This window comes from Antechinus flavipes, chromosome 2, assembly GCF_016432865.1.
Source record: "Antechinus flavipes isolate AdamAnt ecotype Samford, QLD, Australia chromosome 2, AdamAnt_v2, whole genome shotgun sequence".
Classification (NCBI taxonomy): domain Eukaryota; kingdom Metazoa; phylum Chordata; class Mammalia; order Dasyuromorphia; family Dasyuridae; genus Antechinus; species Antechinus flavipes.
In genome coordinates this window covers 383403397-383543563 of record NC_067399.1, presented here as the reverse complement: position 1 = coordinate 383543563, position 140167 = coordinate 383403397, and the positions used below count along the sequence as shown (strand labels likewise).

The 140167-nt window shown below is 33.4% G+C and overlaps 1 protein-coding gene across 9 annotated transcripts; it reads left to right on the top strand.

Moving 5' to 3' along the window:
• Positions 1–18541: 18541 nt before the first annotated feature.
• Positions 18542–92060, top strand: PAPOLA (poly(A) polymerase alpha). 9 transcript variants are annotated; one of them, XR_007950754.1, is made up of 23 exons: positions 18542–18658; positions 31831–32004; positions 37250–37316; positions 39789–39870; positions 41552–41661; positions 41973–42026; positions 47568–47679; positions 48257–48346; positions 48443–48581; positions 50124–50196; positions 52022–52142; positions 53019–53103; positions 58714–58767; positions 59457–59576; positions 69081–69190; positions 75720–75841; positions 78015–78154; positions 78569–78669; positions 78855–79075; positions 81349–81414; positions 82353–82427; positions 84580–84841; positions 90999–92060. XR_007950754.1 is itself a non-coding variant. In XM_051978424.1 (22 exons), the coding sequence occupies exons 1-22, from the start codon at positions 18651–18653 to the stop codon at positions 91008–91010; spliced, it is 2136 nt and encodes a 711-aa protein (XP_051834384.1). In that variant the 5' UTR covers positions 18542–18650; the 3' UTR covers positions 91011–92060. The 9 variants fall into 9 exon arrangements, 7 of the variants coding, with proteins under 7 accessions (XP_051834384.1, XP_051834381.1, XP_051834380.1 ...); XR_007950753.1 differs by lacking the exon at positions 90999–92060 and adding an exon at positions 87968–88239; XM_051978424.1 differs by lacking the exon at positions 84580–84841.
• Positions 92061–140167: the final 48107 nt, after the last annotated feature.

Below are 140167 nucleotides of genomic sequence, written 5' to 3'. Positions count from 1 at the left end.
AAGTGATAGACACCAATGCCTAGCTAGAATTAGTAAAGTACTCTGTAAAAGAGTCTGAACAAAAAGCAATTTCTATATCTGTGCTACACATTGTCCCATGTCCAGATAGTATCAGTCACATGAGAGTAAATTCCTCCTGTCCCCAAATAGCATTCCTGGGGTGAATTGCAACACTAGTCCCTTGCCTCTGGAGATCAATCATCTTGCCTCTCACGGCAGAGTAAAAGATTCCAAAATCTAGGGACTGTAGTGACATGTACCGGAGTCTGGAATGTAACTGAGGGTAGCTCTGGAAGTTTGTTGGATGAGCATATCTCAAGCAAACCTTGGATGGTGTTGTGTAGACAGCTCTCTCAAACCTGCTTTTGCCAGGGAACTGAGTGGGCACCTGTGCACCAATCTAATTGACTATTCCTTTTACCTTGACATTTGATGAAGTAAAAAGACTAAATAAAGAAGAATTAAGTCAAGGATAGTAACTGATGAATCAAGGCTAGAAATCTAGCTCTGGATTTGGTCATTCTTACTCTGTTGAATAAATATTATTGGATAAATTACCCCAGAGAAGCAGTGAAGGGAATAACAAAATAGTCACTAGCAGAATGGCATGGGAAGATAGAATGACTAGATAATAGCAGAAAGTGGTATTAACATGACCCGTGGAAGAGTGCTAAGGCTTAAGGTTACAATGCCAGGAAAACTTTGCTTGGTTGCTTAACCTTGCACAAACTGCTTTGGGTGGAGTGGGTTCCCATGACAGATTGTGAACCCTGATACTAAGACAGTGACAGCTGGGGCCCATGATACAGTAAAGTTGTTTCAGGGTATTAAAAAAAACCCTGCTTTCCTGCCTGTGCTTTGCCTCCCTTCACTAGATTATACTGAAGGTGATGCCCCTTTCCTGCAGGAAGTGAATAAACTGTTTTCTGCTCTGGCTCTAAGAAATGTCTATTTGAATTATTTTGGGTTAGTGGTCACTGTCCCATGTATAATTTATTTTATTTTATTTTTAGGTTCATTTTATGGGTTCCTTTTTATTATTTCCCACTCTCCATGTTGAACTCTCCCTTATGGCAAAAATAAATTAAGCTAAAACATTTTATGTAAGGATGTTTTCAGAAATGAATACAATTTTTTGTCCTGGTATTCCTCCACTCCTGTGATTTTCTTTTATTTGAAACATCCATTGATTTTTCCATAATCAAAGTGCAATTTCCTTGTTTTAGATATACGCTGCAAAGATTAGGAAAAAAAAAAAAAAACCTACTCAGGTGTGCAAGAAGTAAATTGGCTTATTTACAATTCTTGCAAGAAACTCAGAGGGGCAGTCAGTCCCTGGGCAGGATGCTTGTTGTTGGGAGAATGAGTCTTTTATTTCCTATCAAAAGTCCCTCTCTCATTCCTTCAGTGTTCTAGGGATGAGGAAATTGACAGACTTCTTGGTGTCCCCATTACATGTTCCTCCTTGACATATTCCCCCTCCCTCAACATAAAGCCCATGTTCAAAAATGGCAAAAAACTCCTCCTTTGGGAGGAGAAATTAAGATTAATTAACAAATTAAGCATGTATACTTAGTGCTTCAATTACCTTTAAACCACTTCTTATTTTGGGATGATTTTTTTAAAATCAGTTTATCAGTTCTGCAGCTCAATATCCTGTTTTGTACAACTCAATTGGTCAGCTGATGTGACCGTTCTCTAAGTCCTCGTCTTTGTATGGAAATACAACCCTATAGGTTGCTTACATCATTTAATGATCTATTCAATTACATTATCATATTATTATATTTAGAGTTGGATGGGAACTTGGAAGTCATCTAATCCAATCCTTTCCTTTTGCAGATGAAGAAGCTTGAGATCAAGATTGGTTGCTAAATCAAAATAAATGTAAAATTTAATCACTTTTCTCTTGCATAATTGCAACACTGCATGACTGAACCACTTCATAGTTCCTGTCCTTAGCCCCTTTAAGACTGACTACTCCTACTTTTTTCACTTTTTTCCATTTGCAAGATGTGAATTGAAATCTTAGAATTTCTTTAATTTGCATTTCTGTTACTATATTCTTATTCTTTGTAACTTATTTTTAATTCATCTTTTGAAAATTTTTTGTTCCTATCTCTTGATCACTATCTATTGGGAAATGGCTTCTATTGTCATGAATTTGTGTCAATCTTCTGTTTATTTTGGATAGCAGGCTTTTATTTTTTTAAATAATATTTTCCCAAATTACAAATAAAGACAATTTTCAACATTATTAAAACATTTTTTAAGTTTGAAATTTTCTCACCTCTCCTCCTCCTTGAGACAATAAGCAACTTGATATAAGTTATACATGTTTAATTATGCAAAAATATTAACATATTAGTTATGGTATCATCTTTTCTCCAAAACCCTCCCATTATTTCTCTGTTACTGTCAAGGGTATTATACCATCCTCCCAATCATTTTGACTTGTGGCCTAGGTGCCATCTTTGACTTTTCTCTAGTCCTCCAAATACCTTTCCAAATACTTTTAATTCTTTATTATTATTATCATATTAGTCATGTTGTGAAAGAAGACCCAAACCCAAATGAAAAAAAAAATAAAAAAATATAGAAAGTAGAAAACAGTATGCTTAGATCTGCATTCAGACTATGGTAATTAATTCTGTAGAGGTGAAGAGGGGATCCCAAAACTCTAAAAATCCTTGAAGAAGAAAATCTCCTTCAACCCTGCCTCAGTGAGAGACCACCCCAGGAATTAGATAAAGTGGTTTACCAAGGTGGGGCTGGTGGAGTCTTGAGCTAAAGAATTCCAACCCTATTCAAATGAAGATCTTCAATTCAACTTAAGCTGTACCCAGGCTCATCAAGAACTCCACCCATGAGTTACCTTCAGCTTGTAGCTAAAACTCCTATTATAAAAGAGCCAATCTAAAATCCTCTCTTTGCAGAGGTTCTAAACATGCAGCTATGCCATGCTTGGGATGCCAAGGAGCCTCTGTCTACTAGAATAGTCTTTTCCAGTGCCATCCTCTCTTTACCCTCATCTATTTCCCTAACCAGACTTCATGCCTCTCTTTCAGGATTTCTAATCTTATTTCCCATCCCTATTATAAACCTCTTTTATCAGTCTAGGTTTTTGGATTTGTGAATTCCTTTACAGAGAATCTCGCGCCGCCAGAAGGGAGTCCCCAAAACTCCCTATCCTTACACCAAATCCCAAGGGGGTGCAGGGGAGCCAAACCTTTCCATTTGGTTCCCTGTACCCCAAACCTGCCACTAGATCTTATCATTTAACTCCCCGACCATCAGAAACCCTAATCTCATTTTGGTTCCCTAAATCTAGACTTTATCTAGTATTTTTCATCGTGAAATGTCTTGGATCACTGTGATGCTGAGAATGCCTTAGTTATTTTTGGTTGATCATTGTACAGTATTGCTGTTACTATATACAGTGTTCTTTTAGTTCTTCTTCATTTTGTATCAGTTCCTATAAATCTGTAGGTTTTTCTGAATTCAGATTACTAATCATTTCTTAGAGCACAGTAATATTCCCTTACAATCATATATCACAACTTATTCAGCTTTTTCCCAATTGATGAGCATCCCCTCAATTTTCAATTCTTTGCCACTACAAAAAACAAACAAACAAAAAAACCAAAGCTGCAATAAATATTTTTGTATAAATAGGTTCTTTTTTCTTCCTTCCCAATTTTTAAAACTGTCTAGACTGGATACAGTTTAGTAGTGGATCAAAGAATATGTATGATGTTATATACTATTAGACATAGTCCCAAATTATTTTGCAGAATGGTTGGATCATTTTACAGCTCCAATAATGCATGTGTCTTAATTTTCCTACCCCCTCCAATATTTATGATTTTCTTTTTCTTTCATGTTACTTAGTCAACATCAAATTTTTATCAGTGGGATGCACATATTTTTCCTTCTCTACTATTTCTCTTGTAATCTCTGGCTATATTGATTTTATTCATACAAAAGCTTTTTAGAGCCATTATAAAAAAGGGAAAAGGACCCACATGTGCAAAAATATTTAGAGCAGCCCTTTTTGCAATGGCAAGGAACTGGAAATTGACGTCACTTATTTAGAGAAGGGCAGAATAAGTATATGGTATATATGGTATATATAGTATATAAGGTATGGTATAAGGTAATGGAATATGTTTGTTCTATAAGAAACAATCAGTAAGATGATTTCAGAAAGTCCTGAAGACACTTATATGAACTGATGCTAAGTGAAGTGAGCAGAACCATGAGAATATTATACACAACAACAATAAGATTATATGATAATCAACTGTGATGGACTTGGCTCTTTTCAACAATGAGGTGATTCAAAGCAATTCCAGTAGACTTGTGATGGAAAATGCCATCCATATTCAGAGAGAGAACTATAAAGACTGAAGGTGAACCAAAGTGTAAAATTTTCACCTTTTGTATTGTTATTGTTATTTGTTTGCTTGTTTTCTTTTTCCTTATGTTTTTTTCCCTCTTTTGATCTGATTTATTTTTGTTCAGCATGATGAATATGGAATTATGTTTCAAAGAATTACATATGTTTAATCTATTATCATATTGCTTTCTTTCTTGGGAAGAGGGAAGGAGGAAGAAAGGGAGAAAATTTTGAAACACAAGATTTTGCGAAGATAAATGATGAAAATTATTTGCGTGTATTTGGAAAAATAAAATGCCATTAAAATACAAATTAACATAAAAAAACCAAAAAGGTTTTTAGTTTTATCAAGATTAGCTATTTTATCTTTTATGATTTTCTTTTTACCTTGTATGATTAAGACATCCCCTTCCATCTAGTCTTGTGAAAGATTGCTTTTAACTTTTTATGGTATGATCTTTTCTATTTAAGTGACACATCCACTTTCAATTTATTGTGGTATTTGAAGTAAAATATTGAACTAAATCTAATTTCTGCCAAGCTATTTTGTAGTTTTCCTGTTTTGTTTTATTTTTAATTTCTTGTCAGGAAAGGAGTCCTTTCCCCAATGACTTTTTCCCGTTGGGTTTGTCAAACATTAAACTACTATTTTCAGTTGTTATCATTTGTTTATTTAGTCTGATCCATTGCTCCACTTTTCTGCTTAATAAACAATACCAATAATTCTAATGACCACTGAGTAATGCCATGCCTCTTTTATTCATGTTTTCTCAATATTTCCCTTCAGATCTTAGAAATTTTGTTCTTCCCATTGAATTTTGTTATTATTCTATCTAATTTAAAAAGTATTTCCTGGACATTTTGACTATTCTAACAGTATATATATATAAGTTGATTTACATAGTATTATAGTTTTTATTTTACTAATAAAGAACAACAATGTTCATTAACTGTGTCTTAATTGATTTGTCTCCCTCTTCTATAAGAGTGTTTCTAAGTGCACTGATAAAAATCTCATCATGGTGTGTCATTTTATTTTTATTTAACTTGAATGGACTTTTTCTTAGCATTTCTTCTGTTTTTTGTTTATAATATATAATGATTTTTAAAAATTTATTTGGGTCTGCTGCCTTGTTTTAACAAGCAGTCTGCTGATTGTTTGGGATTTTCTAAAGTATACCAACATTTCATCTGTATGTAGAAATAGTTTTGTCTACTATTGTTTACAGCTTTGATTTTGTTTTCTTGTCTTATCATATCTCTAGAAGTTTGTCAAATAACAGCTGTACAATTTAAATATATGCAAACAAATAACTATGACACAAATGGGAGTGAAGTAAGTGAGGGAAAAAAAGATGTTCAAGTATAAAGCCCTTTGGAATTTTATATGGGAAAGATCAAGCATTCTCCATAAAAATGACGGGAATAGTAGAGATTTAATGGGTTTGAAACCCACTATGATTCAACACTAAGACATGAAAACCAAAAAAGGTAATGTAGTTGTATATTGAATTAGGCAGAACTCTTTTCAGCTCAACCTCCTTAGATAAGAATTGGAATGCTCTCTATAGCTTTTAGAGAAGGGACTGTTAGTAGATAACCTGAACTTTTCTGATTCCTCCACGTACTATTCAGAGTGAGGGAGTTGATAGTTCTGTTGTATTTTGCCCTGGTCAAATCACATCTGATTTATTTTGTTTAGATCAAGACACTATTATTTTGAAAAGTGCATTGACAAACTTGAGCGAGTTCAGAATTGAATAATCAGGATGCTGGAAGGACTGGAGATCAATGAGGAAGTCTAGTCACTGTAGGAACCCAATAGCAAGGGTTCTTAATCTTTTTTTGTGTCATGGACCCACCCTTTGGTAGTCTAGTAAAGTCTATGAATCCCTTCTCAAAACAAAGTTTTTTAATGCTTAAAACATTAAAGTATACAAATGAAACAAATGATATAGAAACACAACATTTAAAAACAAGGATATATATTACAGGTTATAAACCTACCCTGTCTGAGAGGGAAAAAGGAAAAGATGGTTAGAAATAGAAAAAATGACTGATGAGTTCTTAAGCACAACTTGAACACTAAAGGAAATTTATCAAATGCTTTGTCCTCCCTTATCTAATTACTCATGATTCATATATGCAAAAGTATACTATTTAGAGTCTGTTTTCTAAGACTGGTGCAAATATGAGAACACTATGTCCCTTTTTCTTGTATAAAACAAGATTAAAACTGCCACTACAAAAAAAGGACTGCTGCAAATATTTTTGGACATGAGAGTACTTTACACTTTTTAATGATCTCCTGGGGATACAAACTCAGTAGAGATATTCCTAGATCGAAAGGTATGTACAGTTTGATAACCCTTTGGGCATAGTTCCAAATTGCTCTCCAGAAACGTTGGATCATTTCACAACTCCACCAACAATACATTAGTGTCCCAATTTTCCCACAACCCCTCCAACATCTATCATTATCTTTTCCTGCCATCTTAATCAATCTGAGAGGTATGAAGTGGTACTTCAAAGTTGTCTTAATCTTCATTTCTCTAATTAATAGGGATCTAGAACATTTTTTATATGATTAGAAATGGCTTTAATTTCTTTGTCTGAAAGTCATTTGTTCATATCCTTTGACCATTTATCAATTGGGAATGACTTGTATTCATATAAATTTGAATAAATTATATATTTTAGAAATGTGGCCCTTATTGGAAACACTGGTTATAAAAAATTTCCCCCAGCTTTCTGCTTCCCTTCTAATTTCGGCTGCCTTGGTTTTGTTTTGTGCAAAAACTTTTAAATCTAATGTAGTCAAAATTAGACATCTTGCATTTCATAACATTCTCTAGTTCTTCCTTGGCCATAAATTTCTTTCTTCTTCACAAATCTGAGTAGACTATTTTTTGTTCTCCTTATCTGCTTATGGTATCCCTTTATTTCTAAATCTTGGACCTATTTCAATCTTATTTTGGAATAGGGTGTTAGTTTTCTCAGCAAATTTTTTTTTCAAATAGTGAGTTCTTATCCCAGAAGCTTGAGTCTTTAGGTTTATCAAACACTAGATTAATCATTGACTATTGTATTTTATGAATCTAACCAATTTCACTAATCCACTACTCTATTTCTTAACCAGTCCTAAATGGTTTGACGACCACCACTTTATTATAATTTTAGGTCTGGTATAGCTAGACCACTTTCTTTTGTATTTTCTAGTTGGATCTGGAATTATGAACATAATTCTTGGGTACAATCTCAGAAACTTTTGCATTTGGATATTCCAGAGTAAGGAATATATGTATTGTTAAAAATATAAATTTTGGGTGGAAAGAGCTCCACTCTTTTGGTCCCTGAGCAATCATAACTCCAATTGGCATTTTGAGATTTGGAGTGTTTTACAAGCTAATAGGAGTGAGCCTGAGACTGGGCTCCTTGTTCTGTTTTGTTTCTTTACTAATTATGGATGACTGAGGTGGCTGTTCTGTTTTTCTTCTTTCCCTAAGTATAGATGACTCACCAATAACTCTGAGATGAATATTTCTGCCTTTGAGGCAACCTTGTGAGAGTCAGGAACACACCATCCTGTAACAAGAGAAGTATTCTACAATTCCAGTGCTTCTTGGACAATATGATCTTTTATGAGCATTCAAGTTCCTGGAATTCTAGACTGAGCTGCTATCATGGAACTACTTAATGTACTATTTTGCTCATTGATATATAACTAAGCTGATACCAAGGGTGATAATGAAATAATATGATAGGTTTCCCTGTTGATCCTTTTAGACTAGTGTGTGTATCATTGGTGGTTTGTATACTAGGAAGAAGTTATTTTAGTTAAATCAGTAGAATGTAGCACTATGTTTCTATTCCATGAAAATGTAAATTGTATTAGTGTATTGTACATGAAACAATTGAATGAATTGAGACTGTTTAGCCTGCAATAGAAAAGATTTGGAGAGAAGGGGAATATAATAGCTGTCTTAAAGTATTTGAAGAATGTAGAAGAGGATTTAAATTCCTTTAGGCTGGCTCCAGAGAGTACACTAGGAACAGTGAACAGATATAGCAAAAAGATAAATTTTGGCTTAATTTTAAGAGAGTAGCAATTTGGTTGCTGTTGTAAGAATGTAGGACGAAGGTTACTGTCTCTACCCTATCTTCTCTACTTTTGCTAAGTGAAACTCCAGGATAATCTGCAAGACCCTACTGTTAAAGAATGTATTATCTTGGCCATATATGTTCTAAATGTTCACATGAATGCCAGATGCATTTGACAGAGGGGTGTGATATGAAATTAAAAACTGAATTCCAAGGAGAAGCATCAAGTAAAGAAAAAAAATTATCTGTTTCCCCAGGTTCCAGAAAATTTAATCCTTGCTCCCATCAATCAGGCCTTTCTACCTGAATGTACAGGAGTACTGTGTGACAATGACAGAACTAAAAATTTATGGCATCCTTTTTTATGATATCATTTTATTTAAAAAAAAATTAGTAACAAATTCATTAACAGCCTATATGCAGAAACTTTAAGGACTGACTGAGAAAGGTTAGTTAGGATGAATTCACTAGAGAAGTTGTTTGTATTGTCAAGAAGGCAGACACCATAATTCTGAGGTGCCGGATCCAGCAAACATCTCTGGAGAATCAGAATTGATTGGAATAAGCTCCAGCCTATTTAAGCAGCAGGTGACCTGAGAGATAGATGGGAAGCAGCAAGCTCCACTACCATTATTTTGACTATCTTGTTTTCTTAAATTCTGATGGAAACAGTCCAGGTCTCTGGACCCAATTGCTGTAGGTCCTCCAGAGCTCTAGATCTGCTTCTGACCTAGCTGCAAAGGAATTATTGTAGAAAAAGAATGCACCTTCCTCATCATCACCAGCAACAAATGCTAACCAATTACAACTAACAGGCATATAGGACAAGAGCCCTGAGATTGGCTGCAACCTCCACACTACTGATCTTGCTTCTAGAATGGCCATCATCCTTAGAATTTTCATTTTGGGGTCTCTTTCAGGAGGTGATGGGTGGATTTTTTTTTCAATGCCTATTTTACACTCTGGTTCTAGGGTATCAGAGCAATTTTCCTTGGTGACTTCTTGAAAGATGTTGTCTAGACTCTTTTTTTTTTCACCATGGCTTTCAGGTGGTCCAATAATTCTTAGATTGTCTCTGCTGGATCTATTTTCTAAATTAGTTGTTTTTCCCCATGAGATATTTTACATTTTCTTCTATTTTTTTTTGTTTGTTTAATTGATTCTTAAGTCATTGAATCATTCACTTCCATTTGTCCAATTCTAATTTTTAGTGAATTATTTTCTTCAGTTAGTCTTTTAAATCAATTTGGCCAATTGTATTTTTTATTTTATATTTTTATTTTTTTGCTGAGGCAATTGGGCTTAATTGTGACCATAGGATCACATAGTCAGATAAGTGTCTGAGGCCAGATTTGAACTCAGGTCCTTCTGACTTCAGGTCTGGTGCTCTATCCACTACATGAATTAGATGCCCCTGGCCAATTGTACTTTTAAAGTACATTGTCAAATTATCAAAATCAGAAAAAAAAAAAACCAAAGCCTTAAAAAATAGATTTGGCAAAATGGAAGAAAAATCTACTGAACAAAACAGCTCCTTTAAGATTTTGACAATTCTATTTTTTAAGGAATTGTTTTCTTTTTCCATTTTGTTAAACTTATTTTTTAAGAAATTGATTTCTTCAATATATTTTTCCCATTTTGCCAAATTTATCTATTTATTTTTCAAATTTATTTTTAAGTTGTTTTCTTCAATCAGTTTTCTTTTCCAAGCTGTTGACTTCTCCCCGACCCTAATTTTCATATTTTCTTTTTCCTGTTTTTTCTATCTCTCAAGATCCTTTTTGAACTCTTCCAAGAGAGCCTTTTGATCTTGAGACCAATTTACATCCTACTTTGAGGTTTCATGTAAAGACATTTTGCCTTTGCTGTCTTCTGAGTTTGTGTTCTTATCTTCTCTGTCTCCATTGTAGCTTTCTATGGTCAGAGCTCTTTTTGTGTGTGTATGCATTTTTTAAAAGATGAATTCTGCTCCTAGGACACAGGCAAGATTTCAGGGGGACAGGGCTTATCTCTGATTGTGCTGGGGCTGGTGGTATTTCAGGCTTTCCCACTGCTGCTAAGTGGTCTAGCCACATCTCTCCTGTTATGGTGGGGTTTAGGGTCTCACAATTTGCCTTCTAAGTCATTGGAGGTCTCCCAGCTGTTACTGAATCACTGGCCTTCCAAACCAGGACAGGATGGCAAACAATGCTATATTTTGGTAAATGCCCCTCCCTGCACTGGACCTCCCTGTGCTCTGCTTGCACTGGACCGTGTTTCTCTCTGCCCAAGATATATTAATCTGGGAAATTGTTATACTCTGAACATTTGTGGTTTCTGTTGCTCTAAAATCCATTTATGAATCTAGTGATGCTTCTGAGAGAAGCTGAGGAGGGCTCCTCTCTACCATCTTGACTCTGCCCACTTATCATGCCCATCATTTAGGAGACAGTTCTTGGGGCCAACTGTTCCAATCAATTACACCAACTTCTATTCACAGAGCAAGCAAGCCAGCCTAACTGACTGAGCAAGGTACTTTTAAGTAGAGAGAGGAATCATTATGCAGGCAACTCCAACTATCACCTTAACTACCATTTCCCCTCTGATCTGATGTAGAAAACTCAGTACTCTCACATTGTTTCAAGTCCAATATCAAATGGTTCTACATCAAAAACTGATAGGATTTTTCTAGTAAAAATTATATTAAATGAGAGGTTTTAATGTGTACTTTGCCACTAAATCTTAAGAACTTTGAGATCTTGCAGCTGAAACCTTTCATATGTGTTGTTTTCTCCATTATTAGAACGTAAACTTTTTGGAGGAGGGACTGTTTTACTTTTCTATTTTTATCCCTTTTTCACACAGTAAGTGCTTAATGATGCTTCATTCATTCATGTACTGGCAAAGTAATATTTAGAATATTGTAAAGAACAGTCTGAATTCGATATTCACATAGCCTGACAATTTCCTTCTATCATATGTTAAAGTTGAGAAGATTGAGAATAATGGTGGTAACAAATTCAAAGAAAGCTCTGAATTTTCCAACTTAAGGATACATTCAGATAAGTTTAATAATTATGACTCTCTAGTTCCTGAGGAATCAAAAGATTATCTCATGAAAAACTCATCATGAATATTAGCATGTTCTTAGTAATTGAGTAAGATGTGGGATTTCTTGAGGAGCAATGTATACACCATCTACCATAACACTTTCCTGTTTAGCCTGATCTCAAATATTGTTCTGCCTGAGATGAAGGACTTCAGAAATCACTTGCAGAAAGTGCTAATCAGTAAAAAATCATCACTAATATATTCCAGCATGAATGTAGCCTGAGGAGCATGAATTGTTGAGGATGTCTATACTAGTGGGAGGGGAGGATGTCCCTGGTAATATGAAATAAGGAACAGTTATTTTTTACTAAGTTCTTTTTTCAAATATAGCTTTTTATTTTCAAAATACATGTAAAAATAGTTTTCAACATTTACCCTTGCAAAACTTTCCCTCCTTTTGTTTCTCCCTCCTTTCCTCTAACTCTCTCCCCTAGAAAGCAAGTAAACCAATATAGATTAAACATGTGCAATTCTTCTAAACATATTTCCATATCTATCATACTGCATAAGAAAAATCAGATAAAAAAATGAGAAAAAAAAAGCAATGTTCTTTTGGTTCTACTTATTTCACTCAGCATAGCATCAGTGCATGTAAGTCTTTCCAGGCCTCTCTGAAATCATCCTGCTGATCATTTCTTATAGAACAATAATATTCTATAACATTCATATACCATAACTTATTCAGCCATTCCCCAACTGATGGATATCCACTCAGTTTCCAGTTCCTTGCTACTACAAAAAGGACAGATACAAACATTTTTGCACATGTGAAGGAGGAACTTTCACTGAATAGGTTCAATTTTTTTCAGCAAAATATGAGGCAAGAGTCTCAGCTCAGAAAGTGAGTGAATGCATGATATAATACATTTTAAAGAGGATGAAAAAATTTAGAAAAACTTATGGTGAATTGGATTATGAATCTATTAGGGAGGTGTAAAAGGATTGTCTTACAACTCTGAGATGTCACTACACACTTGCCAGATTAGCTAAAATGACAGAAAAAGATAATGTGGAATGTTGGAGGGGATGTGAGAAAACTGGGACACTACTACATTGTTGGTGAAACTGTGAATGGATCCAACCATTCTGGAGAGCAATTTGGAACTATGCTCAAAAAGTTATCAAAATGTGCGTACCCTTTGACCCAGCAGTGTTTCTACTGGGCTTATATCCCAAGAAGATCATAAAGAAGGGAAAGGGATCCACATGTGCAAAAATGTTTGTGGCAGCCCTTTGTGTAGTGGTAAGAAACTGGAAACTGAGTGGATGCCCATCAATTGGAGAATCATTGAATAAGTTGTGGTATATGAATGTTAAGGAATACTGCTTATCTGTAAGAAACGAATAGCAGGATGATTTCAGAGAGGTGTGGAGAGATTTACAGGAACTGATGCTAAGTGAAATGAGTAGAATCAAGAGATCATTGTACATGGCAACAACAAGATTATAGATGATCAGTTCTGACGGACGTGGCTCTTCTCAACAATGAGATGATTCAGGACAGTTCCAAAGATCTTGTGATGAAGAGAGCCATCTACACCCAAAGAGAGGATTGTAGGAACTGAGTATGGATCACAACATAATATTCTCCTTTTTTTGCTGTTTGCTTGAATTTTTTATTTTTTCTCATTTTTTTCCTTTTTGATATGATTTTTCTTGTACGGCAAGATAATTGTATAAATATGTATGCCAATATTGGATTTACATATTTTTTTTTACCATGTTTAACATATATTAGATTACTTGTCATCTAGGGGAGGGAGTGGAAGGAGGTAGAAATTAGAATGTAAGGTCAATTTGCAAGGGTCAATGGTGAAAAACTATCCCTGCATATGTTTTGAAAAAATAAAAAAGTCAATAAAACAAACAAAAAAAAGAAAAAAAAAAGGACTACAGTGAAGGCTCAGTTGAAATTTTTAGGGGATCTAGTCTGAATATTTTCATGATTTTTCTCTAGTTTTCTTAAGCAACATATGAATAGGGCTGAAGTCAGTAGATGTTAGGAGTTTCATAAGGTAAGACTGGCAGAAGTTTAAGGGAGCAAGAAATCTGAGAGAAGAAGATATTGTAGAGTTGAATTGGTGCATCACCAATAAGTCAAGATGGGAGAGATGACTTTCAAAAAGTGAGGGACAGGAAAACTGGAGCTCACAGTGGACATGAAGAATAAGGTTAATAGTTATAAGATAACAGAAAGGTTTTAATGCCAATAGTTTAAAATCAACTAAAAAAATTTCAGATTTCATTAACATGGAAGTGGGAACTTTTGTGGGTGATGACAAGATCCAGGTTATGATTATCTTTGAGTATAACTGAGGAAAAGTCAAGAATTAAGTCACAAAAAATGAATAAATTGGGCAACTGTGAGGTTAGGGGTTTGGAAGGTATATACATATATTTGTTAAAGCTCTTTAATATAAGGGTGGAATTGAGAAAGAAAGAATGACAGAGACAATCAATTGAACTAGTTGAGCAAGGAAGAAAAAGGGCTGGGAAGCCTATGCAACAGCTATCAGAATCTTGATTGAGTAAGAAATATGAATTGAATGAATATCAAAGGAGGAGAGGTTATTAATAATGGTGGTGGAGGGAGTCTGGAAGTATCAATGGAAAGCAAGGAATAGTCCATCTCTTCTATCACTGATGAAGCTTTAGTGAAAGTGTTTAAAAAAAAAAAAAAAAAAGATGGCCAAAGTATGTGAGTCATCAGGAAACAGCCAGTTCTCAGTGAGTACAAGATGTAGAAGTGGGGAAAGGAAAAAATTAAGTACAAATAAAATTTATTACTTATGGAGCTGGCTTTCCAAAGAGCACAGTAGAAAAATATGGGTAGATATTGAATAGGATATTGGCTGGATTGGGTTGAGGGAGATGGGAATAAAGAAGTTGTCAATAGGACATGAAGAACAGATTTTATTCAGTGATAGCCAAGGGTTCATTTGAAACTCAAAGGGTATGATAGGAAACTTAAATGCCAACCACTGAAGATGAATTCAAGGAGGTCACTATAGAGTTGTAGCAGGTGGGAAAGAATGATGGTTTAAATATATGCATATATATTTATGCATTTCTTGAACCTGCATATAATTCTCAGAGACCATGTTTGATTAAGATCTTAGCTACGCTAAACATAAGGCTAAAACTTCCTGATAATTTGAGTTATTCCAAAGTATAATAGGCTACATGGGAAATTTGTAGATTCTCTATCAACAAAAACCTTTAAGCAACTCCTAGATGACCACTCGGTTCAAGTACCATATATTGCACATCTTTCCTGATTTTTCTAGGTGCTGGCATCTTTCTTTTCAAGGTTACCTGACATTTGATTTCTATGTGTCCTGTATATGTCTGAATGGTCCTTTCTTTCTTTGTTTCTTTGTTTCTTTGTTTCTTTGTTTCTTTGTTTCTTTGTTTCTTTTCTTTCTTTCTTCTTCTTCTTCTTCTTCTTCTTCTTCTTCTTCTTCTTCTTCTTCTTCTTCTTCTTCTTCTTCTTCTTCTTCTTCTTCTTCTTCTTCTTCTTCTTTCTTCTTCCCTTTTTTTTTGGTTTAGAGGACCATAATTTTGACTCTGGAAGATGACTTCCTCCATTCCATAAGATAGATGGGAAGAAAAAAAGGCTTTTCAGGAAGGAATGAAGTCAGGAAGGGAAGCATGCCTACTGAGAAGGTATTAAGGAATCCAGGAAACTCATGGCTATGGCAATGACAATACAGAGATATTGCAGGTCCAATAGGGATGGAGGCAAAAAGATGCTGTCACCCCAAGCCTTCCTCTTCCAAACTATTCAACTATTATGTACCAAAAGCTAGGGCAGAGCTTCTGAGTAAGAATGGCTACTATTCCTGCCATTAACAATATGTGGATGAGGGGAAGGGCTAAACTATGTGCAAGCTATCCAGAATAATATAGGAGAGACTATAGCTGCCTGTTTGCTAAGAATAATGATTTTCCCCTCTTCCTTTCCTATCCTTGCTTTCCTTCTCAGGGAGACTTATCAAGTCAGATGGGATCAGCACTACTATTGCTTGATGCCATTAGGGCCTCTACCACTGCCCACTACACTGTTTGTTGCTTTGGGGTTCTCTTTGCTGTCCACTTTATTCCCCCTGATAGAGTCTAGTGCATAGAGTTGGAATACAGATCATACCCTCTATGCCCAACAAGAAGAAAGGAATATTTCTCACATGAGATGGTTCTCCTTACATATGTATATATGTGTATATATACTTTATCAAATATATCAAAACCAATAGTTATGATCTTTCTTATCTCCAATTCAAAACCTCTTTTAATCTTAATTCATCCTCTATTCACTTTCTCCTATTCTTTGGTATCTTCTTTGAAAGCTTGCCTCATTTATCACTATCTTTCTCTGTATGGGTTTCTTATAGCAATTTACAAACATACTTAAGTCTTTCCTCATCAAAAAACCTCCACATAAATATGCCATATCCTGATAATCTTAAAAAAAGAAGTCTATACTCATTGCCTGTATGTCTTCACAACCTACTTGCTCCTCAAACTCTTACAAACTGACTCCCATTCTTCCTACTACTCGAAAAGTAATTTCTGAAAGATGACCATAAATTTGAGTGAAGTATTTGGTCACAGGCTCATCTCAGCTACTAAATGCCTACAATGTGTTAAGATACTACCACCTTCCTCTATTTAACATTATCCCATCCTTTTTTAATCTCAAACTCTTATCTGAATCTTTTACTTTCCTCTCTTTTATAATGCTAATTAGTATGGATATACTACCCATTCCTAGCCTCAATAGAATATAAGCTCAATGAAATTAACTTGTCTTTTTAGATCCAGGGTCTAACATAAGTGTCTTTGGCACGCTAGCTGCTTAATAAATGCTTGTTAAATTGAATTGCCACATACTTTTTTTTTCCTCCTCTCCAGAAGACAGAATTGGTAGTAATTCAGTTTCAGAGAGGTAGATTTTGGATTGCTTTAGGAGAAAACTTCCTAACAGAATTGTTCAGAAGGAGAATGGGTAAATTTAGGAGTTAAAAAGTCTTTGGGCAACTTGACTAGATAACCATTAGAAATGATGTGCAAGATCCTAAGATCCACAAACCATCTTCATGATAACTCATAGAATCATAATTTTAGAGCTGACTGCTATTTTAGAGTTCATTAATAATATTCAATTAATTGATAATTCAGTGATTAATAATTCAATTAATTCAATAACCTAGTTCATAGATAAGGAAACTACGTCTTATTAAGATTAAATGAGCCCAAGGGCATAAAGACTGTTAGTGGAAGAGCTGGGTTTTACACTTAAGATTGTATGACTTCAAATACAATGCTCAATCATATAGCCACAGTTAAGTGACACTTTAAGAATAAGCATAAAATTTACTGATTATAGGAAAATCAGCTTGATGGTACGAATTTTTTTTTTTTCATTTCCAATTTGAGATGCAGTGTCCTAACATCAGATGCAGTGTCGTAACATCAAACTGAAGTCTTAAAACAGCTTTATGAGGCCACAACAGCTGCCATATAGTATTTGATGAATTGTTATGTGGAAGAGGAATTTGATCAGTTGTTTTTTGATACCAGATAGAATAAAGAACAATAAGTAGAATTTATGAAGGCAAATTTCAATGTAATAACAATTGTGTTGGGCATTTTAAAGAAGTGGTGGGAGAGTCAGGAAGTAGGTTTCAGTCTCAACTTAGTTATTAAACTAGTTTTTCTGACCTCACCTTTCTCTTCCAAGAAAGTAACAGGATTGGATTAGTTCCAGCCTTTACAATTTCTCATACTGAACTACTCAAAAATGGAATGGGCTGCCTTGGGGCTAATGAATTTCTCATCACTACAGGACTTCAAGAAAGGCAGAGTCTAGCACTAGAAAAATAAGAGCTTGGTTGGAGTTATATTAATTATTTACATTAATTGAATTACAGAACTGTGTTTAGTTGAGGGAGACGAATGAAGGATATCTTAGAAAGATCATTGACAAGTTGTGCAGTGTCCAAAAGAGGGTAAAACCAGGATGATTAAAGTCTCAGACTAAAGGAAACTTGAAGAAAATGAAGGTTTTTTTTTAACTTAGGGAATAATTTTTTGGGTTTATGATAGGGGGGTGTTAGAGGAACACTACTTTTAAATATCTTTTAGGACTATCTTGAGGTGGGCTAAGCTATTTCTTTTAGTACATCTCTTCTCTTACAGTTAAACTTGGATCAGATAGTTGCAGAGAGACAAATTTCGGTTTCCTAGAAGGAAAAACTTTCTTAAAAATTATACGGGTCCAAAAGTGGTTTGAATTCCCTCCAGGAGTGGGGAGCTTCTCAACTTCAGGCAGACACTGGGGAGGTTGGAGAGGCTCTTTTGAGCGTATGGATGGTCCCAACGCTCTCTTTACACTTCGAGATTCCATGAAATCAGATGATTTAATAAAGAGACGACGAACAAAAAACAGCCACAACTCAGGCCACAGCGCGATACGGGCCAACGCAGCCCCAGGCACCGGCATAGACCAAGCCCACTTCGGCGGTCTCAAGTGGGGCAGGGGACGTTTATCTCAAGTCCGGACACCTTACATCGAATCTCTTTGATCACCCTCCCGCCTCTTCCTAAACCAGCTATCCAAATATCTCCCTCCTGCCCAGCGAGGCGGCGGGCGTCCGAAAACTAAGGTCCCATCTAACCCTCCATAGAAAAAAAAAAAAAAAGAATCGGAAGTAGGCCTGGAGAGACGATTGGGTTTGGGAGGACAGGGAGAGCAATCGGTTTATAAGGAAGGAAAACTACAATTCCCGTGAGGCAATGCGACCCCCAGGGGTGGCTGGTACGCAGGCGCCCGCAAGGCGTACGTGGGGGCGTGAGTGGTTCTAGAACGTTGCTGTGGTAGCGCTCGGGCGCCATGTTAGGACGAAGGGGAAGAAGGAGAAGCGCTTAAAGCGGCGGGCGCGGGCGCGGGAGTGGGGTTGGAGCCAGGGCTGAGGCGACCCCCCTCAGCAGATCATGCCCAGGGTGCCTGTGGCGGCGGCTGCGGGGGGGAAGTGACTGGGCGGTGCCGGCGCGAGGGACGATGCCGTTGTAAGTCATTTCGATTCTGTTTTTCAACCTCCCCCCACATTCCCCTCCACCCCCTTCTAAGACACACACGCTACAGGCCCTAAGGGGCCTAAGTGGAAGGGAAAGAGAAGGTGAGGTCGACTTCTGGGAGGGAGACTTGCAAAGAACCATATCCCTCTCTTGTTCCCTTCTCCTTCCTCACACCCCGCCTCCCCCAAACTCCTTCCTGGCTGGGTCAGGGGAGCAATTGGGCTGGGGGCCTTCCCCTTCCGGGAGGAGAGGGAGGAACCTGTTTCCCCACTTCCCCTTTGTCCTCCCCCCAACCCTCAACCCCTCGAGTTTTGGCCCTGGAAGGAAATTGTCCACACTTTAGGTGAGGGTCTTTATTGTGTTCTCTCCGAGCTCTAGGCTTTTACATTTCCTTAACCTTATTTTGTCGCGTGACTGGAAGGAAATAGCACCCCAGTCCTTTTTATCGAGCAATGACCAGCACTTCGATTCTTGTGATTCCTCTCTTCCACCTTCTCTTGAACCAGAGTTTATGGTTAATCTTTGGCATCCGAGTTCCAGTGTTTTTTATCGCCCCCGGTCCAGCCCCTCAGCACCTTTTTTTGTTTTTGTTTTTTTAAACTCTGGAGATTCCTTTTGATTTTTCCAGTACTTTTTTATCTGCAGTGAAAGGGGCTGTCCCTTCCAAAAGAGAAGGCACCACGCTTATTTGAAGCCAGTTATTTACACGTGAATGAGCAAATGGGTAGATGGGGGGAAGTTGGAAAGTTGGGTAGCTAAAGCCGTGCTGCTCTTTATTCCTTCACTTGTTTGGGATAATTGGGGAGAAGGGGAAGAGGGGCACTGGGAAAGGAGGGAAAGGAACAGATTGCCCACTTCTTTCTGTCTAGAGGCTGAGACTGCTGAGTACCTCAGGATCGATCCCTTTAGGCCTATATTCTCTACTTTGCACCTCTTCGAAGAATGTTTTTAATGATTTTTTTTTGAAGAATAAAATACAGTAACATAACTATTATGTTTTTTCCTGCTGCATTGAAACATGATTGAAGCCTTAATTGTGAGATGTATTTCTTAAAATTTTTGAAAGTTGATGTGTAAGAGGAACACTAATTTCAGATCAAATGTTTCATGACTTAGAGTATTAAATTTTATATCCATATTTTTCTTTTTAATAAAATATTAATTCCTTGTTGGTAGTGCACCTAGTGGTCGTGTAATGCATTTATATTATGATATGTTCATCAGGTCAAGTTTTGAGACTATTAATTTACCAGATTATTTAATAACAGCAGCAATTTTTTGTGTAACATTTTACAGTCTAGAAAGCAGCTTATTTAAAAGAGTAAATGTTGTATTAGATATGATAAAATATGTAATTTCATCAATGTTGTAATTGAAAGGTATTTCTATACTACAAGATTTTCTATAAAGTTTTTTATAGATGTTCCATAATCTGCGTATTAACTTTTTCTTAATAGAATGATTTAAAATAATTTCACACAAGATTTCTATATTCATCAGTGATTAAAGAAACCCCAATTGTTTGAAATGGATTCTTGTGCCTTCATTTCACTATGGTTTCATTGGATTAATTGTATTAGAAAATTGGTTTATCCCATTAATAATGGACATTTTAATTGATAGAAAATATATCCATTTAAGGGTGATAGTCTTAAGAAATAAAGTAATAATTTGTGCTTTATGTTTTTTTAGAGACTATCTTATCTTTGTAGCTTGATATAGTGACAACTGGACTGGCAGTTTCCAAGCTCTGCTACTGCTATTACTGATAATCTTCTAATCTTCTGTTTCTTGCTCTGTAAAACATAATGGTTGGATGCATAAACACCAAAATGACTTCTGGCTCTCTGATTCTGTAGCTTAATTCTATTTTATAGTTTTTGATCAGGAAGCTATTATTTTCCATCATAGAATCTGAGTTGACAAGTGACCTCTGAACCAGCCTACTACAAACTAGTATCTGATCATGAATCTTCTAAAAACTGCTTGCTGAGAAATCCTTTGCTCTAAAAACACTTAGTAATAGAGAGAACTCACTACTTTCTGAGGCTGCTTTTGGATAGCTTTTTACTAACAATTTTTAAAGGAAATTTTTCAAACCAAAATGCGCTTTTTTATAATTGCTTCTAGTTAACAGATAATTGAATAGAACTATTTTGTCCTTCTCTGAGCCAAATAAGCACCTTCACTTAAATTCATCCTGTTCTGATTTCAAGGCTCTTTAAACAGCCTTGTTGCCTTTTGGACAGTTGCTTAGCAAATTATTTCCTAAAATGGGAAAGCCAGAAGACAACACAATGCTTCAGATAAGATCTGAACACGTAATTTAAAATGTAAATTTACAGACTTTAAAATCCATGTGGAGCATATACAGAAGTCCATATAGCCAGTCAATTGAATATAGACTTGCTTTTTATGTGAACAATATAGACTGATGATAGTCAATAGAGTAGAGTTCACATCCTGACTAGTACTTTTTAGCTCTGTGACTGTATAATTAGAAAATTCATTTAATCTTTCTGAACCTTAGTTTCTTAATTCATAAAATGAACTAATACTTGAGGCACAAATCATAATCTAAATAGAGCTATCATTAGTTCCACAAACATTTATTCAGTGTCCATTATGTGTTAGACATTAGCAATTTCTAAACATAAGACTGATGTAAAAAAAAAAATGACTTTGTAAAAACTGATTTGTATGGAAAAAATCCTAGAACTAAGATCTGACCTTTATTCTAGCTAATTGATTCTATTGAACTTCGGGGGTCAAATCATTGTTAACTTTTGCAGTCTCTTCTTTTTGAGTGGTCTTGAATGTTGAACTTTTTGTCATGCTTTTCCTACTTTGTTAAGATTAAGGCAGGTAATTTTTTCCTTTTTGAAGGAAGAGAGGATAATTTCAGAATTAATTGAAGTTTTAAATGAGCTACTGCAATGTGTGTATATTATTGTCCAATATTGTGAATCTACATATTTCATATAAATTTTTTCAAGACTCTTATGGTATGATTTTGTGTGTTTTTTGGGTGGGGGAGCAGAAAGAAATTTAAACCAAATAAGTGTAAATTTTTGTATTTTTTTCATTCTTTTTTGTTGACCTCTCAAGGGAAAGTTTTCTAGCCAAATTCCTAAAAACATATTTTCTCAGTAAATTCTGATATCTAAAAACAGCTTTCAGAAATGATTTATTTTAATTTAATTGTTAAAACATTATTAATAACAGTCTCATATTTACATGGTGCTTTAAAATTTGACAAAATTTTCTTATGATAACTTTTGGTAGAATAAGTATCTTCATTTTCTGGAGGAGGAAACTAAGACTCTAATAGTCTAATCAGTTTTCCCCTTGATAACATAACTTGTAAGAATCTTGGCAGAAGTCAAAACTTAGATCTCTTGATTTCAAATCCAGCACTATCTACTTAACCCCATTCAGTTAAAATTTGCTTTAATTATTTTAAGGCAGTTTTATAAATAAATGGCTTTTGCAAAGGTAGGTAAGTTGGGTTTTTAATTTTCTTATATTTTTCTCATTGGTACTTCAGTACTTCAAAGATAAGTGATTTTTTGAGTGTAGATGTGAGTATTGTGGATATTCTTTTCAATGTTGCAAATATATAGGCCCCTGAGCAACTTAGAATCCAGAACAGTGCACCTTATTTCCTTTAAATAGCGGTTCAATAGTAGATAAGAATGCTGAACCTGGAGTCCTGGAAGACCTTTGGTCTAATCTGGCCTCAAACACTTGGTGGGCAAGTTAATTAACCTCAGCTTGCCTCAGTTTTTTCAAATGTAAAATGGGGACCTATCTGATGGGGTTGTTATGTGATCAAATGAGATATTTGTAAAGTTCTTAGCACAGTTCTTACAAATAAGTGGCTATATAAATAGCTAGCTATTATTATTACTATTAACTTGAGTTTCTTGATTTAGGTGTAAAAAAAAAAAAACCCAAAAAACTAAAATGTGACAGAAGATGAGGTGGTCCATTTGTGTAAGGCAAAAAATGATTACATAATGTCCTTTAAAAAATCTTCAGGTACAAGTATAATCAGTTGAATTATCATTTTTGTTCTAGCCCTAGAAGTGTCTGTATGTTTTCCTTTCGTGTATAGTATTTTATTTTACCAAATTATTTTACCAAATATTTACCAAATCTTGCAGGTAAAGATAGTTTTCAACAATTCATTTTTGTAAAAATGAAAATAAAAATGTAAAACTTTGTGTTCCAAATTTTTTTCGTCTCTCCCTTCCTCTTTCCCCAAGACAGCAAACAATCTGCTATAGGTTAAACACGCAGTCATTTTAAGCATATTTCCATATTTGTCTTAAGGGGGAAAAGTAAACAAAAAAAGGTGAAAATACTATGCTGTGATCTACATTCATTCTTCATAATTTTTCTAGATGCGAATGTCATTTTCCATCCCAAATCTATTAGAATTATTTTGAATTACTGCATTATTGAGAATCGCCAAGTCCACCATAATTGATTATCACATAATCTTGCTGTTAGGGTGTAAAAAGGAGATTAATTTAAGAATACAGAGATTATATTGTGGCTTTTAGTAGGAATGTATTGTTTCCCTTTTTTCTTGTTTTTGCCTTGAAAATAATTAAAAAGTAATAAGAATTCAGGTGCTTAAAAAAAAAAGAAATACTTGTGTTTCATATTGGGTTTCTTTTGCCTTCCATGTCATATAGTAGCTTTTTGTATGGAGCATAGGGAAAAGAGAATTCTACTTTTTTGTATGTGTGTGTAAATGTCTAAGAATAGCAGATATTTAAAATTTTTTAGATCAGAATTAGAAAGATTGACCTATGCTTTTTATTTCTCATGAACAAAATTGCTTATTTTATCTTTTGATGTGTCTGCCTTCTATTGCCTATCTATTTAAACCACTGTCTCTTAGGAAGTATAGACGGGAATGTTTTATTATTTTGCTGTATGTAGTATCAAAATGTATAATCCTTCCACTAAATGGAAATTGAGACTCATGAAGAGTTGCTTTGGCGCTAAATATATTGGTAAGCAACCTTCTTTTGATAAGCATACTTGGTCTTGGTTGCTGTCTAGATTCATAGTTCATTTTTAGTTTGGTAAGACCTGTACTTTGAACTTTAGTTTGGTAAGAACCTATACTTTGCCTGGAATAGCTTTGGAGAATCTGTGATAGTTTCCACATTACAATCACTAGTATCTTCTCCTTCCTCTCCTAAATGACTTACATTTATTTTTAATATTTATTATATAGTTAATCCTTTCCCATTGTGACTCTCCTTATTGCTGTTTCAATATTTTGCTGATTGGGGAGTTTTGTTGAGCCCTCAGATGACATACAAAGACCAGCAGATGACACAAACTTATATATATATATATATGTATCATTATTGTATGATATCAACATTTTATCTTTTAATACCATAAGTATATTCAAATTTTACAGTAAGGTACTGTAAACATTCAGAGTTTACTCTGTATGTAATGTCTAATATGAATGTAAATGTATAATGTATAATATATGAATGTAAAAAAACATTCAGAGTTCTCTGTTATAAAGAGAGGGCCAAAAAATTTCACATAGATTTTTCATGTTGTTAGGGGCACTGCACCACTAAACCTCGAAATTTGGAAGGGATAACTATGTTTTCCCTGGCTAAATTGTAAGAGAAATGGGCACTTTCACTTTTGTCTTTGTATCTCTAGCACATAACCTGCATCTTAATAGATACTTAATAAGAATTGATTGAATGAGGCATTTAAATAGAGCTGAGATGGCCTGATAACTTAGCTGATTGATAATTGGGGGAAGCGAGGAAGGGAGGAAGAGAGGAATGTGCATTTACACACAATTCTCATTTCTCTCTACAGAATATAAAGTAAGAGTAATAACGGTCTTTTGAATATTTATCTAGCACCGAAAAGCACATTATGTACAAGACTTGAGTTAAAGCATTCCTTAGTGTAAATTATCTATGAATATGTGGTTGCTTGACTCTAAAATATCAGGAAAACTCAGATCTTAAATATTAGCTAAATTTTGCATGAAAGAGAAAGTTGCATTATTTTTGATAGGACTGATAGGTATTATGTGTATGTGTGTATTATATATATACATATATATATGTAATTCCATTTAGACATGTTAATTTAAGAACAGCACAAGCCTCCTTATTTTATGTACTTTTAGAAGAGTGGTTCTGTGTTAACTTGTTTACATCCTTTATAGCTAACTGGGGTTGAGTTAAGACTTCAAAAAACCAAAATGTTTAGTTCAGCTTTGTCAAAGTTGAAAAGAAAAAATCTTTTTAAGATATGGAAAGTAACATGGAAGCATAGAATTCTTTTTTAAGTAGGCTTATATTTTGGGAATAGAATTTTTAAAAAATTCTATAATAGTTATATGTCCAAAGTGGCAAACAGTGGAATTTCTCTATATTAATGAAGTAATAGGTCCTGATCTGTTATAATATGAACAGGTCTTAATCTCCCAGATAAAAAAAAGTTTAAAACTTCCTATACAGTGCAAATAAGCAATAATTTTATAATTTAGAAAGTTTAGGGTATTGATAGTTTAAATGCCTTCTCTGAGGTTATACAGGACTTGAATTCATCTGGCTTGATTTTGTGTCTGGCTCTTTGTCCACAATACCATACTGCCTCATTATCAATAATATCAGTTTGCATCTTGTATACAATTTAATTCTTGACCTTAGCAAGTGTAGATATAGATATTAAATATAGGCCTTTAAAAATAAAATCCGGATATTAATATAGAACCTAATGGGGCCTGTTATAAGTACAATGTTTCAATCTATGTCTATATTTTACCAGAGATCTAATTTTAAGGTTGTAGAATATTTTAAAATTAATCAACATTCACATTTTTCTTTATTGAATAAATGAGGACACTCAAGAGAGATTTACTTATCCAATGTTATAATTTAGTGACCTTAAATGTTTTTGAAGTCTTTAAATACCATGATCAAGCTCATAGAAATATACCTTTGGATTGATCTGGCTGTTAATTTTGATTTATTATCATTATTCTGTTGTATAGAATGGTAAGATAATGGTAATGCTAAGCAAGGCTCTTATGTGGAAAAAGGATTACTTGCTCTACTTGAACCAAGAGAGAGCAGAACTAGAATCAATAACTGGAGAGAAAGTTTAGGCTTTATTTAAGGAAACGGACTCATCAAGTAATGGAACTGGCTATCTCAAGAAGCCAGGAAATTTTTAAAGGGCATTCCTACTCGTGTATAGTTTGGGTCACATGGCTCTTAAGATATCTTTGTCACTGTTGATCACCCTTTTCTGAATACTCTTTCCTCTAGGTTTTCACGAGAGTGCTTTCTCCTAGTTCTCCAATTCTTTTGATTACTTCTTCTTAGTCTCTGGTTGGATAGACATCTAGGTTATACTCCCTAATCACAAAAGTCTCCTAAGGCTCTCTACTGGGTCCTCTTTTTTTCTCTATTATCTTGTTTGGTGATCTCAACTCCTATGGCTTCTTTTCTACCGGATGATTGACGGGAGCATATAACTACCCCTAAAGTCAACACAACTGATACATAAATTGAAAAAGTCTTGAAAACATGTACCTGTGACTGATCCACTTCCACAGAGGGATGGACTGAGAGTGTCTTCCTCTATCTCTACATTCTGAGTCCTGTTTGATCTTTATAATTTTGTTATTACTTTTATGGCATTTTATACATTTACATTGTAGTACTCTTTTTTGTGTCTCTGTTGTGTTTCAGTTCATGTAAATCTTACTGTATGTCTCAATATGTGTCACATACATCATTTCTTAGAATAATATTCTATTACATTTGTGTACCACAATTTATTTACTCATTCCCCAAATGAAGGGAATCTACTTTGTTTCCAACTCCTATCACAAAAAAGTGCAACCATAGATATTTTGGAGACTGTGGTTTCCTTGAGCTATAAACCTAGTAGTAATGAAGTCTTAGGTTCAAAGGATATTTTAGGCTAAAAACTTTTAATGACAATTGTGTATGGAATAATTAATTCATTCAGCCCCTATAAGAAAAGATTCCAATAACTCAATCTAGAAATCAAGATGCTCTGTTATCCAGCAGGCTTTTTTAGTTTTGTAGCTTGCCTTTTTAGCCTTTTATCTTCTAATGTTCCCTTGTACCGTCATACATTTAAACCAAACAATACCACTATTTCCCAGTCTTCTCTCCTGTATTAATGAATCTTCATTGCTTTTCTTTACTTTGCCCCTATATTTTTATGTTGAAATCCTTCCCAGCAGTAATAGCGGCTTCATGAAACTTTTTCCTTATTTTCTTCTCCCTTCAAATATACCTCCCTTCAAAATATGCGCCCCTTTCCATAACTCCTATTTAAATGACATTTTATTACATTCTATTTTGTGTATGTGTTTAGTCCAACTTCTTTTTTTTTTCTTTTCATCTTTGGTTTCTTCATTGCCATGCCTATTTCTTTTAAATTGTACATCTCTGGCCTATGTTATTAGCATTCTGGTGTGTTGGTTTCACTATCATTGTTGGGGAGGAGGGGGGAAAGACGTGATAAATTTTTTTGTTGGTTCATTTTTTAATTTTCCTCATTCTGAATTTACTCTTAGCTGATTTTTGGATGACCTTGTTATATTTCTCAATTTCTTTAAGCTGTTTTATCTTTCTGTTTCTTAGTGTTTTATGGGACAGTATTGCTTATAATCTTACTCCATCCTCTGAAATTTTACAGCTTATTTAAAAACAATGTCTACTTTGGCTATAGTATTTCTTAGTTTCCAATGACATCAAAATGTTTCTGCCTCATTAGAGGAAGTTGATTATTTCATTTCTTTTTGGTGTCATCAGCTCATTTAAATTGAAACTTTTTAAGTGTATATGCAGTTTCTCATTTTTTATTTTTTTGATTTAATATTTTGATCTCTGTGCTAACACCAGTAGATTGATTATACTTAGAAGCTCATTCCGGAAAATTCATTAATGAGTGGCTTTCTTTCTCTTAAAAGTTTATTCCATATTGTGATGATGATGGGTGTTTGTCATGTCCCATGCCTTTTGATTGTTTCCTTGAAAAAATTATTGTTATGTAAGTCTACAGTTTCTTTTGTGTTTTTGAAGCTGACAGATTCTCTTTTCCTTTTTACTTTGTCCTCACATTTACCAGTTTTATGTTTTTGGGGGCTTGTACATGTCTCATTGCCCCTATCTTACTTGTAGGCAGCTAAGTAGTACAGTGGATAGAGAGCACTGGGCTTGGAATCCAGAGACTTGAGCTTCACGAGTTTAAATTCCGCCAGACACATATATTAGCTGAATGACCCTAGTCATTTAATCTTGTTTATCTTTTTTTCCTTTTTTTTAAATAACTGAGCTAGAGAAGAAAATTGCAAACTCCAAATGGGATTATGAAGAGTCAGACAAAATTGAAATGACTCAGCAACAATAGATAGTTGCTCATTTGTATTAAGTTTTTAAATGTTTGCTCCTTTGTAATGGTAGTTTTTGCTATATTAGCAAACTATACAAATATTTAAAAAAAAAACATTGCCTCCCCAAGAATAGAATGGATGTTTTTCATTTTGCTAGTTTACCCAATTCTTGAGGAGTTGGAACTATAGAAATTATACCATCCATTTTTTCAACACAGTCTACTGATCCATTTAAGCATGTGATAGTATTCTATGTGGTGAGAATTGTATATATTGATAAAATACATAACCTGGATTCAAGTCCTGATTTGCCATTTATGTCTGTGACTTTGGGCAAATTATTTACCCTCTCTAGGCCTCAGTTGTCTTTATTTAAATGTAGGACTCGGATTAGATGTCCTCTAGTGTCTCTTGTTCTAAATCTATTTGTAGTTGAGAGGCAGGCTGACATTGGATAGAGGACTATTTTTAGAGTTAAGAAATCCTACTGTATTGAACAGATGCTGAGTGAAGTGAGTAGAACCAGGAGAACAATGTAATTGTGCAGTGATCAACTATAATAATTTAATTCTCCTTGGCAATACAGTGATCCAAAACAATTCCAATAGAGTGCCGATGGAAAGTGCCATCCTCATCCAGAAGAAAAACTATGGAGTCTGAATTGTATAGAAGCATACTGTTTAGAGTTTTTTGTTTTTTTCTTTCTTGTGATTTTTCCCTCTTGTCCTGCTTTTTTTTTCACAACATGACTAATATGGAAATAATGCTTACAATGATTGTACATGTATAACGTATATCAGATTGATTGCAGTTTTGGCAAGAAGGGGTAGGGGAGATAAGGAAGAAGAAAAAAATTTGGAACTCAGAATCCTTACAAAAATGAATGTTGAAAACAGCCTTTACATATAATTATGATAAAAAAAAAAAATCCGGTGTATATCATGCCTATGGGCAAGTTAGTCAAGTTAGTATTGAATACCTTCTGTGTGCCTGGCACTATGCTAGACCTTATTTTGTGATGCAGAGAAAGGTAAATGATAGTTCCTGCTCTCCAGGAGCTTACAATCTAATGGGAACGACAATATGCAGACTACTATGTACAGATAAGCTATAGACAGGATTAATTGGAAATAAATTAACAGGGATTGGGAAAGACTTCAGTGGTATCAAATACACATTCTTCTCATTGAAGCCCATACCAGAATAAAACATAATTGGGAAACATTTGACAAAAATACAATAAAACATAGATAATATTATGTCTTAAGATTATAAACATGGCTTGCAAAAATCCTTAAGTATAGTTTAGTGGTCACTATTTCTTTTTTTTTTTTCTTTTTTTTTAAATTTGAAACCACTGCTGTAGAAGAGGGGATTTTAGGGACTTAAAGGAAGCCAGAAGATGGAGATGAGAAGGGAGAGCATTCAAGGTATGGAGAACAGCTAGTGAAAAATAACTTCAAAGGAGACCAGTGTCAGCATTTATTAAATGCCTTTAGTTCCATGTAATATGCCTGGCATTAGCTATACAAAGATTAAAAACGAACAGTTCTTCAATAAGCGTAAGACCAATCAAGGGCAGTATGATGTAGTGCTCACTTTGGAGTCAAGGATCGGAACTCAGATCTTGCTTGTGTCTGGTAGTGTTCTGCAGTCTTGCCTCAGTTTTCTATATGTCCTTTAAGTTGTGATCTTAACAAAAAATAGAAGAACAAGATAATTTATACTATTATGGGGAGGAGGGGAGAATTTGGAGGGAGGCCTCTCAAAGGCACTTCTCATTGCCCCAGGCAGCTCTCTGACTTTTAATAAACTGTTAAACTGTGCATTGAAGAGAGTTTCCTTACATGGTGAAATCACAAATATGAATCAAATAGTAATAATAAAGTCAAGCTCTGTTTTTTCAGTGTACCAGATTATTAATATCTTCATTATGGAAGCTAGAAAGACTTGATTGATCATAGCCTAAGACATACTACAACATGTTTTAATTTGAAGTAGCAACTTTAAAGGTAATGTGGATAACCGACAGTAATTTTATCAGCTTAATTTTTTTTCTCCCTGAAGACATTAAAGAAACAATAACAGATGTTGTGGGAAGTTAACCTGCCTTTTTGAATTGTTGAATTTCTTTCAGTTAATTACTGCTTTCTCCCTCCACCTTGAATATAAAATTTAAAATTCAGAAGTGGTAGAATATGTTTTTAAATATACAAAGACCAGTGGATACTTTGAAAAGGCTAGTTATTTTGGTTCATTCAAATATAAAATATAGGTAAATAGATACCTAAATATAAGAATTATTGTCAAAGTTCTATTTAGATATATAAAAAAAGTTCATTCTGAAAGGCAATTTAAATGAGGAGAGTTACTGGAGATGAGATTTTTGAGGTGAAGAAAAAAGTTGAAGATTTAGATTTTCTGAGCAAAACAGACGGAACATGGTGGAACTTGGTCTTTCTACTATAAACTGAAACAAAGTCTCAAAGTATACAAAAATAAGTTTCAAAACCTCAAGATACTGGATGTACCTTGGGAAGTGTTAATAACTTAATTATTAACTTTTACTGTTTATTATACATGTATATTCATAATTGTTAATATAATCTCTGAAATTATATTAATAATGTGCTGGATTAATACCAAAAGTCATATAGTCAGTAGTGCTTTTATTTGTAGATATTATTCTCATAGCTCTTGAAAGACTGCATCTTGAAAAAAGGGTGTGAGCTCTGTTAATCAAGGATTATCTTCACTGTGATAAATTTTTGCATCATAGTATATTTTCCATTAAAAAAATATTTATCAAAGAAACCACTGTTGACCAACTCAATTCACTCAACTTAGTCCTAAGTGATGTTTGATTGTTTACAAATAAATCCAATTCTGTTTACAATTAAAGACATTCAAAAGAATGGTCTATAAATTCTGAAGTCATTTCCAAAAGAGAAGTTCAAAAAATGCTCTGAGGTAAAGTATTGGTCAATATGTATTATTTCCCAAGGATTTCTTTGAAGGGCTCACCACTTTTGGGGTCATATTTTAAGCCGGAAATTTGGAAGGTTAAAGAGAATTGCCATTGGAATTGTGATGTTATATATGTGAATATTCTTTCTAGTAATACAGATTATGACTCTTTATTACTGAGGATTATAGTTTTTTTTCTTTATTATTATCATTGTTTTTGTTTTTATTTTAGCTATTTTTCCCCCACACAATTTAGATCCTGAGCAGTATCCTGGGAATCTTTTGTTATCTGGGTAAAAATGACATAATGTAAAGGGAACACATTTTGACTTTTTAGAGTTCTTGATTTAAGTGAAAGAAGCAGTATTCTATAACAACTGAGAGAATTTCAAGGATAGTTGGCAAAAAATTTCTCAGGACCAAAGGATTCATCTAGAGTATATTTTAGCTTTTAAAATATTTCTCAAACTTAGGAGTTTTTTATTAGCTTTCCTTTTTTTCTTCCTTGTAACATTTGGTTCATTATTTTAAAACTTCAAATTGGGAGGAAATAGGATTTTTCTTATTTTGTCTTTGATCACTTGTTTTCTTATATTTTTGTTATCAGGTAAATTAGAAATACTTTTTATAATACTAGTAAGAATCAACTCTCTTAACTTGATTTTGGATTACACAAAACATTCTCTAGTCATGCATGTTTGTTACAAAAGAGTAGAAATTTTTTGCAGTAATTTTATCTAATTACATTTATTAGTCCAGTTACAACCCAGGGATCACAACAAACACAACCGCCACAGAAGCATTATGGCATTACCTCTCCCATCAGTTTAGCGGCCCCCAAAGAGACAGACTGCATACTCACACAGAAACTAATTGAAACCCTAAAGCCCTTTGGGGTTTTTGAAGAGGAAGAGGAACTGCAGCGCAGGTAAGTGAATTTACTTTTTATAAATATTGTTTACTAGAATAATTAATTCTTACACAGAAAATGTTTTTCTAAATTGTGTTGCTTTCCTTCCTTTTCTCCAAATCTAGGTCACTTATTCATGTTAAAGTTGCAGTTTCATATCAGTCATGCTCTGTTCTTCCTTTCTCCACCTTCCCTGTCTCTTTTCATTTTCCTCCTTGGAAAAAAAATAAGTTTTAGCAGGTTTTTTGGCTCTGCTTCTTCTGTAAGGGAGCAGAATTGTAATTGCATGGTGACATTCTCTCCAAGAAAGAGGCGGTTATACCAATTTAGTTATTTATTGGTTTTTTTAAAGGTGGTTAATTGGGAGTATGAGTTTACTCATACTCAACAGAGGTCATTCACCGTGGGTGGCTGTAGTCTAAAGCAATATCATAGATCTTCACACCAACCCAGGTCTAGGCCAAGTATCTTTCAGAAACAGAACAAAGAAAGTGCCCCAGGCCACATGCAAGTTTTCCTATTGCATAGTTGGAACTTCTTTTGTTGATTACATTTATTCAAGGTAGTTTAAGTTCTTCTCTGGAAAGTCATAAATCATATACCTACTCTGGCTATTCTTGTACACTCCCCCTTATGACCTGCTCATACAATCTTTCTGATAATATCTTATGCAAAGTTCTTAAGCAGTAGTGGTTTTGTTAACATGGAAGAAGTAGAGTTTTCTACCAATGAATACAAGTATAATTCGAAGCAACAATACAATACAAAGACATGTAGCCATACAAATATACCAGTAAGAAAATAATCTCAATTTTCTTTAATTTTACCCCTAAGGGCATTAAAAAGAAGAAACAATAACCATTTGGTGATTAATGGGAAAACTAGATATCTAAATTTAACTTATCCCAAACTAGCTGAATTTCTGAACTAAATTCAGAGACAAAGATTTGAGCAATTCTACAACCCAATGAGGTTGATTCAGAATGGTATCAGAATCATTTGCAAAGTGGATGATTCTGAATCATTTGATTTTTCTCAATTTACTCTTGTTAAGGGGAGACTTGCCACAATTTTCCCTGATCAGTTAATGTAAGAATAAGAAAAATGATCACTCATTGTACAATAACTAAAATGTCTAAAATCTTGGACTAATTTTAAAGGGGAGATTTTCATGACATCAAGATAACTGAGAAAATTCAGTATACAAATACAGTGAAGCAAAAACTAAAGGAAGTTTAATAATGACCATGGGACTATCAACATTAACTAAAAACAAGTCTTTATATTTAACTGACTTGAAATATCTATTTAATCAACTCATTTCTTTTTGGATCTCAAAAGTCCCTTGCAAGTTGTCTCTGAAACATTTTTTCTTGGCAGTCTTGAAAATTTCTTGTATTTGGGGATAATTCTTTAGTAGATTTTCTTCTCTCGTTCTAAGTTACTTGTAGACACTCCTTAAAAGTTTCTGCCCAAATCCTTTACAAAACAGATCTCAAAATTTTGTTAGAGTCTCTGGTTCATGTGATAAAGACTGATTCAGATCTTGTGGTTCCAATCTTATTAACAACAGAGCTATAAGAACATTCAATTAGAAACCCATAGTTCACTTCAAACAAGAGAATTTACATTTTTAACATACCCTATTAGGATCATTTACATTTGACATGTAATTGTCTAATTTTATTTTCTTAAAAAGTTTTCTTTTTAGTTGTTTTAGGAGGATCAGATGCTATTGAGGATGAGCATGACTTTACTCCATTTGTAACAAAAGACTTGGGACTAAACGTAGACATGCACTTAATTTTGAGTTGTATACAGAACTGGATATTAAATTAGTAACCTGTGGTAAAACATGTTCAGCTATTACATACATTTAAATGGAATGGATATTATGCCAATATTACTCTTCACTGTGATGACTGCTGGTACTGAAATTCTTGTCCTTAAAAGAGGTTTCTGACTTTAATCTCATAAATTAATAGATTGAAATTTTTTCCTAGTTATTTCCATAGCATTCAGAAAGATTGAAATATTTCAGGGACTTAAATCTTAAACATGATTATGTAAGTATTAGTAGATTGATGACAAATCCAAGTAACTAATTTATTTAAATGTTTGGGAATATACCGGCTGATTATCACATTGAAGTTAAAAGCAATTAGATCTTATATAATTGTGTTGTGTTCATATCATCTACCTACCATTTGTTCTGATTATAGAAATTTAATATAAAAGAAAAAACCAAACATAATTAAAGCAGTATTATCTGGTCCTTCGGGCACAGAATGACTCCACACATGTTGCAAGATAAAGGATTTTTAACTCTGACCAAAAAAAAGACAGAATTGACAGTAACAACTCAGTCTTATAACCAGTCCTGTTTGAATGTAAATTACACTGCTGGGAAACTGAACCTTTGGTATGCTAAGGTCATCCTCTTTTTAGCCCAGATCTCTACCTATAAAAGTTCAAGATTACATTCCCTCTAATTAGCTTATGGCATATCTTTCTATTGAAGGATTACTAATTTGATTTGCCAGAGAACTATACCTTAATTCAAAACTACTATCAGTTACAGTCCCAAGAGCTTTTACCTCAAATGCAACTTTAATTAATCATAGCTTAAGGCCAGGTAAATAGTTATTTTTACTTTCATGGAGTTACAGTAAGCAGTAAAAGTTTGCCAGGATTTACTCAGAATCAATCTCTCTCTCTCTCTCTCTCTCTCTCTCTCTCTCTCTCAAACAACACACACTTCACTTAACATCTTTAGCTTGTTTTTCTTCTGAAGTTCAAATTCATTCTTTTGTAAAGACAGTCATTAGAAATCAGTTATGTATTGTAAACAACCTTGTAAATTATCAATAACCCAATTTCATTGTTTAGGAATTCCATAAACCATAGAAGGTCTTTTCACAGAACTGATGGCCTTTCTCAGACAGATGATTTCAGTTTTTTGATAAAGGAAAATCTTCAAGTTCTTTTCTTTGTATTTTTTCTTCACACAGTAATTACCAATTCCTCTTCCCTCCCATTTCCCTTTTTAAAAAAATTTTCCAGTCCTTACTGAATCTCATCGTTCAGTATTGGACCTAATCGGCAGGATTTTTTCTTAGACTATTATAGCTCATCTGGCAGTTTTAGGAAGGCTTGGGCTTTCCCCTCCTTTTCTCTTAAATAGGTTTCTCTTTTCATGAACCAGGAAAGAGTTAATAATATAGGCAGGCAATTTAGTGCCAGGTTTAATTTTTTTTTTCCCTGAAATTTCAGTGGCTTGGATCCCAAACCTATCTTTCTATAATCAGTAAGGTAATCTTCTCTAGATGAAAACAATAAATCTATCATTCTAGATTGCCATCTTGATTTCCTTAAAACAAAATCTAAAAGAATATTAATCCAATTAATTGCTAGCATTTATTTTCAACTTTTGTAAAAATATTCAAACTACAGTATAGGTGTAAAAATAAAAGTTTCTCCCTTCTCCCCGCCTTTTTTTTTACCTGTCATACAATCCAGAACCTGAACACAGTTTGGGAATGTAAAAGTAGAGAAAAAAAATCAAGATTTGTAGAGTTTCCCATTAGTTAACAAGACAAAGAAGGATTTGCCAGCAGAATTTTTCCCCATTATTAAATTATTTCTCCTTGCTTGCCTTACTAGGTATTTCTAGAGATCATGTTATTTGTCACACATGTACAAATACATACTGCCTGAGAAATTAATAACTTTTTAAAATGTTACCAGTCTTGTTTCTTGCATATTCTAATCTGATAATTCCTTTATCAAGCATATTCCAGACAGTTTTTCCTTACTGAGATTTTCCTCTGCTCCCTGTTCCTCTGATGTATGCAGTCAGAAAAGGAGTGAGGATGACTTCAGGGGGAGGAAATTTTTTTTGTCCTGTGATACAGAGGGCAGTTGCCATTTGTAAGTCTCTCTTTATCTTTGCCTAGGTTATAAATCTCTCCTAAGCAATATAAACAACCAGCATTTGAAATTACTCTGAAGGCCCAATAAGGCACAAGTCAGTATGCATTTACCAAACATCCCTATACTGGTATGGTTTAGGCCACCCCAACTATATCCAATGTAGGTAACCAAGCTGGGATTTTCCTTTTGCATATCTGCTAGAATGAGAATGAGAATGGCCAGGATTCCTTCTGTGGAAGCCTTACTTCCCAAGCCCAAGTTAGTATTCTGTCAACTGTACCAAATGTTAGGAGATGAAATTTGTTTTGCTCTAATTATGGTAATTGCAGTGACATACCCTCCAAGAGAATGAGATACCAAAGAAAGAGGCACTGATGACAACTTTGTTATAAATAGCTTTTATTAAGGTTAATTAGTTTACATGGGAGAACTTACTCATAAGAGGCCATTTGTTCTGGGTGGCAACAGGACAAAGTAATATTGTAGATTTTCACATCAACCCTGGGCCAGTTCAGGTAACATAGAAACAGAAGAAAGAAGGTATAGTGCCAAGGAATAATCCAGAGTCACATGCAACTTTCCCCATGAGATCTTTGGAACTTATTTGGTTGATTAAATTTAATCAAGATAGTTTATATTCTGTGAAAAGTCATAGGTCATGTTTCCACTCTGGCTACCTTTGTACACTCCCAAAATTTTTTCCTTTTTTTTTTTTTTTTTTTAAAGTGGTTTGTGTATAATTAAGAATTTATGAGGAGAAATGGGGAATTTTGTGTACAACTTTGTGTGTAACAGTCAGTTAGAATAGGACTTCTTAAACTTTCCACTTGTACCACTTTTCACTCATTTTTACGTGACCCTTTGCATATAGATATGTAGAATAGACATAGAAATTGAACAGCTACTGAAAGTAAGTCTTAAATTTATTTTAAAACAATTCTTTGGTATACATATAATTTTACCATTTATAAAAGATGAAAGCAAATTTGCATACTAATGAGATAGATTTACTTGTTTAATTTTATTTGATACCTTTTACTGTTTACAATTTTTTTTGAGATCTCTACTTTGTTACATGATCCCATATGGATTTGCAGCTCAGTTTTAAAAAGCTTTAATTTAGATTAATGTATAGCTGATTTTTAAAATATTTACCCTACATACAATACCTTTCATGATATAGCCTAGACATCAGAAAATATAAGTCCATAAACATTTATTATTGAAATGATTCCCCTTGAAAAAGCTTTTTGGCATTTATTTTATTATTGATGATATTGAATGATGAAATGTAAATGATAATAGAAAAATGTTAATGTTTTCTCAACAGGATTTTAATTTTGGGAAAATTAAATAACCTGGTAAAAGAATGGATACGGGAAATCAGTGAAAGCAAGGTATGGAAATTTTAAGACCTAGAGGTGGAATAATAGCAATAAGCTTTGTTCTATTATTCAGATTGAACAGACTTGTAAAACATACTTAACTAAATTGGAGAGCAAAAATTCTATAATGGTTAGTACATTTTAGATTTTTGATATAAAAATTTATAACTAGATTGTTACAAATATAAAATCTTAAACTTTTGGTTAAGAAGTTAGATATATGTTTGATTAATGCATTTCAGAATTTAATTCATTTCTTGCATAAGATGTACCTTGCTTTGAACAATAGCTGTGTTAATGAAAAGTTACATAAAAATCATATGTAAGTAAGTGTGGGAAATTGCTCTTCAAACCAAGCCTTCACTCCTCTTTTTATGAAGTAATTTCTAATGTGAATAATTCTTTTTATATTTTAAATGTTTTTATTTCCATCTCTTTTAATGACATTGTCCTGCTTTTATATTGTAGGGTTATTTAGCAATTGATTTTAGACAGTTTTTTGAGTTATAGTTGCTTTAATCTAATTAGAAAATTAATTGTTGAATAACCTCATTCCCTTTTTGAGGAATGACAAGTATAACCAAAGCTGGGATAGTGTATGCATTCATCAATCTTAATTCTTTTCTCACTACAGGACATTTTATTCATACAATCAGTGATTAAAATGCTGGTTAATTTCTTGAGGTAGCTTACGTATTCTATAGCTTTATTACAAAAATGAAGACCTAGAATAGTATCTCAAAGGGCAGTAACAGATATGACTTCAGAAGGGCCAGGAAGTTTTTTAAGGTACATTATGGATAACTGAAATAAACATCTTATCTTTGTTTCTATTTTTGCTAACTATATAATTGACTCAATTCCACAATCAGAACATGAGGTGGCAAGTGCGTATGTTTAATGTTTATGTTGTTTTATTCTTATAAATGTTTTGAAACACATTTTTAGATATTTCTAATGCCTTAAATTTAATTTTTTATTTTCATACTTTTGCAGTGAAGTATGCTAAAAGACTAATGGGGGAGACAGCATACAAACAACTGTACATACAATCTCTAGTATAATTGGAGATAATAAGTAAAGAAGCAATTGACAAAGATGACTTGCAGATGGAACTTGGAAGGAAGCTGGGAAAGTTAGGAAGCAAAGTGAAATTTTAAAATAATTATTGGACAGCAAAGGAGAATTGGTAGATCAGCCTTTGGTTTAAAAATAATTCCCATTGGAAGAAGAAATGTCATTATACAGAAGAAGCATCATTGTGTATATTAATGCAATGCACATATTCCCCTCCATATGGTAAAACACGTCCTTCCCCTTAGTTCATTCTTTATGTAAGTGGATCATTCCACTTTTCTCTGCATAAAGCAGTTTGGGAGAGAGAAAGGGAGGAAATAAGGAGACTAGCCTGTGGAGTAAGGAGACTGGCACATAGTTCAAAAGGGTTCCAGGGATAGAGAATTGAGAGCAGGAAAAAGACTACATAGAGGCCAAGGGACAAAAATGGTGATACCCAAACTCAGATGAATGGAAGACAGATCTGTGGGAGCCTGACATTTGGATGGGTGGGGCAAAGGATTCTCGGTTCTGGGAATCTCAAGCCATGGGCAGCCATTGGTAACAGTCTCCATGCTTATCAGTTCTTCTGTTTTGACTTAGGAAGCTTTTTTGTTTTGTTTACATTTTTGGATGAGAATGGGAGGTGATACAATATTGAACCAATGAGGAGGAAAGGGAAGAGGCCATGGACAGAGAGCACACAGTATTAATAAATAGTTTAATATATTTTTTTGGGGGAGGAATTTGTTTATCTTTCAGAATTCTTTTGGTAAAGTTGTATTTGCTTAATGTTGATTTACATAAAGCAAGAGCTTTATGTTTATATGCACATATACATACATATGTACATGTATACAGAAAAGCCGAGTAGAGAGGCAGGAAGGAAAAGGGGAGAAGGAAATTATAGAGCACATTCATTTTGTAGGCTGTGTGCATAAAAGAATTATTAGATGTATCTTGTTGCATTTATTTTCTTTTTAGTCATTTGAGAAAGTAATTTCAGTTATTAAATTATTCTTATGGAAGGAGCTGCTCTGCATTATAGTTTTCTTTATGACATAGTTTCCAGGAATGCTTGCAGTAAAAGTTGGAGAATGCTACATTTTAAAAATGAATATTGCAGTCATTAAGAAGGGGTATGTATGTGTGTGTAGATGGATGTGTGTGTTATGGCATAGGCCTTCATTTATAGACTAATAAATTAGAGGATGTATCTTGAAAAATGAGATTTCTGAAAGTTTTTGAAAGTTAGCTTGTGAAGGATACATCCATTTATAGAGCTTATACAATTTGTAGGCACCCTGAAGACCTTTCAGATCCAAATCTGCTAAAAACTTTTTTTGGTACTCTTTGGAAAGTAAAAATCAAAAGTAATTTTCAGTCTTCTACATTTGAAAGATAACCTTACGTCTTTTGTTTTAATAGAATCTTCCACAGTCTGTAATTGAAAATGTTGGAGGAAAAATTTTTACATTTGGATCCTACAGATTAGGAGTTCATACAAAAGGTAAATTCTTGTTTGTTTGTTTGTTTTATTTTGTTTTGTTTTGTTTTGTTTACTTGGAGACAGTTTTATTATATTGTGTATTAAGGATTGTTTTTGTTGGTTTTGGGGGGTGGAGAATGTCACTTTTTCCCTTCATGTCATAGTAGGGATTTGGGTAAGACTAAGGGAAAAATTTATAATTGGTAGTTTCTAAATTGGTAGAAATGAGTGTTTTTCAGGATCATCCCTTTTATATTTTGTGGTCTACCAACAATACTCCCTTTGCTCAACTTGGAAGGGGTAAGAGAAAAGGACATAGGGATTGATATTTTATGATTGCCGTTAGCCATTCATTTGTATTGATGGGATACCTGCTATGTCCATAATACATAGTGTGTTATAGTTTATTGTAAAATAATCTTGTGATTTTAAGAATCTGACACCCTGGAGATCTAAGACAGGTACTTTGAGAGAGTTGAGAGGAGGAGTTATTGAGCAGCTAGAAATAGAGAAGAAGCCTCCTTTGTAGGCTTTATTTCTGGGGGAAAGTTTTTTGGAAAAGGCATTCTGTTCTGATCCAGAAATATTGAAAGCATGTAAGGATTTACGTATCAATATTGGTGGGTAAATAAATAGTATATCTGGAATTAGGCTTCACATTCTAGAGATGAGGAGTCCATTATGGTTAAATGACTTGCCTGCAGTCACTTGGGCAGTAAGCATTATATCTAGTTTTAGGGCTGGTTCTCCTGTGCTAAGGAGGTGATTTGACTTGAAAAAAAGAGTTGGGATTGAGAGTAGTAAAAAGTAACAAACTCATTAAGAACATTGAATGAAAGTAATTTCTAGCTTGTTTCTGGTTTTTGATGATGATTCTCTAAAATACAGTTTTTCCCCCAGTGGCATCATTTATCATTCATTCCTCACTTCTATAGGAGGCAGCCTGTGTCTTCTTTTAAGAAGAGACAATGATTGAAAAGCTGGTGATCATTTATATTGTGAGGTGGTTGTTTTTTTTTTTTTTTTTTAAAGTGATGTAGATAGACACCAGCTTAGGAGTCAAAAACTCTTAGATTCAAGTTCTTCTGTCTCAAAATGGATTTGTTACCCGGGCATATTGCTTAATCTTCCAATGTCTCAAGTATCTCTCTTAAGGACTTTAAAGTTGTAGAATATTACGTATTTTACATTGAGGGAAATGTCTCCCTTCAGTGAAATCATATGTTTGTATCAGTGTCATATTAGCCCCTATTCTTGAGCAATGTTTATGGGGGGAGAGACAGAGATTGAATTTTAATGATTAAACTCATATTTAGTTTTGCATGTACACTGATGAAGCAGTGCATAATCCTGAAAATCCTAATTATTCAAAAGTGTCTTAAGTTTTCTATCGTCTTAGTGTTAAAATTTTGTATTTCTTTGAAAAATGCTCACCCATGTCAGATGGAATGCAGTTAACTATATTAGAGAAAAATTTTTTTTTGTCATGAACTCCTTTAGCTGTCTTCTGAAATCTACAGATGTCAGAGTAATGTTTTTAAATATAGAAAATACATAGGGTTGCTTAGGAAGCCAGTTATGTGAAATGTCATCAAGACAGTAAGAAAAATAAGTTAACAAATTTCCAGATTGAGAATCCTTTATCTAGAGAGTTCCATTCCCTTGAGTGCTGTCTGCAATTTGATGGATTTATTTCTCTCAGGTGCTGATATTGATGCATTGTGTGTTGCACCAAGACATGTTGACCGAAGTGACTTTTTCACCTCATTCTATGAAAAATTGAAGCTACAGGAAGAAGTAAAAGATTTAAGGGTAAAGTTTAATGCATCTATTTGGTGAATTTTATCATATTTTGAGAACGGATAGAAGGTTTCAGTCATAGATTAATAATATATGAGATTTTTTGAGTAATTGTAGTTATGGTTCAATGTTTCAAGCTGTGTGACCTAATAGTTAAAATATAAAGCAGTGTTAATAGTTCTATCCTTCCTTAGGATTGTTTCTCTCCTCCCCCTCTCCCCAAAGAATTATTTTACTTAAAATGAACATATTGCTGAAATTTAATTACCATGGCAATATGAATATAGTTTTCCAGATACTGAAATTTTTCAATTTGGTTTCAGGCTGTTGAAGAGGCGTTTGTACCAGTTATCAAGCTATGTTTTGATGGTATAGAGGTAAAGTTAAATTTTAATTTCACTTTGTCTCTTTGTAACATAACTAATAATTGACTGTGGAATCTAAGTTTAAGGAGAATAGGATAAATGAATTGAGTGGTGATGCGCATTAACTCAACATTCATACTCTCTTGCTTTTCTAACAGGTATTTGTAGGAGTTATCTGAGGTGATAGGTAGCAGTGGTGGTTTTATACTATTCTTTTTTTTTTTTTTTTTACTGAGGCAATTGTCTCAGCAAAACAAAAAACAACAAAAAATCATCACTTGTTGGCCAGGGTCACACAGCTAGAAAGTGTTAAGTGTCTGAGATCAGATTTGAACTTGGGTCTTCCTTACTGCAGGGCTGGTGCTCTATCTTCTGTGCCACCTAGCTGCCCGTCTTAATGCTGTTCTTATATTTTTATTATCCATTACATTGATGTTCTCATCTTGAGGTGTACTCCTTTCAGTAATACAAATTACAACTGATCTGCTCTATTTTACAGTTTACAGAGTCCAAATGGAGCGACTTGCCTAGGTTGTCTTGAGGCCAAATTTGATTTAAAATTTTCCTGACTCTACACCCAATTCTCTACTGACTATACCATGTAGCTGCCCTTTTGCATCAAAGATATTCTTTTTATATATGTAATAGACTCAATCTTTTTCCCCCCAGACATTTCTTTGACTTTCTGCACTTGATTGTACATATTTTATTCTATTCATACCATTACATATTTTTCAATTGCCCATTGTGTGGTGAATAACAAGAGCTTCACTATATTATGTTCCAGATAATAGCAATATAGAGACAGCAGACAGCAAAGAGCAGACTCTTTGCCTTCAGAGAGCTTGTATTCTGTTGATATCTCTTAAGACTTTTCAGAGACTATAATCTATGAAAGGAGAGAAAAATCACAGCAAAAGGGAAAAGTAGTAGGAGAAGTAAACATAGCATGTGTTGATTTACATTCAGTGTCCTTAGAGTGTTTTCTGAATACAGATGTCTTTTTCTGTCCACAAAGTGTATTGGGATTGCTTTGGATCATTGAATTGCTTAGAAAGAATTTAAGCCTTTTATAAGCTGCTGTTGGTGAACAATGTATTTCTGCTTCTCGTTTCCCTCAGCATCCAAGCCTTTTTATAATCAGCTTCTTCATCATTTTTTATAGAACAATAATCTATTACCTTCATGTACCACAGCTTGTTTATCCATTCCTCTATTGATGGGCATCTACTCTTTTTCCAATTATTTGCTACCACAAAAAGAACTGCTGCAAATATTTTTGCACATGTGGATCCTTTTCCCTCTTTTATGATTTCTTTCGGATTACAGACTCAGTACAGTACTCAAGTACTCATTGCTAGATCAAAGGGTATATGAAAGTTAAAACAGGTTTGTTAAACTATGGCAATTGCTCTTATAAAGATATTTTTTTCTATACAACTTGAATCTTTTTATTTATTTAAGGTAAAGTATGTCCAGAAATCATAATAGAAAAGTTCAGTTGGTTGCATTGTTTCTAAACTGAATTTTTTTTCTTATGTTGGCAAAATTCCAACTTATACCCTTTTCTTATCCCGGTGATTGCTAATTCCTTAGCTTCATAAGAATAAACCATGTTACTTCCTCATTCCTTATTCCCATCCACCTTAGCTCTAGACCTTCCAGTATGCCAATCCAGCTCTATTCACTCTTCGCTTTTTTAGAACTCTTTTACCATAATTCAACAGATATACTATATACACCTTGCAATTCTTTCTCTGGAGTTCATTTCTGCCTTTTAACATTTATTTACTTACACCTAGTTTGCCTGGAATAATATTGCATCCCTGTTTGTCCTTTTCAGTTATATGTTCTCATGCTCTAAAAACCACAAGTTCCTAGTTTGACATTTGGAATATTCTTTGCTCCCACACCTATTTACAGTTCTACTGTTGTTACTCAAGTCTCTTTTAGTTCATACTATCCAAATTTATCACCCAATCTAGATCCTTGTGATCTACTGGCCCTGTCTAATTATCCTTCCTTTCTCAGTGACTTCAGTTCCTTGATTACAGTCTTTTTTGCTATCCAGAATTCCACTTAGAATATAGGATATCAATTTAAATATTGCTGTTCCCTCACATCCTCTAATTTCCCAGTTCTTCAAGTCTATTCAGCTCATAATTGTATGCTTTAATGCCTCCACTTACAGAATTGGTCTCACTTATGATCTTGCCATCACCTGTAGTTCTATTTCTGTCACCAAGAACTCTGCATTTCTTGTTTTGAACCATAATCTCCTGCCATTCCAACTCAATCCAGTGCCTTATTGTTGCCTAAATTTATTGTCTTTACTGTAACCTTCTGTTCTGCCTCCCTTCATGTACCCTTTGGGTACATTCCCTTCCCAGTGTCAGTTCTGCAGTATTTTATATGCTTGGTTCCCTTTCTGTCTTATTGAATTTGCAACTTGTTATGTCCAATCTTGGATTACTCTTATCCTCCATTCCTACCTATCTGTGTAACTAGACTAAAAGTCATGCAACCTTGCTAAGTTAAAAATTCTTAAAAAAAAAAAAAAAGGCAAGTTAAAAAAAATTTTCTAAAGAATGGAAAGAATGTCATATATGAAACTTAACTTCTTCCATCTAGAATTTTTATATTATATGTTAAATTTTAATAGGACTGGACTGCCTTCTGAATTTCTTTTTTTTTTTTTTTTGCATTTAAAAAAAAAAAAACTGAGTATCCTACAATATAGCTCTTTTTTTTTTTTCTCCTTGTACCCATCCTAGTTGTAGTGTTGTGTCGTGAGCAACACCATCATCCCACTTCCCTCAGCTTCATAACTTCAGTGTCTTCCTTGATTCCTCAGTCAGTAAAACATTAGGAACATGGTTAAAACATGTTTTTACACTCTTCCTCCTCCCCCCCCCCCTTTTTTTTTTTTTTTAAAAAATAAGCTTTTGTTAAATCCTTTTGCTTCTAGGATCAGGTGTTTAGCATTGAAAATTTTTTACAATACTGGCTTTTAAAATATTACATTTCAAGCTCCCTTTCACCACTATACTGTAGTCTAGGCAGCTAGTCTTCTAATTCTTCTGTGTGGGACTCCCATTTCCCATCCAGTATCAAACCAAGAAGAGCAGGTAACAAAGTGTACTGTGGAGTTCACAGGAAAGAATTTCACAGCTTAACTAGTTTGTTACTAAACAACCATTGAAAATCACTGATCTAGGGAAATCAAGAAAGGATTCATTTATAAGGTGGTACTTCATAGCTCTGAAGAAAACCAGAGATTTTCAGAGCTGGCAGTGAGAAGGGAGTTAATTCTGATGATAGGGACATTTATCAGTTCTGTGATCCTAACCAAATCACCTAACCTCTTGGTTTCTTAGTCAGTTGTTTAAAACAATAAATTATATGGAGTATCCTAAGCTGCATTGGTAGAGAGAATTTATTTTACCCTACTTCTCCCACTCCTTAAACAAAAGAAAATCAAATGCTATAGTTATTCAGTATTTTACTCTATTAGGGCTATTTCTAAAGTTTTCCCATCTAAATTTATAAATATTTGAAGTAAATGATCTTATATGGAAAAGTGTGTAAATTCTTAAAATATTGTTATTGGTTTGGAAATTTCTGTATTGGACAGGATTTTAGAGATGGGAAATCATTAGGAATACTCATTAATTTTATTCTTTTAAATGAGACTTTTAACTATTATTCCCTTTATACGAAAATTAGATGTGTTGGGAAGAATTTAATAGTGGCAATACACATGAGATAATGTGTTTCTCAGTTCCCCAATATATATTAGGGTGTCATATCAGAATCCTTCTAGGATAATAGTTTTTCTACTGTAACCTATGATTTTCATTAGTTGTAACAGTTCCCAGTGTGATAACTCTTTGCTACTGCTTATCAACCATTTTGGTTTAAAGGATTTCCTGAGCAAATAGGGAGGAACTAAAACATGTTCATAGTGAAATAAGTAGTATGTTTCAGGGGTTGAACATGACTGACTTCCATACTAATCTTCTAGCTATTAGTATATGTATACACTATTTTATTTATTTTTTTAGATTATTATTGTTTGTATTGTGTTATCCTGTGTCTAAAATTCTATGGTATTCTGTTGTACCTTGAAATTTTATAATTGAGTTTGTTTATGTCTCAGAAAAATGAAGCAAACATAGCATACATAAGACCAATTTTTAAAGTGTATCTTACTAAATTCCTTTGATTGGAATTGAGGGTTTTTAGAATGGAAGCTTTTTAAAGAAACCTGCATAATCAGTCTTTCTAGTCTAAAATAATTATTTCACAGTGTTAAATGTCTCTTATTATTTATCCCATACTATAGAAATTGTGTGGCTACAGAGGAATGAAACTGGTTTATATTTAGATTCAGTTTTATGTTTAGATTTGGGAAGAGTATTTCTTTTCTAAAATATATTTGTCAATTTCACTTTTGCTTTATCCCTACCTTTTCTGATATGTATTCTTTAAAGTAACTTCTATTAGCTTCTGTTGGTAAGAAGCCCTTAAGGTAAATTTGTAGATTAAACTTATCATTATCAATAATTTGCTATATTTGTATAGCAAATGTGTAGTTCTAATCTTTATCATCTGGAAGTGGCTGTAGTTCCCTTTTACCATTTCAAACATCTATTTAAAAGTGTCTGATTCTACAACTACTTGAATGTCATATAATTCATAGTAAATGGAGTAATGTGCTAAAAACAACAGTGGAAATGTTTTAAATTTCTTGAAAATTCTTTATTCTCTCCAACTATAAAATATTATTTGGCTATTTTTAATAAATCAATAAGCAGTCTGCTAAACTCTGTTTTGGTAGATATTCATCATTGAAATTAAACTAGTATAAATAATTGTATACACATAGATTCCTAAGTGAATTGACTAAATATGGTCAAAATTAGAAATAGTATAGCTATGATTTGAACTACCCATTATTGTGTTTTAACACATCTGTATAGAAAGTACCTATAGTGAATAATTAAGGTTTCTTCATGGAAATAATAGGAGATTATACATTATCCAGGGGGTATGTCAGTAGTAACACACACTTTTTTTTTTTTTTTAATTTTCATTTAATAATTACTTTATATTGACACATTTCTGTTCCGATTTTTTTTTCCCTCCCTCCCTCCACCCCCTCCCCTAGATGGCAAGTAGTCCTTTATATGTTGGATATGTTGCAGTATATCCTAGATACAATATATGTTTGCAGAACCGAACAGTTCTCTTGTTGCATAGGGAGAATTGGATTCAAAAGGTATAAATAACTCGGGAAGAAAAACAAAAATGCAGATAGTTCACATTCGTTTCCCAGTGTTCTTTCTTTGGGTGTAGCTGCTTTTGTCCGTCATTTATCATTTGAAACTCAGGTCTCTTTGTCAAAGAAATCCACTTCCATCAAAATATGTCCTCATACAATATCGAGTAACACACACTTAATAGAAGAATAATTTTTTATGTATTCTGAAAATTTTTTGGAAAATTCAGTAGTTTGATAGTTGTGAGTGATTACTTTTTGTTTTGATTTAGATCGATATTTTATTTGCAAGATTAGCACTGCAGACTATTCCTGAAGATTTGGACCTGCGTGATGACAGTCTACTAAAAAATTTAGATATTAGATGCATAAGAAGTCTTAATGGTATGTAAATATATATAATATCAGTTTTTCTTATCAAATAAGAATAAAGTTCTTGGAGTTTTCTAGTGCATTAATAGTTGAGTTTTATTTTGAATTATTTCATCTTCGTCTGAGACTGGATTAATTTATAGGGTCCAAGAGTGTGTCCAGTATGGTGCTTTAAAAAAAAATCAATAGCCCAACGTTTGATCTAAAGGATTTACTATATCATTATCCCTTTAATTTGGATGATGAATTAAAGGATTCAAGCAATAATGTGAACAAGTTATTCTTAATAACCTAAAAATATGTTGATCTACATTTATTCCTTATAGTTAATATTCCATAATGAGAATAACTCTCAGTCATGAGCTGAAACATGACGCTAAATAGTTTTCTCCCTTTTCCCCCATTTTATTGATAGTATCCTATATGTTAGACTTGTATTTTACTGTACTTGTGTTCTACTTTACAATATATAAAATAATCTTTTTTTTTCTTATTTATTGATCTAGGAAAGTTTCAATAAATTGATAGGAGATTTTAGAATGAATTTTCGATAATCTGAAATGTTTTTTCCTTCCCTTTTGTTCATTAGGTTGCAGGGTAACCGATGAAATTTTACATCTAGTACCAAACATTGACAACTTCAGGTTAACTCTGAGAGCTATCAAACTTTGGGCCAAACGTGAGTTCAGAATTTGCTAGGTAGCTAATTAAAAAGATGTGTGTTTTGTTCCCCATTAACTTACTTTTTTTTTTTTTTTTTTTCCCTTATCAACAGGCCACAACATCTATTCCAATATATTAGGTTTCCTCGGTGGTGTTTCCTGGGCTATGCTAGTAGCAAGAACTTGCCAGCTTTATCCAAATGCAATAGCATCAACTCTTGTACATAAATTTTTCTTGGTATTTTCTAAATGGTATGTGTTTAGATTATATTAAAATAAAATTGATTGTAGACACTGAAGTTTAGTCTTATTTCTATGACACTTCTGCAGCTGGTTCCAGATTTTGAAATTGTACATAATTAACAGTTTAGTTTAATGGGGACCTAGAATTTGTGTTATTTTTTTAGAGAGCAAAAAAACTTAAATCTCATTTCATTTCTCATTGCTAATTCCAACCACCCCAAAAAGAATGAGACAGGCTAGAAATATAGTATTATTTCACACTAAGAAATCTTCACATAATCTCACTTTAATTTAAACCTGAATGTCACGTATAATCAAATAAAAATGGTAACTTGGGATAATCATTAACTTTTTGAGAAAGCTTTCTTCCTGTTTTCCTTACTTTGGGACCTTTTTAAAAATTTTACTTAAAATTAAGTTGTATATTTTGGGGAGCACTCAGTTAATCAGTTATTGCCAATAACATATTAATGGTATAACATGCACATGAAACGTATAAGAAGATTACATTCACAAATATATGCAAAAAAGAAAAATTTCTTGACATTTGAAAAGTTATTTACTCTAAATTTGCTTTTCTCAGATAGTTAATAAAATTTTCCACTTTTTAAAATCTGTAAATATTGTGAACATTTTTTTAAAAGAAATCTTGACTAGTTTCTTGTTATTTTGTCTTTATGAAATGATTTAGTGACTTTAATTTTTTACTTTTTGAAGTGTTTAAGGCATAAGAAAAATAGTTATTCCTTTGTCATTTTATGGAACTCAGTTGCATTTTTTTATAAACTGATGATTTTTACCATTCTCCTAAAGTATTGTTCTAGGTTAAGGGGTTTATCCTCTTGCATTTGTGTCTAGTTACCTATTTGCAGCTCTTTTTGATTCATTATTTTAAAATGAACATTACACATTTTAAGTCAAATACTTTTAATTTGCTCTAACAGTGCTGATAAGTTGTAGACATGTTCTCTGTCTAGCTTTAAATGGGCTTTTATTTGTAGCTAATTTTAAAGTATCTGACTTTAAAGAAATGATCCCACTATATAGAAAAAGTATTTTTATTTTATCCAGTTGTTAGTGCTACACCATCTTAAGTTAATCATAGTGGAGAATCTTTTGTTTATTGCATGTAGTTTTTAAAATTGATTATATTGCCATAGCTATTCTCTCTGAATTGGGAGCCTAGAATAAAGAACAGATTCTCTTTGAAAGGGTGGGTTTCTCTTGTTTCATGGTGGAATTTGATCTGAAGAACATGTCAAGATGTCATAGAGCCAATCGTAATTACTATATAATGGCTTTGCCAGCCATATTTGAGGGCTGCAATGTGGGACATTTTTCAAATTATTTTTGTGATTCTATAGTTTAGAAAGAAAGCGCCTTACATAGACTTAACTTGAAGAAAACAGAATAACAAGTCTCTCATCTGTTGATTTGTCAAGAGGGCAAAATGAAGAAGGATCACATTTCACAAAATACATTGTTATTAAAAAAAAAGTATAGATGGTAATATCCAATAGTCTTATCGAGTGCTACAATCTTTTTAAACAGGGAATGGCCAAATCCAGTGCTATTGAAACAACCTGAAGAATGCAATCTTAATTTGCCTGTATGGGACCCAAGGGTTAGTGTATTATTTTTTCCCCTATAAATTCACACTGTACAGTAAAAAGTAAAATCAACTGCTTAAAAAAACTCCATGGAGACTTCATGTTTTAGGTATTTATGGAAGTAGCTGACTATTGGCAATTGTGTCAGCAATTCATTATTATTCTTCATTATAACATCAGCTGTAATGGTCCTATAATTTATAGGATATAATTACTTTGTACCCTGTGAACTTACCAACATACTTAAGAATATATATTATCTAGCTGAACATACTGACTTCAGTAAGAGATTTGCAACCTACAATATATATTTAATCATACGATTATTACTATGTAAGTAAAATTTGTACGGGCATCTGTGCATAAGAAAACAAAATAAAAGGCTACTAAAAATATTCCCTGTATTTATTTTATGTAAACATTTTGTTAAAACTGATTTGTAATATGAAGGTTGTTGACAAAATCATTTAGTATGTGACCACTTGCAAGAAGTACCATTTTAACCATCCGTGATGTAATTGTTACAGTTGGTTTGAATTTCTGGAAACTGCATTAATGTGTTTGAAGTGATAGCTTTACTTGTAGTTCTTTTGGAGTGTTAATCATCACTACTGAAAAAATTCATTTTGATAATTTTTTTCATTTGAAAAATAAAATTCAGGTCTCAGAAAGAGAGACTTAATTGATTTTTAAAAAATCACTCATAACTTAGTGGGTTTTTATATACATTTTTTCTTATGCCAGTATTGATTTTACTGGTCTCATCATTGCATTTAAAACTTTTCTGTTTCTCTTATTAAAAAAGACTAAATATATACAAAAGCTTCCAAACTTCAAGAGTAGATCAATTGAATTATAATTCAGACTTTTCTATTTGAGATAACAGCAATTCAGCTCCTCAGCGTTAAGTGTAGAACTGGATCCTTAAATAATGCTGTTGATGTTTTTGAAAGGCAAAACCAACATGAATAGTGTGACTTAAGTATTTCTTAGATCTCTTATGTAAAGTTTATAATGCGTTGCAATAAAGTGTAGTGGATATCTAGGGAATTGAGACAAGATCTAAGTCTGATTTCTGCCATTTAGTATTTGTTTTAACTAGTGGCAATGCCTTCTTTGGGCCTCATTTTCATCATCTATAAAATTCAAATGTTGGGCTGGATCGTGTCTGTTCATTTCAGTTCTTACATTCTTTGGTATTCAATTATGTTTAAAAACATGGCTATAATTTTAATTTTTTAAATGTTAAAAATTTTCTTTGGAGACCTTAAAGCATAATGTTTTAGAAAATACAGTTTTGTCCTCTACTCCTTAGGGTTTTTTGGAGGTGGGGAAAAGTTTCTAATTCTATATTAATATCCTAATAATTAGGGTACACAAAGTTTTATCTTTTCATTTTAGGTACCTTGTTCTTAGTAATGCTGTAAAAGTAGATTATTAGAAGCGCTTGTGAGCAGATATTTTAATATAGCAGTTTTATAAAAATGAATCTGTAATTGACCCCAGAATACAGTCAATTTTTTTTATATTTAAAAAAAAATTAGGATACTGTTTTGAATTAGTCTTTTTTACATTCTATATTCGCTTGTATATCCTGAAAAATTTAGTATAACATGCTCATTTACTTACATGGAACTTTTGACTGATAGATTAGATTTATTCTCTGATACTTTATAAACAATTTCAAAACAAGGCTTACTGACCTGCATTTTCTTGATTTCACCTTCATCAATGAATACAATTAAAATTGATCATTGTTCAGTTTATCAAAAAGGATAAAAGTCCAAATTTCTGTTGCATGTGTACTTGAAGAAACTGATTGGCTGTTGTTATATATAGGTAAACCCCAGTGATAGGTACCATCTTATGCCTATAATTACACCAGCATACCCACAACAGAATTCTACGTACAATGTGTCCGTTTCTACACGGATGGTCATGGTTGAGGAGTTTAAACAAGGTAAGTTCTTTTATCCTTACCCTTTTCTTCCTGTACAAAATTTTAAGATACTGTTATAATCCTAGTAGCATTATATTATACCATATTGATTAAAACAATAATTTCCAAACAAAAACTTCACAATTTAAGAATTACAGCATATTCTAGAGAATTCATTACTTAAATGCTATAGTTATATACTTTTTCCTTTCAGATATACAAGTTATGTTTGACTTTACACAAATAGTAAAAGCTTTAATTTTTAAATATTGTGTGGATATTGGGATGTCTTCAACTCCATTATTGATTTTTGTAGGCCAAATCTAGTGCCTTAATAATATGCTGTTGCCATGTAGAATTACAGTTTCTAGTCTCTTCCACAGGCAGAGACTAAGCAAACAGGAAGATAAAGCCCTTAAGGAAGAAAGTTGGGCAAGAATGGGGATATTATCTTCTATTTTCCATCAAGAACTCCAAAACTACATGAAATTCAAAACATATAGTAAGATTTTCCAACTTTGTGTTGCCCTTTATGGGAATACATATGTTTTTTAGTATCTTTTTTAATAGAAGAAAAACCAGAAAGAAAAAAAAAATCTACAAGTTTTTTCTCTCCATGGTAGATAACATTAATTTTTGGAGTTACTTACATATAAAAGGTATTAGAATACTATTATTATTGGTAGTTACTTATGTGATTCAGTAATGACCCCTATTGTAAAACTTTATGGTTTTTTCATAATGAATAGGTTTAAAATGAGGAAGTTTTTGTAAATTTAATTAGTAACTATGTTTCATTATAATGTATGCATGTGGTACAATAAAGGTTTTTTAATTGTCAGATTGCTGATATTTATAGTGAAATATGCAAAGAAGTTTAATATGTCTTTAATTTAGGTCTTGCTATCACAGATGAAATTTTGCTGAGTAAGGCAGAGTGGTCCAAACTTTTTGAAGCTCCCAACTTCTTTCAAAAGTACAAGTATGTATTTTAAGGCATGGCAGACATTGCTTTCTTAATATTCACAGTGATATATCTGTATATATGACACTTTGTTAGACAAACATTTCCAATAGAATTAGATTTGAGGGTACTCACTTTCCTGTGAATCTTCAGATATTTAGAATAGCAAACACTTTTTGTGAATGTATTTATTTTCCCATCTCTTCCTTTTCAAAGTAGTATTTAGCCTTTATAATTGGTTGCCAAGGAATTTAGCTAGTTTTCATTAATGAAGACAACATTTAGTGAGTGTACATTATTATCAATGATTTGGCTAGAAGGACAAATAACAAATATGTGGTTTCTCTATTCATTTTTAATAACCTGGATATTTTAGGCTAGTAGAAAGGTATGTATTGATGATTCAAGGATGAAAAACTAAGATTATTAGAGGATAGAAGTTCTTGTTAAAAGTTTACATTTGGAAAGATCAGTCACATAAATTTGTAAAATTACATTTCACCAGTTTACTCAGTACATAGCCAACTGTTTTGTGTTTTCATTAGGCTATGACATATCATTACCCATCCTTATTTTTTCATAATAAGGAAATCCCTTCCAATATTTAAAAGAAGTTTTCCTAGTAGTCTAGAACATAAAATGTTTAACTTTAATGGTTTAATACCTTTTTAGTACAGGTCAGAAGCCTGTTTTAATTGTATTTGATTTTGATGAAAATTGTAAGTTTTATAATAAATCTTACTTGAAAAAAAAAAATGGACTGCATTTTTATTTGCCCTGAGCTGAAATTTTGCCAGAGTCCCACTTTTTTTTTTCTTTTCAATTTTTTTTAAAAGATCTGACACTTTTCTAACCATCTGATCTTGTATTGGATTGTGTTATGTAATAATCTAAGCAAGATTTTAATATGCTATTCCCCAATTAAAAAAAATGAATGATGACCATCATAATGTCTCTGTGTTTTGTTTCTGTATCTTTTGCATGAAAAAAAGTAATAGAGCACTTGAATTGTGTTCTGGGGATTGCATTTGGAAGATTGTGTTATCAGTGACAACTTAAATAATTTATATTAATAATCTATTTTCCTTTTCTTTGAAAATTTTGTTTGTGTATAGTTTTTTTCCCCCCTTTTTACTATTGAGGACCATTTATGTTTGACATAGGCTCAGTTACCATTGTTTCTAATTTAATACAAATCAATTAGAATAGTAATTGATAACAGAAGAACAAAAAATACTATTCTTCCTCATAAATATATAGTGAACACTCTTCAGACTTCTTAAGGAGTTACATTCACCCAAATTTTACCCTTTGTAAATTTAAAATGTATTGGGAATTGGATTCATTGAATAAAATAGTGCAACAGACTGATATTTTCTTCTTTTAGAACTCAAAGACTTAAATGCCTTTTAAAGAAAATTTTTATTTCAAAAAACCTTGACGGGTCCCTTTTAAAAGAATTTTTAAGTGGTACTTTTTAAAGTCAGTTATAATTTAGCTTTTTAAAAATTACTTAACCTGAAAACATTCATAATTTGCTGCATGTTTCAAAAAAGCACCTCTTTAATGAGTAATGACAATTTGCTTTCGTCTATTAAGTCAGAAAACGTCATATCAAGTTGGGAATATACATTTCTTTTTTGTATAATAAAAACAATCCTGATCTAAACTTGAATGTTTAAAATTATGACAAGTGTACCAGATATATCACACAAAATTTCCCCCTTGTTTTGATATTCCTCTATGAGAAGATCCATTTTTACAAAGGGAACTAAGAGTTAGGAATATTTAACAATGATGCCCTCTAGATGACATAAAGTTTTTAGATACTTTTTATTATAGGATTTTATTCCAAAATAGTCTCAAGTTATTAAAATGTATCAATAAACAGTTAAGCGTAATAAATTATGAGAGCCAGGCAAAGTTAAATTTTTCTTACTGTTAAAGTTGATTCCTCAGAAGTATGTTTTTCTTGTAGCATTGTTATACACCTAAATTTCTATAACATCTCTCATTATTACATTTGTTTTAGTGTACAGTTTACTACATGCACTTCTGCCATTCATTAGATTCAAGTATTTATATTTGAGGGGAAGTACCCAGAAAATTTGAAGATTGTTTCCTTTTTTTATGAACAAGCCTTCAGAACTAGTTGTCAACATTCATTAAATGTTTAAGTGTGAAGACATAGCACAGATTGAGGTTATCTTGGAAATGTTTAGTATTTTATATGAAATTATTTCTGAGAGCAGCAAGACATTTAACTACTCTCAAGAATCTGTAACTTTTGTTGTATTGATAGAAATCGAGATTCAAATTTCTTTAAGAAAGATACAACTTTGGGAATATCTTTTGACTTTACCTTATGTTCAAGATAACCTAGTAGCATTGACAATGAAGGAAAGGGCTTGATGAAAAATAAACGTTTAAAGAGAAAAGTATGTTCTTTAAAAAAAAAGAAAAAGGATTAGTAAGTGAGGTATAAGGATAAATGAAACCTTCTGACTTTTATACTCATTTTTTTCTGGATATCTAAACATCTCTGTAAGGTACTTATAATAAAGAACAGTGTAGGAGGCATCCAAGTTTTATTGGCTCAACTTTGGATTTTACAACCACTAGTCCATTGTATGTTTTTATAAGTTATTTTCAAATGCTAAATCATCAGGCTACTGTTTAAAAAAATAGCTAATATAACACTTTTTTTTTTTTAATGACACTTCTTCCTTTGTCAGTGTGAAATGTGGCAGCTAATTTAAGTGAGTATCAGTGACCTAAAGATAACTGTATTTGGGCTTTGGGTCAGTTGCAATTCTGAATTGTAATTTGAAATTGCCACAAATCTTTTCAATCCTGGGTAAAACTTCATTGATTGGATCAGACATGTTTGTGGTAATTTTCTTGATTCATCCAAGGATTTTTATTTGCCATTTTTAAAAAGTTCATTTTTTGTTCATTTTAATATCTAACACTTGAAACATTAATGTGTAAAATGTTTTCTGGAGGCATTTGATTTCCTGTCACACAAGTACTCATTCACTAAACTTTAAAGTTCGCTATCATTTTTGTAAACTGTTTTGAAAGATTTCTAACAAAGCAATTCAGATATAGTTACCATTTTAAAGTAATTTCCACCCTTTTTTAGGCTGATGACATTTTGTCCAAATTTGGGGTACAGATGTAGTATATATTTGAGGGGAAATTTTTTTTTGGAGCTGGTTGAGGGAACACATGGTCAGCATGCTCAGGTTGGAAAGGCAGGGGAAGACCCATTTAGTATAAATATCTAAGTTTTAGCATGTTAGAATATTTACAATTTACCTTCAAGGGTTACTATCTAGAAGTTGACTATATTCTATATCTGACTGACTATATTCTAAATATCATTTAGAAATGTTTGCAGCTTTCTATCATTCAGTATAAATTGAAATGCTTATTCGAATTGTGGCATGTCTATAGACACATAATAATGATTCATTTATTCCAGCATCATTACGTTTAAGAAAATAAGCACATTTGCCATATAATTTTAAAATTATACTAAAATTCTGAGTACCAAACCTTAGATTAGCCTTCTGTCTTTTTTGATCTATTTTAAAAAGGCATTAAATACATTCTTGCTTTTTAAAAATAGTACTATAAGGGCAGCTAGATGGTGCAATGGATAGAGCACTGGCCTTAGAGTCAGGAGAACTTGAATTCAAACTTGACCTCAGACACTTAATATTAGTTGTGTGATCCTGGGCAAGTCACTTAACTCCTATTGCTGCATCAAAAAACCCCCACAAAAATAGGACTATAATTTAATACTTCCTTGATGATTCAGTCTTCAACATCATTATTATTTCCTGTAATGTGTCAAAATTGTCACAGTCTTATTATATGTAGATCTGTTTGTCCCATATATGAAGTTCACCCTGTTGCTATTCCTTGAACACATTTTTGTAAGCAATTACTATATATAAAACATTGGGAATAAAATGATGAAAAAATAGAGAACTTTGGAAGGAATTCTTAAAGCATTTATAATAGAGTGTAAATTCATAGTTAGCATGATAAATAATGAAATGTATAAAAGTTTTAAATAATGAGCCAGACAAAATGATGTAAAAAATTTTGATCTGCCTTGAATTTTGCCTTTTCCTCACTTTTTTTCTCTTCTTTAGTAGTCTCCTACCTAATCTGCAGTGGGTTGGGAAATCATATGAGCAACCTTTATACATTGTTTATAAAGAAAAGCAATCAGGTTTTATGTTAGCTTTTAACAAGAAAGTATATAAATAAGGTTTATTATGTAGCTTTTAAAATAATTGTTTTTGACTGCACAGAGACTTGCTGATTTTGTTTTGTTTTGTTTTGTTTTGTTTTTGTTTCTGCTTCATATAGTTTAATTTACATGATAAGTGAGATGTTAGAATGTGCCTGCATGTAAAGGTTGACTTTCTTTAAGGCACAGATAACTTTTTTGAAATGTCTTTTTAATCATTGGCCAATAATGCTTTGTCACCAAAAATGAGTGTAGAGTATGAACTTAATACAGCTAAACTTTTTAAAGTATTTTCATTTTCCTTGTTTTGATCTTTAAAAACTTTATAATTTCATTTAACACATTTTTTCTTGGCAAACTAGACTAAATAAGGTGACTATCATGATTTAGATCAAAACATTTTGTCCAAAGACCATTGCTAATCTTTTAAAGTAAAGAACAAAGAGTTATTTCAAAAATAACTAAAGTATCCTGATTTTGGTTGGATTCCTACTTATTTCTACTTATCTTACTAAATTTAATCTGCTTTGTGATAAAATATTTTGGAAGAAACCTTGTCTCAACTCTTGTAACATACCATTCTATAATTGATTACTAAAATTTTTTTGATAGCTCAGTAATTACGCGTTTCAATGAACACTTCAATGCTTATCACTTTGGTTTTAAAGAAAAACAAGGTTGTTCATCAAGATGAGGCAATCAAAATAAACTTTAGATTGATTCTATGGAACTTTAGCTTGGTTTCAGTTTCTAAATTGAGCTTTTTGCGTTTTTCATTTTAGAAGTATTTTCCTTTATAATCTGAGTCCCATTATGGATTGGATATAATTGTGTATATTTGTATTAATAAGTAACTTTTTTTTTTTAGGCCTGATTTTTAAAATAGTTGAAATACTTCAACTCAATTTTCCTTTACTACGTTATTAACAGTTTCCATAATTATTTTTAATATCTATGAATAAAGCAGATTTTTGTTCATCGTCCATATAAAACAAATTTATTTTAATTGATGTGTTAAACAGCTTTTAAACACTTTTGAGGAGGGGACAAGATATTATATCAGTGTGCCTTTCTGTTACTGCAATTTCTTTTAATTTCTTATTTTTGAAATATTTTGTAATAATCTATTAATGAATATCTCTTTCAGAAGCAAATAAAATACCCTGTAGTTTGAACACTTATGGAATATTTATAAACTTAATGTAATCCATTAATGTGCATAGGGTGAGATTTTCACATTGCAAAGATTTTTGGGCTAGCTCAAGTTAGAACAATTCAACGAAGCTTATAGCATTGTGGCTTGAATATCCAACTCCAAACATATAAATAAAATAAATAGCATATTGTCTTTATCTTCAAAGGCATTATATTGTACTTCTAGCAAGTGCACCAACAGAAAAGCAGCGACTAGAATGGTGAGTATAAGATAAGATTCACAGAAAAGAAACCATAAATTTCCAAATGACCCTTTGAAATAAAGCAGAGATGAAAATAAAAAAAATAAAATGGACATACGTAGGAAGAATAAATAAATAAACTCTTTAATTTGACTTTTTGTTTTTTAGACCTAGAAATTGCTAGGACATTGGAATGAGGACTCACTTTTTTTTTTTTTTAAGTAAATGGATGTTATGTAACTGCCAGTAATACTTTTTCACTTTTTTTTTTTTACTTGCTACTGTTGTTTTAACAATTATTTGAAATTTACTTTATAACTACTTATTTCTAAAACTGCTTTGTTAATCTCTTTTCCTTAAAGGTCCTGAGCAAAGACTGGTTGTCTTGAAAATTCAGTTTCTTGAATTTCCTGATTTGAGTAAAGCTTTTTATTTTTAATTTTTTAAATTTTTTTTTTTTTTTTTTTAAGGATAGTTATTATTTCCTGACCTTTAAGGTAGAACACTAAAAAGTTACTAATGATTTCTTGAGTTGCTTGGGACAGTGATTCCATTAAATTGCTTGTTTTGGTATTCTTAATTTTTGAAAGAGTACCTTAACTTCTACTTTCATTATATTTCTTCTGTTTCTGTGCATTTTGCTTAACTTTTATTTATTTATTTAAAAGTAAATGGACTGTTAGTAATACTAAGTGGCATTTGTTCAGGGTGGGCTTGGTGGAATCAAAAATCCGAATCCTGGTTGGAAGTTTGGAGAAGAATGAATTTATTACACTGGCTCATGTGAATCCTCAGTCATTTCCAGCACCCAAGGAAAATCCTGACAAGTAAGTATATTATTTTTTTAGTAGAAGTAAGGATAAATTGTTAATCTGATGAAATGAATGTAAAAACTAAATTTCCATGATATAGAGAACATTATTTTTTATCTAAATCCACCAATGTAAAAATTGTTTGGTTTTTTTGTCTTCCAAAAAAAAGGTTGACTTTACAGAAATTAGATATAAAGTACTGAAATCTCATAAAGCTTATGATTTACGTTAAAGTGAAATGCTTACTTCATTTCCATTTTTTGAAATGTTAACCTGTTTTATAGGTTAGTTGTTTTTCTCTCCCAAGTTGGGAAGCCTAAATAAATGGTTTCATATTTCAAGAAAGCACTTGTCCATATTGGCAACTAAAACTGGAATATAATAGTATATTTAATCTTATTAGCATTTTTAGCTTTGTTTTTTAAGTGGTGGTTTTAAATATATATTTTATGGTAGTAGTTCAACTCATTTGTTAGATTTTCTAGGAATATGCTATGGTTAATTGACAGTGTATAATTAAGTTTAATCAAAAACTTTTTTTTAGCTTTTGTTCTTAAAGATCCTTGTAGAAAACTATATTTCATTATCTTAAAATCATAGACAATATCTTTATTAAATTTATAGAGCATTAATTGTTATTCAGAAAAAAACTTAGGGATTGTAGAAAAATGGACTGGATCTAATCACATGAAAAGATGAATTAATGTCTTTTATTAAGTTAAGGAGGGAGCAAAGCATAATGCATTATAGAGATGTATAATTAGTTTATAAAAATCAAATTCTGGAGTTTTAATTTACTTAGCATTTTAGAAATTAGTAGCACTGTAACTGGCTCTCTAAAAATGCCATCTTGGGCATATAGTATTCGTGAAAAATAAATCGCATAAAACTATTTTGGGATGGTCTACAATTATTTTCTTTACTTCATCACCTCCCATCACTTCTGAACCACTTGACTCAAACCTCGCTACCTAGCTAAAATTGCCTTTTTTTTTTTTTTCTACAAGGTTGTCAGAAATCTCTCAAATCTGATTGTCTAAATCTGCTAAATCCAGTGGCCTTTTCTTAGTCCTCATTCTTCTTCATCTCCCTGCAACATTTTATACTGTTGACCATCCTGTCCTCCTGGATACTTTTTCCTCCCTAGGTTATTGTGACACTGCTCTCTGGTTCTCCTGACTGATACTGATCCTTCTCGGTCTACTTGTTTGGACCACCATCTATGTCCTGCCCTCTATGCATGGGTGTACACCAGGGCTTTGTCCTAGGCCCTCCTGTAAGTGGTCTCATCAGTTCCCATGGACTCAACTAGCATCTCTCTGCAAATGACACCCAAATCTACATATCCAGCTTTCATCTCTCTCCTGAGCTCCAATTCTGCATCACCAACTGCCTGCTATATATATCTCCACCTGGATGTCTCGTAGGTATCTGAAACTGATCATGTCCAAAATAGAACTCATTATCTTTCCCCTTAAACTCCTCCTCCCTCTTCTAAACGCTCCTTTTTCTATCATGAACACTATTCTTCTAATCACCAAGATTCACAACCTCAGTCATTTTCAACTCTTCCTTTTCCCTCACTCTCCATATTTAATCAGTTGACAGGTCTTGGTGATTCTATCTCTATGACATCTGTTGCATCTCTTTCTTTTTCATCACCCTTGTTCAGGCCCTTTATAACTGCTCACCCAGACCATTATGATAGTCTTCTAATTGATTTTTCTGGTACCATGCTCTTTCCTCTCCCAGTCCATTCTTGACATTGCTGGATTCTTTTATCCTCTAGAATAAAATACAAATTACTCTGATATTTAAAGACCTTCACAATCTGGTTCCAGCATATCTTTTCAGACTTAGCAAACTAATCCTTTTTATTTCGCTAATTTTTCATAGGGCAGTTCATCTCATATATGAGTCTTGGCAAAGGGTATATCCCCAAGCCTGGGATCTCCTTTCTCACCTTTATCTTAGAGAGTCCCTGACCGGGTTTGTTTCATGATACTGAAACCTTCAGAAGGTTTTTCCTAATTCCCCAGTTATGCATTTTTGACTCTCCACCTCTAATACTTTGTATTAAATTCCTTGAGGGCAGACACTATTTTCATTTTTCTTTGTACCTTTGTAGCGAGGTACTGGGTACATATCAGATACTTAGTATCTGTATATTGAACTGAATAATCTAGATATTTGTTAGATGTAAAATTTTAGAAAATATTCATAAACTAGAATATTCAAGGATGACAATCAAAATTGTAAACAGTCTAGGAATTGTTGCTATGTATACAATGAATGTTTAAAGTAACAGATTTTAATTTGGAATTGAGAATTGTTAGTGGCTATGAATGGTGATTTTCAAATATTAGGTAAATACCTTAATAGGTAAGGAGTGTAACTGCAGAATAAATCTATGAACAATGTAGGCAAAATTTTCTCGGTATAAAGACTTTAACAGGAAGCCAGATTCATTTGATAATGTTGATGACCCTGGTAGAGGACTTTACTTATATTTATCAAGGCATTATATTAAAGACGTATTTTATATGCATTGAAGCAATAAAACATTATTCCCAAATGGAACCTAACTTAAAGGGTCTACATTTTATTGAGACTGGTGTAGGATGAAATATGACATGAGCAAAACTATGTATTAGAGTGTAAGGAGAATAAAAAGAGATTGGACAAAACTCCAGGAATGTTTGAGGGTACAGTAGCTAAGGAGATTGAGAAACTTAATGGTTGAGATGGCACCGGAATTAAAGTTTGAAGGAAGATAGCTAAATTTGGCATAGGATCTGTGATCTCATTTTTTATATACTTTCCAGTATTTCAAGCCATCCTCACCTTATTCAAGTTTTTTTTCTTGTTCTTTCATAAATCTTAAATAGGAATAGGGTGTACAATCATCATCCTTGGAACCTCTAACTAGATTTCTAGACATTCCATTGGTACTGCTACCAATTCTTCTTCCTTTACTAATTACTATCATGTAATGATAGTATAGTTTGTTTTTGATAATTTTTTTTTTAGCATTCTCATGATTAAATAATCATGTGATTCTTTGCACTCTAGGTGATCCTCAACTTTTTTTTTTTTTTTAAAGACTGCTATTCCATGTCTTAAAACCACATAGCATCACTGCAACAATATCGATGTTTAAAAAGATGGGTACTTGAATGAGGGGAAAACATGGGGCCATTCAAAAGTTCCCAAAGACAATTTAGCCTGCCCTTTTTCTCCTATTGTATTTTGTTCCCATTTCAGTATCTACAGTGTCTGTCCAAGATATGTTTATGGATAAGTTTTAAGGAATCTATTTGGTAGTATGTCATCAATGTGATTTTACTATTTGACCCAATTCTTTAATAATTATGGGTTTTATTTAGGAAGCTATGCAATGTTTTCAAAGTTCAATATAGGGGCAACTAGGTGTCACAGTGGATAGAGCACTAGCCCTGAAGTCAGGAGGACCTGAGTTCAAATGTAGCCTCAGACACTTAACACTTCCTAGCTGTGTGACCCTGGGCAGGCCACTTAGAGAATTGTTTGGAGTATCTCATAAAAGGATTCTTTATTGATTGAATATCTTATGAGAATGTCCAAATCTCATTAACAGAAGGTTGTAGACCAAGTAATTTCTGTCCCATCATTAAAAAAATGTTATGGGTTTTTTTATGCAAATATGGGAGATACATTGTTAAGGAGGTCCTACCTCCTTACAAAATAATTCTGTTTTACTGAATCCAATGCTGTTTTATTTAAGACAAAGCAGCAAAACAAAAGTTGCAGCTTCTGCATCTTTGACTGTAAAAATATTGTGTCCTGTAGAATATGGTTTGCAGAAGTCTGCCTACAGAGCAGGATTCTGAAATGTGGAGATGAGCAAGTACATTAAAGGCATAAGGGAATTGCCCAAAGAAATTTAAAGAAGGTGGGAGATGATTTGGAGAATAGTAAATAATGTAGTTTGGTTGGGAAATAGTTTGTGAAGAGGAGTCATTTTCCACAGTAACAATTAATTTGGTTGAAGACTAATTTTATATAAAATGACATACTAAAAGAGTTTGTATTTTTTCCCCTAGGAATAATTGGGAGCCAAGTTTTTGCGTGTTTAGGGTAATCTATGTTTCCAGAAAATTTACTTAACATTTCTGATGACTTGATTGGGAAAGAGTAGTTATATAGACTGAGATGAATTAAAAAACTTTTGCAGTAGACTAGAAGGAAGCCATAGGGCAACGTGTAAGACACATTGTGAAGTGACACTACAGGTGTACTATAGGTCTGACTTAAGTCAGCCATTATTGGCGAAGTTGTTGGGATTTACTGCTTTGTCTAGGATTGTATCTTGCTGCAACTTGTCTTTCTCACCATTGCTGAGGCAAAAGAAATCCCATGCTTAACTTGAATTAGCTCTCATACTTTGTTTTATCAGATACTTTCACCACCCAGTCTGATGCCCATTCCTCAGATACCAATCTTCACAGTTTTTGACTGGCCTTACTTTAAAGACTTGGATTAGAACTTAAAGCTCAGATTCCAGGTTTTTGGCTATAAGGATTTCACTTAAAGGGCATTGTTAACATCAAATGCAAGCTTCTTTCTCCTAATGCTTGAAAAAGAACTGATATTCCCTATTCAGAGGACTTTTGAGAGTGTGAGCTCCTATTGTACTAACATGCTTATGCTTAGCAAAATCACATCACATACTTTTTCAACATCAGAGAATTCCTGGTTCCCCACATGAAAATTATTTTTCTTCTCTGCCACTATTTCTTTTTATCCCATCCCTTTAGTCTAAATTCTACTCTTTGTATATCCTAGTCTAGCTCCACCTATCCCTTTCATTGTGTCTTTTAGGCATCCCTTTTTGTTCTTTATATTTATATCATTCATACAAACCTAGATCCTTTACAGAAGACAATTTACTTACTCAGCCTATTCACTATTGATTGCACTTTTCTTTTGTGTCCTCTTGACACATTTATTCCCTTCTCCTTTATGGGTCACCCAATGCAAGTATATCATCCAATTCATTTCCTAGTGGTAGTTTTTTAAGAATTCCCAGATCACTTTCTCTTTTTTTCCTCAGAGTTCAATATTGATTCAGTGGTTTGTTTTTTTTTTTTTCCTCTACCTTAATCTCTGTTCTTTATATTAGATACACATTGATATTTGCTCAAATATTCTGATCTCTTAGTTCCTCAGTCTCTCCTCTTTCATTCTATTTCAGCCACAGCAGGAATGAAGATAGTAATTGGGCAGTTACCATGACCTACAAATTTCTATGATCAAGGATTCTCAATTTCCGTATCCAACTATAACTTTTCATTCCATCTATACTTTATTCCTTTTAAACCTGCTCAACTACCCTCCTCTTTTTTTTTTTTTTGTCTGAATCCTACCATTCCCTTAAATAATAAACGAGGCCATCACTCCTTAATGCACTTTACTAAAACCCTTCTAAGTCTGACCTCTTTGTGAATCAGTTCATCTGTATTGAATTGTAAAGTTTTTTGTACCTTTAGATCCTTTATTCCTTTACTCCCTTGTCTTTTTGTAGCTCATACTTAACTAAACCCCAGTCATGGATAACTTTCCACCATCACCCTCTATTCTTATTCATGAAGTGCTAATCTATGCTAGAGAGTCATACAGTTTTTCTCATTGGGCCCATCACAAATTTATAGTATCTATTATCAGCTTGACCTCATTTTAGCAAAGCAGCAGACTATGTGACCTGGATGAGGGACTTAACTTATTTTTGTCACAGTTTCCTCATCAGTATCTCCCGAAGTTATTATGAAGTATTTGTGAAGTGTTTGCTTCTTGGTATATTGGCTAAGCTTAGTAAGTGATATATAAATTTAATTATTACATCTCAGTTCCAACATTGGTTTTTCTCAACCTTCTACTCTCCCCAAATCTCCTGTGCTATCTTTCTCTTCACTTTTATAGCTGAGAACCTTACCTCATTTTTAGAAAGTAGAGTTCATTTTGTTGTTAATTCTCTTATTCTGTATTTGACAGCTCAAGACTTGGAAATCATTTCTCAATCTCTCCTGCTTTACCTCAGTTGTTGATGAAGAATTGGCCTTTTTTCTTTCCAAGGCCAATTACTATATATGTGTTGTTCTTCCTATCCCCTTTGAAGTTTTTCTTCCTCCTCATCTTCATTCTCTTATTTTTCTTCTCACCTTATCTCTTTCTACTGGTTCTTTGTCTGCTGCCTGCAGACCTGCCCAGCTTTCTTGATCTCGACAAAACCCTTATTTAACTCTTTCATTCTTTCAAGCCCTGCCATCCTTTATCTCTCCTACCTTTCCTAGCCAAAGTCCCAGAAAAGCTGTCTATAATTCATTGCTTCTATTTAATAACATTGTCACACAACTGAAACTGCTCTCTAAAACCATCACTGATCTTTATTTTTTTTAATTAACTTAATCATCAACAAACACAAACATTTCAATATACAAAGAATGAAAGAGGATAGTATATTGTATCAGGTTTTTTTTTGTAATAGGTATCTAAGTGTATCTTAATTTTTTTTTTAAGTGTATCTTAAATTTAACAAAGTTCTATCTCCTCCTGAATTAGCTTTTATTTTCTTTCATGTAGTTTTAATGATATTCTTTTTTGCATTTTAATTAAGTACCCAGTAAACCTTTCTCCCTCTTCCTTCCTTTTCCACCATAGAAGGTTTCCTCAGTAACAAGTAAGTATAGACAAGTGAAACATCTCAGTATTTTGGCTTTTATTCCTCGTTTTGCTGTAATTTATCTCTTTGACTAGAAGTAGGAGACATGCTTCATCATTTGAAGTTCTTTTGAAGTCATGACTTAACATTGCTGCAGAGTTGTCAAGTCTTTTAAAGTTTTTGTTCTTTATCATATTGTGGTCTTATTAATGGTTCTACTGATTTTCTTTATTTCACTGCATTATTTCATATCTACTAGTGTTTCTATGATTTTGTCATATCTTTCATATCTTTTGGTACAATAACATCATTACATTTGTATATCACAATTGGTTCATTCATTTTTCAATTAATGGATACCCCCTTTGGAAACAATTTTTTGCTACTACAAAAAGTGGTACTGTATAAATATTTCTATTCATATAGGTCCTTTTTCTCTGTCTTTGACCTCTTGAGATTATATGTCTAGCAGTGTATGGTTATATAGAGTTATTTTTTCTTAAAATCTTTTACTTGGTGAATTCAGTGGCCTTTGTTAATTTTTTTATTCTTGACCTCTGCTGCTTTTGCCTTTGATCAGTATCTTTTTCATTTCCTGGTTCTTATATGCCTAGCCCCCTCCCTATGGGTGTGCCCCAAAGCTTTGTCCCACTTTCTTTTTCTCTTTGCATAAACTCTTGTAATGATCTCTTCATCTTCTATGGATTCAATTATCTATGCAATTGACACACAGATTTTTATAGCTAACCTCATTTTTTCTTCACATCTCCAGTTTTCTATCACTAATTTTCTGTTGAACTTTTAAAATCTGATATCGTGTAGACATCTTAAATTGAGCATATTCAAAATGGAATTCATCTCTCCCCTAAAACAACCCTTCTTTCAGATTTATCTATTTTTGTTAGGATTACTGCCATTATCTTAAGTCACTCAGGTTTACACTCTTGAGATATCATTCTCTCTTCCCACATTCAATTAATTCCTGAGACATGATAGTCTTCATAACATATTTTATACTATCAGTATACTAGTTCAAGCCAGCTACCATCATCTTTTATTTTAACTATTTGTAGTAGCCTTTTCACTAGTGAGTCTCTTTTTAAATCTCTATGAACTCCACTCTGTCTTCCACATAGCCTCTTAAATGATTTTCCTTTAAGGAATTGTAGGCTTTACTTTAACCTTTAGTGCCTTTATTTTTTATGTCATATCCTCCGCAACTCACTCTCCTCTCTTTTCTTCTTGCTGTCTCGGATCAATTTTTAACTTCTCTGTTTTTAGAGTCCTTCTTTTACAACCTGATCCGTTGCTCATATTCTTAAGGCTAGTCAAACTGATCTTTCTATTCATACATAATATTTTATCTTCACATTTTAGATTTTTATTTTATACTTACTTTCACTTCATAGAATCTTTTAGTTTCCTTCAAAACTTAGGTCAAACACTACTGAAGCTTTTCTTGAACTTCATAGGTACTGGTATTTCTTCCAAATTGTATATGCTTTTTATGGGTACGTTTTGTATCTCTCAATTGAATATAAGCTTCTTGAGGACATAAAATGTTCCTTTTTTAGAATAATCAGGACTTTGTCATATATAGTAGGTACTTACCCAATTGAGGTAGAAGTAGCAGTTCTGATTATAGCACAGAGTGTGGTTATAAACCTGAATAGTCTTACCAGAGAGGGTAATTTGGAGGAGAGGCAGCTTGAGGAAAAGGGACAAATATATTCATTTTTGGACTTAATTGACTAGAGGTACCAGATGATGATCCAAATCTTGATGTCTAGCAAATTGGAAATGCATGAATGGATTTCAGAAGAGAGATTTTTGTAGTTCTTCTAGGATTAGGCAAGTTACTTAGAAACTTGAGACCTTAGTTTCTTTAACTGTAAAAGGGAATTGAAGTAGAAAGAGATCTTAGAGATAAAGGCGCATAGAATCATAAACTAAGTCTCTGGACTTCAGAACTTGTCTACTATAATCCTCTCTTTTTGTAATAAAGGAAAGGGCCAGAAATTTTAAGTAACTTGTCTAAATAAGGTAATAGGGCCAATATTTGAAGTTAGGTCCAAACATAGTGCCCATTTTAGACAGTAATTGAACCTTAGAGATTTTGAAAAGCAACCTAGGAAGATCACCTAGAAATGGCCTCTCTTTTTATACTTGAGGAATCTGAAGCCCAGGAAAGTTAAGTGAACTTAATAAATTTGTTAAGAGAAGAGCAAGGCTTATTCTACTGTCCCACTAGATGTTCTCTTGCAGCTCTAAATCTGTCTTTCACAAATATAGACAGGTAAGTTCTACAGTCAGTCATTTAAACTAGAAGCTTAGAAGTTCCTTTCAAAGAATTTGGTTTGATCTTCTTTGGTTGAAGACAGTATTTTTTTCTTCTTATATTCAGGATATTGCTTTATTTCTAGCTCTTTGAAGTGTCAGTATGAACTTGTTGATGTGTATAGTAGCAAAGACATAGAAAATGAGATTGCCGAATCAAAAATTTTTACATTAGCTTTTTGATTGCATTTGTTTTATTTTTTTATTAATGTCCTTTGCTTTAACATTACTTCCTCATTTCAAATATATCCCTCCCTGCTCTTCCACTTGTAACAAAGGTTGCATTTAAGACAAGACTTCTAGACATTTGGATTTTGTGTAATTTAAGATTTATTCTATGATTCAATTATGTGATCTGATAAAATTGTTATAAAAATTATTTTACATGTATAATTTAATTTAGAAAATTTTTCAATGTCCAGATTGATCAAGTTGAAAAGGTTTTCAGAAATTTTATGACTACTATGTACTGAAATATTTTTCAGGGAAGAATTTCGTACAATGTGGGTGATTGGATTAGTATTTAAAAAAACAGAAAACTCTGAAAACCTCAGTGTTGACCTTACATATGACATTCAGTCTTTCACAGATACAGGTAAGATCCTTGATTTAAAAAAATTAAAAAAAAAATTAAGATAATTAGCATGTATTCTCACTGAATTTGGAATAATCTTTGTGGTAGTATTATTTATGAAAATGCCCCAGTTTGTTTTTGCAGTTGGGATTGTACACATTTCAGAAAAGAATTAGGGCAATAATGCATAAAGCATTAGGCCTTTATCATGGTACACATAGATTTCTAGAATATCAAGAAAGTCCAAGACCTAAGATGAGTCATCAGAGGCAAAAACATGAAGATTCAAAGGAAAAGATATATCTGAGAGTCAGTTCTTGAAAAAGGGAAGCATACAATTTTAGTTTCATTTGTAAGATTTAAGATAGGGATCAACATAAATTCTTCAGTTAACTGCCCACAGGTTTCTCCTTCAAATCAGGACAGCTGACTAAGCCAGGTGAGCATCATGCTTTTATAGAGAAGAAATGGTCTTTCACTGTAGCATGTCTGGGTGATTTTCTGTCTCTGATTTTACAGACATAGTGATACTAGAGATTATAAACAGAATAAGTAGAATAGAGACACAACAAGTTATGAATTTTTTTAGGAAAGGGGTCAAAAAGGCAGAAAGAAGAAGACATGCTGAATATTCACAAAAGAGGTGGCCTCCTGGAAATGTATTTTATGGTTTTTGGGGAGAGCAGAAAAAGTTTTCTGGACTGTAACAAAAAGACAAAATCATTTGGATAGTTAAGCAGGTGTTCTAAGATTTGATTTTTAAAGGTTTTGGGGGCATATGTTAACTATCTAATAATAAGGAAATTTGGCTTACTGCTATTAGCTTCAGTGTCAATATAGTCTACTTTGCTGTAAGGGAAACTTTTAAACATAGGACAGACATACTGACTTAAAATTTATTTCATCTGTATACAATCTAGTTGAACCCTTGTATTTGGATTGCTTGGAACTGGAAGTGATCTGAATAAGTGTACTGAAATCTGGATAGCTTGGCATTCCTACCCTGCCTCCTACTCTGAATCTTGGAATTGGAGGTTGCACCTAATCCACCAGCTGCCATAGGAGGTTTGATCTTTACAGCAAGTATAGGTCAATTGTATTTTCATAGGAAAAAAATTGACAAGGAGGGTTTTTTGTGCGTGTATTAATTATCAGGTTGACTTATATTATGGTATAAATGGCTTTTTAAAAAATAAAATTTTATTCATATCTTTATTTTCTTGATATTTTATACATTTCCCGACACAACCTCTGTGTATACATACACATGCATGCGTGTGTGTGTGTGTGTGTGTGTGTGTGTGTAACTGAGTGAGAGAGAGAGACTAGAAATAGGTTTTTAGGGGTCAAAGGGTGTGGGCATTTCAACCATTTCATTAGCGTATAATTTAGAATTGTTTCTGTAATAATTGGATCACTTTATAGCTTTACTCAATGCATTAGTTTTTGTCAGTCTTTTCACAGGCCCTACAATCTCAACTGAAGGTTACTCTCTTGTAATCTTTGCTAATTTGGTGTTCGAGGTGAAACTTTAGGTGTTGTGATTGGCCTTTCTCTTATTTTTAGGGTCTTGGATCATCTTTCATATAATAGTTTGTACTTTTCTTTTTTAGAATTGTTTGCTCATATCATTTGACTACTTATTTATTTGGGATTGGCTTTTGGACTTAGATATTTTCTGTTAGAAATATATATTAGCAGCTTGTTATCAGAGATATTTGACTACAAACATGTTTTAACTGGACCACCTATCTTATCCTAGTTGCATTTTTTTCATGTGAAAATGTTTTCATGTAATCAGAATCGTCTATGATCTTTTGTGGTCTTCTTTATCCCGTTTTTGGTTAAGAATTCATTGAATTCCTGTCCTTCCTGTGATTATGAAAGGTACCTGATTTTTGTTTGTTTGGTTTTTTTTATTGGCACAACCTTAATTTTTAAATCCAAAATATCTAGTTGGAGTTATATGGAGTATAGAATAATATTTTCCTCTAAATTTAATTTTTGCCAGACTTGCTTTCCAGTTTTCTCCCAGAAAACTTAAGTTTTCAGGTTTATTAAATAGTAGGTTACTGAATTAAATGATGTTTTATTCTCATTTGTGTAGTCTGTTCTACTGAATTATTATTTTTTTTAACCAACACCAAGTTTTTAAAAACTCTTCATTGCTTTAAGATATAATTTGAGCTCTGGAAATGTTGTGTCTTCATCCTCCTGCTTTAAGATATAATTTGAGTTCTGGAAATGTTCTGTCTTCATCCTCCTTCCTTCCTTCCTTCCTCCCCCCTCTATTGTCTGCTTTGAGTTTCTTGAACTTTTGTTTCTCTGAGTTAATTCTGTTTTTGTCAAGCTCTATTCCCTTATTAGTTTGGTTAGTATATTACTATATTTGCAAGTTAATTCTGATAACTGGTGCCATTTTTATTATTTTATCATGGATGTAATGAGAATGGATGTAACCTTTCTCAGAGAGTTGATCAGGATTATTTTTATGTAATAAATCATAAGTTAAAACTCATGCTTTTACACTTGTGACTGGGTAAAATCTCTGAGCAATTTAATTATAAAATGAGAGAGTTGGAGAAGGTAATAATCAGATAATCACTTAGTCCCTTTTCAGTTCTAAATCTTTGGATTTTTCTCCTTCTAGGGAGAATATTTATAATAGTCCCTGTTCCTTCTCCTTCTCTCTCTACTGTGTGCCTTCTCCCTAGCTATCTCCCTCCCCACCCCCCCCAAAAAAAAAAAAAGAAAAAGATTTAACAATAACTCCTAGTTTATAAATATGGTTTAAAATTATTTTGTACTCTGGAGATAGTTCTCCAAAACTGAAATCCTTTAGACTTGGCCACTACTGGGTTGGTCTATAATAGAAAATCAATTTGAAGATTGTAGAATGCTAGACATAGAAAACATTTGTCTTGAAGACTTTGCTAGTGAATAATTTGACTTTTTTCACCCTCAGACATGAAAATAGATTTGTGTATTATATAGAAGCTTGAAGCAGCACTTAGATAAAATTACGTGGTCTCTGATAATTTAAAGTTAAAAGTATTTCCATTTTGTTTTTAATTTTTGTTAAAACAATACTTTGTTATCAATTTTTGGGTAAGATACAGGAATATTTTACTTTTAACCAAATATTCTTCAATTATAAAATCAGAAATACAGAAAAATTACTATAAAATAAAAAAATTCTTTGAATGAAAAACTAATTATTAAAAAGATATATCATGGTTGAAAATAATGTGCAGAAATCTTTTACTCAATCTCATGAGAGCAGGTGAAAATGAGACTTGTAATTTACTTATTCTTTCTTAACTACAATTTTGACTGTGTCTCAAAGTGGCCTTGATTTTTTTTTTTTTACACACTTAGAGTGTTTCCTGTTTTTGTCTTTTTAATTTTCTTTAATTTTTCCTAGGATCTTTAAAGCATATACTTTTATTATTCTTGGCAAGTTCTTTTTATTGAGATTTTGCTAAATACAAATGCTGAGTATATAATTCACATTTTTTGGTTGCTGTTGGGTGACCTTCTGAAACGTAGTATGATTGTCCTTTATGGTTGAAGACTTAGTTTTCATGGTCACATAGATAGAAAGTGTTAGAACCCAGGTCTCTGGCTTCCATGTGCAGTGGTTTTTACACTGTCATTATTTAATGCATAATCTCTAATTGAACTTTCATCTATTTTGCAACCTTTTAGGAGGTATCTGTGACCCTCTTTTTTTCTCTTAGTGACTTCTTCACTTTCTGTGAGTTCAATTATTGATAACAATGATTATTAATTATCCAGTTTTTCCCTGTTAGTCTTTTATCACCTATTTAACATTTCAAACTGAGTTTCCCAAAGATAGTTCTGATACTATCATGTCCAAAATAGAACTTATTTTTCTGAACTTTCATCTGTCCATATCTCTTTCTAGTCTTTGCTTTTTCTATTGAAGATACTACCTTAAGTCCTCACTTATTGTCACTCTTACATATCTATTCATTTACCACAATTCTTGACACACTTCTTTTTGCAGCTATCCTTTTTTCTTTTTTCACTTAGCTACCACTTTAGTGATAGCTTTTTTCACCTTTTGCTTTTTTATTCGATTTTCATTGGTGTTCTAATTGATCTCCATTGCTTCAGGTCTCTCTTCATTGTATTCCATCTTCCATAGTGCTGCCAAAGTGACTCTCCTTATACATTTCTGACCATGTAACTCCTCACTCAGTAAATTCTAGCAGTTATTTATTGCTTTTAGGATAAAATATGCTCTTCTATTTGGCTTTACAACCTATCACCAATATATCTTTTCAGTCTCATTGCACATTATTAGTACATTGCCCTTTTACATAGTGCATTCTAGCCATGCTGGCCTTTTTTGTGTTCTTTGTACTTGACTATTTGATATTCTTAGGTTATATTTTCTCTTTGCTTTATAGAATCCTTCTATTCCTGCAAGGTGGTTTATGATCTGCTTCTTTCATTAGAAGTTTTTAACCTGGGATCTGTGCACTTAAAATGTCTTGATAATGATTTCACTTTATTTTCTTTTCTAATCTTACCAGTTTAGAAGAGGTGTGTTGGCTTCAATATACTGTCAGAGGGATCTGTGATGCAAACATGGTTAAGAGTCTTTTGTGTACATGAATTCTTTCAAGATCTTACTTGCTAGAACTTTCCTTATTATCTTGTGTTTATTTGTATTTATTGTCTTTGTCTCTTTCTCTAATCATCAGGAATGGAGATTATTTTATTTTTTGTATTTGTGTTCTTAATGTAATACAGTAATAGGAAGAACTTAATACAGGATTGTTAATTGATTGTGATCTGCAGTGATAGAATGCTCTTAAGGTTAAATGGTTTATTTAACTTACTTTGTTCATTATAGTAATCTACTTTGACTTATATAAATCTTACATCTGTAGCCCTTAAGATGTTTTTATTTAGCGGATGTTTCTTTCATTCAAAAAATATTAGATGGAGCAGTTTTAGGCTTTGAGAGAGTTACAGAGATATGTAAATTGGACTGGCTATTTTTAACTACTTATGTTTTTATTATGTTCAGTTGTCTATTAGGTAATAATTCACCTTTCACTACTAAAGGCTACTTTTTTACATTGGGACAAATTGATAAGCATTTAATGTTTTTATTTATGTAGTTGTAGAAAATATAGTTAAATGCTTGTTGCTATAAACAAGTAAGAACAAGCTTGTATAGAATAGAAAATTATATATATATAACATACATAACATATAATATATATATAAATAGAAAATATATAGAAAAATAATGAGAAGTATTAGTAGACTATGAAGGAGTTAGAATAGTGTAATGTATGCTTAATAGTGAGTGAATAGTAATGACTACATTCTTTGTGTGTTGATATCTCCTTAAACTCATATAATCTCCCCATATCTAATACTGTTGTATGTGGTAATGCTTATTCTTGTAACTGAAAATTGTAACACAAAACTTTTGAAGCAGATAAAAAGTTGTATATTTCTAATTGGGATCTAAAAATGAAAAAATTTAAATTGAAACATGTCATAATAAATATATTCCCATCTTGAGTCTTCTAAATCAAACAGAAATGATTTTTCCTGCCTAAAGATTCCTTCGATGATTTCTTTTTGTTCATTTGAGAATGAAATTTTTAAGTTAGTAGTATTTTATTTTTCTAAATACATGCAAAAATAATTTTCAACATTCATCTTTGCAACCTTGTGTTCCAATCCACCCATCCCCAGCAAACAATCTGATATAGGTTAAACATATGCAGGTCTTCTAAATATATGAGAATGAAATTTTAAAAATTTATTATCCATTACAAAATATAATACTTCTGCATAGCATTTGACATAGTCTTGGATCACAGTTACCACTTTTACCCAGTGGAAGATACTATACTATCTCATATCTTAAATATTTGATTTAACAGTGTCCTGAAAGAGCATGTCTGTCAGATACAAAAATGTTAGTGAAATGGACAATTTACATCATACATGTTGGGTAGTTCTCTTCATCAGGTAATACAGACTTTGATAAGACCTAATGGTTTTTGTCACTTATATGAGGGCTTCAGAGCAAGGAAAAATATAATAAAAGTTGTTATTGAATAAAATCAGCCTTAAGGAATGGTTCTTTTCCCTTTTTTTTGCATGGAAATTATTTTACAATGCTTTATGATCGCCAAAGTGTTTTCTTTCTATAATTTTACTGTGTAAGTATTGATATCCCTGTTTTATACTTGAGGAAACTGAGTCTCAGAAAGTGTGTAGGGACTTGCATTGACATCATACAGCTAGGAAGTATGAACACAATTATTCTAATTCAAATTTAATTCTATTTCCTTTTACTTCTTTCAACTAGGGTAGTACCAATTTCCTGGTGTTACTCAATATATTACACAGTTAGATATCTTAGGCAAGTTGTGATAATCAGGTTAGAAAACCATTTTAGAGGGAAAAGAAAATAAGGAAGAAAATAAAGTTTCCTTCAGGTTAATAAATGTTTTTCTGGTTAAATATTATCATAATTTTCTCCTAATTGTAGTTTATAGGCAAGCAATAAACAGCAAGATGTTTGAGATGGATATGAAAATTGCTGCAATGCATGTAAAAAGAAGGCAACTTCATCAACTCCTACCTAATCATGTGCTTCAGAAAAAGAAAAAGGTAAATTTAGAAATAACTAACAAAAGTATTAATAAAACATCATTAAGTATTTAATTTAGCATTCTCAATGAATATAATAGGAGGTGTATAACCATGAAATAAGAGCCATAAGAACTTTTATATCTTCTATTAGGTTGCATTGTATTAAAAAACACTTGGTGTCCATTTGTATTTCAAGAAGATAAATTTACGCATGTATTCTGTTTCAGAATTTGTTGTAGCAATCTTTTAATTTCTAAATTATATAAATCTAGAGTGTTATTTGTTGATTTTTGAGAAACTTAGTTATTTGGTGTCAGCATGAAAATTATAGTAAGGCATAATGCAATTAAAATTTTTTTCTGCCAAGTAAAAATTTATTAAACCATTTAGGTTTAATTATAAATACCATAGTTAAATGTTATTTGATATGATTAATCTGTGTAACTAATAAGTGATTTGATACATTTTTAAACTGATGGTTGTTTACTTCAAGGAAATCTTTAAATGGCAACAAAACAAAATGTTAGAACTGAAAGTTTATCATTATCCTAAGGGGAGGTCCTTACATGTAAATGCAGACATAACTACCTCTTATGAAATGAATTATTACCTTTACAGTATAGTTGATGTGATAAACAGTGATGAATATATTTGGATGTTTACAAAATTTGTTTTTAAACGTGTGTGTGTGTGTATTTAAAAAAATATATGTGTAATTATATATATTATTATATATTTATGTATATTATTACATATATATCAAAAGTTAAATTTATCAATACCAGAATGTATGTGTGTGTGTGTATGTATATTTGTATATATCATGTATACATGCATGTATATATATGGTGTATCTCTATTCTAGCTTTCTTTTTAGAAAATGAGTTCAACTTCTTATTTCTAGTAATTTTTACAAATTCTGAAATTTATATATATGTGAGATTGATATTGATCAATTCATAATAACTCATTAAAATATAATCAAGTTAAAAGTTCACTAGAAGTTTTAAAAATATGTAAGCTGTTAAAATAATAAAGGAGAATGGTTAACGAAGTGCGGACAGCTCAATCATTACCATTATCCAAAGGAGAAAAAAATCCTTTAAGTATCTCTCCTACTGTACTATGTTAGATTAAAACAGCACAGTGTTTTGAAAAGTAATCATTTCAGGGCAGCTAGATGACACAGTGGATAGAGCACCAGCCCAGAAGTCAAGAGGACCTGAATTCAAATCTGATCTCAAACATAACACTTCCTAGCTGTGTGACCTTGGGCAAGTCACTTAACCCCAGTTGCATCAGCAAGGGGGAAAAAAAAGAAAATTAATCATTTAAAATTGCTGGGTATTTAATTCTTTTCAGCATATGAGATGATTTCACAATTTATTATCAGATGATAACTATCTTATTTAAGTTTGTATTACCTTTTTAATCTATAATTCTGAAGAAAGAAATACAAAATCCTTTTTATGTAAATTGTAGAATGCACAATGAACCATGTATTCTCTCTAGATGTTGCCCTGGTATGTGTGTAGTAAGTATTGAGCACTATTGACTTTTTATAATTTAAGGGAAAAAAAACTGAATGAACATTAGTCCAGTATCTTGAAGAAAAATTTCTTTTTTCATTTTCATTAACAGGATAGCATTAAATGACTCACATTTAAATCAGTGGAAATTTCAAAATGTGAAAATGAATGTTACTGTCTGAAGTTTTAGCTTTGATTCCTGAATTTCTGTTGTCTGTGTTTTTATTAATCGATAAGAGTTTCTTACTCTTTATTTCTTTGCAATTCCTAGAGCAACTTAATAGTAGTAATAAAGTAAAATGATAGCTATTAAAAAAATTCTGCTTCTGTGAATTTGTTAGTCATGCCACCCTGGTCAGATCACTTAATTTATCAGGTAACTTTTTAGGATTTACTTGGAATTATATGTAATCACATAGCCTTTCCATGTTTGTGAATGCAATTATTAATATATTATTGGATTGAATCTCCAAGTTTTAAGTGCTGCTTTATATCATGAGTAAATTTTATAATTTTTATATTATATAAAAAGATCAAAATGGCACTTGGGTGATTTTTCACAAATTTTATTTATAACTGTGTTTGAAATGCCGCTTATTAATTATTTCATAAGTGTCTTTGGTAAAATACAGATGTGTGATTTCTTGTCTTACTGGTTTTAGCATTCATCAGAAGTTCGATTGACAGCTCTGAATGATAGCAGCTTAGACTTGTCTATGGATAGTGACAACAGCATGTCTGTGCCTTCTCCTACCAGTGCTATGAAGACCAGTCCATTGAATAGTTCTGGCAGCTCTCAGGGGTAAGACAGGATAATGTAATAGGAATTCATGTTTAATCACTGAAGGGTAGACATGAAGTGCTTGGATATTACTAGACAATGTGGGGGAATGTTTGAGGGATGCAAAGGAATTAGGGTTAAAGGGATCAATAAGTCTCTTTAATATTATACTATATATCTATATATACATATATATATGTAAAGAGAGTTTTAATTAATATATATATGTGTGTGTATTACCAAATTCCAGTTAAAGAAATGTTAAGGTAATCTATGAGCCTTTTAATCACATTTTTTTTGAGACAATGTTCACGTTTGTTAATTGAATCAAGCCATAACGTAATTATAAAGTATGATTGGAGGTAGTGGGTTCCACACTGAAAAATAGCTTGTGCATATGTATTGACTTTTCTTATACTACTTTTTGTGTATTAGCAGAAACAGTCCTGCTCCAGCTGTAACAGCAGCATCTGTGACCAACATCCAGGCAACTGAGGTTTCTGTGCCACAAGTAAATTCCAGTGAAAGCTCAGGGGGTAAGGAAACTCAGTTAATATTCAATATGAAGGGGTAACATTATGACTTCAATTGTGATTTTAAATAGATTATAGCTATAGTATTTCCAACTCTATTCTTTTACTAACTTGTAAAATATTGCTAAGTTTAATTCAGAGGGATACAGGAAACCTTTATATGGGATATATGTTTATTTCCATTGTAGGTACTTCAAGTGAAAGCATTCCTCAAACTGCCACACAGCCAGCCATTTCTCCACCACCAAAGCCTACGGTCTCCAGAGTTGTTTCCTCAACACGTCTGGTAAACCAACCACCAAGACCTTCAGGAAACACAGCAACAAAAGTACCTATTTCTATAGCAGGAGTCAAAAGGACATCTTCACCTCATAAAGAAGAGAGTCCCAAGAAAACCAAAACGGAAGAGGTAATTTAATTTTTTTAAAATTCGGATTATTAAAGGTTCAGAAACATTTTTATGAATTCCTTGGGAATTATAGCTAAATCCTGGTTACCATTTGTGTATTGGAGAAATAGTAAAGTAAATTTTAGTGAGAGGAAGAAAGTTTTTTAGATAGCCAGGTATTTTAATAGTCTTGCTTTTGATATCTTGTATCCTCAGGTAAATTGTAAGCCATTAAAGAGCAATGGCTGCCTTTTACTCACTTCTTTGGCCTTTAGTGTTCCAGTTTTTAGCATAATACTGAATATTTTTAACTTAGTAAATTATGGTTTTTTTTGTTTTGTTTTGTTTTTTTTAGTAGCTAACTTCTTCTAGGTAGACTATGCTCTTTATTTTGATGTATTTTTTAAAAGAAAAAAAAAAAGGAATTTTTGTATTTCCTCTTGGTATTTTATATAGGTGCTCAGTACACATTTACCTGATAAAAGGAGGAGTTGGAAAGGTTTACAAAATAATACCTGGACAACTAGAAGGAGCCTCCATTTTACATTTTTGTATTTAAATTTTTTAGTAACTCTTTCTATTACGATCAGAAATCCACTAAGAATAGTAATTCTCACCTATGTTCCTGGCTTAGTTACTCCTGTTTTCTTTGTTTCGAAGCTTTTGGAAGAAAAAAGGATCTGACCCTAAATTTCTGAATCCATTTCTGACTGGTCAGAAAATTTAAGTATTACATCAGTATTTTTAAAGATGTAGTATAGAACAGGCACCTTGTCCTCTTAACCAGTCGCTGATAATATGAGAAGCTGGAATAGGAGAATAACTTTTCAAGATTCAGTGGGCGACTCTTCCACACTTTCTTCCTTTAAAGATTCAGTAGAAAGAGAATGTATTTGGAGATTGAAAATCTAAATTTAAATACCATTATTACTCTATTATTATTACCTGATCACTTCCCTTCTTTGGGTCTCATTTTCACATCTAATTTTTAAACTAAGGATGTTGGACTAGATGATAATATATGCTCCCTTCCAATGCTGAAAGAGAATTTTCAGCATTTTAAAACTGAAAGGAACCTCAATGGCCATTCCTTCTAATTCAATGAATAGATGAAGAAATTGAGCCCCAGAGAAGTCAATGACAAGGTTGCACAGTTAATATTTATTATAACCTGGATTTGAACTTTGTTCCTCTGTATCCAGAATTTTTTTTTTTACTTTTTTAATGTATGTTGTCTCCTTATTGCAATTGATTTTAAGATTTTAAAATTTATTTTAAAAGGTCTTTTGCTTTTCCTTTGCTATTTTTCAAAGGATTTTCCTTTGAATTTGTTCATGACACTAAATTGAGATAATTTATGGCACGCTTTTTAAGGTTTTTTTTTATTGTTAATAGTTTTTAATTTTTAAAATACATGCAAAGATAGTTTTCAACAGTCACCCTTCCAATATTGCACCCTTGTGGTGTGTGGCTGCCAGGGTCCTGTTTCCTCCTACCCTAGCATAGCATATTTTTGTGATGGAAGAGAATGACATCCAAATTAAATCTTTTTAAACTACTCTTCTTGGAAAAAAAAGAGGTATAAATCTGGAGATGCAGAGAGATTCTTGTTTAGTGTTATACAAGAATATAGTCACCTGCATTTAGGGGAAAAAAACTTTGAATAATTTTTAATTTTATGTAATATTTTACAGCTATAGAGTATACAACAATGACATTTTTTTTTAATAAATAAAAATCTCCAGTCTCTAAAGAGAGGAATAGAATCCCCATTTAGGCGAGGTTGGTTTTATTTTCTCCAACTTATGTTCATTGCTTAAGTTCTTAATTTATTTTGTAAATAAACCAGAAACAAATCACTAATTTTTTTTTTCCCTGAAAAGTTACTAACAGTGGGTCTAAATCATTTGGGATCACTATTGTATTTTGTAACAAAATTTAATTAATTTTGACTTTTTTATTTTTTTGATCAGATGGATTATTTATGGCATATTTATTTTTGCAACTATCCTTCTATGCATCTGGAATGTCTTCATAAAATAGATGTGACTTTTTGTCTAATTCTCTTTTAGTACTATTTTTAGAATTCAATTCCTGTGGGTAGAATTTGTTGATAGAATTTTTAGAATTTACTTTTAGAAATAGTAATAATTTCTCTTTTAAAACAATTTATGAGTCAATTAAAAAAATTAAGTAGTTTTTAGAAGCTAAAGTATAAATTGATAGATTATTTTAAAATTGTGTTTTTGTTATTAAATCTTTTTCCCTTTTTCTTTTCTATGTTTTTAAAATAGCAGGATGAGACAAGTGAAGATGCCAACTGTCTTGATTTGATTGAACATGATAAACAGGAAACAAAGGTATGCTATTTTACTCCATGTGTAAAATAGTGCTACCCAACTCTCACAGAGGTAGAATATATTTTTGCTAGATGACAGGGTTTCATTCCATACTCTTATCTACTGTCCACAATTAACTTTACTCTTTTTTCTCCCCTTTTTTCTTTTTGTAATCAAAGTAGCAGTTCCTTTTAGCCCAGTGAAAACATTGTCTGGGGTTTGCTGCTGAGATGGAAATGTTCGTGTCTTTGTGCATTTCTTTTGCTATAGTGTAGTACATTACAAATAATTAAGCTTAGTTGTAAAACTTGAAGATTGTGAAATCTCTTGTTCTGTTGATTCTAAGTAACAATATTTTTCTTCACTTCTGCTGCTAGCGCTTTATTATGGGAGTTAAAGAAAATCCAGTTTTATTGGAGCCCTTGCTGAAAAACTGTTTTAACTTTTCCCTGTACATAGCACGTGGTTTTGCTCTTAATTTCTTTATCCCAACTGCTCATTTTGAATTTCAGTGTAAATCCAACAAAAGTTAGTGCAAGATTTTTTTCCCCCTTTCTTACCTACTTAAATTTTGTGTTCTGCTAATTATTATCTCAGTACTCATTTATAGTATAAGAAAACACTATACATTAAAAAAAAAATTAATGTTGATTTGTATAGTGGATTATTTCATCACTCCCACATTGGAGGGTGATTGAAGAGCTTGAGATATTTTGTTGTGATGGAAAATTACATAAATGAAATATTTGAGTCAGAAAATTAGCTTACAATAAAAACCTTGTTTGCAGTTAGCTATATGATTTTAGTCTTTTTTTTTTTTTTTTTTTTTTAAGCTCTCTCCTTATTGGAATCCTAGCTAGGATTCCCACCTACCTAGTTTATGGTACTCTTTATTAAAAACTACAAAAATCCAGTGATACTCTCATTTAAAAATTAATAACTCCCCTCCCCCTCTTTAGGAACAACTTGATACAGAAACAAGTACAACTCAATCTGAAACTCTTCAGACAGCGGCTCCTCTGTTGGCTGCTCAGGTACTAAAGCAAGTAGAGTTGGGGTTGTGTTTTTTAATGTTCCTAAGATGAGTAAGTCTTCAGGAATAATAATAGTGCTTATGAAATTAAGTGTTTTGAGATCAGTTGTGTGAAAGTGATTTATTCAACTAATAATGAGTTTTTTGTGCAGGCTGAAGACAATTAAGGGATCAAGTATGGCCAATCTTTTCTTTTTTAGTGTGTAAAGATGCTGACTCTTCTTTTTAATAGTAGCTATTTGATAATATAACAAGTATTATTTAATCTTTACTTGCCATATTTCCATTGTGATATAAAAAAATTTGGATTACAGGACAAAGGATAAGATTAAAATTTTATTTGAAATATGTAATTCTTTGTAATTTTGAATATTTGATTTTCTGAGTTGTACCTATTACCTACTTTTGTTAATTTAACTTGAGTATTTTTTCTTACAAGTAGTATTTCACTGTGTTCATTATTGCTTTGTAGCAGAGGTACTCTTGGATCCTTGTGTGTTAATTTTCATATGAAAGACTTGTGTATAAAATGGGAATACACATATGTAAAAACAAGAAAGGAAAATTTGTATGCTGTAGTAAGAAATGAATTTGTGTAGTGTTTGTGATTATAGTTATTGAAATAAAAAGGATAGCTCTTGGTAGCATGCAAATAATTATCTTTAAATTTAATTTTTTTTTTTACTGTCCCCTCCAGCAGCATTTCCTTGTATGTTTTATGAATAACTCTTTGCACATTGATTGGTGAATTCTTTTTTTTTCCTTTTTAAGTGACTACTATTTTAACTTTTAATTCTTTTGAATTGTAAACAGCACTAAGATGTCCTGCTCACTCTTTGCTACAAAGGAAGTATTTTTCTGAAATTTTATATCTGGTGGACATGTGAAAATTAAATTGCATAAAAATGTCACTTTCTTGGGTAAACTTAAGAACATTTCTATTCATTTGCACAGAAGGTATGCAGAGTTTGATTTCAGTAAATTTGACAAGACTCTCAAAAAGTAAACCAGTATAACCTGACCAGTACTCCTTTTAAATTGTATAATAAACCAGCAAGCATTTATTAAGCTTTTAATAACATGCTAAAGCATGTGGTGGGGTCTGTGGATATCAAGACAAAAATAGAAACATATTTTTGCTCTCAAGGAGAGTATAGTCTCTTGGTAGAAATAACACACACTCTCTCTTTCTTTCTCTCTCTCATTCATTCTCTGATTCATTATTCTTGTTTTGACTTTATTTTATTCCTAATGCCTTATCATTACATATTTTAAACATATAGAAGAATAAAGTGCATATGGAGGGAAACTTGTTACTATGCTTTAGGCATTTTTCTTAAGATTCCTTAGCCTAATACTTTTCACTTTGTCAGTTACTGTGTGATATTACTATTTAAGGAAATGTTATTGCCACTGAAGAGAAATATTAAATAAGAAATGAGTATAGCTATATCTTCCCTTGTGGTATTTTTATAGGTGAGAAGTAATATTTAGTTATGTGTTTTATAAAAGTTTTTTATCATATGTTCAAAAAGGCAGCCCCAAAATAGTCAGTAATTAGTATCTATTATTTCTGTTATTTTGTGAAGCTCAAAAACACCTTTATTGAGGAATCCTGCACTTTTACTAATAAGAAATAAGCTTGTATTGTGACTAAAAACTTTTTGAAAAATTATTGGTAGGAAGGGGAAAAAAACTTCTTTGAAACTTGAACAAGATTAGGAAACAGGGCATTCAGGATTTTACTGTTGTTATGTATAATTTATGATATGAAACATGGATGTTGAAATGAAATGAATCTTCACTCACCCTTAAAAAGAAGCTCTTTAAATTTACTCAAGATTATAGTTGGTGATTCAACTTGGTGTGAGACTTTTTTAACTTGATGCTCCTTTGAAGTCAACTTCATTTTGCTTGAGTGCTCATTTTAGATTGTTTGCATCTACATGTTGTTCAAATTCTACATGTCCCAGATATGTCCATATTTAATTTTGCATATAATTCTGATTATGATTGTCTAGCATTTGGTTTATAATACATTCTTACCATCATGAACCAGCATTCATTCAATTCATAGTAAGTGAAAAGTTGATAGTTACATTGAAAAGTTGCAAAGCTTTCAACAGTGTTGTTATTTTCACCTTCTTTCTCAGAAAACATCCAGTACAGACCTTTCAGATATCCCTGCTCTCCCTGCAAATCCTATTCCTGTTATCAAGAATTCAATAAAACTGAGATTGAACCGGTAAAAACAACCTCAGGGGTCCATAAACAATATCTGCCAACTCAACCTGTTGTCTTCTAATGCTAAAAAGGAGAATGGAGGGTGCAAGACTAGACATGACTGAAAATGGATTTAGGTTTATTTGGTGAACCTCCCTTACTGGGCTAATCAGCACTTGATCGGAAGTCCAGGTTAGTATGTGAAGCCAGGAGTACTATTAGTAATGTGTTAGCAACAGTTGCATTAACTATTTCAAAGGATTACTGCCTTTAAAAGAAAAAAAAAGGAGGAAAGAACCTCAAGTTATATTTGTATCCATATTTAACATCTGATTGGATTTCTGTTTGATGCATTGTTTGAAAAATTTGCAATACAAACTGGCATAAGAATTCCTTATATTGATGATGCACTTTTATGTATTTTTTATTAGAAAGTAGAACTAATTTTTAGATCTTGAGCTTGATGCATTTTTATTTTTTCCTGAAGTTTCTTCATCATTCTATAAATTGGATAACATTGTACAGTGGTTACACTATTGTACTTGGAGATAAATGATATGGTTACATCTAGTTCAGTCCCATTGAAGTAACCATAACCCTTGAAAATGAAATGTTAAATCTTGGGGTATGTCAAATTAAAAGAATAATTGGGAAGTAGTTGGTTTTGAATGGGACATGATTAAAAAGTAGTGTATTGGTTTTATTTATAAAGTTTTTTAGTGCATACAAATCAGCGATCAAACAAGCTAATATTTTTTCCCATTGAGCTAACAATGCTCCATTCTTCTCCCTTGCCTTCAATCTTTTTCTTTGACAAGAGCTTTTGTTCCTTTTTTTTTTTCCCCCAGTTTGTATGCACACAATAGGAGTAATTTCATCAAAAATTATTGCCAGTATTTTCTTAAGCCATGATGTGAAACAAACCATCCTGTGGCCACATGGCACAAACCATCAAATTTTGGTCTTATATGCTTCAAACTTTTGGGTGACTAAGTGGTGCCTGCAAAGCATAACATCTCTTAGGATGGCCATTTGATCACTAATATAAAAAGTTTCATATGTACACTCCATAGATTTCCTGCTGCAGCCAAGTAAAACATTTCAAATTTTGAACATAAAGGCAAAGCTATTTTCTCCAAGAATTTAAAACTAATTTTTATTTTTAGATGGCTCACCAAAAATTGTCCGTTAAATATTAGATAGAAAAAAAAGCATACTTAAAAAAAACATTTCTAGCAAGCACTTGACATCTAGTCAGCTCTCTTTACTCCTTTTTGTTTTATTCTTCACTCTTATCAAAAAGATTTAGGAGCTCCTTTCTTTAAAAGGAATTTTAAAGTCCTTCCTGATTGCAACAGAATACCAGTATCTAGAAAAAATGTGAGGGATACCAGATGTAGATAGCAAGCTTAAACTTAGTTACTTATTCTTAATCTGGGGGTGGGGGTGGGGGGAAGCAAAACCAACAAAAATCTTCCCATATTTTCTGATTAGCATGTTTTATGAATCCCCCATTGTGCTCCATCTTATTACATGTGCATTTTTCATGTTAAACTGCAATTACTTACACTCTTCCACTGTCCTTCTAAATTAATTTTATAAAGTTGGAGTGTAGTTTCTTTTTCCCCTTAGGCTATGCAGTAATTGAGGCTTTCTTTTCACCATTTCTTTAAGATGTCTAGTATACAATATTTCTATTTCCCTTATCTTCTGCCCTGTGCAGCCACCTTGCCCTCCCTTTCTACCACCTATGAAAAGATGATTATACTAACAGTTGAAGCGTACAAGGTGTCTGTGTATTTTGTGTAGCTATGGAGTTTAGATCGAAATTGCCAGGCACAAATTTAGTCTTGTCATTTTGTTTACACATTGGGGAAAATAAAATTCAGTTTATTAAACGTTTCATGTAACTGCACCCAAGTTTTTCCAAGCAGGAAACTTGGAATTTTTCTGTATAGTGACTTTTTAATTCTAGTTTTCATAATCTGGAGATCAGACTGTTGCTTTCGCATGATGTATGTAGTGTCTCATGACTGGAGTTTGCTTTGTTTTATAGTATCTGTACTCCTTGTATTTTTCAAGAGCTATTTTGTAAACAGATGATGTATTTCTCCATTGAAAACACAATAAAAAACAGCACAATCCCACAGTTGCCTGATTTCTTTTGACTGACTTAAATTACTTTTTTTTTCTCTTTATATTAGATTTTGACTTAATGGTTTAATTGTTTACACTAGTATAAGCTTTGTAGTGATGCATAAAACATTACATGAAAGAGAATTTATCGCATATTTGTTAATTTCTAACATGTTAGATATTCCATGATAGCTATAGTCTTTTAGTCATTTTGTGATGCCTGGGAAAATAGGGTTGTTAAAGTAAACCTGTTTTAAATCGATTTTATATTACTCATCAGGTATTTGTTTTCGACTGTTCTGCTTTCTACATATCAATGAAGAATGTAGAAGATTGAGAAATTCACTTTAAAATAACCTATCACAGAAGCATTATTCAGCCAGTATTTGTAATCACTGGCTTTTAATAACTCAGAATTTTTTGAGGTAGCGTTGTTGTTTTTCTTTGATGTCAGTAGGTGGCACTGTTGCTTTATATTCAGCAGTGATTTCTGCATTTTTTCCCCAAAGCTTATAGACAGAAGCAACCAGCAGAGTCCTATATTTATCATTCATTATTAAAAACGTCGTCGAGGCATACTTTCTCTTCTTTATAAGACACCAGATTATTTAGCATTACACACTAAGTTCTTTTGGTTGAGGGGGGAAAGATGTATTCCTTATAGTGTTTTGTTATTTTGACTATTCTGCTTAAATGTCTCAGGCTGCTTTTTTTTTTTTTTTTTTTTTTTTTTTTTTTTAAGGGAAAGTATTGAGTGTTTTATAAAAACACTTGAATATTCAAATTGCAAATTTAGGAATTATCAATCACTTAAACTAAATGTAAATATAATTCGTGATTAAAGGGCAAAAGTAATTGTAATGGAAACAAACTTGATTTTTGTGCTCTTTGTAATTTAATCTCAGCCAGTATAATTAAATTGATTCTAACTACTTTTTTTGTAAGCCTGTTGCAGAATTAGTCTTGCTGTTATTTTCCAAATTGACTGGCACTTTTGGGGTAGAGATTTTTTAAAAAAAAATATTATGCCTATGAGTTTCAGTAAACTGGCATTTGTCTTTTTATTAATTTAGTATGATACTAGTAAGTAATGGAGAATTATGTGTTATGTGGAACAGGGTATATTCTAGAATATAGTTTTTCACCTTTCTAATTAAAACCTTTGTTTTTCTCTCCACACAGAAAAATGTTTAGAGTTCTTCGTAGCATTAATTCTGGCTGCACTCAAGGTGGCAATAAATGATCAGCAGCTCCAAGTAGTAATTGTCATATGAAAGGATAAATCACTAAATATACAAACTTGTAGAACAAGCCCTGGAAATCTAAATGTTAGAGCACTTAAATGCTTCATTTAAACAAAAAGATAAACTGTTTACTTAAAAAGGCATTGAACAATCCTTTGCATATACTTTTGCTTATTTTACTCTTAATAAAAACGAACAGTACGAGGAAAATTAGTTGCTGTTAGCTTGAATTGTATTTTTGGGGGTTTTCCATTTCCCTTCCCTTTTCCTTGTTCTCCACCAACTTTTACTTCTCCTATTTAGTTACAATGCTTTCCTAAGATGTAACTAAAATTTTGGTGCTATCTTAATTCAGGTTTGAATATAGTAAATGAAATAAGGGTTTTCAATTAGAATCATGAACCTCAATTACATCAAGGCAAATGGTCTATTTAATTCTGTGGGATCGTTGCCTCAAATATTTGCTGATTCAATAATTTAGCTACATCTTATTGTATACTTGTCAGACTAAAGTAATTTCCAAATTAATATAATACCCCAATTGGCATTAAAAATAATCGAGAGCTGGCATGAGTCTTTCACTATACCATTTAAGAAACAATTTCATGAACTTGAACATTATTTCAACTTTTTTTCCCCCCCGTGTGAGACATGCTTTTGTCTCTCCATTCTGGGAACATTGCTGCAGCTGAGCAAACCACACAAGTATTTTGTTCAAAGTGGTGGAATTTTAAGTACCTTTCTTTTCTCATCCCTTTACAATTCATAAGCTTTGTCTTGAAAAAGTGGGATTGAGGGAATAAATGTTCACATTTCAAAGACCTCCATGTCCATGTGGAAAGATGATGTACTAATTAATACACTTTTTACTTTAATTCTTAAAGATATGTTCCATAAAAACAAAGCTATTTTAGATATTTGAAAGTAATATATACAAAGATTATAAAGTACTGTTTGAAATACTCAGATTTGAAACAGCTATTGTTTAAAATGTTAACTTCATACATAAAAATATTGATGATATTCAATTTAGTAAGCATTTAATATGTACCTAGTTGAGAAGAGGTCCCTGTCAATTTTTGGGGGGTTGGGTATTTTAAATTTTAGTAACAGGGCAAGAGACAACTATTTGCATTCTACTTATAAACTTTTTAAACCAATTTTTATGAGGACAAACTTTATGGGGATTTTTAAAATAATTTTGATTTAATAATAGTGGTTTTAAATCTTAAATTGGTGCTATCAGGACAGGAACGTTAAAGGTTTTTATTGGTGGGGATGGGGAGAGAGTTAATTAAAAAGAGGATTTGAGTTGTGTGAATGGAATGACAGATCCTTACATTTATTTGCCTGATGCCTATTTTGTGATCAATAGCACGTGTATTGCATTCGTTGAGGTTAGAAATGCAATATGTGGTCTGGAAACAGACCAGAACCAATAAGTTTATATAAGAACTACTTTGGTTTCATTAGCTAACACAATTCTGAATTTAGCCATTTGAAGTAATCAGCTACAGACTTGAAACAGTATATAATTTGTTACATACCAATATACTTTATATTTACATATATATATGCATTTTTTTTTACTTTTATATACCAATATACTTTAATATTTAATTTTGAAAAAAGGTAAGTTCATTTTTAATAATGTCCTAATTGATTTTTGAATAGAGATTGAAATATTTGAATTGAAATTGAAAGTTTTTAGTGCTACTAAATAGTATTTTTAACAAAATTGTTCTGATATATTATCTTAATAGATTTAAATGAGAAGCAAAGTAGAAGGGAAAAGAAGCTCGGGCCAAAATCTGCCTTATTTTAAGTTTTTTTTAGTTTGTCTAAAGGACAGGAATAATCCAGATGAAAAGGATCATTTTTTATCTGAATTTGTGTCAAAATAATGGGAACATCCATTTCTATAGTACTCCTCTCCCTCCCCCCCCCCCCCCCCCATTAGAGTTAAGTGATGAATAGTATAATTTTATAGCAGCCTCAGAAGTAAAAAGAAAAGGTGACTAAAATCAAATCTCTTTCAAGGGTATGTACCCTTGAGATAATAGTGCACTGATTCATAGGTATATGATTTTATTTTCTGAATTATTTTTACCATATACAGTTACATATACATTATGCCATTAATTCTTGAGAGTCCTCTAAAACAGGTGTCAGATTAGCCTACAAAGCTGGGGCGCTATGTAGTGCTATGTGAAACATAAAATATCATTTGGGAAATGTTTAACAAAATAAATAAGCATCACATCGTAGAGATTAATTTGAGTCTGTATGTGATAGTATATTTGAGTTTGGTACTCTTAAAAAACAGCAACTATCTCCCCGTGTAATTTCTCCTCTCCCTCATCTCTGCATACTTTGGTTTTGTTATTTTGGGTTTCTTATATGAGTCTTATGCATTTTTTCAGAGTTTGACCAAAAAAAAAAAAAAAGCTAAAATTACATTTATTTAATGACTTTTCATTGATCTGGTCCTATTTGTTAAAACCCATTTAAGACAATCATCTCAGTATTGTGTGTGTGTGTGCTTTTTGAGAATTAAGATTTCATTCCTAAGGCATTTAAAGCATTTATTTTGGCATAAAACAGTGAATGATTTATTAATGCTGAATGGTATATTAGACCTCATACTTCTGACTAATGTAACTTTTCAAATGGAAGTGGTCATTGAAGTCAAGTTAAACAATTAAAATAATTTCTTCCTACCTTTCAAAATTAGTGAAAATTCAGAGTATTCTTAAATAAAGGTCTTAGGCATGAGAAAATGGATATTATTATTATAGAAACAATTACTTGAAAGTTCCCCAACTTTTTGCTTTATTTCTTATGGATGCTGTGTTTTTCCTGGCACAACACCCTCCTTACAAACTTTCGCACTGTATGGTGCCTGGTGCTATGTGATTTCCAGAAATCTGGCATGAGAATTGGTCCTTGTTTGCGTTTTCTGTCTGCAGTGGAGCTGTTAATAAAGAGATTGATGATAAAGTTGTCGGAAAGAGACAGTTGGACAGAACTACTCCCCATGAATGACAGAGGCCATGATCTGCCTTCACAGCCAAGAAAACCACCCCCAGCAGAGAGCCGACCGTGCCTGGACACTGTGCCAAGACTGTTAGAAGGAGCTCTTTTACACTATTAGCCTACTACACGACATTTATTTATTTATTTTAAAATCTAGGCTCTCTTCACACTTTTTTGTCGTTCAGTTTGACATGCTCTGAACAAATACAGTTACAAATAAGACACCTGTGCATTTCCATATTGAAAAACCAGTAATTTATTTTGGTGGGGGTGGGAAGGGAAACAAATGGGCTGTGTTGGGGCAGTTTTTTTCCAAGTAGCAACAATTCATTCTGACCCAGTCTTGTTTTAGTAAAAATCTTTTAAAGTGCTTTAAATTCTTAATTGGGGTTTTCACATGAATGCGTTTATAACTCTTTGGACATCAGTTTCCAAAAAGTCAATTTCTTTGATGGTTAGGATAAATGATGGCTAGATGGTAAGAAAGGTTATTTGAATCAAAATGATTGCAGAATACTATCATTCTTTGCAGTCAGTCAGATGGAAAAAACTGACATCAGTAGAGTGGTTGGTCCATCTGTTTTCTGTGGATTCCTCATGTGGGCCATTAGGAATTCTATCTAATATAAGAGCGAAGAGCAAGAAATAGAAAATTTCCAAAACTATATTTGCATTTAAAAATGGAAAATGAATTTTTATTAACCAACTCTTTTAAGTAACAATTTGTTGATGAGATCTTTATTATCTAAATCCTGGAAATGCTTTGACTATGGATATTGAGTTAACATTTGACTTTGTAAGAGAATTAAGAAATATTGGGGTGAGGGAGTGGAGGTAACCTTTGAGTGTATTCAAGGCTCTCATCTTTAATCAGAGCTCCAGTGTTTTTCATCATTTATTTATTTATTTATTTGTTTGTTTTTGTCATAAACTTGTACATTATTGCCTGGATACCCCTAAATACATGCTGTAAATTCAACATGTCTAAAAAGCAATTTCTTGTCTGCCAGGTTCTTCTTCCTTATTCTGTTGCCAAGTCATCCATTCTGCATTGCTTTTGTATCTCCACTTCTGTGTCACCCACCATAGTTCAAGTCATCGTCCCTCATTTAGGCATAGCAACATCCTGACCAAACTGCTTCATTGTGTTTTACTGATAACTTCAACACAGGTGCCAAGTGTCTTTAGAACACAACCTCCCTCTCCCAAACAAACTGATATTTTTATATTTTGGTCACTTCCCAATCTAAGCGCGCATGCGCGTGTGTTTATGTGTGTAAAATCTATGAAGTGATAGGTATAAGTAAGATCTATGAAGTGATAGGTACAAGTACAAAGCATGAGAATTTCTAATAGAGCTTATGGTCTGAGAATACAAGAAGGTAGTTAAATGAAAAGATACTAACAGCTGGTGGAGGGATCATAAAAGAATTCAGATAGTTTGTACTTGAAATACTTAAAGGGAGATGAGGGTGCATTATGGGGATGAGGGATGGATGGCTAGTGCAAATTCATGGAGACAGCATATGTATGAGAAGGCAAATTTAGGTAGGTGATACGTCAGGATTAGAAGCAATCTACAAATGAAATTGGAAAGAGGCATTAGGCTTTGAAAGTTAAGCAATGGGGCAGCAAGGTGGTGAAGTGGATATAGCACCAACCCTGAAGTCAGGAGGACCCGGGTTCAAATCTCATCTCAGACATTTCCTAGCTGTGATCCTGGGCAAGTCACTTAACCCCAATTGCCTCAGCAAAAAAAAAAAAAAAAGTCAAAACAGCTTTTATTTTAGAAACTAGAAGATTTCTGGAATTTGAGTATGCCGCTTGCATGAAAAAACTGTGAAAGATTACCCAAATTAGTGCAAGCAAGGTTGTGATTTATCCAAAATTACATAAGTTGTAAACATTCTAGATAAAATGTTCTATATCTTTTATTTCCAAGACACCAGCCACATTTACTACCCTCATCGCCTCTTGGACCATTCTAAATCCTTATACTTTCTTCCCAGTCTTTTCTGTCTCCCAAGTTATCCACCAAATGGTTGTCAAATGCATTTTCCTATAGGAGAAAATTATTTTTTGGCACATCTCTTATGTTGCTGTCCCTTAGTCACACAACAAATGGTTATTATGATCCATTTGTACAAGGCACTGGGAATAAAAATGAGGCAATTTTTTTTTCATGCTATGTGTTCCCACCAAACTAATTTCATATATTTCTCATGCAAAACATCCATTTTCCTTTAAAATTATTTTCCTTGACCATTCCTATGCCTAGGATGTATTCTCTCCTCACCTCTACTTAGGAAATTCCTTTCTTGGTCCCCCATTTGATAGTTCCTTTTTGCCAAACTACATTTAACTAATTTCATGTTTATTTAAATATTTCCCACCAATAGGATTTTCCCTTGCATTAAAATATAAATAAGGCAAGATTTTGACTATGTTTGACAATTTCATATCTATCGTCCATCACTTTTCTGCTAAAAATAGGGAAATACTGTTTCAATTTTCTGGAATAAAAAGTCATTCAAGTTCTGATACCTTTATTTTGTTAGGTTTTTTTTTTTTTTTTTTGGTTAGTTTTTTTTGCTCTATTTAATTTGCTCTGGGTCAGTCTGTACAAGTCTAATCAAATTTCTCTGAATTCTTCATAATTCATATTTTTAAGAGGCAATAACTCACTTTTCTCATTAGCACAATTTGTTCATTGGTTGTAGCTTTTCCTAATCACCAAACTAGTACTAGAAATATTTTTATATGAAGTGGATCAAAACATATTTAAAGATTTTCCAGTAGATTTCTAAATTATTGGTCAGAACATTTGAACCATTTCACAGATCTATGGAGAGTAGAGTGATGTTTGAATTATAAAGTAGAAAGTGTTTTCAGATGACCACAACAACCACAGAAAACTAACTTTAAGCCCATTGTGATAAGGAGGATACTGTGCTGGTCAAAAATCTAACCATCACCTTTTGTGTTGCAAGTGTTCCAAGGCTGTAATGGGACAAGAGAAAAATTCTTTGGAGCCAAGGGCAACTTTTGTGTCATTTCACCATGATTAATCTTAGCATGCTGATAATGGCTCCAGTTTTCTGATAGTTCTTAATTTTATTATGGCTGCAGAAAGTCATTTATTCCTAAGCAGCTGTAGCGGTCATAGTGAATCAAGCCCTGGGCCAGGAATTCCTGAGTTTAAATCCTACTCTAATACATGTGTGATACTGGGCAAGCCACTTCACTATGGCCTGCTACATTTCGTCTGTAACATGAAGATAATGGGATCTTCTTTCCATGCTTGCCATGAAGATAAGATGAGCTAGTATTTATAAGGTGTTTTACAAATCTTAAAACACTACAAGGATGCTGTTGCTATTGTTGTTATTGTCTCTTTAGATTCAGAATCTGAAGGCAATTATAACATCACCCAGTTTCCAACTAAGCACTCAAAAAATAGAAATAAAAACTTGTACAAAACAGTATATATTGATGCCAAAATAGTTTAAAGAACAGTACTTGGAATCAGCTGGGATTTAGATTTTCTACTACCTGGGATGAACTGCCATTTAAAAAAAAAAAAAAATGGCATACATAGGGCAGCTAGGAGCACTGATTGTTGAGTCAGGAAAACCCGAGTTCAGATCCTATCTCAGCTATTTGACACAATGATCCTGGGCAAGGCACTTGATTCTGATTGTCTTGCCAAAACAGAGCAAAAAACGACACGTATAGGAATGAAAGGGGGTGGGGGTGGGGAGGAAGCTGGATGGTATTTAGAATATTAAAGGTATTTAATAAAAATGGGTGAAAATTAAAAGAAATTGTATTTGCAGCTTTCTGGATATTGCCATTCTCCAAATAGAAAAAAAAATATAGCTCCTTAATGCTGCTGCTTTTCTAAAGCAGAAATATGAATTTTAGATAAGGTTGGTGTTCAGGGAGAAATGAACAGAGTAATCCTGGCTAGAACATTATCTCCATTTCTCAGAAGGTGAACATATGTGTGTTCTCAAGATGGTTTACTTTGGGGGCGTTTTGTTCTTGGGTAAGTCTCTTCATTTCAATTCTCCCATGAAGCTATATCCTTCAGGGGAGTTAGAGTAGGGGGAAGAAGAGAGGGACTAAGATAAAAATCTAATATATATCTTCTCTACTTCATAACATAGTAACTACTTGTTAAACTCATATAGCAATTCAATTCAGCAAAATTTACTAAAAAATTAATATATGAATTCTTATTTTAGGTCCTGAAAATAAAGTTTTAAGATGGAATAGTTATTCCTAAAGAGCTTATAAACCATCTAAAGATGTTGGTGTACAGGAAAGACCTGGTGGCTGAAGCCTGACTTTGTATTTTACTTCAACTATGTTTCACTTCCTCTTCTCTAAAAAGGGAATAATACTTGTATTGAGCTGGAACTTAATCAGAGGAAAGGTTGGCTTTGAAGGCAGGAATATCTGAATTCAAATATTATCTCTGGCAACTATTAGCTATATGACCATAAAAAGTCTCAGTTTCTCAGTGTCCTGGGAAACCCTTTAAAGATCATAGATTCTAGAGGAGATGTTCATTTGCATCTTGCTTATATTAATGAAATCACAAGTAGGCCAATTAAAATAACAGCAAAAATCCCAAACTTTAATTACACAAAATTGTCATGGGGGGGGGGCGGCAGTCAAGGTGAGGGTGGGGGGAAAGTTGTAAAAACTACTATAGAAATTAGATCTGAAATTACTACTTTCGTGTTTTGTACCAGCCACATGGTATAAAGAGCACTGGCTCTGGAATACCTGGACCTAAGTTCAAATCCTTCCTCTAAAATTTACAATCTGTGTCACCTTGAAAGTGAATAGTGGATGACCTTGGCACAAGTCTTATCTGTTACACTGGGACATCATTCATAGGCAAACAGGGAACCTACTGACATCACCTTAAGAAGCTACTGTATTGTGATCAGAGGATGTCTGGCCTAAAATAAGAAAAGAAAACAAAAATAAGTTTTTACTAATGGAATTTTTATAACAGTAGTAATACTGGGGATGCTAAGAATCACTAATTTTTAGGTGATCTACCAACATAAATTTAACTATCTTAAATGTAAGATTCTTGTCTAATAATACATAAGTAGACATACTTGCTGGAAGAGCAGAATTATATAAAAATTCTTGCTATGGATGAAACCAGGAGAAGGAAGTGGTAGTTAAATGGAAGGAAAGGTCACAGGTACTCTTTGGAGAGGTGAAGAAAATAATTGATGGAGTTGACTTTATTTCCATCTGATTGTTTTGTACTGCAGTAATGATAAGTATTTGCACATAGATCACTATGAAAATAATTGCATCTTATGCATCAAAATTCATTGTTAAGAATGAAGTTAGAGAAATTCTTATGAAGAACTTGATAAACTTTAAAAATTAAACCACTGTACACAATGATAATTGGTGACTTCAATGCAAAGTGGGAAAAGGTAGCAATGGAAGGAAATTAATGTGAAAACATGATTCATACAAAAGGATTAAGAGAAGTAAAAGACTTGTAGACTATGCAGAAGCCTTATGCCTATATATCATAACGACTTTGTTCAAGAAAAGAATTAGTAGGCACCAATGGGTGTAGTGAGCACCAAACAGCACCACAGAAAGTGAAATAGATTGTTTGATTCAATTCAATTCAAAAATCATTTAAGTACTTTTTATGTTCTCGACACTGTGCTAAACATTGGGGATACAAATAAGAAAGAAGATGGTCCCTTAGGTTTAAAATCTAATGTCAAAAGACAACATCTAAAAGGAAGCTTATAAACTGGGTGGGGATAGGGTGGGAAGAAAGGATTACTAAGGGGCTTGCTAATGAAGAATAGAGAGTTGGTTGGTTGGTCTTTATTCTCAGAGGACCAAAATGACATTACTATGGAAGAATCCAGTTAGTATGTCTGACTGGCTGATGAGACCAATCTGACCTTGGAATGCTCTCCCACAGGTTGGACATAAATTATTCCTTTGAATATTTAGGATGGGTACTCTAATTTAACACATCTTGCATTTCTTCTGAGCTAATTCAATTCTATTTTGCTTATAGAACACAGCATCTTCTTTGAGGAAAAAGATGCTGTGATGCATGCTGGATGGTCCTGTGCCAGTGTCTCCCATATCATACAATCAATTCTAAAGTTCTTAAGAAAGGCCTTGAGAATGCTCTTGTATTGTTTTTTCTGACCACCTTGTGAGCATTTACCTTGTATGAATCCTCCATAAAATAGTCTTTTTGGCAAGTGTACATTTGGCATTTAAACAATGTGACCAGCCTGATGGAGTTGCATTCTCTGCAGTAGAGTTCAAGAAAGGATCTCACTATCTGGTATCTTATCCTGCCAGGTGATCTTCAGAATCTTTCTAAGACCATTCAAAGTACTGATCAAAGTCCTCTATAAAGGAGGGCTCTATAAAGCCCTATTTTTCTCTAAAAGCCCAATTTTCTCTATAAAGGAGAAAATTGGAAGGAACTTACCATCCTACCCTCCAGACCTCCAAACAGAGAGGAGGGAGTCTCCCAAATTGAGTGGATCAATATATTGATGAGATTGCAAGTGATTAGTTTATCCTGTGGGAAGGCATACGATTTTTTTCCCCCCTTATTTTTTCTTTTTTTCCTAATTAAAGCTTTTTATTTACAAAACATATGCATGGGTAATTTTTCAACATTGACCTTTGCAAAACATTCTATTCCAAATTTTTCCCTGCTTCCCTCCACTTCCTCCCCTAGATGGCAGGTAATCCAATACATGTTAAATATGTTAAAATATATGCTAAATCCAACATATTCACACAGTTATCTTGCTGCACACACAAACAATCAACTCTAGAAAGGAAAAAAAAAAACCTATGAAGGAAAACAAAATGTAAGCAAACATCAACAGAAAGAACGAAAATGTTATGTTGTAATCCACACTCAGTTCCCACGGGCCTCTCTAGGTATATATGGCTTTCTTCATCACTGAACAATTGGAACTGGTTTGAGTCATCTCATTGTTGAAGAGAACCATGTTGTTGCTGTTTATAATGATGTCCTGGTTCAGCTCATTTCACTTAGCATCAGTTTATATAAGTCTCTCCAGGCCTCTCTAAAATCATCCTAATGTTGGTCATTTCTTAACGAACAATAATATTCCATAACATTCATATACCACAATTTATTCAACCATTCTCCAATTGATGGGCATCCACTCAGTTTCCAGTTTTCTTGCCACTACAAAAAGGGCTGCTACACATTTTTGCACATGTAGATCCCTTTTCCTCCTTTAAGATGTCTTTGGGATATAGGCCCAGTAGAAACATTGCAGGATCAAAGGGTATGCACAGTTTGATAAGTTTTTTAGCATAGTTCCAAATTGCTCTCCAAATGGCTGGATATGTTCACAATTCCACCAACAATGTATCATTGTTCCAGTTTTCCCACATCCCCATCAACATTCGTCATTATCTTTTCCTGTCATCTTAGCCAATCCGACAGGTGTATAGTGGTGTCTCAAAGTTGTCTTAATTTGCATTTCTCTGATCAATAGTGATTTGGAGGAAAGCATATTTTAAGAGTTATCTTCAAGTAAGCTATTATAGTTTAACCTGTCATTTCACATGAAATATTCTACATATAAGTTAAAGTGTTAATATATCATACTCCTTTTCCAACTTTAAACCATCAGTTGTTCCATGTTCAATTCTAACTGTTATTTCTTAGCCCACATACAGATTCCTCAGGAGATAAGTAAGATGATCTGGTACTCCCATCTCTTTGAGGATTTGCCACATTTTATTGAGATCCACACAATTAAAGACTTTAATGTAGTAAATGGAGCAAAAGTAGACGTTTTTCTGAAACTTTTGCTTTTTCCATAACCCAGAAAATGTTGGCATTTTGGTCTCTTTGCTTCTTTGAAAACCAGGCCACATTTTTGTAATCCTTGGTTTACATGTTGTTGTAGTTTGTCTTATAGAATCTTAAGCATAAACTTCTTGGCATGTGAAATGGAATTGGTAATTAGAGCATTATTTAGCATTGACCTTTTTTACGATAAAGATATAACTTTTGCAATCAGTGGACTCTGTTGAATTTTTCAAACTTGTAGGCATATTGAATACAGTATTTTAACAGCATCATCTTTTAGGATTTTAAATAACTTAGCTGGAATTCTGTCATCTCTATTAATCTTATTGTTAGCAATGCTTCTTAAAGCCCATTTGATTTCATTCTCCAGGATGTATGATTCTAGATCAATAACTATATCTTTATGGTTATCTTTAATGTTAACATCATTTTCATAAAGTGCTTCTGCATTATTCTTGCCACCTTTTCTTAACCTCTTCTAATTATAAGTCCCCATCTTTTCTGTCCATTTTTATGTGAAATGTTCCTTTGATATCTCTAAATTTCTTGAAGAGATCTTTTGTTTTTCCCATTCTATTGTTTTCATTGTTTGCATTGGTCTCTTCTTGTTATTCTCTGGACTTCTACATTCACTTGGATATATATTTCCTTTTCTTTCCCTTGTACTTTCCTTATTTCTTCAGTTATTTGCAAAGCTTCATCAGACAGCCATTTTTCTTTCTTGTTTTTCTTTTTCTTTGAAATGTTTTTTGTTGCTGCTTCCTACACAGTATTGTACCTTCTATTCATAATTCTTCAGGTCTTCTTTCAGGTGTAATTTCTTATTTCTATTCATCACTTCTACTTCATATTAATAAAGGATGTAATTTAGGTTATACCTATAGTGTCTTGATGGTTTCCCCTACTTTCTTCAACTTAAGTTTGATTTTGCAATAAAAAGCTCATGCTCTGAGCTACAGTTAGATCCCAGTGTTGTTTTAACTGACTGGATAGCCCTTTTCTACCTTTGGCTGCAATAATAATAATAATAATATATAATAATATAATAAATTTGATTTTGATATTGATGTCCATTTGTAGAGTCATTTTTTGGGTTGTTGAAAAAAAGTGTTTTCTATGACCAGAAAGTTATCTTGACAAAACTCTCTCTGCTTCATCTTTTACTCCAAGGCCAAACTTGCCTCTTTTTTCCAATTACCTTTTCATTTCCTACTTTAGCATTCCAATCCCCTATGATGAATGTGTTCTAAGTCTTCAAACAGGTATCATTCTGACATTTTTGAAATTATATTCTACTAGTGCTTTTCTCACTCTTTTAGTGATTTTTTAGGACTACTCCATGTCTTCTAAGACATTCTTGCTAAAAATTAGTATACATGAATGATCACCTCAATAAAATTAACCCATTCCCATCCATTTAAGTTTACTAATAATACCTAAAATATCAATGTTTAATCTTTTCCTTTCCAGTTGGATTACATCCAGCTTACCTTGGTTCATAGAGCTTATATTTTAAGTTTCTATGCAATATTGATCTTTATAGTATAAGATTTTTCTTTTGTCACAAAGCTCAGTCACAGCTGAACTTGCTTTCAGCTTTGACCTAGCCACTTCATTTTTTTCTGGAGCTATTTGTAGTTATCCTTCAGTAATATATTGGATACTCTCTGACTAGAGGAGCTCTTCTAGTCATATTTTTTTTTAATCATTTAAAAACTGTCCTTTTTTTTTTTTTTTTTTTGCAAAGATAACCAGGATATTTTGTCGTTTCCTTCCGTAGTGAATAGTCTTTTGTCAGAATTCTCCTCTATGACTGTCCATCTTGGATACGCTGCACAGCATAGTTCATAGTTCCATTGAACGGTGCAAACTCCTTCCCTATGACAAGGCTATAAAAAATTAAAATGATTAAGAATTAAGTGATTCTTAGCACCCCCAGCAACTACTATGGGGCTATAAAAATTCCATTAGTGAAAACTTATGAACTTGATTTTTCTTTTCCTAATTTAGTCTAGACATCTTTGGTCCACAATACAGTAGTTTCCTAAGGTAATAATGTCAGTAGATTCCCTGGTTGCCTATAAATGATGCTCCAATACTAATGTAACAGATAATTAAAGATTTGTTCCAAGGAATCATCCCACTATTTTCTTTATAAAAGATATCTCTGTTCTTTCTTGCCTCCCTGCTGCTTATCAAGATCATGGATTTAGAGCTAGAAAGGACTTCAGAGAAACTTTATATCCAGGAGGAGACAAATACAGATGGAAGATGATAAATAGAAGTAAAAAAGAAAAAAAAAATCTATAACAAACTTTTGAGTGTTAAGGGTGACTTTAAGGTTTCTTTTGGACCCTGACTTTATTATCCTGGATGTACTTTTATTCTTTGTAGAAATGGCACAAAAGAGCAAAAGAAAAATTAGAAAAGGGAACTGTATGTCACCAAATTATATAGAGGTGATCAACTGTGGAAGAGACACAATTTTGAGGTATTTGAAGGAGGGAGAGCTACTAAGGACATAAAAAATCTCCTCAGACCTTAGGCAAAAAATAGATTCAGTGTCTATTGGCCTATATACTTACTCTGCCATTGATACAAAATCTATGTATAAGTCATCCTTACATGAATCAAAAACAACCTTAAGTATTATTAAGACACACAATGTTAGGTCATATATTTTTGCAACTGATGTTAGATCACATATTTACAATTTCACATTTAGTAATTGGAGCATATAGTTTTATACTATTTCTGACAGCTTAGATTTCTTCCTTTGAAAATTGTCCATTCATATCCTTTAACAATTTATCAATTGGAAAAATGGCTTTTAATCTTAAAAATTTGAATCAGTTTCTTATATATCTTGGGTATCAGTTTCTTTATTAGAGAAAGTTGCTGCAAAGATTATTTTCCTAATTACCTATTTCCTTTCTAATTTTCATTGTTAGACTTATTTGCACAATAACTTTAAATTTTTATATAGTAAACATTATTTAATCTTCTGTGATATTTGTTTTCCCTTGTTGGTGAAAATTTTCCATACTCAGTGATCGGAAAAATAATTTCTTCCCTGTTCCTCTAATATACTTATGATGTCAACTTTTACTTCTAAATCATATATCCGAATTTGAGTATCCATATGGTATTTAGATTTCTGTCTATACCTAATTTCTGCTATAGTGTTTTCCAGTTTTTCCAATAATATTCCATTGTATTCATCTATCAAAATCTTGTTCAGTCCTTAGTTGATGAGCATCTATTTCCATTTCTTTGATATAACAAAAAGTATTATTATGAAAATTTTTGTACAAATCATATTCCTCTTTTTTGGTCTCTTTGAGATATATGATTAATAATGGTTATCATTGAGTCAAAAAGAATGGACAATAAGCTAATGTTGAGTGAAGTGAGCAGAACAATGAGAACACTGTACACAGGAACAGCAAAATTATGTGATGATCAACTATGGTGGACCTGCCTGTTCTCAATAATGAGATGATTGAAAATGTCATCCATATCCAAACAGATGACAGAAAAATATAGAGCCTGAAAGTGGATAGAAGTACCTTTCTGTTGTTGTTTGTTGCTTTTTCTTTCTTTCATTTTTTCCCCTTTTGGCACAATTTTTCTTGCACAATGTGAAAAATATAAAAATATGTTTAAAAGGATCACATATATTTAATCTCTTTCATATTGCTTGCTGTCTTGAAGATGGGAGAGGTAAGGGAGGAAGGGAGAAAAATTTGGGACACAAAATCTTACAAAGATGAATATTGAAAATTATCTTTACATGTATTAGGAAATATAAAATAGTATTTTTTTTCACACATTAGTAATTTTATTTAATTACATTTGGCATACCCTATACTCTCATATATGTTCTTACCTTGGTCTTCATGCAAAAAAAGTTAGATTGGAAATAACAATTCTCACAAAGGCAGTATAGTACCTTTTTTGAGGTCTTGATTGTCTTAAAATGCTATTGAAAGAAAAAAAAATTATATAGTTCAATCGCTTTTTTTGATTTAATTCCAGAATGCTCTGCCAGGGGTCCTCAAACTACGGCCCTTGGGCCAGATGCAGAAGCTGAGGACATTTATCCCCCTCACTCAGGGCTATGAAGTTTCTTTATTTAAAGGCCCACAAAACAAAGTTTTTGTTTTTACTATAGTCCAGCCCTCCAACAGTCTGAGGGACAGTGAACTGGCCCCCTATTTAAAAAGTTTGGGTACCCCTGCAGACCATATATGTCTTTCCCCCCACAGCCTTTGGAATAATCAGCATTTTTTTTTTTTTTTTTTTGCTGAGGCAATTTGGGTTGAGCGACTTGCCCAGGATCACACAGCTAGAAAGTGTTGTGTCTAAGATGAGATTTGAACTCGGGTCCTCCTGACTATAGGGCTGGTACTGAATCCATTGTGCCCCTTAGCTGCCCCAATAATCAACATTTTTTAAAAAATCATCTTTGCCAATCTGATAAAGATTAAGTACAATTCAGAGAGTTGTTTTCATTTATGTTTACCTTATTATTTCTGATGTGAGCTATTGATAGTTAGCTTTTCTTCTTTGGAGAACTGTCTAGTCATATCTTTTCCATTTATCCATTGGGGAAAAACTTCTGATTTTAGTCACACTAGTCTCCATATTTTTTGTTTTGCAGATTTTATAGAAAGTTGCTATAAAAACTTCTCCAGTTAACTTTTCTCTCTCTAATTCTAACAGCACTAGTTTTGTGTGTGTGTGTGTGTGTGTGTGTGTGTGTGTGTGTGTGTGTATGTGCACATGCACAAAAGTTTTTCAATTTTATGGACTCATTATTCATTTTATTTCCTGAGATCATCTCTATTCCTTGTTATAAAAAAGAACTCTTTATCTATAGTTGTGAAAAGTGTTTCCTTCTCTGTTATTTTAATTTATTTAAGATATTATCTTTTATATTTGGATCATGTATCTATTTGGATTTTATTCTGGTCAATGATATGAGATGTTATCTACACCTAATTTTGTCAGACTAATTTTAGTTTTCCCAACAGTTTTTGTCAGATCCAACAACTAGTGTCCTTGGGTTTACTGAATATTCTGCTATTCTTTTTCATTGTATGTATATATCTATATCTATATCTATATCTATATCTATATCTATATCTATATCTATATCTATATCTATATCTATGTCTATGTCTATATCTATATCTATATCTATATCTATATCTATATCTATATCTATATCTATATCTATATATATGTATCTTTTCCATAGAATATATGTGCCTACAAAACAAATAAGAAAGAAATTAAAGAAGTAAATAGAATATTAGGAAAAATTAGGTATGATAGATCTTGGGAGAAAACTGAATGGAGACAGAAAGGAATATACTTTCTTCTCAGCAGTTCATGGAACCTATACAAAAAGTGACCATATATTAGGACATAAAGACCTCAAAATTAAATGCAGGAAGGCAGAAATAGTAAATGCATTCTTTTTCAGATCACGATGTAATAAAAACTACATTCAACAAAAAGTTAGGTGTAAATAGATCAAAAAGTAATCGGAAACTAATCTCATCTTGAATGATTGGGTGAAACAGCAAATTATAGACACAATTAATAATTTCACTCAAGATAATGACAATGATGAGACATCATACCAAAATTTGTGGGATGCAGGCAAAGCAGTAATAAGGGGAAATTTTATATCCTTAGAGGCTTACTTTAATAAAATAGAGAAAGAGAAGATCAATGAATTGTGCTTGCAACTAAAAAAGCTAGAAAAAGACCAAATTAAAAACCCCCAATCAAATACTAAATTTGCAATTCTAAAATTAAAAGGAGAAATTAATAATATTGAAAGTAAAAAAAAAACTATTGAACTAATAAATAAAAGTAAGAGTTGATTTTATGAAAAAACCAATCAAATAGATAAGCCTTTGGTAAATCTGATTAGAAAAAGGAAAGAGGAAAATCCAATTAGTAGTCTTAAAAATGAAAAGGAAGAACTTTCCACCAATGAAGAGGAAATTAGAGAAATAATGAGTTACTTTGCCCAACTTTATGCTAATAAATTTGATAACCTAAGTGAAATGGATGACTACCTCCAAAAATATAGGCTTCCCAGATTAACAAAGGAGGAAATAAATTGCTTAAATAGTCCCATTTCAGAAAAAGAAATAGAACAAGCTATTAATCAACTTCCTAAGAAAAAATCCTCAGGACCAGATGGATTTACATGTGAATTCTACCAAACATTTAAAGAACAATTAGCCCCAATGCTATATACGCTATTTGAAAAAATAGGGAATGAAGGAGTCCTACCAAATTCCTTTTATGACACAGACATGGTATTGATACCTAAACCAGGTAGGTTGAAAACAGAGAAAGAAAATTATAGACCAATCTTCCTAATGAATATTGATGCTAAAATCTTAAATAAGATATTAGCAAAAAGACTACAGAAAATCATGACCAGGATAATACATCATGCTCAAGTAGGATTTATACCAGGAATGCAGGGCTAGTTCAATATCAGGAAAACTATCAGTATAGTTGGCCATATTAATAATCAAATTAACAAAAACCATATGAACATCATAATGGATGCAAAAAAAGCATTTCATAAAATCCAACATACATTCCTATTAAAAATACTTGAGAGTATAGGAATAAATGGACTTTTCCTTAAAATAATCAGTAGCATCTATTTAAAACCATCAGTAAGCATCATATGTAATGGGGACAAACTGCAACCATTCCCAATAAGATCAGGAATGAAACAAGGTTGCCCACTATCACCATTAATATCCAATATTGTATTAGAAATGTTAGCTGTGACAATAAGAGTTGAGAAAGAGATTAAAGGAATTAGAGTCAGTAATGAGGAAATCAAATTATTACTCTTTGCTGATGATATGATGGTATACTTAGAGAACCCCAGAGATTTTACTAAAAAGTTATTAGAAATAATCCACATCTTTAGCAAGGTTGCAGGATACAAAATAAACCCACATAAATCATCAGCATTTTTATATATCACTAACAAAATCCAACAGTCAATTGCAAAGAGAATCTATATGCCAAGGGAAAATCAGAAACTTTATGAGCAAAACTACAAAACGCTTTCCACACAAATTAAGTCTGATCTAACCAAATTGGAAAAATATTAAATGCTCTTGGATAGGGCGAGCAAATATAATAAAGATGTCAATACTACCTAAACTAATCTATTTATTTAGCGCTATACCAATCAGACTCCCAAAAAACTATTTTAATGACCTAAAAAAAATAACAACAAAGTTCATATGGAAAAACAAAAGGTCAAGAATTTCAAGGGAATTAATGAAAAAAAAAATTAAATGAAGGTGGCCTAGCTGTACCAGATCTAAAATTATATTATAAAGCAGCAGTTACCAAAACCGTTTAGTATTGGCTAAGAAATAGATTAGTTGATCAATGGAATAGGTTAGGTTCAAAGGACAAAACAGCCAAAAACTTTAATAATATAGTGTTTGACAAACCAAAGACCCCAGCTTTTGGGATAAGAACTCACTGTTTGACAAAAATTGCTGGGAAAACTGGAAACTAGTATGGCAGAAACTAGGCATTGACCCACACACATTGACCATACACCAAGATAAGGTCAAATTGGCTTCATGTCCTAGGTATAAAGAATGAGATTATAAATAAATTAGAGGAACACCGGATAGTTTACCTCTTGGATCTGTGGAAGAGGAAGGAATTTATGACCAAGAAAGAACTAGAGATCATTACTGATCACAAAATAGAAAATTTTGATTATATCAAATTGAAAAGTTTTTGTACAAACAAAACTAATGCAGACAAGATTAGAAGAGAAGCAATAAACTGGGAAAACATTTTTATAATCAAAGGTTCTGATAAAGGCCTCATTTCCAAAATATATAGAGAATTGACTCTAATTTATAAGAAATCAAGCCATTCTCCAATTGATAAATGGTCAAAGGATATAAACAGACAATTCTCAGATGAAGAAATTGAAACTAATTCTAGCCATATGAGAAGATGCTCCAAGTCATTATTAATCCGAGAAATGCAAATTGACATAACTCTGAGATATGTTGGAGTAGATGTGGGAAAATAGGGACACTAATATATTGTTGGTGGAATTGTGAATCCATCCAACCATTCTGGAGAACAATTTGAAACTATGCTCAAAAAATTATCAAGCTGCTCATATCCTTTGATCCAGCAATGTTACTACTGGGCTTATATCCCAAAGAGATCTTAAAGAAGGGAAAGGAACCTGTATGTGCAAGAATGTTTGTGGCAGTCCTCTTTGTAGTGGCCAGAAACTGGAAACTGAGTAGATGCCCATCAATTGGAGAATGGTAGAATAAATTGTAGTATATGAATATTATGGAATATTATTGTTCGCTAAGAAATGACCAATAGGATGATTTCAGAAAGGCCTGAAGAGACTTACATGAACTGATGCTGAGTGAAATGAGCAGGACCAGGAGATCATTATAAACTTCAACAACAATACTATATGATCATCAATTCTGATGGACCTGGTCACCTTCAGCAATGAGATGATCCAAATCAGTTCCAATGGAGCAGCTGAACTGAATAGCATATGAACTGAACCCGCTACACCCAGCAAAAGAACTCTGGGAGATGACTAAGAACCATTACATAGAATTCCCAATCCCTATATTTTTGCCCGCCTGCATTTTTGATTTTCTTCACGGGCTAATTGTACAATATTTCAGAGTCTGATTCTTTTTGAACAGCAAAATAACTGTTTGGACATGTATACTTATTTTGTATTTAATTTATAATTTAACATATTTAACATGTATTGGTCATCCTGCCATCTAGAGAAGGGGGAAAATTGGAACAAAAGGTTTGGCAATTATCAATGCTGTAAAATTACCCATGCATATAACTTGTAAATAAAAAGCTATTAAAAATTTAAAAAAAGAATATATGTGCCTAAGTTTCAGATACAAACTTTTCTATGTTTCTGTTTGTTTCTATATCCCAATATAAACTTTTCTATGTCTTAAAAAGTGTCAAAGAATTACAATGATTTTTTTTTTTGGTGGTATGTTTTGAGATCTGCTACAGCTTCCTTCCCACTCAAAATTTTTCTTCCTTGAGATTCTTGTCTTTGTTTCTCTGGATGAATTTTGTTATTATTATTTTTTTGTAATTCCCTAAAGTAACATTTTGGTTCCTTGTTATGGAATTGATTTGCAAATTAATTTAAATAATATTGACTTAACCCAACCATGAACAATTAATATCTTTCTAATTATTTAAGTTTGGTTTGGTATCTTAGCAAAATTAAAGATCTTCATGGGCAAAAACTAATACAAAAGATCAGTGCAAAGACCATTGAAATATAAGGATGAAGTATTTTTACATATAAATGGAAATTTTCACACATTAGAGGGATTCTGTGTCTTTGAACAACCCAACTACATAGTAAAATGACATTATAAACCTCTTCCCCTTACTGCTTTTCTAGCATTCAGACCCGGGGGTCTGCAATCTAACTTTTTTTACCTCATCATTCCCTCCCATTCTGGTTCCATTCTCCTGGACCTCTTGATGAAGGCCAAGAAAATAACTTAGATAAAGTTCTGTATGTTAATTTTGAACTGTGTATCCCTAAACCCCAACCATATCATAGACTTTGTCCTTGCTGAAATAAAAAATGTGAAGTTACTGTAGGCATTGGATGTGAATGACTTTAAAGAGTAATTTAAGATAAAATTTCAAGGTTCTTCTTTGGACTGGAGTGCCAAAAAGGAAAGGAAATATATAAAGGTTCCAGTGAAGTGACTCACTGAGGACCACCAAGATAAGAATTTGTCATTGTTCATAAAGCCCTGATTTTGTCTGCTAGGGCTATAGAAATATAAGATTTACAAACCCTCAGCCCAGGCTTTTTGGAAATGCTGACTTGATTTTCTCCATTGAGTAGCTGCCTCTATTAGTTTTTATTGACATATAATTGGAGAAAATAGTTTTTAAAACTTTTCTAGGTTATGAAGTTGTGAATATATAGATTATTTGTCAAAGAACACCTATTTCTGTAGATGTATTTCCCTTCCTATGTTTCTCTTGCATTCTGCATTTATTTCTACTCAGTTCTGGCATTTCAAGCAGGAATAGTTGATATTTAGCTATTGTATTAAAATCTCATTTTTTTTTTCTCTGTAGGATTATACTAATTTTTTCAGGATGAGTTCTAGTTTTAAACCTCTTTTTTAGGCCAGGGGTGGAAGTGGGAGGTACTTTTTGGCATATCATATCCCCAAATTTTCTCTCTTTAAAAAAAAAATGCAAATGCTGCTAAATCTTGTGTAATTCTGGCTTGGGTTCCTCAATACTTGGAATATTTTTTCCTGACTTGTAGTATTTTTTTCTTTGATGAGGAAGATTTGGATTTTGGCTGTGACATTACTGGATATTCTCAGTTTGGGGCTTCTTTCTTGGGGGGATTATGAATTCTAATTTTTTTTACTTTACCCTCTGGTTTCAATTGATCTAGAATATTTTCATCTATCATTTATTTTTTGAAATTTGGTTTTCAGAGACTCTGATGCATTATTAATACAATTTTTATTTAATATTTTATTTCCCCCAGTAACATGTAAAACAGTTTTTACATTTTTTTTTAAATTTTGAGTTCCAGATTCTCTCCCTTCTTTCCCACCTTCAACCCCCTCATTAAGAAGGCACATGTGAAGTTATGCAAAACATTTCCTTAAAAGTTATATTGTGAAAGAAAACATAGATCTTCCCTCCTCCAAAAAAATCCCTCAGGAAAAATGAAAAGTTGTTTTTTTTTTTTTTTGAGTGTGCTTCAATTTGTATTCAGACACAATCAATTCTTTCTCTGAATGTGATGAGCTAAGTTTATCATAATTGATCATCATACAGTATTGCTTTTACCATGTACATTATTTTCCTGGTTCTGCTTGCTTCACTCTGTATCAAATTTGTGTAAGTCTTTCCAGGTTTTTCTGAAATCCACTCGCTCATCATTTCTTATAACACAATGGTATTCCATCATATTCATATACTACAACTTTTCAGCCATTCCCCGGTTAATGAGAATCCCCTCAATTTCTTATTCTTTGCCATCACAAAAAGAGCTGCTACAAACATTTTTGTACATGTGGATCCTTTTTCTTTTTTTATGATCTCTTTGGAATACAGAGTTAGTAGTAATATTACTGGATCAAAGAGTGTGATCATTTTTATAGGCCTTTAGGCATATGTCCAAATTACCCTCCCGAAAGACTGAATCATTTCACAGTTTCACCAACAAGGCATTAATGTTCCAATTCTCCTACATCTCCAACATTTATCTTTTTTTTTCTGTCACATTAGTCAATCTGATAGATGTGAGATCAGAGTTGTCTTAATTTATGTTTTTTCTAGCAAATAGTGATTTAGAGTATTTTATGATGTGACTATAGATAGTTTTAATTTCTTCAACTGAAAACTGTTCATATTCTTGACCATTCGTCAATTGGGGAATGACTTGTATTCTTATAAATTTGATTCAGTTTTCATATAGTTTAGAAATGAGACCTTTATCAGAAACAGTGGTGGTAAATTTACTTCCCAAAATTTGCTTTCCTTTTAATCCTGATAGCATTTTTTTTTCATTTGTGCAAAACCTTTTAAATTTGATGTAACCAGAATTTTCCATTTTGTATTTCATGTTCTCGATTTCTTGTTTGGTCATAAGTTCTTCCCATGGATCTGACAGGTGAGCTATTCCTTGCTCTACCAACTTTTCTAAGCCATTAATTCTTCTTTTCTTTTTGTCTTCCACTCTTACTTTCATTTCTAATTGCATTCATTTCCTGAAACCAATTTTATAGTCCTTGTATATATTATATATATACTTTTTTTCCTTGGAAGCTCTTTTTATAATTGTTGTGTAATTACTCTCTTTTTAAAGGTTTACCTCTTGGATTTCTTTTAACCCATATGATTTCTTTATTATATTTGATATGGATAAAATCTAGAATTGAAGTAAAAAAAAAAAAACTAGGTTCAAATCTTGCTTTAGGCATTTATTATTGTGACCTTGGGCAAATCACTTAGATTCACTGTTCCTGTTTCTTTCTCTGTAAAATGAAGGGGCTAGAATCAATTAAGATCTTCTAGATCTTTTCCAGCTCCAAATCTATGATTCCATTATCCCATCAGATTTTCAGCTGTTATCAGTTATTGGAATGGGCTTTTATTCTTAGGCCAGTTTCTATTTAGCCATTTAGAATGGTTTGGATAGGCATTGTTTGATCTTATCCTCCTTGTAGTGTCAGTGTTGCTGCTGATATAGTTAAGTAGGCCCAATTCTCTTCCCTAACTCCTTACTTCTCTTTCAGTCTCCTGATTGTCTCCTGTGGCTCCTTGTCTCACTTTTCTCTTTCTATGATCACCAATTAGAAGTCGGTGATGTCACCTGCTCTGGGCCTAGCAGGTCCCATTGGTATGTGGGAGGTCATGCTGTCCTCAGCAACTACTAATACTAGTATCCAGGAACTGAGTTGTCCTTGTCTCCTTCTATTGGCCCCAATATGCCGAGGATTGTGGGACTTGGTGTTTCTCTCTGTGCGATGATCCATGGGAGTTGGTTCTAGTTCCTGCTTCTGTTCTAACAAGTCAGTGCCAACATATGGCTTTAGGTTCTTATTACTGGAGTTCCTGCTGATGCATCCTTGGTTCCCTCTTTACTCCCCATATTTCAGAGTTCTTCATGTAGGTTTATGGAAACTCACACATGCTTTCCTATCTCAGCTCCTTTCCTCAATTATGTCAGTTTCCTCACTAACCTAAATTCCAGGTGAACTTATGTGACATAGTGCCTCCCCCTGCCTCTGTTTTTTTATGTGTAATTCTCTACTGTAATAAGAAACTTATTTATGTTTCTTTTTGGTTTTCTTTATCAATGATCCTTTTGGATTCCTTTTCAGTTATTTTCTAGGTTTCATGTAGGAGGGGTAGCCTTCTTTAAGACCTTTTGCATCACCATATTAACCATAAATTCTTTGTATAAAAATAATAAAAATAAAAAAAAAATAATAATAGCTAACATTTACTTAGTAGCTACTATGTGCCAAACAGTGTGCTAGGTACTTTACAAAATATTATTTCAAGTGAACCCCACAACAATCTTGGGAAGTGGATGCTATTATTATCCCCATTTCACAGTTATAGAAACGGAGGCAAATAGAGATTAAATGATTTAATCAAGAGTACATGGCTAATATTGTTTGACTTTAGGTCCAATGCTCTATCCAGTATGTGATCTACCTGCCTATGGTGTATTTTGTCTGTATGCACACACACATATGTATGTGCATGTAAGTACACACATAATTGCATCTTCTTATGTGAACATGTGTTGTTTCCCCTAAGAAAATATAGACTCTTTGAGGTCAGGAAGCATTTCATTTTTGTTTTTGTATATACAGTGCCTCAAATAGTGGATTTTTAATAAATACCTATGGATGGTTGTTTGATAGATCAACATTAGAAGAGGAGCTTTTAGTATTAAAAAAAAAAAAAAAGATGAATCTTGTTCTGGAAAAAATTTGGAGTGATTAAAGTCACTAAATAATTTCTTAAATGAAATCCAATTCACTCTCCCCCTATTGAATTCTGGTTTACTTCATTGTTTACCCATAAAAATTATGTATTACTAATAATCCTTATTAATAAGCATTAATTATTAATCAGGATATTGTTCATGATCCTTATTAATACTAATGATAATAATTTCAGTCCCAAGATATCTTATACAGTTTGCTATGAATAATCTTTATCTCCTTTAGGGAACCCTTAATTTAGAAAACAAAACAAAATCCATTGATTTCCATATCATGCTTTTTGACAATTCTTCAGTCTTAGAATTCTACTCCTCTCTTCCCCCTCACTCCCACCACCTACCCTGTTTGTTGTAATGGGAAGTTCAGGGCTCTGAAAACTAACATGTGTCTTTTAGGGTTGGTTAGATCAGCATTAGCACCAAAAACATGACTAGAGAAAGGAGCAGTTTTCTCTGTGCTACTCCTAATCTTACAGAGCTTAAGTCTACTAAATACAGTTTGCATTTGGTTTCCATCTATGTTAAGAATAAAGATGTGTCACTGAAGCCAGCAAAAATGCTGAGTAAGAGGATACTATTTCCATGCAGTCACTCTTTGTAGCACTATTTAACCTATTAAGGTAGAGGAATATATCTTGTTCAAGAGTCTGTACTTGAAAGCCTTTCTAGTTCTTTGGAGATCCATCAAATACTATACACAGTTGAATATTTATGAGGCCTTATTTAATTAGGACCAGAAACATAGTCCTTTATATTTTCACCGATAAACTAGTAATTGAAATATGAACAGTACTGATACATGAAACTTCTACTCCCAAGATAATGTTTGGCATTTACCCATATTCTCCTTTATCATTTCTCTTGCTTCCATGAGGAATTGGCAGCTGACCTCCTGCCCTACTATGAACAAAGGTGGACAAAGTTGAGAACTGGATTTCTCTCTGTTCTCGAACTCACTAAGAAAAGAGGGAAGTATGTATACTTCCTTAGGTCTTCATTTTTATTAATAATACCAGTCCACCTTCATAATATTTGGCTCTAAATGTGAAACAAATTCAGGAGAAGGGAAAAATACATCTAACTTTTTTGGAAATTTTGTTCTTTTAACATTGCTTATTGGTGTTCTGTTTCTAATTATACCCTTTACTGAAGGCTCAAAAGTTATACAGTAGCTAATAATAAGTATTTTCTCAGGAATTGGGTTGGGGGATAAGAAATGGCTATATGGGGGGAAAGGATGAAGAGAAATGAAAACAGATATGCAATCTGATTGGTTGTGTGTTTCAGTAGGCAAAGCAGTAAATAGAGGGAAGAGATCAGAGGATCTGGGTTTGATTTTGGCTCTGCCACATACTAATCTCATTTTGCTCTTTATAAAGTGAAGAAGTTGGATCAAATAACCACTGAATTCCCTGCTACTTCTAAATCTATTACCTAAATTTTGAGGCTGTCATGACCAATAAGTGTGGGTTAATTAAGTAAATACCCCTTTGGAAGAATAATTTTCTGATTCCAGGAAATAGAGAGGACAGGCCTGTGATAGGAGATGAGCTAGCATTAACTGAGAAGTTAAGTCAGCTTGGTGCTCTTGGGAGCACAGAGATTAAAAACTCTGAGAGGAAGGAAATCCAGATGCTGAAGCAGAGAGATGCAGATAAGAGCAGAACAGAAAGAGTGATACTAAATCAGGAAGCAAAATAAATTTTGTCTACTATGATTTGTCCTCTTGAAGTCTTAGTTTTTTTTTTTTTTTTTTTTTTTTTTTTTTTTTTTTTTTTTTTTTTTATGGCAGCTCCCTACCTTCAACTTCTCCATATCCACATCTCCTAGCACTGGTATGTCAATGTGGTAAAGGGGCTGATATGTCTCCTTCTGATATGTCCAATATGCCCATTGGAAAGTGAAATCGTGTTACTTGATTTGTAACTTAGTAATTGGGATGACCTTAATCAGTCATTTCACCATTCTGAAGCTCAGTTTCTTCATCTTTCTTCATTTTTCATCTGGAACATGTTAAAAATAATACTTGTACATCATCCTAAGAAGTGATGAAGGAAGAAGGCATCAGTTAAGATTCTCATTGTGACAATGAGGCAGATCCTACAAGGAGGCAAATTCCTTCTTCCCTTTTTTTCCCTTCCTCTTTTACAGGGATTGTAATGAGCAAAATGTTTAGAAAAGTGAGCTGGGAGCTGTTTTCCTGTGACAGTTCTGGTAGCTCGAAAGAGAACTCTTTCAAGGACAGAAGTATTGCCTTCATCTATAACCTTGCAAGATAGTCTTTGACCCTGACTGTTCTTGTTATCAGATTTACGCTGTATTACTTAGAATCATGTTCTAAACCACTGTTATTGGATTAAAGCTAATTGCCTGTTAACCAAAGTCTTCCATCCCATCACCTGGCTAAGCACACTTATAAATATTTGGAAATTAAATGGTAGCAGCAGAACACATTTATTTGTGCAAAAGTTGTGTTACCATTACTATTAGCAGATGAAATTATCCTGTTACTGGTATAATATCAAATCACCTGATCCTAAGCCTAGGCTTTGTATCTATTTGATCCAAAGTGATTATTGTATTATTTCATGAATTTTACTTTTTAAAAAAAAATGATAGAAATGGTATTGTTCAAGTAAGTAATACCCCATTAGTATAACAACTAATATTTCTGAGAGCTACAAATGTGTTTAACTTTTTTTCATTTTCTTCCATTATTGAAAATGAATTCAAAAGTTGAAATGAGCAAAAGGAAAACCCAGGAAGTAAATGAGAGATACAGAACTACACTGAGTAGGATGAAAACTATAAATTAGGATTCTTGAATCTGGGGCAGGTACAGGGTTAGAAGGGGTGAGAAGACTTTGAGAAATGACCTTGGACCTTGAGATATAAGATACCTTTAGAGAGAACCTGGGATAACACCCTATATTTGGGAAATAGAGGACTTTGTCTGTTGCTATTGGAGAAGAGAAAAGGGTAAGTTCAAGTTACATAAGAGCTCCCCAGTGGTGTAGCAAGGCCTTGGAATCTCTCACATGGTTTTATTTGGTACCCATGGTACCATCTTCTGTCTGAGCTGTTTGTAGTCAAATGCAGTCGTGCTAGAGGAGAGGTAGTACATTTCACAGAGTCTGGACTACCACCCTGATATATCACCCCCTTAACTGACAGGGGTGTGAAACTAGGTTTCACCCTAACCTACCACCCTAACCCTAACCACACTTTAAAGGGTATGTTCTCTCTCTTTTTTTTTTTTTTTTTTTTTTTTATCAAAGTGTCTTTATTATTTTTTTAATTTAATTTTTATTTAATAATTACTTTATATTGACACTCGTTTCTGTTCCAATTTTTTTTTCCCTCCCTCCCTCCACCCCCTCCCCTAGATGGCAAGCAGTCCTTTATATGTTGGATATGTTGCAGTATATCCTAGATACAATATATGTTTGCAGAACTGAACAGTTCTCTTGTTGCACAGGGAGAATTGGATTCAGAAGGTATAAATAACCCGGGAAGAAAAACAAAAATGCAGATAGTTCACATTTGTTTCCCAGTGTTCTTTCTTTGGGTGTAGCTGCTTTTGTCTGTCATTTATCAATTGAAACTCAGGGCTCTTTGTCAAAGAAATCCACTTCCATCAAAATATGTCCTCATACAATATCGTTGTCGAAGTGTATAATGATCTCCTGGTTCTACTCATTTCACTTAGCATCAGATCATGTAAGTCTCTCTGTATTCCTCCTGCTGGTCATTTCTTACAGAACAATAATATTCCATAACATTCATGGGTATGTTCTCTTTAATCTGTAAAATTATCACTCTGAAATTGTGTCCCCTTTTGATCTATAAAAGAAGGGAGATTTCTGGTCTCCCAGGCTCCATAGAGTCTATGAGAGAACATATTTCTCAGGCTTTTTAAAGGTAAATCATTTCCCTCCTTGCCCCCCCTTTAATAGCCAGATCTCCATTCAAATTCTATTGGGAGATCTGGGCCTGATATGGAGTGATTGAAACTCCAAGATGAATATCTAGGCCTGGTGGGGGGCATTGGCTTTCTTTTCAACTTGAAACCTGAGCCTCAGATTTCTATAAAGGATATTTCTAAACTCCTGATCCTTGCAGAAATCTGAAGTAGGGCATAGTTGCCTGCCATGACTTCTGTCCACTGTGAAGACATTCTCTTCTCAGCAAAAAACCTTTTCTTATTTCTCTGCCACTGAGGAAGTCACTCTCTTAGTAAAGATGCCTTCTCATCCTACAGTAAATATCCCTTTTTGTTACTTATTGTGAATTCTTTCACGAAGGACCTGCGCCGACTAGAAGGGGATTCCTACAACTCTCTAAACTGCCACTAACCTCATCATAATCAATCTTACCTTTCTCCCTGCCCCCTCCTCCACTCCCACCCTCCGTAGGAAGATGTGGAACATAGAACTGTGATAGCAATTGTCTCTCTCAAACAGTTCCTGTAGTGTAGTAGCCTGATCACCAGTTTTGGTTGAAGAGTAGGGACAAATATACCACAGATGTGAAGGTGGGGCTGATGGCATGGAGATGGCAGATAACTACACAGGGGAATACCATTAATTAGAATTAATTCACCTACTGTGTATTTAGCACTTTGAGATAATGGGCCATCTTGGTCACTGTTATGGTAGATACTCAAAAATGATTTATTGGTGGATTTTTCTAGAATCTTCAAAGATCCCCTTGGTTTCTGAAGTTCTTAATTTTTTCCCCATAAAATAAACTAAATTATCATTTTGCTGTTTAATGTTGAACAAATTACTTGCCCTTTCTGTGTTTCAGTTCCCTAATTGCATTAAAACTAGATAATGTAGAAAGGGTTAGACTAAATAGGTTCTAAGGTCTATTTCCAGCTCTAACAATCTATTCTATGCTTTAAGGTTATTTTTTATAAAGAGGCTTAGTCTGTGTCAGGAATACCCCAGTTTTAATTTGGCATTAAACACTCAACCAATTGTGTAATAAGAAAACCTATTTCCCAAGGGTGTTGTGAGGATCAAATGAGATAGTATTTGTTAAATGATTAGTATACAGTAGATGCTTAATAAATCATCATTTCCTTATTCACTTCTTCTAGTTGTGGAACATTTATAAGTCTAAGTTTCCTCATTGGATTTTTTTCCCTAAAACTCCTTAATTTTAGAATATCCTTCATATAAAAAGTATTTACCAAGAGGTCAGAATCTCCTCCATAGAAGAATTGCCTTCTAGGGAGTAAGTGCCTTGATGACTCTTGGCTTCTGACCATAAGCACAGTTTCCTTTTGTTTACTCTTGAGCAGAATTAAAGAGAAAGGAACCAGGTGCCCTCCTGCTATTTCATAAACATGTCATTATGAATACAGATACTACAGTTTGCATATTAGCATATGTGCCAATCTAAACCCAGCTGTGTGTGCCGTTAAGTGAAATATAGATTTCCCAAACTAGGCCACAGCTTTTCTATGAGTGTAATCGAAAAACCTTTGAATCTGGGTATTGCATATGCAATAGTTCTTTCTTTTAACTGTGATGGTGCTTGAGGAAGGATTTTTGGGAAAGGGGGCATATGATTTATTTTTCTCTGTGCCCCCATTAAATTTAGGGAGCTCCCAGAGCTCAGGCAAGATCATATTATTATATAACTGAAAGAGAACTTAGAGATCGCGTAATTTAACAACTTCATTTTATGAAAGGGGAAAATGAGGCTCTGAGAAGTAGAGGGATTTGTTTAAGGTCTAGTCTATTGAGGCTACAGGATTCAAATCCCATTTCACTGACTCCAAATCCAATGCTCTTTCCATTATACCACACTGTCTTTTGAGAATCTAATCCCATCCTTGAGAAGACTTAGATCAGGCTTGTACTAGCATCCCTGAATGGCTGTGTATTAGCTCTTCAGTCTGATCCTATTAGCCAATGCATTTAGTTTTTTTATGTGATAATATCATATGAGTGAATATTGGTTAGTTTTGAGAAGTCTCCGTGGTCAGGAATAAGCAGTCACTGGGGAATAGAGCACTGACCAATGTTCTACTTCACTCACCTGGGGAAAAGACGTTTCTGATTATAATCTAAGTGATTCTTGGACTTGCTTTTGCTATCAACCTTACTCTCTTGGTTCTTCTTCAAAAAACTTTCCATAGATTCCACATAAGTGACATAATCACTTTTATGTGATTCAGAGAGGAGAGAGAGAGAGAGAGAGAGAGAGAGAGAGAGAGGAGAGGGAGGGAGGGAGGAGGGAGGGAGGGAGGGAGGGAGAGAGAGAGAGAGAGAGGGAGGGAGGGAGGGAGGGAGGGAGAGAGAGAGAGAGAGAAAGAGAATTACTGGATTTTTTTGCTGATTCATTTTTCAAAGGTTGAAATTGAGAAGGAGCCAATGAAAACCCAGTAGTGTTGTCCAAAAGTGGAATTGGCTACTCTAGAAGTAGAGAATTCCCTGTTCCTGGAAGATTTCAAGATGATCTTGATCCTGGCTTATCACATTTTAGAATGCTTTTGAGGGAATTCATATTCATGTAGGACTTAGATTAGCTGATCTCTGAAATTGCTTCCAACTCAGAAATTGAGACATTTTCTGTAGTTTTGTGGAGAACACATATATGTGTCTGTATATATATACATTTATACATATAAATTTATATAAGGTTTAAGATTTATAAAATATTTTATATACATTATTTCATTTGAAATAGGATTCAAAAGAATCCTATCAGGTAGCTACTATTATATCCTCATTATATCCTTATTTTATTCTCTAAACTGGATTTTAGAGAAATTAAGTAACTTGTACAGGGTGGGATTTAAAATCATCTTATCTTTACCCTTTCTTTTCTGTCCTTCCCCCCAACTCTTCCTACATTTAAAATCTGACAAGGAAGGGAAAGATGGCAATGGAAAGAGAATTGGAAAGCAAGAGAACTTTTTGTAACATTCCCACTTAAATGAACTTGAGTCAGTCACTTATTCTCTGGACCTCAGTTTCCTCAGCTGACAAATCAAAGATTTGCATAAAATAATCCTGCTACAACATTTGATGATGCAATAATCTTAGATGTCTGTCTCTGACTCCGTTTCTTTCTCTGTCTCTCTCTCCCCTGCCCTAACACCATGAAAATGATGGCAATTTATGCCCCCTTTTTTTTTAAACCAAGAACTGGGAACTGCTTGGCCCAAGAGGGTGATTACCCAGGGAAGCGGAGGCTTTGGCATCCCATAGCACATGCCACCTACAACTGGTGCAGAAAAACCTTTATTTAGGAGGTGAGACACCCTTCTTTTTCTCCCTCCCTCATATACACACACATACAATCCAGGCCTACCCAACTACTTTTTTGACCTTAGGGCCTTCAAAGCTCGCTCTTTTCTTTATCCTTTGGCTTGCAATAACAGGTGCTTGGCTTTAACAATCTTCCTTCAGTCTTCAGTTCTGGTAGATTTAATAGCATAGTGGCTAAATTGAGTTTATATAGCTTATCCTGTATATATTTAGAGATAAGAAGTTCATTTAGGGATTAGGGGCTGTTTCTTGTATATGCATCATTAAGCATAGCACATCTGCTACTGAACTAGCAATCAGCAGAATATTGAGAAAAGTTATAAAGAAATCTTTGCGTTGGTTCATTTTCACATACATCCACACTCACCCTGGCTTACAGATATTTATGTGCAGGAGGAAATAGATTAGGGGCTTTTAAAGTAAAGCCATACAGCCCCCTATACCAAATTCAGATTTGTAAAAATAATTGAACTTTGGCCGACAGCCTTTGTGTGGTTGTGAATGTGGGTGGAGAAGATTAACAGTTTGCTAAGGCAATCGGCACATTCTCCCAGCAGGATAGTTGGTTTTCTCTGAGCAATGAAACCTCTTTGAAGATGTCCCAAAGTGGGGGGCAGTCTTTAAAGCAGATCATGTCACCCAGGACTCCAAGGACATGAAGTGGCAGATACGAAGGGCAAAATCTATTTAACCTTAATAATCTGAGTTCAAATGTGCTGTCTGTGCCAGAGAGACAAAAGTCACCCCCTCAAGGAAATACAATTGGATATTGCTTTTGTTGTTAGGTGGATTTTTGTTTGTGAGTTTTCCAATATTCTCAAGCTATTGATGCAAAAGCCCATCTTTTAGACACACAAGAAGTGGTGGTGTAAACGATATCACTGAGAACACAGAGGAATAGGAAAACAAGCACTGAGATCAATGTCTAACAGATGAACAGACGTAGTACTATGTTAGCATCTGGGAATTACTGAAAGAACTAGAGGAAAACTTCCATTATAAAGGAGGTTATAAGATCTATTATTGAGAGACTGCTAATCTGGGCCTTTGGGTCTAGAGTGCTGCACTTCTCCCTGTTCTTTGTTCATCTAGGCATGCAGTTTTGACCAGGTTTTAGACTAATCTGACCTCTAGTAGGTTGATGGTCCATTTTCTCATTATCATCAGCTTGCTAAATCCCCCAGTTGTGGTTACCTGGGAGATAATTTTAGTTATAGTAAATTATATTTTGAGTTATAAATTTAAAGGGTTTCCCAAAGGATGGCAGAAAGGAAGGTACGCAATATACAAAATGAATTGGGTATGGGATTGGTAATTTATTTCAAACATTTAAGAAAAATTAAGGAAAAAACAAAACAAAAATGTAACCTTCACAAATGTGCAATAACATTATAGGGTTCAGTAACTTCATGGAGTTCAGAAACTTAACAGGATTCTGAAACTTAACTTAAAACTCCTGTTATGATCTTCTAGGACACCAGTCCTTAGACCTCATCATCACAAAGACATTGCTGTCTTTGCATGACTGTTAATAGGAATGTTACATTACACCTTCACTCTCTATTGTTGTTATGCTTCAGTTTCCACTCCAAATCCAAACTTTCTCTAAATTTTCCAATGGGCTGTTTCTACAGTTAAAACCTCTTAGGTTTATGCTTCGTCTAACCTTTCCAGTTCTGTCCTTTTCTTAATTCTTTACATTTCTTAAGCTCAAAAAGCTTGTTGCTGAGATTGGACACATAAAATCTGGAGACTGTTATTATGTGGGAGAGGAAGTATAAAAGAGGCAGTCTGCCAGGATTCCTTCCATATACAAGTTTGCTTAGTTGAGTCCATTTCCTGTGTGCAGAGACCTGGGGGGGAGCGGGGAGGGGAGGTTACTATGATATTAGGGTGGAAAACAATCCATTTTTGCCCATCTCTCACTGAAGTCATATTATGCAACTTGTAGATTGATAGTCAAGAGAGAGCTAGCCAAAAAGGAAGAGGAAGGGAATGGGTAGGTTAAGTCTTTTTGTCTGAAATGTAATGCTGGAGAAACTGAAGCAAGACAGAGATTAAGTTTTTAATATTTTAATAGTGGAGAATTTGGACTAGCTGAAGCCAGCTGGCTGAAAGGGACTCTTGTCTTAACACATTCAGCAGTGAGCAATTAATTCCAGAGACTTTTATAGGGCTCCAGCTATCAGGGAAACAAAGGCAAGGGGGTGGGAGGGCAGAACACTGGGTAAGTCATAATTTCAGGAAAGACCATAACTTTTTAATTCTGACAGGTTGGGGGTCAAGAAGGTCAAGAACAAGAGACAGAGAGCCTAGGACAAGAGATACCCAGGCATTTGAGATAAGCTATCTGGAGTTTTGTGACTCACTAGAATATGAAAGTGACCAGAGCTTAATAGGGTAAGGAAAGCGGGATTGGCCATAATATTTTATTCAGGATATAACATAACAATTCAGGGAAACTGAGGTATTACAATGCAGGGAAACTGAGGCAGGGAAATTGAGGCATTACAATGCAGGGAAACTGAGGCATTTCAGTACAATGCATCAACAACTCAGGTGCCAATGAGAGGACTCTTTATTATGTCATTGTAAACTCTGCCTTAAGTGAGCTACAAAGCTATTATGCAATAAACCAAAACCAGTAAGAGTAATTCTAAGCATGGTCCATGTATATAGTTGGGAATATCCCCAAATGAAGGAAAGATGTAGACAAGAACCAGAACATAATTGGACTATAATCTGAAGTTACAATTGTATCCAGTCTAAGTTTTTTAATAGTGGAGTTAAACAAAGGTGGATTCCCAGGGGTTGGGAGAATAGGGCATTTATACCCCCTAAATAAAGCTTAAAAATCACAGCCTTTTTATTGTCTAGTGGAGGCAGGGAGTTTTTACTGTGAGGCATGCAGGTCTGATTCCTTCAATATTAAAGTTTTGTGACTTCATATCTATCAGTTTAGATTTATTTGATTTATTGCACAGTATTCATAAACAATGGAATATTATTTCCATTGAAATTCTTGCATTTGTAAACACCCTTTGATATAGGAGAAAAGGTGCTGACTCTGAGAGTCAGTGGATTTGGGTTCAAATTCTGCCTCTGATACTCACTCCTTGTGTGATATTGGCCAAGTTATTTCATGTTCCATTCAGGTCCATTCCTGACCTGGCAAGATTCAAAAAGGTGTCAAATGGTACTGTCATCAGTGTTCTTTGCTGTTAGAATTCTTCCTACAAACCAATGGGAGCCATGCCATTTCTGGTGTTGTACTCAGATTTCTTTAAAATGGTTAAATATGGGCTATAAGGCACCTCAGAATAACAAATCAGACTTCTTTCATTTCTTTTTGTAGTCTCCATTCTAGCTGGACCAATAGGGAGACCTCAGCTCCTAAGGATAAAATGGTAACCAGAGGCAAGGAGAATTTATTTATTCATTTGATTGAAAGGAATAGGTCAGCTTGGACAGCAGAGAGACTACCTGATTGACTATTAAACCCTTCCCACTATTCCTGCTGACCCAATATGAGATGATGATATGTGTTGGGCTAAACTGCAGGTGTCACTGTTAGATCTGAAATCAGGGTTTGCTCTTTGACTATGGCTGTTAACTTCAGTGGCTTTCAGTGAAATCTTCACTTCTTCTAAGTCTCAAAGAGAGATAGAAAGAGACCAGAAAGTACCTAGAAATGGAATTGATTCCCCTTTGATTCTTTCCTCTAAATTACACACACACACACACACACACACACACACACACACACACACACACACATCACCGATCCTCTCTTACCAATATACGTGTAAATACCTATCACTAAATCAGCACTTTCACAAGGAAAGCAAATGTCTCTCTAGGAAAGATTGCAATTAGTCTATTACTTTTTGATAGAGAAATATTCAAAATTCCAGTATTTAGGGATTAGTATTTAGCCTTCACTGACCCTTTGCAAACTAGAAGATAGAGCTGCAGCAGGACTTAAGCAGGTGTAAACGTTATAAAGCTGATTTGACCCATGAGGTGCTGAACAGTTAAAATTATTTGCAGTCATTTACATTAGCTCAGAAACTCAATCAACAGCATTTTGTGTAAGAGATTAATTTTCTCTTTCTTTTGTGAATTCTTTATTTTCTGATCACACTATATCCTTTCTTGCTCTAAGAGTTGGACCTATCAGAAGATGTATATTTAAAGTGCTTTTCATTTAAAGGGAAAGAAAGAGAATGAGGACTTTTTATGATAAAGAAGGGAAGTACTAACTTTATTTGTTGGTTTTCAACTTGTCAAACAAACTTCATTTTCTGTTGGCCTCGTACTAGTTTAAGAGTTTTTGAAATTGCAGGATGCTTCTCTGAGTCATGACAGACTGAAAGCTTTCTATGCAGGGAATTTATATCAGAAATATAATTTACTTGTTAAATGTCCATCTCCACTGCCAGCTATTCCTCTGCCTGAATTGTTTGACCAGTATCCTGCTATATGGCACAGAAATTCAATAGAATGTGAACATTTATTCCTGACTACCCCTTACCCTCTCTGGTCCTCACACACTTTGGATACACACTTTGGTTAGATTTGTGTTTACTATGTTTAAATAGTTAAACAATGAAACTTAAACAGGGCTTAATTGTAATGTTTAGTTATTTCTAGTGTTTATTTATTCCTTAATCAATATTTTGGTCTTTTGAATCCCATGTTTCATTGTGTGCTAACCTCTCAAGGTACACACAAAATCCTCAAGGAAGATTTCTTTGATGAGGGGCAACCCCTTCAAATTTTCCCCTATCAGAAAAAGGAAGGTATGTCATTCTTGCCCTGAAATATACACAACAAGAAATAGCTCTCCTTGTTGATTTGGTTCTTCCTCACTTAGATCTCATCTCCCCTTCCCAAGAATCCCAAACAAAACATTGATTGTGGAAGAAAGGATGGGGAATATTTCCAGTCAAAAAAAAAAAAAAAAAAGGCAAATACATTTTTTGAATAAGAATGGTCCATGTTCTGTGACCAGAGGGCAAATGCAAATGGCTGTTTTCAAACACAGACTCTTGAATTCTTATTAGGAGTTCGTGACTGTGCCTTCAAGCACATCATTATATATTCATAAGGGTGAGGGAAATGGGCTGCTTCCTTCCGGATTTCAGGTGTGTCTTCCTAAGTGGGATAGCTCCCTTACATCTTAAAATAAAACAACACATTCGGTCTCTCTCTGTCTCTCTGTCTCTCTCTGTCTCTCTGTCTCTCTCTGTCTCTCTGTTTCTCTCTCTCTCTCTCTCTCTCTCTCTCTCTCTCTCTCTCTCTCTCTCTCTCTCTCTTTCTTTCTCTGTATGTCTCTGTCTCTGTCTCTCCCTCTTTCCTTCCTTCTGTCTCTCTCTTTCCCTTTCCTTCTCCCTCTTTCCATCCCTTCCTTTCTCTCTCTTTCTCTTTATCTCTCTATCCTCCCCCTCACACACACACACACACACACACACACACACACACACACACACACACAGCATTACATTTGGTTTGTTTTCTTCAGTTCATAAAGTGTTAAAAGACCATGAGATAAAAGATGCTCTCCTAAAAAGCAGCCATGACTACTCCACAAAGATCTTTTTAGTGTCAACTTAAATGTACACAAATAACAGATGATGATCTCTTTTATTGGACTAACATTTATCCAGTAATATCCACACACTTTTAAAACCATTGAGGCCTCCTCTTCAGGTGTTCATTTGAATAGAAATAGCTGAATGAGTGTTTTTATAATTGATCCCCTGAGTACTGAATGTCTAGTGCTGCATAACCAACATTTTCCCATTGCTGGGGATTTTTTTTCAAATTGCTACTCTGCAAAATTAGGATTTTGTACAGTTTTGATAAGAGAATTAACCTTCCACATGCCAAATTCCCTTAATGTGAGCTGCTAAACTATGCCAGAGTCCAGAGAAGGTTTCCTTTTTCACAAAAGCCTTTATTATCATCAATAGTATCATCGTTATGGTCATTTAAAAGAAAACTTCACTTGTCACAAAAAGACACTGGGAAAGTTGGGAGGGGAGAAGGAAAGAAGAATCTCATTGATAGATACACCTGTTTCTTTAAAATTTGAGAGAAAGACCTTCCTTCCTTTACTGCCTCCCCACCACCACTTGAGACTTGGGAACTGCTTTTTTTTTTTTTTTTCCTACCTCAGCAGTAAATTTGGTAAAAATTTCCCAAGTTATTTGACTCTGGTCTCTGGGGAGAAATGTGAGATGATTTCTCTCTCTCTCTCTCTCTCTCTCTCTCTCTTTTTTTTTCCTTAAAGAAATGGTCCAAGATTTGGGTGGGATTGTGAGAGAATAGAAAGACTATTGACTGGGTTCAAACCTTATTTATATTGCGTAGTGCAAGTCATTGAACTTTCTCAAACCTCAGTTATCTTATCTGTAAAATTTGGTAGTGGGATTAATAAGCCATTGAGATCCTTTCCAATTCTAGATTTATAACCTTTTGAATATTTCCAAGGGAAAAAGACAATGATTTTACTAATTAGAGAAGAATTTGACTAAATTCATTAATTCAACCAATATTAATCAAGCACTTAGTAGATGGAGACAATAGCAACAAGAAGAATTGAGTTTACATTCTACTGGGGGATATGATAAATGACCCATCCTTCAGGGCAGTTAAGTGGTTTCATTATTAGCCCAGGACCACTCCCTACTTAGTAGCTTGAACTTAAGTGGTCTCATTCAGCTGGTGATCTGGACCTGATATAACTTAAGTGGTTTCATTCAACTAGAAATCTAAGCCTGGGGGCAGTGACAACATTGAAGGAACCTTATTCAATGGAAGCCCTACCCCCAGACTTCTTATAAAATGACCATTTTGAACTCCAAATCTTTACAGAGATCCGAAGTAGGAATTATGCTTTGCTAAGGAAGTTCTCTTCTTGGCAAAGCTGCCTGCCAGGACTCCTGCCCACCATACAGAGACCCTCTTCTCAGTGATAACCTTTTGCTATTTCTTGGCCAGGACTTCTTGCCACTCAGAAGTCTGTCTTGCTAGCAAAGCTGACTTCTCAGTGCCAATAAACTTCCCTTTTGCTATTCAGACTTTTCAGATTTGTAAATTCTTTCACGTTGGACCTGTACATTGACCAGAGGGGATTCCCACGACTCTCTGCACTGCCACTAACTGCATTTTACACACACACACACACACACACACACACACACACACACGCGCGCGCGCGCGCGCGCGCACACACACACACATATAAAAATTATTTTATTTCATTAAATTCTTCCCAATTACATGTAAAAAAATTTTTTTAACAATCATTTAAAAACTATTTAGTTCCAAATTTTTCCTTACCTACTGCTTGAGTTTCTCTCCTCTCTGCTTAAGAAGGGAAGTACTTTAATTTTGATTTTGCACGTAGGGACATGGCCAACATAGTTCCATATTAGCTATATTGCAAGAACAAAATAAAACACCAAAACACACAAACAAAATAAAAATAAAGTTTAAAAAAGTATGTTTAAATCTGCATCAGAGTTCATCAGTTCTCTCTTTGCAAATGGATAGCATTTTTTATCTTCAGTACTTTGGAAATTTCATGGATCATTGCCTTGACCAGGATAGCTAAGTTTTCATAGTTGATCATATTTATACTATTGCTGTTAACATATACAATGTTTTCCTGCTTCTACTCACTTCACCTTGCATGAGTTCATACAAGTCTTTCCTGGTTTTTCTAAACCATCCTGCTCATCAATTTTATAAAAATAGTTTTTTGTGGGGCAGCTAGGTGGTGCAGTGGATAGAGCACCAGCCCTGAAGTCAGGAGGACCTGAGTTCAAATCTGTCCTCAGACACTTAACACTTCCTAGCTGTGTGACCCTGGGCAAGTCACTTAACCCCAATTGCCTCAGCAAAAAATAAATAAATAAAAATTTAAAAAGTTGTTTGTTTTTTTTTCAAAATACATGCAAAGATATCCTTCAACATTCACTTTTGGAAAACCTTGTGCTCCATATTTTTCTCCCTCCCTCCCCACCACCCCACTCCCTTAGACAGCAAGTAATTCAATATAGGTTAAACATGTACAATTCATTTAAACATAGCCCCGCATTTATCATGCAGTACAAGAAAAATCAGATCAAAAAGGAAAAAAAAAATAAGAGAAAAACCCCAAATAAGCAAACAACAACAACAACAACAACAAAAATATAGAAATACTATGTTATGATCTACATTCAGTACTCATAGTCTTCTCTGTGGATGCAGATGGCTCTCTCCATCATAAGGTTATTGGAATTGACCTGAATCATCTCATTGCTGAAAAGAGTCAAGTCCATTAAAATTAATCATCACATAATCTTGCTGCTGTGTACAATGTTCTTTTGGTTTTACTCACTTCACTTAGCATCAGTTCATGTAAGTCTCTCCAGGCCTTTCTGAAATCATCCTGCTGGTCATTTCTTACAGAACAATAATATTCTATTACATTCACATACCATAACTTATTCAGTCATTCCCCAACTGATGGGTATCCACTCAGTTACTAAGGCTGCTACAGATATTTTTTCACATGTGGCTCCTTTACCTTTTTTTATGATTTCTTTGGGATATAGACCCAGTAGAGACACTGCTGGATCAAAGGGTATGCATTTGATAGCCCTTTAGGCCTATTGCTCTCCAGAATGGTTGGATCAGTTCACAAATCCACCAACAATATATTAGTGATCTAGTTTTCCCAATCTCTTCCAGCATTTATCAATATTTTTGGTCATCTTAGCCAATTTGAGAGCTGTGAAGTGGCATTTCTCTAATCACTGCTCATCATTGCTTATAGCACAATAGTGTTCTATCATAATCATATATGACAATTTAGTCATTCTAGAATTGATGAACATCCCCTCGATTTCTAGTTCTTTGCCAACACAAATAGAACTACTATAAATAATTTTATACAAATAAATTCTTTTCATTTTCTTTGATCTTTTTGGGATACAGACCTAGTTATATTTCTGGGTCAAAGGATATGTACAGCTTTATAGACCTTCGGTCATAGTTATAAATTGTTCTACAGAATAGTTGGAATATTTTATAACTCTACCAAAAGTGTATTAGCATTAGAATTTTTCCCAATCTCTTCCAGAATTTGTCATTTTTCTTTTCTGTTATGAGAGCTAATATGAAAAATGTGAAGTGGCATCTCAGAGTTATTTTGATTTACATTTCTCTAGTAAAAATTTAGAACATTTTTTATGTGATTATTGATATCTTTGATTTTTTTCTGAAAACTGCCTGTTCATATCCTTTGAGCATTTATCATCTGAGAAATGACTCATTTTTATAAATTTGGCTCAGTTCTCTTTATATTTCAGAAATGAAGAGTCCATTAGAGAAACTTGTTGAAAGCTTTCCTCCAGTTTCTTGTTTTCCTTCTAATTTTGGCTGCATTAGTTTTCTTTGTGTAAAAGCCTTTTAATTTCATGTAATCAAAATGGTCTTTTTGGGTTCCTGCAATCTTCTCTATCTCTTGTTTGATTAGAAACTCTTCTTTTATCCATGCATAGATTTGACAGGTACAGGTACATTTTCCCATGCTTCCCAAATTTACTGAATTATTTATCATTTTAACTTTATCTTTTCAGTATTCAGTGTGAGATGTTGGTCTATGTCTAGTTTTGCTAAACTAATTCCCACTTTTCCAGCAATTTTTGTCAAATGTTGAATTCTTAACTCCAAAGCTCAGATTTTTGGGTTTCTCAAACACTAGATTTCTATGGTCATTTACTATTGTGTACTGTGTATCTAAGGGCAGGTAAATGGGGTAGTAGATAGAGCACTTGGCCCAAAGTCAGAAAGACTCATGAAGATGAGTTAAAATCTGGCCTCAGATACTTACTAGCTGTATGACTTTAGGCAAGTCACTTAATCCTGTTTGTCTTAGTTTCCTCATCCATAAAATGAGCTGAAGAAGGAACCCGCAAACTACTTTAATATCTTTGCCAAGAAAACTCCAAGTGGTGTCACAAGGACAACTAAACAACAGTCAATAATATTATGTACTTAATCTATTCCACTGTTACACTATTCTATTTCTTAGTCAATACCAAAAATTGTTTTTGATGATTACAGCTTTGTAAAATAGTTTGAAATCTGAAACTGCCTTCCTTCATAATTTTTCCATCTATTCCCTTGATATTCTTGACCTTTTCTAGTTCTATAAAGTTATTCTTTGGGAGTTTGATTGATATTTACTGAATAAATAAATTAACTTAGATAGAATTGCCATTTTTTTTTATATTTACATTTACATTGCCACACCAATGTAAAAATGAGCAATTAATATTTTACCAGTTGTTTAGTTCTGTCTTTATTTGTGTGAAAAAGTTTTCAAATTGTATTCATATAGTCCCTGAGTGTGTTTGTTAGGAAAACTCCCAAGTATTTTATATTGTTTGTAGTTATTTTAAATGGAATTTTTCTTTCTATCTCTTCCCACTGTAGTGAATATATTGAACAATTTATAGATGATAAGTGCAGGATAAGTACAAGTAAAGTGCTATAATAATTCACATTTGTATATGGCTTTGTTTGTAAAGGTTTAGAATTGGGGAAAGATATTACTGACATTGGGCATTGGGGAAAGTTTCCTTCTGAGTTTCTTTTGTGTAATTATCATCCATATGACACCTTACAATAATGTACCTTGGAGTAAATCCCAAAGTTCTATTGTGTTCCTTCTCTTGCTTCTCCACATTCTTTTTCTTGGTAATCATATTATCTTCCATGGACTTTATTATGATTTTTTTTAATGGAGAATACTCACAAATCTATATATCTAGTCCCAGTCGTTCTCTTCTCAGCTCTACTCCATTATTACTGACTGGCAAGATGGGCATCCCAGAAGCAACTCATATTCAATTTGTTCAAAATAGAACTCTTCTTTCTTCCCCCTTCTTCCTTAAGCACACCTGTGCATGCCATTTTAGAAACATATTGTATGATTAAAATGTCAACCTTGTTCTTTCAGTTTACTATTTACAGTTGACTAACTACAAGTCAGACCACAAGAATTAACAGCCTGGTCAAGCAAGCTTGAGGCAACAAACAAATGAGCCTTTCACTGCCTGGACTTAAGTCCAAAAATAGACTTTCCTTTAAGGGCAGAACAATACATAATGAATCTAGTTAAATGATGCAGAAATCTGGTTATTGATTATGTTAACAAATATCTTTCGTATAACCATATACCATTTTTCTGAATAAACTGCTTTCAGTCAGTAGCTTCCTTAGAATGCTAATAAAGCTCTTCTCTTTAGTTGAGTTCCTGAGCCTATTTGCCTACCAGTCTTCAAACTCATTCATGGGCAAGATTTTTTCTAGGAATACAGACTGAGAAATTCCCCAACACACCCCTTTACTAAACTTCCCTCTTTCTATTTAGGATACTGCCATCATTGTAGTTTCCCAGTGTCAGCCTCAACTCCTTACTTTTTCCACATGACAGTCAATTGCCAAATCTTGCTATTTCTATTTTGGTATTTCTACTTATAAAGCTGCTCCTTTTCTACTCTCAAAACAATTCACCACCTTAGTTCAGACTCTCATTATCTCTTGTCTAGACCATTATGTTGGCCTCCTAATTGATCTCTTTGTCTCAGATCCCTCTTCACTCCAATCCATCCTCAAGTTAGGATCTGATCATGTTAATGTCCTACTCAATCAATTCTATTGGTTTTTTATTCACTCTAGGATTAAATATAAAATCTTCTAGCTCCTTGGGCCTCTCATAACCTGGTTCTAACCTCTTTAGCTTTATTGCATGTTATTCTCCTTCCTATGATCTATTATTCAAACAAATTGGCTTTGCATAGTTTGTTACACATGATACTCCTTGAGAGCAGGGATTGTTTATTTTGAAAAAATAATTGTATCCTAGTCACAGTGCCTGGTATATATTACAGGCAGCTTAATTAATGTGTATTAATTCATTGATGGAGAAAGTAGCATTCAAATTGGGCTTTATAGGACAAGTATTTTAGGAATAGGGAATAATACAAGCAAAAGTAAGAGAAAGTAAAGCAAATGAATGAAAATTATGGTTTGACAGGAGAAAAAAGTATGTGGAGGGAAATAGTATAAAATAAGATGGGAAAGGTAGAGCAATTCCAGATTTTGAAGGCCTCAAACAGTCAGTCAATAAATATCAATAATGCACAAGATACTATGCTAAACACTGGGGATACAGAGTCCTTAAGGAGTACGCAGACTAATGGAAGAGACAAAATGTAAACAATCACATACAGGATAAATTGGAAATAATGAACACAGAGAAAGCATTAGAGTTAAGGAAGATTGGGAAAAGATTCCTATAAGATTTTACCTGGGGTTTTATCTGGGAGCAACAGCAAGGGGGAACAATTTCACAGGACTGCAAAGTAAGTGGTGATTGGATAGTTTAAAATGTAAAAATGGGAAAGAAGTGAAGGGGATGGGTGGTGGATTATGAAGGATTTTGAATTTTATGTTTGATTCTGAAGATGATAGGAAGTCCCTGAAGTTTATTGAATAGCAAACCATTTTGAATTTTAACCAGTGAGCAAGAGGAAGCTATTGAAAGATTTTGTGTCTAGGAATGATAGAACTATGTCTTTGCACAGAGAGGCTTATTTGGGTTCAGTGTGAAGGATTAATGAATGAAAGAAGGAATGAACGTGTGTTATATGACTTTATGTGCTAAATATTGTTCTAATTACCAAAGACAAAAACACAACAGTGAGAAAATCCCCTTTTGCTTTGAGGAACTTGCACTCTAATAAGGGAATGTATTCTACTGGGGGGAGTGAGACCAGGAAGGAAACTTTGATCTGAGGAGTCCCAGGGATGATGAGTGGAACCACAGGGCAGTTGATTGTTGTATATTTTCCAGTACTGATGGTAACATTAATTTGATTACTGTTCACAGAGCAAGAGTGAGAGGTAGAAAGTGGGGTAGGACTAGGCAAAATCCTATGCTTGGTAGGATCTAGTTTCAAGGTAGAATGCCAAATGGAATGTGCAAGATGCTTTGGGGCCAGTTAGATATAGTGGGTTAAATGAATTTTCTTTCACTCATTTACTAATGATGGTAGCTCAGATCCAGAATGGAGTGGCAAAATATAGAGAAGGGAATGTTTGAAGAAAGGAAAACTTTTGGGAAGCTATTGCAAGTCATCATATGGGTGGTACTGAGGCTACAAGGATAGTTAGTGGTAATCAGAACAGAGAATAGAAACCAGAACTTGGTGATGAATTTTATGTGAAGAATGAGGGAGAGGACAGGATAATATATAGATAACTGGAGATGGGATCAGAGAACTATACATGGCAACCACTTAACAGCAATTAAGGCCAAGAGAGATCAAGTAACTTGACTAAAATCACATAGTATCACAGATGAGATTCAAACCCAGGTTTCTAATCCAAATTGTCTGGGCTGGTGATGCTACCACACAGATAGGTAGTGAAGTCAGCAAAATGGAGAGGTTTTTGAGAAAAGGTAATAAACTTTTTTTTGCACATGGTGTGGAATTTGATGAATACCTAGACGATGGAATAGTAATGGATGTATGTAAAACTAGAGGTATACTTCTCTTCTTGGTTTTCTGTTGGTCAGCACTTTTATCACTTGGATGGGAACTAAATGTCAGGCTTATCAAATCTGAGGACTCAAAAGTAGGAGGGTTATTTAATACCTGATCAATCAAAAAATCAATATGTAAGCATTTATTAAGTATCTACTGTGTGCCAGGCACTGTGTTAGGAACTTAGATATAAAAACAGTAAACGAAATAAGAGGAAGGGGAGGAAGAAAGGGAATAAGCACTTATTACTAATTAATTAATTAGTCAATTAATGATTACTATTAATAATAAGTACCTATTATGTATCAAAGACTCTGCTAGACACTTAAGTTATATTGTAAGTAAAACAAGAGGAAAGGGAGAGAAAGGAAGGGAATAAGTATTTGTTAACTACCTACTATGTTCCAGGGACTATGCTAAGCAATCACTTTATAAATGTTATCACATATGATTCTTACAGAAACTCTGGGAGATAAGTACTATTATTACCACATTTTATAATTGAGGGAGCTGTGGCAAACCTGAAATTAAGCGACTTGCCAGAGTCAGACAACTAGTAAGTATCTTTAAGTTGGATTTGAACTCAGGTCTTTCTGACAATGGATTCAGCACTCTAATCATTGCACCATTGTCTACCTCATACAAAACACAAGATCCCCAGAGTTCTCAATAGGTTGGAATAGTTGTCCAAATCAAGCAAGACAAATTTAATAAATTGTGGGTTCATAAGATCAGTCACCTAAATACAAAGTTGGGAGACATGGCTAGGCAATAGTTTTTATTTAAGAAAAACCTGGGGGTTAAATGGCTCATACTCAGTATGAATGAGGCGCAAAGAGTAAGGCACAAAAGCTCCCTTCCATTCAAAAAAAAAAATTAAATGCAAACTGAAGGTGAGGATGGTTTGACTATATTCTGTCCTAGTCAGCTCACATTTGTGTCCTGTGTTCTGTCCTGGGACTAACTTTATGAAACAACATTAATGAAGTGGAATATTTTCAGGAGAAGGTGATAGTGATGATGGAAATTGTACCATAAAAAGATTTATTGAAAAAATAGAGGATGTCCTACCTGAAGAAGAAAAGATTTCAAGTATTTGAAGACAACAGTCATGAGAAAGAAGGTGTAACCAGTCTCTGGAATGTAGCTGCACAGACTTATGAGAACTACAGTTGAAAGGGACAACATGAATAGTTCTGAGCTGGGAACAATTACTGGAACATTAGAAGTGAAGGATGGAGATGGACTAAGCTTTATTCCAATGCACTGGCTTTATCTGCCAGGATGGATGGCAGAAGCTGCCACTGGTCTCTGAAGTTGACCGTAGCTGGGCTCATAGCTTCTAGGATTTTGAGAAGAAAGGCAGCTGACTTGGTACCTTGAGAAAGTTGTGAAAGGCTTAATTCTCTCTTATTTTTTTGCCTACAAATTAGATATACACTCCAAGGTTTTTTTCTCCCATTTGTTCCTTGAGTGCATATGGAGGAGAATAGTATGAAATAAATCTGGAAAGGTAAGACAATCTCAGATTTTGAAGGACTTTTAATAATTGGCAAGTTATTCCCCTATTTATTAAGCTACTATGTGCTACTAATGTGTTCATAATTGTGAAGTGAGGTATATGCATTTCTTTTATAATTTAACTTTTTGATATGTATATATGTGACTGATTAGAAACTATGACTCATACCTATTAATGAATTGATATATAGGGAGAGCACAGTGGAGGAAGTTAGTGACTAGTTTGGTATAAGAAGAGATCAAGAGGACAGAGATGTATTAGTCTGTTAAAACATTTGGATTTTCCTTAACTGGTGGTGGATTCAAATAAGAAAGGGTCCTAAGATTTTGAGTTTATTAACTCTTATAAGTTCTTAAATAGAAATATGACTTTGGGTCCTTTCACTTTTAGGCTATGGAATTCACCAGTAAGTCAGATTTAGTTGGCATAAAGTGCCAGTGCCAGCTGCTCGTTCTAAAAGATTACATTTATTTCATTCTTCCTTCAGGGGCAGAATGAGGACCATTGAGTGAAAGTGGTAGAGAGACAGATTTCAGTTTGTAATAAAGAAAAGCTTCCTAAAATTAAGGCTACTTAAAAATTCAGTGAATAGCTTTATAAGGCAGAGTTCTCTGTTAGAGAAGAGGTCTTTAAAAAGAGACTGGATGATTACTTGTGGGGTAGGTTTTAAAAACAATTTCTATTTAGAGGCAGATGTGGATTGTATGTGAAATTGTGAATCCATCACATACAGCCTTTTCATTTTAGCAAATATTAAATTTAATGCTGTAGTATTAGCATTGTCCTCCTAGTCTGTGCCCACCCCTAAAACCCACTCTAATGTTTTTTGTGTATTTCAAAGATATTTGATAAATACATCTTTTTTCCTCTCCCTTTGCTCTTTTTTGGTATCAATATCACTAATCCTTCTCACTCTCCTCAATTTCTCCTCCCCCAAATAAAATTAGAGCCAGGCAAAGTAAATTTGAGTTGTCATGGTTATGTCTGGAAATGCCTCTCTTATTCTGCACCTAGTCTATCACTTCTATATGCAGAGAGGAGACATGTATTTCATTATCAGTCTTCTGTAGTTGGGATTGTTCAATGTATTGGTCATAGTTCTTTAACCCATTTAAGGTTTTCCTTTATAATGTTATGGTCACTGGATAAATAGTTCTCCTGGTTCTGTTTATATTTCTCTTAGCTGTAGAATAAATTACATTTATCTACATTTATAAAATAAATTAAAATTAGATAAATTTATAAATAAAATTATAAAATAAATTATAAATATAAAATAAAATTAGATATAAAAATAAGAACATTTCCTTGAGTAATTAAATAGTTAACATTTCAGCCTTCCACTATTTCTTTCAAATGCATAGGTAGGTGGGAGAATAGAGGATACTAAAAGTCTTAGTACCAGATCCTCATTATGTCATCATTAGACCCAAGGAAGATGGGGCTCTCAAGTCTTGGACCTTCTCAGGGAATGGATTTGGAGGCCTTTTCACTCCAAGACCCAGTGCTACATGTGAAGAAATTACCTATTTTGCCCTGCATTACTAAATAATATGGGAAAATAGAAAAAATCCTTTACCTTTGTTTCACCATTATTTACTCTGAGAAGTAATGGTAAGCTGCCACACTGAAAGGCAGAACCTATTCTATCTGTGTCCATTCTTACTCTGTGAACCATCAACAGTGCTTCAGCCTGTTCACAACCCAGGTAGAGGCAACCTGTTGCTGACCTCTAGTTCCCTATCCTTCTCTACCTTTGGCATCACTGGGGTTTCCAATCTGACTTGTTTGAGAACTGGATTGGAAGACCTCAAAACTATGGCCAAGAGAAAGGCTACTAGGAAGAGACTGCTTTTTCTGTCTTGTTTCACTGATCCATCTAAGAAAAACAATAATATTTAAGCTCTCTGCAACCATCTGGCACCCAGACACTAGGCCTCTTTCCATTAGGAAACCATCCAGGATCAGAGTTTTATACACTGAACTGAATCAGGAGCCAAGTGCATGTTTCATTTACAAGATCATACATCTAGAAAAGGAAGGGACATTGAAGATCATCTAGTTAAATCTCCCACTCAGTTTCCCTAGATAGCTAGAAAGGTTATGGTAATAGGTTGCAAAGGTAATAAATGGTATAATTTTCAAATTCAGATTCTTTACTCCAAAACCAGCACATTTTCCAATGTACCACAATCCTTTCACTTTGTTCAGTGTATCAGCCTCAATTATTTTGGGAAGAAACTGAATGACTGAATTGAGATGTGAATTTAGTCAAACCTCAGGGACCTGACCTACAGGTATTTATCATCAGACATCTTACATGATATTTCTGCCTCAATCTTTTCTTCCGTGGTGTTTGGAGAGAGAGCAGACTGATACTGCTTTCATAACCTTATAGGATCTTTGAGATGGGAAATGGGGTTAGAAATCCCAGTCTAGTGATATTTCTTTCAGGCAAAGTTATCTTCCCTACCAAAATCAATCCCTTCAATTAAGAGTTACTATCTGCTGAGAGAAAAATTAAAACAGAAAACAGAATCCTTCTCCTACTGCCATTTCCCACATTCCTTTATCCATCATCTAGTACCACTGTACCCCTTCCAAGTTCCCATCCTCCTCAGTCCTTTTCATCATCTGTATCCTTTTGTTCTATTTTTAAATATTTATCTTAGAACTCTTCATTTTTCAACTCATGGAAACCTGGCTGTGTTAGGAAGGTACTGCGTTCTTGGGCATCCTTTCTAGTATGTGGTTCTCTTTCTCTCATATTCCCCCAACACACTGCCAGAAGGAATACTCCTTGCTCATCACTATTGCTTTCAGACTCAACCTCTGCTGCCCTCACTCATCAATCTATTCCACTGAGGCTCATTCTGTCTTTATTACTCTGCCCTCCACTTTACTCTCCTTCCTTTCTCAGAGTTCAACACCTGGATCCATATTCTTTCCCAAATAAGCTTTTATATTCACATCTAATTTTTATGTATATTTTACAATTCTCTCACACACTGACCTGGGAGTGTATCAGACTCCTCAGCTCCCAGAACCTATACTTTCACTCCACTTCAACCACATAGAGGGATGATCATATCTTAGATCTCACTATCGCCTATAATTATTCTGCCTTGATAAATCTGAGCTCTGAATTTCCTCTGTGATTATAATTTTGTATCTTTCTATCTCTCTCTCTCTCTGTCTCATCTCCTATTCTTCATTTTCACTAAAACCTTTAGTCTCTTGAGCTACCCTACTTTTCTCTCAGGAACCCAATTCTGACTTAATTTAATCTCTTCATAATCTTGAACCTTGTTCTGTTAAAACGCTTCACCATGCTCTACCCTTGAGTCTTTTGCCCCTCTGTTCAACCTACTTATCTTATCAAAGGCTAATCCTGGCACACCTCCCTATGTGTGCATACTTTGTTTCTACAGGTGCTATACAGGTATCATTGAAGAAAGCCTCAGTTTGGACTCACCTACTGCCCAGCAACCCTTTTTGCCCCGTATTTTCCCTTATTAACTGTTTATTACATTTCCTGTGACAGCAATCTTTTTTTGTTTGTTTTTGTGTTTTTTTGGCAAGACGATTATGACCTCAAGATCACATAGCTGGTAAGTGTCAAGTGTCTAAGGTTGGATTTGAACTCAGGTTCTCTTGATTCCAGGTCCAGTGCTCTATCCACTAAGTCATCCAATGCGCCCTGTGACAGCTGTTTGAAACCTCTTTTTCTCTTCAGATTTCTATTCCCATCTCAATTTTCCATTTCTTATGAGAGGGTTCAATTTCCTATTTTACTGAGAAAATTGAGACCATATCTTCTGAGTTCCTTCTTCTTTCCTATCCCACCTAAATTTTTCTACATTATCCTTCACATTCTCTCTTTTTCTATCAATTACTCAGGAAGTTAAAAAAGTCTTTCTTCTTAAGGCAAACCCCTAAAAATTCATGTGAAGATTAGGACTCAAGAATCCCAAGTTGAAGCCCCAGATAGAGACTGGCAAGCTTTGAGCTGTTTTCTAGCTCTAAGAATTAAGGGATAGTTTATAGTGGTGGGTAGATTGACTAGAACAAAGTAAAACAATTAAATTTATTGATTTATACAACAAACAACTTTATAATTTTCAACCTTTTCTGTCTTAAATTTTAACATATTTGTGCTTTTACTAGGCATACTTCTTTCACAATATTTGGTATTGCATTAATAAGATTTTGACACAATTTTAAAAATCATCATAAAACCATTATTATTTTTTTTACTACATTGGATATTAATTACACCTTTGATGTCAGTAGTCCATTTTTCCAAGTCTTATAGTCCTTAGATTTTCTTTTCTTATTAAAAATATTTTGTTGTTTCCCTAATTACATGTTAAAACAATTTTTTAAATATAAAAAAGTTTTGAGTTCCAAATTCTATCACTTTCTCCTACCTTTTTTCTTCTTTTCCTGAGACAGTATTCCAATACTGTTATACATGTGGAATCACATAAAACATTTCCATATAAGTCAATTTGTACAATAAGACAGAAAAAAAGAATGAAAGAAAAGAAATTAAAAATAATATACTTCACTATGTATTCAGTCAATATCCATTCTTTCTTTAGAAGTGGATAGAATGCTTCATCATGAGTCCTTTGGGATTAACTTCTATTACTGGATTGCTGAGAATATCTAAGTCTTTTGGAGTTCTTCATTGCAAAATATTTTTGTAATTGTGTACAAAGTTTCTTGGCTATGCTCATTTTGTATCAATTCATGTAAGTCTTTCCAGGTTTTCCTGAAATCATCCTGCTTTTCATTCTTACAGCACAATAATATTCCATCACAATCATATATCATAGGCTTTTTTCCCAGCTGTTACCCAATTGATGAGCATTCCTTTGATTCTAATTTTTTGCCACTACAAAAAAGAGCTGTGATATTTTTGTACAAATAGGTTCTTTCTCTCTCCCTTCCTTTCCTTCCTCTCTCTCTCTCTCTTACCTTCTTTCCTTCCTTCCTCCCTTCCTTCTTCCTTTCCTTCTTTCCTTCCTTCCTTCCTTCCTTCCTTCTTTTTTTCCTTCTTTCCTTGCTTCCTTCCTTCTCTCTCTCCTTCCTTCTCTTCTTTCTTTCTTTCTTTCTTTCTTTCTTTCCTTCCTTCCTTCCTTCCTTCTTCCCTCCCTCTTTCTATCTCTCCCTCCC

Excerpts from the sequence above, each read along its gene's own strand:
- PAPOLA (XM_051978418.1), top strand. Across the intron at positions 59,577-69,080 it reads CCCAAGGAAAATCCTGACAA|GGAAGAATTTCGTACAATGT; the intron begins GTAAGTATATTA and ends AATATTTTTCAG. Across the intron at positions 79,076-81,348 it reads AGAAAACCAAAACGGAAGAG|CAGGATGAGACAAGTGAAGA; the intron begins GTAATTTAATTT and ends TTTTTAAAATAG.